Here is a 144,179-nt window from a genome sequence, read left to right as displayed (position 1 = left end):
GGTGATTGCAGGTATGACAGCATTGTGGAAAGTAATTAGTAAGTAATATAAAAAGAAATAATGATAAATAACTAAAAAATTCAAGTTTTTATACCTTGATGTAAGAATTTATTTGATCTTATTTTTAAAATCACACAACATATTTAAGATATTTATTGTTATTTTATTCCATGTAACAACATAATGGACTCTTTTAAAACATGTCCAGATAATTTTTGTGTTTAAAATTATTAGTTACTTTGATTTAACGGTAGATTTAAATATCAAAAATTCCACGTTTATACAATAGTCAATCTTTTCTCTGTTTGCAACATATTGAAATTTAATTAGAATTAGTTTTGCACATAACCCTGACACTAATTTGATCAGTCACTTTCACTCTGAAACTCTCTTTTTACCAATGCATATTGCTCAAAATTGTGTGAAATAAAATGACGCAATCGAAAATATATCTTTAATAAATAAAATATTTCTCAAATCTCCTGAATTGAAATCTTTTACAATTCTCTCCCTTTCATATTTATTTCAAAACATCCGAACGCATCACACAATCTCGACAATGGCAAAATCTGATAGCAAAATACCTGATTTTATTCAATTCCGAATAACATTTCCCTTTAACAAGGAGAACACGAACACGCCAACCATCCTGTTACGTGATTATTAAATCTGGAGGAGAGTGAAAGCTTTCCATTAAACTTTATTCCCGCATTATTTCCAACATGATTTCTAAATTCAATGCAATGATAATAATGAGTACCAGAAACCATCTCTCCGAGCCAAGAGCTGCAGATATTCAGTCATTAATAGAAAAGCGGCGAAGAAAAGAAATCCCACGATGACTAACACGTAAAAGGAATAAAAGGGGAAGATCGGGCAATAATTTAATGGAATCTAGGATGGATTTGCTTGGACCATTGAACGCGCAGACTTCTTGAAGAGCGATTAAAGGCAGCCGAGACTTTATTTACATGTAAACCGGAAAGCAATGACCAAGTCTTTTCTTCTCAGTGTAATGGTTCATGGAAGAATATTCTAGAAGAATCTATCCCATTTCCGCGCCATTCGGTTTTCATTCCTGCTTTAGTTCCTCTTGGGGAGTACCGCCTTTAGAATCTTCTGCGAAGACACAATGCCTTTGATGACGACCCCGCTTTTGGAGGACTGGAAAGGAAAGAAGGTTTTTTTTCTTCTTTTGATTGGAAAGGGATACTGTAGGTTGGGTCGGTCTCCGAGGATTAACGTTATTTCTAAAAACCGTTTTATTGGTGCTAAAAACGGGAGAATGAAGAAGCGTCTCCTCAGTTTGGGTACTTTTGGTGCTTAAACCATTGGGTAACTGATCTCCAGTTTCATGGAGTTTCGTTGTCATAAAGAACTGAGATGACTCAACGAAAGCAAAAGTATCGGAAGTTCGATAGTATTAACTCCAATAGGAAAACTTCTAGCTTTTGGTTGTATTCTTATAATAGACATCAACTACTATTACATTTTCTGAAAAAAGTATTTAACTATAGATTTTAACCTTTTACTAATCTAATATTTTTCACTTTGTTGTCTAAAGAACAGAACAGTTTAGAAATTTCATTTTGTTTTCATTCATAAAAAAATCTTTGAAGTTTAAAGTTAAATAATTATTTTTAGCTCTTAAATAATTTAACATAAATAATTTGTTCACAGCTTTTAGTTAAATTATTAAAGAGATTGTCCGCTCAAATAGTGACCCAACAGCTAATTCGTAAGTGATAAATATATATTCCCTTTTATAAAAATGATTTAAATTAAATAATAAATGATAAAAATAATTATATTTTTTGTTGTTTCTATCAATAAATGTAATGCTGAACAAATTACGACACCCAAATTTTTATACAGTTTCCCGTTCCCATCAATCATATTTAATAAAATGTTTCTGACACACTTACATTTTAAATTTTAAAAAACATTCATTCATCTCCGATAAAAATTGATTGAGTTATAAAGTTTTTAATATCACTTTTTACATGACTTACCAGGTGAATTTTATGGCCTCGAGAATACTTTTAAGGGGTTATATACTAAACAAAATCGTGTATTAATATTATGTTCAGATTCTTTTGATTCCTTGATCTAAGAAATTATAATTTCTGCATAATAATTTTTTCCTTCATATAAGAAAGTATAAATATATTCAAAACACTGGAAGTAAAAGTAAAGAATATTTAGATGTAATTAACCCAGTGCAATTTTTGACTGAGAATATGATGAGTTGAAATTTAAAGGCAAACGCAATTTAAGAGGCAAAGGATTCAGATTTGAAGACATTCAGAAACGACTGACAAATAACAGATAATATTTCTTTTAAATTTATGTATAGGGATCTTCAAATATTTTGTATAACTTTAAAACAGAATTTATATTCAATAAGCAGTTGTTGTTCCGTTTTCGCAAATAATTGAAATATTCATCTCCATCATCAATAAGAATCATAAATGTTTATCTGAAACAGTCATATCACGTCTGGTCATGGTAACCAAGTTATGAGTTACCATGCTTAGTGCTAGGTTCAGCATGTTATGATGTATGATGATGAAGGTTGTCATCCAATCACAAAGTCAGATTAACGAACAAGGAATTTCTTTACGATATTTAAACGTAAGAAAGTTAAGGTCTTCAATCTGTACCTCGGCTGAATACACACATGCGTACCGGTTCGGAACGAAAGAGAGAGAGAGAGAGTGTGTGTGTAGGAAAATACATAGGGAGTTTAAAATATTCGGATGGGATGACACTCTCAGTTGGGGCACAACTTGTAGTTAAAAATTTCTGATTTGCATTTGGTGATTGAATGTCATTCATTACAATACAATCATAAGATTAATAAAGACTCACCATTATATTAATATCATCATAATGAATGAAGAAGTCATCCCGCCTTCGCACTTGATCTCACTTGAAATATCATCTGTCAGCTGTGGTCCATGAGAAGAGATAAAAAAATTATTTTGTTAATCTGAATATATTGAGTACCTATTTTATTTCACGACCCGATGTAAGATTAATGTTCATTCGCCAAATGTTTTGAGATAGATTTTTTCCCCAAATATAATCCTGACAATTTTTTATTGCAACCCTAAAAACAGTTGAAAAGACTTAATGTATGATTTCTCGCCAAGTATTTCAAAATCATACCAATCACGCAGAAAGTCAGCTGAATTTCGCCATTTTGAATGGCTACAGAAATGGTAGCAAACACCTTTTAGGGTTGCAACAAAAAATTGTCATGATTACATTTCACTAGACCTCCTCCAAATTCCGGCCCCTCCAAAGTTCAACTTTGGCGACCATACATTAATTTCAAGTTTAGTCGAGATGTTTGTAACTCTTTCTTGTAACGATCCATAATAGAGGACTTGGGGATTTTTTATTGTAACACTACAAATCGTTGCCAAGGCATAAGGTTGTGACTGCAACCCTAAAACCGTTGCTTGATTTTGTCTTGTCTTAGTAGAAACCAGACATTAAGTCTTATCACAGATCATTTTTAGAAGATTTAATAAATAACGCACTACAAACATTGTTCATTGTGATGTTGGATGTTGTCGTAGTTAGAAATTCATTAACTCATTACTCAAAACTAGAAACATTTGGTGACCAGCTTGTTCGCCTAGAATACTTATTTTTTCTTTCCGGTGGAATCGGGCCTTGGGAACCTCCCAGTCCCGAAGCCGGGAGCTTTAGCTAGAATAATATGCAACACAGCACAACATTGAAAAAAAAATGTAAAAAAAAACATATATAAAACTAAAATCGTTTTAAGTAATGCAATGATGCTTACATAAAGTAGTTTTATAAATGTAAATAATATATGAGTGGGCGCAGCAGAAAAATAAATATTTATGACATAATTAAGTCAATGTCATTGAATTTTGAAACATAATTAACAGAAGAGTCACGCACTTATAAAAATTAATTACAAGGTATGAATGAAGCATTTACATTTAGCAAGTGTCATGATATGCCGCAATCGAAACATTGTTTCTCACATAAATATTCAGTTTTTCTGTAAATTATCTTAATTAAATTAAATGTATCAGCTATATATAATAGACTAAATTTTAGTATTCATTTAAATTTTAGCATATAATTTAATTATTTTGCTTAAAATCATTCTTTTTTTTTTCCAATTGCATTTATCCTATTTCCAAGGAAATGTGAAACATTAATAATTTTCTTCACTAGTAGCTTTATCCACAGTATTTGAATTAGTAAGCAGCGAAAGAACAGATATCCAACTTTATTTAAATTTATTCTTAACAAAAATTAAATGCTTTATTTAACATTAAAACATCGATATTTCCAATTACTTGAAACACATAATCCTGAAAAGAGCACTATTTCATTGCAACAATTTCATCAAGTAATGCAACAATGTTTCACCATGATGTATACATCTCTCAACAACACTGATGTCTTTAATTTAATTCCCTCCTTCAACCTGACCCATTACCTGATTTCCCACTTTAAATTAGTTTCATCGCACCGAACCGACAGCGCTATGACAAGTTTAACCTTATTGTTCTCGCCCACCAAACAGCCCTCATCGCGATCGCCCCAATCGTCCATCCACCAAGGCCATCCATCTAACCACTAACTCCCCCTTCCAGAGGACCGACAGCCCCTAATGTCTTCAGGCGGGGGGATTAGAAACATCACTCCAAAATGTCTGCTATGCAAAGTAAAAGGGCGCATCGATCCAAAGAGAGCGATGGATTCCTCATGGAAATGAGGAAGTCCTCAGGTGTGGGTTCCACCGTTGGAGATAGGTGCGGGACAGGGCCCTTTCCCGGGACACCTGCCCCTGTCCATCTCTCAAACAGACACCTCCTTAATCCCCTGGGCCTTTCATTTGGAATCCAATCCCGCAGAGGGAATGATTGGAAGGCTTGAAACTGCAATTGAATGAATTGATTGCATTTATTTTAAACGTTGTTGTTGCGGAAGATTTTTTTTTTTCAAACTTTCATCAAGGGTTGTTTAGTGATTTTAAATTAAAGGTTATGGGAATGTTCGAATTGGTGAGATTCTTTTGATGGATAGGATTTTTTTTTCGAGGATTGGTTAATCTAGGTTTCAGATGTTTTACATTTAAAAAAATTTTAGCCAGAAGTTTGAAAAGAAACGTAAAATAGATTTTTTTTTCTTCTCTTAAAGCTTCGATTTTTTTTTTCTTTTAAAAATTGTGGAAATGTAATCAGAATTATTCCTTACACAATAAAAGAAGACAGAATAAAAGTTTACGAAAAAATATACTAAAAATATTTTTAAGGCATTTAAAGGCGAAGTTTATCTTTAAAAAATTATTGAGGGATTTGACTTTGAATGATAGCATTGATGAAGTAGATTTCATTAAACACTTGGTTAATCTATGCTTCAATTTGCTCATTTATCTTTAAAATTTATGAGATGAAATTTAAAGTGGAATAAGAATATTTTTTTTTTATTTTGAAAGCATAATTTTTTTATAATTAAAATCTTTGAAATCACAAATGAAATTCTTCGTTTGGTTAATAGAAGTTCAAGAAAAATATTAACAATACTTATCAACATTTCAATTCATGCTATGAATTAAAAAAAAACAGTTCAAATATTACTTAATTTAGTATTCACGTATTTTTAATCTTACGTGATATAACTTTTCCTTAAAGAATTAAGTAATTCAATAACTTAATTTTTTAATACTTGAATTTCAATACTGTTATGTATACAGTACATCATATATAACATTTATCACAGATTAGATTATTAAATTTCAAAATAACAACGCAGTAACACATTTATAAGATGTTTATTAGACATTTATACTTTTTTCTCATTTACGAATTTTTGAAAAGAAAAATTATTTTCAATATTTTAATACTCTAATATGAATGGATTTGTATCTTTATCATTTTTTATTCTTTAAATATTTTACATTTTTTATTTTTTTTATTTATAATTCAATAACATAATTACTACAAAATCTTGAAATATTTTTTTTTTCAAATTTAGTATGGATGTCGCCTTTCATGTTGAAAAAAAGTTAAAAATCGTGACTGATCTAACCTTAATTAAGTTGTGCAAATATTGAAATATTTTATTTTCATCTGAAATACACAGCAAAGTTAGAATTCCAGCACATCAAGATGTGACTAAAATATCAATTCAAATAATTCATCGTGACGGTTCAAAATAAAAATAACATTTATTCTATAATCCTTTCGAGTAAAAAATAAAAGCCAATATCTCCTATACTACAAAGTGAGTGTAAAGTTTGTTTTTGTCCTTCAATAGACAAAATTTACTTGATCGCCCTTTCAAAAGTTCATGACCAAATTTAGAAAATGCAACTTTTAAAATTATATTGGCCGAAGGAAATAATTTTATATTGTATTAAAAAAATTAGTAAATAGACTTCAGAAACTGATAAGGAACCCTGAAATATTATCCCACATACTGATTCATTTCCTGTCAAAATTCACAAAATACCACTGGTCATTCATCTTTGTCAATAAATTTGGAGTTTAAAGATGTCCATCGACATTTAATATTCTGATGCCTGAACTAGATCCCAAAGAATTAGATTCATAAAAGAATGCCTTGAAGATCCGAATGGAATGTCTTGCATTTCTATTTTCATAATTCATTAAACATAATTACTATTTATTAATTTTATTTTACGAACTTTTATACCAAGCAATAAACACCAAAATATATTATTTCTTGATATTTACAATTGAGTATTATCAATAAAATTACATTAATTGATTAAAATTAAGGATAACAATCTAACAATTAGATAAAAATTGTATTTAATATTCACATTAATACGATGGAATTTTCATATTAATGTGAATGTGATTTATTTATTGTTGAATGATTAAAATTGGTGAATGGTTAATATTTCTTAGATAAAAGAAGATTAACTGCATGTAATTCATGTTGAAAATAACATTCACATCAATATTAGTGGAATTTTCAATATGAATTAAGTGCGTTTAATCCTCTTTTATCTAATAAATAGTGAACTTAACGATCTTAATTGATCAGACTAATCTAATAAAATTAGTTTGATTATTTTTTTTCTGTCAAAGAATTTCAAGAAATTTGCTGTAAAAATTAAAAAAAAAACTATTTGTAATCAGTTTTAAATATCTAATTATATTGTAAAAATTTAAAAGAATGTCAAATAATTCAGAGGATTAAATAGACGCACATATTTATAATCAAACACACGTTTTCGGAAAATTTCATTAAAAAAAATAAACAATTTATAAAAAATTCAAAAGAACATCGATAATTTTTTTCACTCCGAAAAAATTTGATAAAACTGATTAAAATATTTAAAATGATTGATGAGCCTTCATTTTAAGCATTAAACTTTAAGCTGTGTTTAAAAGTTTCAAACCTATATTTGTATCAGATGTATCAATAAATATGTAATTAGGATGAGCAGTTGTAGGAAAGATCTAAGAGTATGAATTAGGAAGCTAATTAATCACTTATTGCTGGCATGTAATTTTTGCTGTATCGATTGCACCCAAAAGAGACATATACCAACATAATGCTTAGTTTTAATGAACAGCTGAAAATCTTTTATTAATCTTGTAAATACTGAGCTTTAATAAGAGCAGACATTAAAAAAGCTTCATAAAATTAAAGTTTCTCTTCGAGTTAAATTAATACAAATCACATAGTTACCTATTTACAAAAAATGATTAAATGCGGTTCTCTGGAGATCGCGTACAAAGTAGACAAATTAGCAAAATCATCTTTAAAATTCAAAAATTTTAGGGGAACTAAATATTTCTATCTGTTCAAATATACTAAAAACAGAAATAACGAAGTGAATGTTAGAAAATTATAATTTCAATTTAGAAAAATTCTTCAGAAGACCAGAACTTCTTTTCATTCATGTCTTAATAACGCACAATCAATTTTCACTACATGTTCTGTAGTAAATAAGTACATTGTTAAAATAATTAATTCTGTTGAAAACTAAAGATTAAGCATATACTCTGATTTAAATTCAGAATTTTTTAAAGAAAACCAAAACTTTCCTCTCAATTTATTAAATAAAACATTACAAAAAGGTATAATGTACGGTTGATTAATTCTGTGGCGGTCCTATCCAGATTGTGCAGTAGAATATCTCAGCAAAACAAAATTTGTCTCTAAAGCTATCAAAAATGACGGCTCGTTATCCAAAAATCAATGTTGGCTGCCTTTTCAAATGAGGCCAATACACGCACGCTCTGGGGATTGGACCATCAAACTGGGTGGAACCTCCTGAAGATGTTACACGACCTCCAGGGACATGAAATGATGAGGGGTTGCACAGGATGATTATCCGCTATTTTAACGATCGCTCACTTTATCCCAATATGGAAGCTGATACATACTTTGAGTGATAAAATGTTGATACAGAAAAATTAGTGATATTCATTTAGTAAGTCATTGTCAAAAGTTAAAAAATGGCGGGTAATTTGACTTTGATATTCTTTGGGAAACAGTTATCGGTTTTAGAAGAAGACTCTTTTGGAAGTACATTGGAAAAATGTCGGATCGATGTCCTCTGTAATTAGATATACTGAAGCTAAGTAATTCCACTTGCTTCTTAAGTTTAAGTATGGATGAGGTAAATGAAGAGTGCAAAATCTAATCAATGGAAAAGTCCTTATTCGATTAAAACTGGAAGTCTGAAGTGGAAGGTAAAAAAAAATAAATTCCAAAACAGTAGTTGGGTGCAACGTTAGCTAATAAACTTTCACCAACTTAAAAGCTGCACGACAAGATTACTCCAAAAGCCAATTTATTTATTTGTATAGCAGATAGTACTGCAAGTTTTACGTAAATTCTGTAGGAGAATGATTTTGTAAAATTTCCCAAATACAATGACAATATAGAAAACTTTAGAGAATTGTATTAAATTTTTTTGCTCAACATTGCGTATATTTAAAGAATAAAGTTTATTATCAGTTGTAAAAAAATAATAGTTTAACAAAAAAATGTTTATTTTGTCTTATAAATTTCATTTCTTATATGGAAGAATTTATAAAATAATCTAAATAACAATGGTTTTAGATTATTTTATAAATCCATATTTAAAGTTTTATATTAAATTTATTTTCAGAGCATTATTGATTTTTTTCTTTCATGAATAACTTTAATCATTATTAGTAGTAAAATTTATTATTTGATAAAAACAGAGGTACAAAGTTTGAAATAAGAAATTATGGATTGTGTTTCCACTTCTGAATACAAAATTATTCGATTTATCCAAGGAGAAAATTTTTTCTGCTATATTTTTAAACCACCATTGTGAATGCTATTGAATTAATTAATACTTGTAAATTTATTTTAATAATGTATATTGATAAATACAGAAGTTTTAAATTTAATATAATCTGAATTGTTTTACAAATCTTCCATTTCATTATGGGCTTATGAATTTTTAAATTTAATGATACAAAACAAAACAAAAGCTTTAAAAGAAAACAAAATATTTAATTTAAATTATGTTTATTTGATGATTTAAATTTAAGTTAACATAATTTATTTTAATTTAAAAATATATACAAGTAATAAAATTAAAAGCTATTAATAAATAGTTCAGTCTTAAAATATGAGAGTGATTTTAGAAAAATTTAATTTAAGATTCGGTTTAAAGTTTGATTTTGCTTAACAAAAAATTTTAAAAACAAAAAAATATTGGGGTTCGTAATAAGGTGCACTAATTATAAATATAAAATAATCAGATTTGTTAAATTGTGCTTTATGAAAACTGTGTTGTCAGAAAGTCGTGCAATGGAAGAACTATCGAAAATATCGAAAATGTTGCGATGTGTTGCGTAAAAAACCATAGAATGAAAATGGTAAATTTTGCAATGTGTTGCGTAAAAAACCATAGAATGAAAATGGTAAATTTTGCAATATGTCGCATATCCATATAATGAAAATGGCCTGTTATAGGAGTATTGACTGAACAAATTTACATAAGTATTAGCTTGCTTCGAAATTATGTAAATTAGAGCTTACAAGCATCCTAAATATCAAACACTTACGAAGTGAAATATTTATTCTTTACTATTCTCTAAACTCGCTTTATACTAAGAAAATGGTAGCATTTGGAATCCTAACCCTAAATTAGTAATATCGAGATGGCAGCGTAATAATGAGGCTAATTGGTGGTTTACTGGTAGTTAAGACCACATTGATGAAATCCAAGGCTAGAATTAGAAAGCTGACATAATTGCTAATGTTTGGAAATCATGCTACACATTCTGTCTGTTCCTCTCAGGTTTCAGACCACATGTATGTATAAATACCGCATATGACAGGAACGCCCATTTGAGGATTGACAAAGTAACGGTAATAATTGTTAGCCTGGTCATTTATTTAAGTGTACCTTTCCATGTTGCGAATAATGGAAATGATTAGCTTAGTTTGGCATTGTGAATTTTGAACAATGTGAAAATAATTTAATAGTGAAAATGTTTAAGAGGAAATAAAGGATTGGTCATAAAGTATTTCCTTGATTACAAAAGAACCATTGGATTACTGTAATATTTTTACTATGGAATAGTCTTGTTAGTTTTTTTTAGTCCAGATGGCGCAACTAATACAGAAAGAGTAATTTTAAGTTAAGTTATCAAAACAGTGTAAACAATGGGAAAATTTCAACGTGTTCTTCGGTTAACTGAATTCTAATCCACCATTACTATTCAATGTCAGTTTTCGGATGTGTGTAGCATCATTTGAAAATATTGCCGCATTGAAAAGAGGCAGTCGACTCTCCATGGCCGAATGGTCATAGCACTGATCTCATAATCAAGAGATTGTAAGTTCGAATCCCGCTAGAGACAATGCGATTCACAGTTTGTGTAAATATTTAATTCCTTGATTTTATGTTTCCCTTTATTTCATGTTCCAGAAGATTCTGGACATTTCTTTAGTTTACCAAACAAGTGTTGTGCACTTTTCTTACTATCTCCAGAAAAGTATTCTGGAACTTTCCCTGCTAATATAAAAGCAGAAGATTTGTCAGTCACTGTGTTCTCAGTTCAGAGTTGAGTTATTAAATTGGTTTAGCTCTACTTCTTATGTGTCGTTGCTTTCCACACTAAAGTATCTACGTGATAATATTGATACACTCAAAGGATCACTGATGTATCACAGACAAAATTTGATTAGAATCATACTACTGGCTCGATATTCTTCGATCTACCAGAGGTGCTCACATTGAAAGTTACTGAAGCAAATGATTTTATTAAAAACTTTATAAATATCTTTATATTAAATAAAAAAAACCATATACCAAACAATATAATTTTTTGTAATAATTACTTTATAATATGGAAAAGATTTTGTGACCATTCTATATTTTAAATACTGAAATATAGAAATGATACTTTTTATGGAATGGAAATATTATTTTTTAGCTTTAAAAAGCAATGCAATTAAAATGCACCTCACAAATATATTTTGCTTGGTCCATTTATATTAATGTCTCATTTTGATGTAAGAAGAAGGCTATTTTAAGAAACCCTTCACAATTTAGTCGGATAATGAGAATATAACACCAGGCTCTTCAAATTTCTGCATTGCACAAAAACACGAGATGCGGTATTCAGCATCAAATTTAATGAGCACTAGATCACATCCAAGAAGAATTTATAATGCAATCGGTCTCAATTCTCCGGTCCCAAATCTAGGACATTATTAATGTGCTGGACTACACATCAAAATATTGTAATAAACATCAACAAGATGAAAATCACGTGATCTACATCTGTGTAGAAGATTAGCAAGTGTATAATGTTAATAAACATGATGAAAATTATAAAATTTGTCACATATAAAATCATCGCAACCCTAAATCATATTAAAATATGATATTGATATCTTTACAAAATAGAGGGAAAATTTTAAAGAATACTTTTAGTGGTTTTAAATTCTGTGAGCAACGGACTTTTTGAAAATGAATTTGATTGCTAATTTTACATTCGCGTTTTCTAAAATTTTTGTTTATGAGGTAATTAGGAGGTCCACTCTGAAACAGCCTCCAAACTAAATTTAACTGTTTACTTACATCGACTTTTATTTTTAAAAAATTGGGTTGTATCATGTCGAAAAATGTATCTTTGTCTTTTTATATTTAACAGCATGGATATAGATTGTGGCCTAAAATATTACTGCCAAAGTTATTTGAGCAGAAATGATAGGATGAGTTACGCTATTGAAAATTCATGCCAGAATAACCCATGCGAAAATGAATAAAATATTTTCAAAAATAAGAGTGCTGGGAAATTGTCGTCTCCTTCTTCTTTCGAGTACTTATTCCAAGAGGAATTCTCCATGGTGAGCAGGAATGTGTAAATTTCACTGGAATAAGTGAATCATTCAACTAAATTTGTGTGATATTCTCACATTTGAATCTATCTAATCGCTATCTACATTTACCCCTGCTTTTGTTTATTATCAAAATATAGTAAAAATTTGAATTATCATTGAATTTGAATTTTCACTGCAAATAGAAGCTAATATAACATCGATGCCATATTCATTTTGATGAAAGAATTAAACACATCCAATAATGGAGCTACAATTCAACCTTAGCATGCTAATCAACACAAGACAAAAAAAAATGTTTAGGCATACTGCGTAATGAGAATGAATTGCTCACTTTAGTAAATGCAAATCCATAAAGATACTGGCATAATAATTATTAATAAAAATATTTTTTGAAAGATTATCAAGAAATAAATTTTTAAACAATAGCAGGAATAACAATTCATAATGACGATAATAATATCAGAATTTAAACAACCGAACTTCATGTGATCTCAGATTAAAATAGTTAAGTCAACTTATTGAAGATTATGTTTCAAAACTCAAACGTGTCTACTCTTTCTGCATAATCTATACTTATATAAAGCTGCTCAATGTGTGTGTGTGTGTGTGTGTGTGTGTGTGTGTGTGTGTGTGTGTGTGTGTGTGTGTGTGTGTGTGTGTGTGTGTGTGTGTGTGTGTGTGTGTGGTGTGTGTGTGCGTGTGTGCGTGCGTGTGTGTGTGTGTTGGCGCTCTACAGGCCAGACTGTTCGACCTACAGCTACCAAATTTGGCACATGCATACCTTGTAGGTCGGGAATGTGCACCTGCGGTCCCTTTTTTTAAATTTTTAATAAAAATTTTAATTATTAAATAAAAACTATCTTTCCTGACAAAAAAATCTTTTCATTTCCCCAACGCCAAATAAGTAAGGATTCAGTTTTTTTTCCCCACGCTAAAGAGGATAGGCTTAAGAAATTTTCGGCAGATTATTTCAAAGGATTCCGTTTATTTTCTTAATGTTTGATGCATTTAAAATTAAACATTGTTAATGAATCGATCTTTCAGATTCATTCTGAAGTACTTTTGAATTAAAATAAAACAGAATAAAGGAAATAAAAAATTTCTAATCTGCATAGCGTTACCCCAACTGGAGTAGAAAATTCACGCATTTGTGTTACCATAATTGGCGTTGAAAATTCACGCATGCGCATTGTGTTCTGACTGTTGACAAGTATTTTCAACGGATACGGACTTGGTTTTGAAGGCTTAATATGTTTTCGACAGATTGTTTCAAACGATTCTGTTTATTTTTTTAGTGTTTGATGCATTTAAAACTAAACATTGTTAATTGATCGATCTGTTCATGATGAATCTGAGAAAATTCTTTTTCGCTTTCTCAGCGACTCTTTTTTCAGTACTCATATTTTTTTAAAAAATGCTTCGTTTCAGTAAAAAAAAATATTATTATATTAATTCCAGTTTAATCATTTCCACTTTAATTTAAAGCATAAATTCTACGGGAGCTAACAGAAAAGGAGAGAGATACATATTAAGTTATGACTGAAGGCCTTTATAATTTAATACATTTTTAAAGCAATGTTCATAGTTACAAAAATAAAGAGCAATGTTTCTTAAAATTAATGGATTTTATACTATCCAACGAGGAAGATTAATTCCAAGGTTCCGAATTCAGCGATTCGACATCAAATAGCCCAGCAAAGAACAATAAGTTATTAACAAAAAAGAAAAAATATCATAAGGCAAACCAGCTAATTTTGTTCGGTAGTCCAGTAGTTTGTAGTTTGTTCGGCTTATAATAACTGGATAATACCAGTTATTATAAGAAGGAACTATCACAGATAACAAAGCAAAAGATTCCACATGTAGCATGTACTATTTATATGATCCGAATGAATATATTACCTTTCGAGGACTTGAGAACTTGCTTCAAGTGGCGATTAATGCGTTAACTTATATATATATATATATATATATATATATATATATATATATATATATATATATATATATATATAACTTTCGTGGCATAGAAATCGACATTATTACTAATTGCCGAATGGCAACAGTCGAACATAAAATGAAACATTATACGAATTTCAGAGTGCTTTATGAATTTTTACAGCTGTACTGATTCAAATGCTCCGGAACTGTAAAATAATATTAGATGTGTTCTGAAGATAGTTCGCCATGTCACTAAAGATGATCTTTAGTCAGAGGAAAGAAGATATAAAAGAAATCAAGAAACAGATTTAAAACAACAAGTGCAAAAGGAGGCTTAATGTTGCCAGACACGTAATCGTGGTAAGTCTTAAGATTAATCTACGGTTTTTTGGCAATCACGTCAAAAATGTGCCAATCGTCCAAAAAAAAATTCTCTAAAAGTCTGCAATCCTGGGTTTGTACCAGAAAAATTAACAAAAGACTTTTAAAGTTGCAATAGAAATTGTCACGATTATATTTGGGTAGAAATGATGATTTACATTAAATGATACTGCTATAGGTAGAAATTGTCACGATTATATTTGGGTAGAAATGGCAATTTTGGTGCTCTTATATTAATCGTAAGTCTAGCCGTAATCTTTACAACATGCCTATGGAAATTTATTCTCATATCTTCCAAAACAATTATCTTATAAAAATGCTTTTTGTATTATTTTAAATCTAAAAAAGTTACTTTTTTATGGCATACATTTCATTTTCGTACAATTTTTCATTTAAGTTTAATATTTTTAATTCATTTTGATACACTATCTGAAGCAATGCTTTTAAATGCTATGATGGGATTCCAACTCTCCATCAAAACATTCAAACATGTGCTTTCGCCCAATCATTCAATCCGTAGTAGTATTTTTATTTTGTAATATATACGCTTTGTAATTTGCAATCAACTTTTTAAATTGAATTCATGTGCTTTAGTCGCATCAAATTACAAGATGGAATGACTTTTAAAGAAATATTGGTATTTTTCCGTTTCCAACGACCATAAAAAAAATGTCAAAATGTTGGTGAATATTTTACGATTTTTTTTGTTGGTGATTTGGCGAAAATAATTTAACTGTCGCCATCGGCCCTCGGAAACGGAAACGTACCGAAATGTATCCTATATTAATAATTAACACCTTAAATCCCAATAATCTAAAGGAACAAATTTGTCTCCAAAGGTGGCTAGTTCTTTATAATACATTAACCTATTTCACTTATACAGATAAGTTCACGGGAATAAGAAAGTACAATGTTATACCACAATAAAGAAGTTCAGAAAACATTAAGCAAGAACATGCTTTTCCCAACTGACCTCTTGCCAGTCTTGTACCAAGATCTCTCCACAGATTGACTTTCTCCGTCGATAAAAAATGGCCTTCCGCTAATAGGATAATTCTTCGGACGTAGAAGTATTAAATAAATAGCGTCCGGAAATAGATGGTCTAAGTCAGTAATTGATTTATCGCCTTTAAAAGCCATTCAACTGAAAGAATTCCTCTCCAGGGGCTGCAGTGAAGAGATAAATGAGCTGCCCAACGCATTCGACAAAAATTCCAGCATTTAAACGTTTCTTTCCCCAACGACCGAGATAAACTATTTATATTTGGAGATAAATGCTGTTACCGAAAAGGGGACATGCGTTTGGCTATGGGAAATGTATAAAGGATTTTTGGTTTATGTAACGTTGTAATCGTAATGAAAAACATGCACTCTTGGAAGATAAATATCTTAAATATTCCATTAAGAGTTGTTTATGGAATGCTGGAAAACATTCTGAAGGACATTATGAGTTTTAGGTATGGTCGAGATTTGTGAATATATGAGAGTAAATCAAATATTGTGTCAGATCTCTTTCCGTAGCGTGTCTATTAAAAGAAATTTATGTATAAAAATATATATGAATGGGCTCTAACTATTCTGATGATAGAATATAGTTAACTATTCTGAAGAAGTTAGTAAATTTATGAACCACGCTATAAGTATAAATCGATTATATGCTATATTAAGTCTTAGACATTCATTACTTAGGAAGATATAAAAGCTTTTTGGTTTATTCGTCAAGGTAATTGTATGGGAAATGCATATCGGGAAGATACATTTCTTAAATATTCTAGATAGAATGTTGTGTATGGAAGACTAGGATATGAAGATTAATATGAGTTGATGTATGATCCAGACATAATATAAGAGAGTGAACAAAGTATAATATTATATCAGTTTCTAAGTTTAATGAATAAAACAAATATGTATAAAAACATACATAACTCACTTTCACTGATTATTATTGATAATATAATCAAAAGCTGCTTTAGGTATTTTGTGTCCCTAGACAATATATAGTTGATATTTTTAATAAACAACATAATTTAGTTTCACATTTCAACTCATTTTTAATTTACATTCATAAAAATTGACTTATTTTAGGTAAAATTTTTATTTTAGTAACTTTGTGAAATACATATATTTTTAAGTGTCGTAATCATGTTTTGTAGACACTATTATTTAAGCAAATATTTAGGGTTTATAAATATTTCAAAGCAAAATAAATGTAATGAAATAGATAAGATAGTGTTGACACTTTGTCAAGCATAATTGGTATTTTATTATTTATAGAATTTGTGTTTTCTCTAATTTGCTTATTTCCCAATAAACAACAGGCTAATAATTCTTTTTTACTCATTTGCTTGCGATTCTCTGCAACCCAGAGGTTCTATATTCAGAGGTCAACTATCTAACCTGCCTTGTCGAAACTCCGCAATGGATTTCATATTATTAATTATTCTGAAAAAGATTTTAAATTCAGGAATCGTATCATGAGTATGAATATTGAGTTAAATAGATTACATAAAAAAGTATAAAGAATGATCTAGAAATATAAACATGCCGGAGTAATTCAGTATATACTTATCATATCAGATTTGTTTTGTTGTTTAATTATTGAAAAGAAATTCTGAGTTAAAAGGAAATACATGTGGTTATATGTGAATTCAGTTTTTTCGATCTTTTATAATGATGATTCTCCAAGAACTGTATTGAAAAAATTTATGAGTAAATAAAAGATTCAATAAATAAAATTATTAGAGTAAATTAATTATATGCCATAAAAATTCCTCTGCTTTCATATGTATTGGGAATTAAATTAACTTTGGAATGGAAGCATTAATGCTACGACTCACCAATGCATTTTCGATATATGTCTAATTAATTAATTGTTTATTTTATAAATGAATTATTTTAACAAGCTAAATTTATACTTTTTAAACATTTATTTAAAATAATCTTGCATGTATTTTAAAAGTTGTGTTAACATATAAATTTCCATTTGCAGGTAACAACATGAGGAGATAATCAGTGAATCATGTGATACTCCTACATGAAACTTTTATTACTTCAACCAATTTGTTGGTGGGGGGGGGGATTCTGCTGGCGGTCCATTAGGTACTGAACTCTTTATGGTTCATTGTAATTCTATATGGATCGGTTTGATGTACATAAATTGAAAAACTATGTGCTTAACCTGCAGACAGTGGACTCTTCCGAAAAGACGGCTGATCTTAATATGATACAAAATGTGGCGATAACTTATATAAAAATACAGGAGTTTTCCTTTTTCTTCGACTGCAGTGTCTCAATTGGAATGCTATGTGGAATCATCCAAATTTCACATCGCCACTCGAAGATTAAAGAATATAATCCATATAATATATATGTATATAATATGGATTATAAGCTATCAGATTATAAATTTTCCCATCATAATTTCTGAACAAATCACTACATGAAAAAATATTCTTAAACCATCTTAAGTTCAAAATAAATAGTTTTATAGTGACATTAGCTTTATTGTTGTGTTGTTTATTTCTAATTTTTAATTATTTATCAAAATTAATTTGAACAAAATTTTTATCAATTCCACATTTTTGTCGAAATGTCCAATCTATTTCGCTGTATAGTCGCATATATTATTCATCTGCCAATATTACTGTTAAATTTCTTTTTACGTACATTTTTATTTTTACTTTTAATGCGTAGAACAAAAGCAAGAAAAAAATATCCACCCACCCTAATTCAAAATTATCTTTTAAAATTTTTGTAATTTCTTTAATTGTTTGACTTTATTTTCCCTCATATTTTAGCCCTTTTAAAATTTCTAATATGTCCAGTCTTTTAGTCTTTTTTAGTTTGAATTTACCGAATAAGATTATACTTTACTTGATAAATTATTTAGTTTTTAGTACATTATTCTGTAAAAAATGGAGAATTGTTGTAAGAAATGGAGAATAGTTGTTTTTGAGTACTATTTATTTATTTATTTTTAATTAGGGTTAAGAATCCCCATCAGTCTTAAATGATTGAATATAAAAATTCTAAAATTGCCGAGTATAATATTTTTTAATTATTTTTTTTTTCGCCAGGGCTGGTTCAGGGTTGCGAGTCCGTAGCCAGCTTGTTTATAAACAAAATTATTACTCAAATTACTTCTAAACTGATAATTTATTTATGGTATTTGAACAGGAATTGGATAAATCTTTTTGTGAGACTCAAAAAGTAAATTTCAATTACTGTATAATTTCTTACCATTTTTATTAGATTTTGTGTTGCCTGAGCTCTAACGAAAAACTTTTAGGGATTATCGCATACATCAAGACAAATAGTTTATAAAATAGAGCATGGGAAGATAAACGATACTTGAAAAAAAGCAAGGATACAGTGTACAACAAATGATTCATGGAATACAAATTCATGACATTCCAATGTTATGTATGTATGAGAAACAGTAGCGTGGAGTTCCGTATCATTCAATTTATATAATAACAAATGTAAGTTTGATAATTTTCATATGGAGCAGGGTTCTGGAATATCATTGATTTTATGCTCATAACATCATTTTTTAAAGTTAAAAATGTCCCAAAAAGCTTTTATCAATTTCATAAATTGATAAAAGCTTTTGATTGGATTTTTTAACTTGAAATAAGAATACTCATGTAATTGTCCCATGTATTTCTGAACATTTTTATAGATGTATAAATGTCTTCTTTCTCCACTTTCGATTTCCCTTCTCTTCTCTTCGCCTGGCGAGTTCTTTACTACTCCTAGCTCCTTTTCGCATTTCATTTTATTAAAATCATCTCTTGCGGAAGCAGCATTTAAAAGCAAAAAAGAAAAAAAAAGTGTAATTTTAAAAGTCTGACATACAAAAACGCAATTTTAGTTTGTTGAATGATTTTTTTTATCTGAATATATATATGTTTGACATCAAAATGTTATGTATTTCACAAAAATATTTACAGTTCGATTTCTCCGCAATCCTAATTATTCGTTTGGCAACTCTTTCTTTCAAAAGTAATTGCAATAATTGCAAATGCATACGATTTCAAATGGTTTTAACCGAATGTTCGTAACAATTCCGGAAAAAAAATCATGATTTTATGAAAAATGTCAGAAATATAAATACAAGATTACATTTATAACATTCGAAAATGTCATATAAAAGGAAATTCACATGAAAAAATATGTTACCAGGAATCCATTAAATTTGATCCATTGAAAGCTTTTCTATAAAAAAGCAAAACTGAAATTATTCTGTATTAAAATAGGAATTTACAGAAAATCTTTTATTAATTATGAAGTTACATTAGAATAAGAAAACGCCAATTAACTGCCAAATCACTTTTTCAATCAATCCGATTAAAAAGTAGTACGTATATTATTATCTATATTAAATCCAATATAAGGATTTTCTTTAACAGTATCTGATTTGAATCCATATCCCGCCAGTGTTCGTGGACCTATTGTGCGTATATTATCACATTTATCAATTTGTTGTAGTAAAGCAATATGAGGACTATTTTGAGACAGGCCTCGTAGTTTTGTACTGTGATCAGATGAAGACATCGATATCTAAATTGACATTACCCTTTCCTAATATGAATGCCAGTAGAAAGTGCTACATCCTTAATGAGAGATTTATGCGCACAAACTCATATAAGCCAAATCCGCCAAGAAATCTGATGGCGAACCTATGCCTCTCCGGCTTTGAACCCGAGATTTTGTTTTTCAAGGCACCACAACTGCTTGGACATAATAATCATAATAGATTGTACCCGAGATTTTTTTTCAAGGCAGCACAACTCCTTGAAAATAATAACCATAATGGATTGGATGTTATCTATAAATTACGTGATGTGCAATGCAGTGCCAGATTATCAACTAGGCAAACAAGGCAAGTGAATAGGGCCACAAGGAGATCGATTAAAACAGTTTATTTTAATTACTGCTAAATAAATAAATTTATAAAATAATAAAACATTAGGATAATATTACCCTTTCCCCAAATATAATTTATTAGGTTGCTATATTTTACTGCGTCTTCACTTGGTTATTAGAAAATTTATTAAAATAAATATCCGAATTAATAATAGTGTGTAAAACTGGGAATGTCAGGCAGTCTTGAATCATAATCTGTAAATAAAAAACAAATAAGCATAAAAACTAAAATAAATCATTAGTGTGCGAAAAATTTGAAATAATGACGACCACCTTATTAAAAGAACCTCAATGTGCCCTGCCAAGGGCTGCAATATATATATATACTAGCCGCCTTTGGCGACCAGCCGGTTCGCCAATCTTAATGTTCGTTAAAATTTTAATAATTAAATATTTTATGCAATTTCTACTTTAATAGCTTCTTCATCAAAATATTTTAAAACTTCAAATTTTGATTATCATATAATTTATTCATAATATTATAAAGGCCTTCAGTCATAACGTAATATGTATCTCTCTCATTTTCTGTTAGCACCCGTAGAATTTATGCTTTAAATTAAAGTGGAAAGAATTTATCTTCAATTAATATAATAATATTTTTTACTGAAACAAAGCATTTTTTTATAATCTGCTTACTGAAAATAGAGTCACTCAGCGTTTAAACTTTATGGGCACTAAAGAATATCTTTTTAAATTTATGTAATATCTCAAGAGTTGGTCAACAAAATTTTCTTAGATTCATTATGAGCAGATCGATTCATTAACAATGTTTAAATTTAAATGCATCAAACACTAAGAAAATAAAACGAATCTTTTAAAATAAATGGTTGAAAACAGGTTTTAAAAAAACTACTTAAAAAACGATGTACTTAAAACTATAAGCATATACAAAAAAAATATAACTAACATAAATACAATTTACTTACAAAAGCATGCAACTAACCCAAAAATAATTTAAACGTTGTCATGGCAACAATCAGAACAGAATGCGCATGCGTGAATTTTCTTCGCCGGTTACGTAACGCAAATACGTGATTTTTTCTACGCCAGTTGGGGTAACGCTATGCGGATTAGAAATTTTTAATTTCCTTTATTCTGTTTTATTTTAATTCAAAAGTACTTCAGAATGAATCTGAAAGATTGATTCATTAACAATGTTTAATTTTAAATGCATCAAACATTAAGAAAATAAACAGAACCGATTGAAATAATCCGCCGAAAAATTTTAACCCTAGCCTCATTACTGTTGGGAGAAAAAAAACCTGAAGCCTTTCTCGTTTGGCGCTGGGGATAATGGAAGATTTTTTTGGCGGAAAAGTTGGCGGTGGGGAAAATGGAAGATTTTTTTGGCGGGAAAGTTAGTTTTTAATTAATAATTAAAATTCTAATTAAAAATTCGAAAAAAGAAACCCCAGGTGCACATTCCCAACCTCCAAGGTATACATGTACCAAATTTGGTAGCTGTATGTCAAACGGTCTGGCCTGTAGAGCGCCAACACACACACACACACACACACACACACACATTGAGCTTTATTATAAGTATATAGATTATAGATAAATAGTGTCTATCATTTTAGTCAGAGGTTCAATTTCTGATTAGGCAACTCATTGAGCTGCGTAGGAGTGTTCGGCTGCAGGAGGAGCAGGGAGTGGGGACGTAGACAAAACAATCTACCTAGAAGAAATTTATTCGAAATATTAGGACTACGATGTGTATTTACATTAAATGATTAATGTCATCATATAATAAATTAAAATATGATTAGTCATTTATTTATAATATATTTTAATATTAATTGTTCATTCGATTGACTATGTTATATTGGATTTAATAAGACTTTCAGCTGGCGTCCTGGCATAGAGGTAGCGCGTCTTCCCCGTGACCTGGGCGTCCCGGGTTCGAATCCCGGTTCGGGCATGGTTGTTCTTATCTGTGTTCTATCTGTGAGGTGTGTGAATATGCCTCTCTGTAAAAAGGGGTTGTGCAAGCGAATGTGTGTGTGTTTCATCTTCATATGAGCTAGAAGTCAGACTTCTGCCCTAGGGTGCTCAAGAGTCTGTACCCTGAGAAGCTACTGCAGACGCGAAGAAGTAACGCGGACACGACATCATCATCATAAGTCCTTCAAAATAATTTTAGTAATATTTGTAAGAACTTTATTATTTCCTTATTATATATAATTATAACTGTGTGCTTTCATCAGTGAGAAAATCCTTAACTAATAATTATGGTAAATCTTTTAATTAATTAAATAACTTTAGTCATATTTCTCTTTGATGCATATGCTTAATATATATAAAGTATAAAGATATATTTTCATAAGATTATTAAAATAAAAATAAAAAAACATTAAAAATTGTACCAATTAAAAATTTTTTATATGAAACTAAACTGATTAATTATTAAAATAAGGACCTTACAATTTTTGCTGTTTGTGCAACAAAATAATTAAATCCGCCATTGTGTCACCCATCATTTAAAAAATAATAATATATCACAAGTACAAGTTCATGATTTAAATCTTCAAACCTAACATTGACTGAGTGCAAATACTATGATGATCGGAAAGAAAATTTAAATTTCCCGTAGTACCAGTTTCTCTAAGATTTTGTATGGATTTCATTTCATGAAAATTCTTTTCGACTTATTTTAAATTGATATTATACAACTTCTGATACAAGACGAACAGTCACTTACTTTAATTCAAATGTTTCTAGATTCAGAGAACTCTGTATTCAAATATCTAGAATGAAAGAAAATGTAAATAATATGGAATAAATCTTGCAAAAATCATTCAAGCGTATTTTGTTATTCAATACCGAGAATGAATCCTTTGGTAAGAAGTTTCCTCGGAACTTTTATATGAAGCTTTATGTTTTTTAAAAGTATTTATAAATAAAAACTATGCTCTGCTTTCTGAAGCTTGGAAAATATTCAATAATTTTTTTTTCAAAATAAAAATAGTACATGATATTTCTGAATGCTTTAGAAATAGTTTCGAAAACTAGTTGAAAGATTTCAATGATGCTTTAAGAATTTACGCTGTCACAGATAAATCTATGTATGAGAAATAGAAAACGTACATTTGCATGTCTTCTCACTGTTTTTCTTTATTTATGGTATGTGATATTTAGATGCTTTGAGCGGTATATTTTGTTAAATAAAATTTAATATAAGATGTATTTCTTCACAAGTTTTTAAAAAAATGAAAATATTTCCACTAACTTCCTCAGAATTTTCTTACTTGTGACTTTTGCTGCATAAATTTAAAAAATTAAATAACTAAAAATTCTAGATAATCAAGATTCGATTTTTTTTGGATCATATGTAATACAAAAGGATTTTTTTTTGTAAAGTAATCTGGTATTTCAGATTAATTGGGACATAATTCTGATACTTTGTTTGTAACTCAAAAATATTTCCTGGATCTTTTCTAGTTTTAAATCCCTAATGCCTTATATCTCATATTTAAAAGATTATAAATTAATTTAATTTTGAAAATTTTAGATTACTACTATTGGTTATACGTATGTAACAACAGGATATTCCATGTATGAAACAATTATCCTGAAAAGATTTAGAAAAAAAATTTTTGGATTTTTTGTGATCTTTTATTTTTTCCTAGCTTTTTTAGTTTTTAAAATACTTCATTATTTAATTATTTCTGAATTTTTAATTATTGTTTACTTAAAGGCTTTTTTTTTATTTTGTCACTATCCCTCTAATTAGAACAACAACAAATCCTTCCCTATCCAGCTTACCTTGTGACGAATCCAATTCATACAGAGTCTCTAATTGAACTTGGGAAAATTCTAATCATTTTATTATAACTTTCATTTCACTTGATTTGTTTCATGTTTGCAAAAATGGAATTTTACCATTATATAAATTTTATGTCATTATATCACTTCAGGATCCAATAAAGTTAGAAAATTTAAATACTATACATACATCTATATCATTGCATCGCAATGTTCACAAATCGATCGCAATGTTGCAAATCAATGTTCGCAATCACGCAAGTACATATAGGCATACAAACCTTTCTTTGATATTTCGTCTGCAGTTTGATAGAAACATTCAATCCTGATGCAAGACCTCAAGATTCATCTAGAGGAACTAGATGGACAAGATTCGTCGTCTTTCATTCGTCTTGATGGATTCGTATACATAATTCCAGATCTCCAGTAGTTTTTTATAATCATGGAGATATCTTCAAATCCTTGAAATTTTTTTATGATTATAATACTTTCTTCTCCTGTGCATAGCATACAAAAAAGGAATTATTATCCTGGATATTATTTTTATCCAATCTTCTGACATTTTTACATGCATTTCTATAAGTATTGAGGATTTTTAAAAAATCTCTAGTTTTAAAGATCAAAGAAAAATGTATGTTTTATTTATTTATCCAGTGTTATGACGACGTTTTAGCGATAATTTATAAAGAGAAAAATTTGAAATAGTTTTTAGTGCTAATTCAGTGAAACATCATTGTCAAGTTACAATAAATGTCTGTTTTGTAAAATTAGTTTTATTTATTTTTCGTTATTGAAATAATTTAATATATATTTATATCCATATATTTTTTTGTATTCGAAGTGTCATCTGTTAATCTTGTAATATCATCCTGATAAATAATCAACTTTATCTAAAATATTAATCACATTCTTATGTTTTTAATATCTTTTCCTTTTGAAATATATTATTATTTAATATGTGAAAATGAAAAAAATCTTCTATTAATTACTTATTTAAGTATACATATTTCAGATTAGGCCCAGTTGTTTCATGAAAAATACATAATATTTTTTCATAAAATGCTATACAAAAAAAATTCTAAAATCCTATTCTTAAAAAATCGGAAATTGTTTTAAATAATCACTAAATAATCAAAGTAGCGGATTACTATGTGTGCGTAGATAATCAAATATATTTATTTATCTACGCACACTTAGCTAAACTGGTTTTGTTTGGTTTTGTACGGTTTTTGGCGCAAGAACTACACTTGGCCATACAGCGCCAATCAGATGGTAAAATTAGAATACATTTAAAAACACATTTATTAAGTTATGGAGCACAGATGTAAGACAAAAACATAAAATATGACAATGAAAAGTAAATCTTAATTGAGACTGAGATTAACAAATCTTTAACTCATAAGATTGTAGTTGAGTCACGATTGCGTAACTTCTTCGAAATTATTAATTATAAAATTACCGATAAATTAGCAGAATAAATGCTGCTTTATTTTATAGTAAAATAATCATTTTTTTCTATCAAATTTTGAATATTTTAGTCATTTGTTTTAATCATAGGTAAAATTAAAATGGTAATTAAAAATTTCTGTATTAAAGGAATGAGATTTTGACTTTCTGAATTTAAGTAAATGGATTTAAAATAAAGAATTCATTTAAATAATCTAATACTAATTCCTTAATTTTTATTTTAAGCATCTCCAAAAGTTCCTAATAACTTTCTTCAACGGTGACACTCATAGATATTTATATTCTTAACAAAAAATATTAATTAGTTCCTGCACTAACTTTGTAAACTGTAACTGCATTGCGTGACTAGAATCTGATACGTTCTACTAGTTGAATGAAGTTTTCTGTCCGTTGGCAAGCTTTCCCGTCTAACTTTGGAAACCTTGTTAGTTGGCTAAATTACGAAGTTAAATTGGTGGCCTCTAACTCATCTGTTAATGCAGTTCAAACTGAAAATTTGTGCTCATTAAAAAGAGAACAAAGAAATCTTGATTGAGTAAAAATATTTTGGCACAGCTAACAATTCAGGTGAATACTTTTACACAACAGCATTAAATTTATCTTGGTTTTTATGTTTAATCATTTTAATATCATCATATATTTTCAGCCTGTTTCGAATTTCGGTTCGGGCAATGTTTTTCTTCATCTGTGATCTATCTGTGAGGTGTGTGATTGTGCCTCCCTGTAAAAAGGGGTTGTGCAAGCGAATGTGTGAGTTTCATCTTCATATGAGCTAGAAGTCAGACCTCTGCTCTCGGGTGCTCAGGGGTCTTTACCCTCAGAAGCTACTGCACCCTGTTTCCGTGGTAACGCGGACACAACATCATCATCTATTTTCATCTTTCAATCAGTTTCAGTAATTTTGAAATCCTCGCATACGAATTATAGAGAAAATGTTATAATCATCAAAACATTTAGACGCGAAATTTTGACGATTCTCTACGTTATAGATCTCCTTGATTACGGAAAATACATTTTTGGTATTATTTCTGTCTGTCTGTCTATCTGTGAACACGATAACTCAAAAAATGCTTTGAGCTAAAAAGATGAAATTTGATATATAGACATAAGGTCAAATTCTTAGATTCCTAACAAAGGTTCACCGAAATCCATTCAAAGATCTAGCTGACTGGCTATTCGAGTTCAGGTAGACACCGATAACTGTAAACCGTAAAGAGTTGGATAGGTAAAACTTGATACACAGGTTCAGCATTTATAGTGTAAATATGCTTCAGATTTGCGACCAAATACGGACCAGATTTGATGGTTGGCCCTCTCTGTGTCTTAATTTTGCATGCATATAAACATGATAACTGAAAAAATCCTTAAAAATCAAACTAGATAACTTAAAAATAGATAATTAAAATCGATATAATTTTAAAACGCAAACGGCAAAATAAATAAAGCCAGTAAACAGATTTATTATTTAAAATGCAGATTCTGATAAAATTTTGTATCAAATTTATATAAGAATTGTTGGTCTGTGTTTCCTATGCAAGTAAATGGAAAAGTCATAAATGCAATGATTTAAATCACTGAAATGTGGTATATGATCTTGTGACAGCAACTGCAATTCTGTGTCACATTTTGGTCATAATCGGTCGGAAAACAAGATGCCCAAAATACATATTCACGCGACTGATTCAATAAAAATACTAGATTCAAGCCAAAGATTTATATTTCGCTACCATAACCATCCAAAGTATACAGGGCATTTCCAAAAATTCACAATTTTATGCCAGGGAGAGGAATTATTGTGAGTAGAAAAGACCGTTCCAGTATATTTAATCTTTTACCTTTTAATTTAACATGTGTCTTGCGAATTCACTTTTAATTTATTACTTTTACTATAATGCTTACGTGCATTACTGTAATGCTGCTTCCCAGCACAGTTAATTTCATCATAGGAAAGATAGTTTAAGAGACAGCTCTATTGAAGGCTAAAGGGATGCCGGATTTAGCGACAAAAATGGCCAGTACTGGATTTTTTAAGAATTTTTGCGATAGGACCATTGGAGATTAATTATGTTGTTCGAGAACCTTCTATGCTCTGTTCCAGAAACTACTAAATCAAAAGTCATTCATATAATTATTCAGAATTGGATCAGTCCAGCGAGGCGCAAGCGTTGAGTGGAGCTCAAGCGATTAGTGGATTGGACTATTCGATGAGTCTTGGAGACAAGTATTGAAGCAGCTTCTAGTCTTGTGCTGAGTAGCCAATTGTGTAGTAGTGAGACAACAATTGAGTGCAACTAAGGCGATTAGATAGTGGAAAATAGTTGGCGTTTTGAAATACCTTAGTGAATTCTCTGTTCATGCTGAGTTCTGTCTAGCCGCTTTTGTGGTAGTTTACTACCTATTACTACTTGTGGACTGCTGTTTCTTGTAAGTGCTGCTGTGTATTGTTTGTGTACGTCTTGGATGTGTTTTGCCGACTGCGTCTTCATGCCTTCTTGCTAATAAACGTCATCATATGTTACGAAGCCCGTTGAAAATGTCACCATACACCCACAACAGCGAACACGTTTGACTTTCTTCACGCAGAATTTCATTTTCGCAACAATATTAATAATTTTAACATCCTTGCTTTATTGCTGTGGATTGTATGTAATACTACGTTTAAAACTTTAATTTAGTAATTCGATTATAATATTTTGTTTATTTTCAAAATTAACAAAATATTATATAACTATTCTTTTAACTATAAGTATTCTTTTTCATACACAAGGAGATTATTGTAACAGTCAAATAATTTGAACTTCAGATTCGCCATTTTAAGATCACCCTGAGGCTAAGAAACACATTTTTGGAATTATATCTGTCTCTATGAACATGATAACTCAAAATCACTATGGACTAGATGGACAAAATGTGGTATGTTGTTTTTCATGCCAAATATGCAGATATCTATCAAATTTTATACAAAACTCATACAGAAGGAGCCTTTCTGTTCGGCTGGCCATCAAGTAAAAGAGAACATGATAACTTCAAAATGCAAAGAGTTAAATTGATGAAATTTGGTATACATCTGAAATGTAGATCCATATCAAATTAAGAATCAAATTATCCTGTCCTGTCTGCATTTTCGGGTGTATATAAACGCGATAATTACAAAACAAAAAGGCAAAAATAAATGAAATTTGGTATGTATTCTTGTTGCTAAAATGGTAATTATATGCCAAATTATGTTATAATTTCTCAAAAATATCATTTATTTATCACAATTCTGAAAATAAAAATCTGAGCATTTGTGACGATCACAGCATTGTCCAAAGTCAAATACGAAACGAACGAGGGAGGGGGCAAGTAGAGGTACAGATAGCCTGGGAGTCACTCTTAGAGGTTGCCATGGAGAGAAAACGTTACTGTACCTTTGACCTTTACCTATCACCTTTGAAAAAAGTATGATCAAAGGGCAAAATAATAATAATAATATCATACCTCGGACGTAGTTCACACTTGCAAATTCATCCATGGTGACTAAGTTACCCCTTAATGAAATTTATTATCTCAGAAAAAAAATCACATGAGGCAAGATCTTGTGAATAATATAATTATGTAAATACCAGAATAAGATGTTTTAATATGTTATTTGACAAACAGAAACGATCTTGAGCCTTACCGTGATGCAAATCCCACGACTTGATTATTTTTCCACGATATGAAGTTTAGAATGCCATGCTACGAACATATATTGTACTACTTTGAATTAAATGTTATCTATCCTCACCAAATGGCCACATAATACTTTCTATTTGTTCGGTAGAAGATGACTTGATTCAGTCATATTCGGAAAGAGATTTTAAAAACCCCAGAACATTTTGAATTTGTTAGTATTCAAGTCGCGTTTAGCGACCAACAGCTCGACAGGAATTTTTTTATATTTAATTCCAATTAAATCATTTAGACATAACTTCATGTCTGTGATTTCGTTAAATTGTCAGATATTAAAGCTGTGTCATTTTAACTGTCTCATTTTAATTTTATTTATTGGATATATAAACCTTTCTAATATAAACCAGTCTTATGACATCACAGCGTTTTTAAAAAAATAAATGCTGGATTCAGTTTGTTGTTATAGGTCTTTTAATTTTTGCGATTGTTACTTCATTTTTATATTTGTCGTGTAAATTACGCAGATATTAAACAAAACCCTTCTTCCTTGATTTTCTCACGATGGAAATCACGCGACTCAGTATGTGATAAAGCTATGAAAATTTGTAATTTCAGGGAAAAAGTGTTACATATTACAGGAATTTTGGCAAAATATATTTTAAATTTGCCGATATTTAGAAAAACTTTGCAAGAATATTAAATTAGTATTATAAAAAAGCCAATTGAAATGGTGTAAAATTATTTTTTAAAAAAATTATTATTAAAATTATTTTTTTGTGGAAATTATTGATGGAAAACTCCAAAATTTAGCTTAATTTTTAATTAATTGAAATTAAGATAAAAGAAAAATTCCAAAGTATCCTTCAAAATTTATATTGTCGGGATTAGTTCCCTTTCCTATCCCCAGATGGCAGCGCATTTCCATTGTCTTGAAAGTTATGTAGGAAAGATTTCTTGTTTGCTTGGCAATCAAGAAAAGTAGACGTTCACATGGTGTGTGAACGATGAATAGTTCACGAGGGAAAGCAGAGCAAATATATTTTAACGATCAGGCTGAAACCCAGCGAGTTTCTTGAAAAATTAGTAGTTTATGAAGAAAATAATTTTCATTGTCTTTAAGAAATATTCGTAACCGTGATATGGATTTGCTTATCGGAAATTGTATAAAAATAAGGTGTGGCCTCGATATGAATAAATGGATAACCAGTCAACTTTCCCAATTTTTCTTGCGTCGGATCTCTTTTTTTTTTTTTTTTTTTTTTTTTTTTGCAAACAGGAGCACAGGGTATGTGCTCACGAATATGCAGAAATACTTCGTTAGGGAAATGCCCCCTATATTCGACATATATGTACCAAATTTTGTTGTTATATGTCGAATAGGTAGAGCGAAAACACACACATTCATCTTTATTATTATTAGAGATTTCAACTCAGCATGCGGCTCACATTAAAATTTCTTAATTTGCTATATTAGTTAGTTATTCATTTTCTTTTTTACAAATTATTATATCTTCCAACATGAATGATACATAACGCAAAATCACAAAAGAAATGTCGTTGCAATTTTATTTAATTATTATCAGTAAATCATATTTACATTATTTACAATGTATTCTAAAAAGGGGAGGAAAGCAAACAATTTTTAACGTTATTATTTAGACAGAAGGTGGCAAAAATGACAAAAAAAAAAATGAAAATTTCGTTTACAAAACAAAAAATAAATAAATAAAAATAAAAAGATATCGACCTTGGAGAATGTTTGTACGTTTTGTGTACGTACGTTTGTACGTATCGTACTGTACTATCTAGTTTTCCGAAGCACTTCAACTCCACAAACAAACTTACAAATCTAATCACCTTCAGCACATCCGTCATTGAAACGAAATAACCATTAGAGTCATGAAACAGACATTACTGTCATTTATTTCATGCATCGCAGCCATCATTAATAATGCATTCTCAATACAAAAGCCGCACACAACACTCGTCAGAAATCATTCCTTCGCATTACGCGACCACCTCGAAACAGTACGAAGCCTCTGCGTAAAAATGACCCCTTTAAAAATCCCCTAGAGAGAGAAAACTGGAGGTGGTCTTCTCAAATGATTTTCGTGAGTAATCGGGTGTAATCGGCAAATCGCAAATATTTCCTCCAGGCCTTCGGAAACATCGTAACGACTCGGCAGTATTTTGATATAATTGAGAGTACTCGTTCGCCGTTTCGCATAATGGGGTATAAGGCGGGAGAGGGAGGAAGCCGTGTTTAGTGAAATTGTTAGAAGAGACAACAAATTCCATGGAAATAAAAATTGTCCAATTCCCCTAACGGTGCTGTGGTCCATAACGAGAAATGGGAGGAAATAATTTTTATTTAGCAAGGCATTCTTATCTCTTGTGTTGCGAATAAATAGCCCGTAAAATATTTAACCGTGCCTTGATTGCTGCTTGCGATCTATAATAAAAGTAGCGTTGCGAGCGAGTTCAATTTTCAGAACATTGCTGTTGTGATTATAATTCTCGCATTCCATTTGCAGAATTATATTGATAAAATGCTTATAAGAATGACCGTCTTTTTAATCAAAGGAATGAAGAATTTTTCTTTGCAAAGTGATTATGTGATCTTCATTGAAATGGGTCTTGTTTTCCCAGGGAATATTTCGATTATTGCGTTGATGAGATTTCGGAAGACTTGTTTGCTTTTTATTTTATTTCTTTTGTTTACTTTCGTTCTTGAATTCATCTTTTTTTATTTCGATCGTTGATCTGTTCTATTCTTTATTTCATTAACAAGAGGAATAAGATCCACTTGTGCGGAATGATGTTATCGCTATCATTAGGCATGTAGTTTATTTATGATTTGAGAAGGCCTCATTAAAAGAAATTAATCAAGATTATGAGATAAATTCGTAATTACCGCTGTTTTGTTGATGTTTAAGATATTTTGAGTGTCTCTGTCGTTGGAATTTATTGACAACATAATAAATTGTGTCAATTGTCAGTTTTATTATCTAATCTCATATGAGTCTGCAACAGTGAGCTAAAAAAATGATTCAACGTGATTTAGAAATAGAAATAGAGGTCGCGGTGACCGATTCCACCGAAGAACCGTCGTGTAAGAGGGTCTGTTGCACATTAAAGCCGTCCTGTCAAACGTCCTCCCGCTGGTGTGGTGTGGTGTGGCGTGGAGAGGGAGGTGCCAGCTCAGGTGTCGTCCTCGTCATCTGACCGCGGTTCAAAATTACGAGGTCCGTCAAAAATAGTCTTAGTGTTGCTTTACAACGGGTCGTTAATATAACAAAACTAAACTAAACTTAGAAATGGAAATATTGAAGTTTCGCTGTTGAATTTGAATAATTAAATTATAGTTTCATTTTAAAAAGATGTTTAGTGAATATTTTAGGATAGCGCCAGTTTTTCAGACTTGGTCAGATAAGAAGAACGGCGCTTTAGCATGCAATTAACAAACATTGATGTATTATAGAATTAACGTATCTCAAGCCCACATAAATGAAGGATTCTTAATCGAATGTCCTGATATAGATTTTCTGTCTAATCTGTCTAATAATTTCTGTCCAGTGATTTAAGATTTTGAATCCGAAACTTTTCCACTAGATTATTTCGCCTTAAAGGTGGTTAAGGCAATCGAAACACAAGTTTTCAGACTCAAAATTTAATTTCGCCGGTAATTCATCGTTCCACACCATGTTCTATTAGTAAACGATATTACGCCATATCTCCAAGATGTTGTTTGATGTTCAGAATGTCATGCAATATTGTGAACATGTTATAACAATGTTGTTGGAAATTTAACGTTACTCTTTGCACCAGTAAATTGAAACATAATTATTCTCTTATTACTTAATTATTGATCCAAAAAATAAATATATATAAAAACTTTAAGTTAAATTTTCACGAGGAATTACTCTACATCTGTTTACTATTCTGTAAGTATTTTTAGTAATCAAAATTAAAAATAAATAAATAAAAATCCTCAAAAGGATGCACCGTCTTGAATGGTGCCAGAGATGAGTCATTTGAGTTCAAAGAATTGATGAAAGAGGTGAAACTTAAATCAAGCGCACGAATTTATAAGTCATTATTTCATGTGGTGGGCAGATTTGAAGGATGGAATGCAGGTTCCAGGGCCTCCTTTGTCATTTGATCGTATCTCAGAATTATGAGGCTCTTCCCAAAATAGCCTTCGTTTTGCATTGTTGCGAAACATCACTATAGATCATCAAATTACAGGAGTATAATTTCCAGAGAAAAAATTCCCTAACTATGAAACTGAACAGCTTTCATTGGAATATTGCTGAATCCATAGCCAAATGCAAGCATCATTAAAATGAATTTTTTTAAAGGCATTTGTTCAGTTCTGATATTTAAAATATTAATATTCTTTATAATATAGGGAGCATTCTATAATATGCTATTTTATAGCCTTTAAAAAATAATTTCTATGTAAATTTGGGATTTTTTTTTATGGTAAAAAGATAAAAATAAGATATATTTAAGAAAGAAGTTGTTTATCAGAAATAAATTATACATTGACCAAATTTGAATTATATATGGTATATATACCACATTAATCCTCCAGCTACTTATCTCGCGTTTTCCGCGGTTTAACAATCAGTCTATTTTCTATCACATCCCGCATTTTTCTCAGTTTAGAGTGTTTATTTTTACGATTACAGATTCTTATTTTATCATATTATTATCGTGTAACGTAGAATACCAGTTCACTTTGTTTGAAAAATATTTGAACTTATTTGCAAATATCGCATCTTAAAAGGATTTTTAAAAAATTACTCAACAGAGGGTTAACCTTTTCACTCCTATGCCAACACTGAAGCCATTTCGAAAGATGTATTGTTAGCAGTTTTGCTAAATAATGATTATTATAAAAGCTGCCTCGTAGCAAAAATACTTTTGCATTAATTTTTAGGAATTAGAACAAATCTATAACTATTGTTTTTTATAGTTTCTTAAGCATTGAAAGGAATCCTTACTTTTATATGTACACTTATACATTTGAATAATATTCGGAGTGCAAGGAATTAAAAAATGCCATTTTGAAAGTATAATTATGTTTTTAACGACGAGTTTTCTAAACGGACCAAATTTGATTAAAGTAAATACTTCGCATTTCAATTTGAGTTAAAAAAATGTACATTCATTAAGAACATCAACAATTACACAAAGGAAAATGGTGATTATTCCAGATTTAATGGTACAAAAAGCAGAAATGGTAAAATTTTTCCTTTCAGTTAAAGACAATAACAATACTTTAAATTAACGATAAATTTTTCGAAAACAGTTATTTCAAAAATGATGTCCTGAGGCTCTTAGTAAATAATTATTTTACAAAAATTTTGATTGAGCATTGATATTTACAATTTTGCGCATGCAATTACTGAAACAAATGGAACTCTGGTAATAATGCGAAAAATCATGAAAGTTAAGATCAATTTTTTGTATCGTAAGCTAGTCATCATATCCATTTCCGTATGTAAAAGCTCTTTTATAAATACTTTTTTAGGAGATATCATTCTTTGGAGTCAGTCCCTTACGCTTAAACGTTCATCCATATATTTCGCCATTTTGTAATTCTGCTAAAACTTTTAGAATTCAAACATTTTTTCAATATTTTAATATTTCCATTCTGAAATTGAGAAACATTTTTTTTTTCTTTCAGAATAAAAATTATATGTCATTATATGACCTAATCATTCTGTAATTCTGGTAAAACTTTAAAAAACCAAATTTTTTTATTAATGTTTGCTTTCTGAAACAGAGAATCTTATTTTATTGTTTGTATATTTCTCAATAAAAAGGATATATCATCATATAATGTAATCATCATATTCCAAAATCGGATGTGCAGATTCTTCTGAAATATTTTGATGAGAATTTTAAAAAATTCTTTTCCAAAAGATTTAATGACTTATAAGTTTATAAAATCCCTAAACGATTGTTGAAGTTAAGAAAAATTGTTGATTAATCAAATCTGGCCCATCGACTAACTCAATCTGGTTCTTAAGCGTTAAAATTTAAATAAATACCAATTTTTAGGCGACAAATATTATTCTATGCACGGAAGCAGAAATATTTCTATATAAAATTTATCATTTTTGTAATATTATGATTTTCCCAGAACATAAAATCTACATAAGAATTTGCGAAGACCATTCATGCCAGAAGAGTTCACTAAATAAAAGTGCTTGTTAATGTATATTTGTGTTCTTGTGTGCAAGACACTTTTCTCTTTTCCTATGCACTCCCAAATCCCAATTTTAATATCATATTCTTACATGTTGCTATCGACATATTCCGGAAATAATCGAGTTGAAATTCCATTAGTATTCCAATCTAGGTAAGTCTGCTTGATATGGCTGCCGCATTCATCCAACTGCATGAAATGTTTTGTCTTCGACTTAATGCGAATCAAATTCGATTTCCATGTCTGCTGTACTTTTTGCGGAGCTCTGTTCCTTTTTGCTAAGAAGATACCCCCCCCCCCTTCTTGTTCTGTTCCTCATTTTTCTGCTTGGTGTAGTAACAAAATAGTGACCTTATACAGAGAAAGAAACGAGTGCAAAAAGAAAAGAAAAAAAAAGATGTAAAAGAAAATGTTCTGTGGAAAAATAACAGTAAAAGGACGAAATCTGAAAACTAAAAGTAACAAGAAAGAAAAGAAAAGAAAAAAGAAAAGAAATGGAAGAATCTGAAAACCAAAAAGGGGAAGTGCCGAATTAAAAGGAAAGTGTGTTCCTTACAAAACTTTTCCCCCATGCCAGCAATCAATTTCTTCAGCAATGGGAAAGGCGAAAATCTGTCACTCCAGTTCTTTTCATATTATATATCCAATACTGCGAGATGTTTGAATACAATATCGGTCTTCTTTCAAAACATGTTTCAGCACTCCCAACATTTTATGACGGGAAATGCTGGGGAGAGAGGGTGGTCTTAAAGGGGGGGGGGGGCTTCTTCGAAACTAAAAAGAACTCTCGAGGAATGTGAGATTCCCGCAAAAAGTGAGGGCACACCTAACCAGCGGAAATCTCCCAACTGTGTTTCCAGAGTTCTATTTGATGCACGCAGATAGACGTGAAGTAATTGTATCATTTTATTTTCTTTATTTGTTTATCTATAAAATTTATTTTTCGATCTAATGCACTTTCAGCTCGGAACTGTAGCCAAGAATTTCCCAAAGTGCCACACAAAAAGTGCGCGTCAGCTGCATTGTGAAGCTTGTGGGAATAAAGTTCCATCTTCCACATGGCATTAGCTTCTAAAGCTACGAAAAATAAAAGACTCCTATAGTTCTCTTTGAGAAGTTTCGATTAAAAGCGAGGTCGTTATTGGATTTAATTAATTCGATAAAGGATACTGAATTAAATGTGGGTTGAAAATTGCTTGGAGCAATGTTATTCTTTCTATGTATAAATACAAAATTCTATACCGAATGCAAATTTTAATGACCTTCGACTTATTTTGCCTTCACATGTTGAAAGAGAAAATATTAGAATTGTCAATAAAGCTAATCTTGTGATTTTAATGAATCTCTGTTTCTGTTTGTTGTCTGTCCCTTTGTCTAAAAACAATATTTTCATAATTTTATCTGTTTGTCAAAATGCTACAATCTAAACGAATAAAGAGTGGAATTCGATCATTACATCAATAATATAGATTTCCGACAATTTTGCTATGAAATATGCTTAAGATAAATTTGTGAAATAAGCTTAAGATAAATTTGGGTGAAATACGGCCACTCTACCCATGTAAGACAGCAGCACAAATATATAAGCTAGATAGATGCAAATGGCATATCCAATGAATGCCAATTGCATCCAAAGATATTCCAATGATATGCCATCGATACTTGCCCTCAATCAGCAGAGATATCTTGAATAATTCCCTAATAGTATATGAAACAAAACAAGTTGGCTTTATTTGAATATGAAAGATAATAAAATCAGTACTGTTAATGGATGAAATACGGCCACTCCATCCGTATGTAAGCCAGCACAAAAATATAAGCTAGATAGATGCAAATGGCATATCTAATGAATGCCAATTGCATCCAAAGATATTCCAATGATATGCCATCGATACTTGCCATCAGTCGGCAGAAATATCTTGAATATTGCCCTAATTGTATACGAAACTAAACAAGTTATTTGAATATGAAAGATAATAAAATCAGTACTGTTAATGGATGAAATACGGCCACTCCATCCGTATGTAAGCCAGCACAAAAATATAAGCTAGATAGGTGCAAATGGCATATCTAATGAATGCCAATTGCATCCAAAGATATTCCAATGATATGCCATCGATACTTGCCATCAATCGGCAGAAATATCTTGAATAATGCCCTAATTGTATACGAAACTAAACAAGTTGGCTTTATTTGAATATGAAAGATAATAAAATCAGTTCTGTTAACTAACACGTAATTTTTTATCATTATTTCTCTGTCTTCGGTAATGTAGGATACAGACAATATACTATACTGTAACTATTAATCACAAGTTATTCAACCTTATTTAGAAATTTGATCAAACACTACAGTTATTTATTAGCATACTTACCGCTTTTATTGCTTACAATAGCTATCTTCACCAATTTCTGCATCCATATTATTAATATTTATTATATCAACCGACACAGAAAACTTGATTTTATTTTATTAAACAACTTTATTTAATAAAAATCATGATTAGTCATTATCAAAAGTTCAAGAAACGAAATAAAAGATAAAATGGTACTCAGAAAGTGCATTAATATTTGAATTAAATTGTAATGTATAAATATAAATGAACCCTTCTTATAAAATTAATGATTCAGACATTTACGTTCAATTATTATACATGTATACGATTCAAGATAATGAGCCACAATGATTCATTCAATCATAAAAGATAGTTAATTAAATATAAGTACAAAAGTTCAGAAAAACTATTTTTCATATTTGTTTCTATAACACACTTCTCTAGTACATGCAGAAATTTAATAGTCTTCTACTTATTATTTTTGGAAATGAAAATTCAATTCTTGTGTTATTAATTACTGCGCAGTTTTGTTATTAGTACTTTGCTGGTTAGGGTGTCATGTGATTTTTAGACCACACCATTAACTATTATTTATCATGAATAGTTTATTTTTATTTAGAAATCAAATTAAGTGCTGCAGCTATTTATTATAATACTGTTTGTCTCCACTTATATAATTTAAATAATATAATAGAAATAACCTTCAATTATTTAACTATTATTATTTATGAGTTATTCTTTAATTTCTTTAACATTTTGGATTAAATGTTTACATCAGTGAATATAATCGGATTATTATTTAGTTAAAAATCAGACATACTGCAACTAATTTGAATAAATAGTTTGAATGGTTAAGATTCTAAGATTTCACTTTAAATATATAATAATTCAGATAATAAAGATTTCTATATGGAAATTTCAGTAACTTTCCTTACCAGTTTCCTTGAAATTGATGTTCTTGAATATGAGATAGTCAATTAATTTAATTTTAATACAAAAAGTACGTCAACGAAATTAAAATTCTAATTTTACTTTTGTTAGAATAAGTTATTAAATATTCAAAATGTTTGAGACCAATAAAATTCTAAATATAGTACCTTTAATAAGGATTTTCATATCATTTATTATTAAACTGAGAAAGGATTCTTAAAATGATACTGTTAACAGAACTCTTTAATTCTATTACCATAACAATACTTTCATCGAATTTCATCTAAAGGTTGTTGCATCATTTTACCTTACAGTCAAGCATTATTCCCAAAAATAACATTATTTAAAAAACTCATCATTAAAATCAACTATGAAAGTTCAGATGGAATATTAATAGAAAGAAATGTTATCCGAAGAGTTTAATGTTTTGGGAACCTACGCAAAATTCGTATATATCATTTGCGCTTTGATGGAGGTTCCTCTTTCAACAAGAAAGTTTAAAACCTTCCAAGTCTAAAATATATTTTAAAACAACCATTAAATAAGTAAGATTTAAACTTAAAATATGTAAAACAATTCATAAAGCGCTCCCTGCTGTCAAATAAATTCGACAATGCATTCATAAGTAGTTTCGTTTTTCTTTTCTGCGTTATATTTTTCTCTGCTGTCCACACAGTTTATAACATAAAGAAAAGTTGCGATTTCAGAGAAAACTTTTCGCATTCATTTGTTGATTAAGTTTATATCAGAAGGGAGTTTTGCTAGTAACAGCTTGTGTTGTATTTGTTTGAAAATTCAAAAGCATGTTTGAATCTTTTCTGGTTCAGACTCTTAAATCAAATGCACAAATGTTTGCTACAAATATAATCTAAGTATGATTCTTAAAAATAGCTCTGAAATTAAAAAAAGAGAAATCTCAATAAATCATTGGTGATTCAATTTATGTTTAGATCAGATTCATTTCAAAATATCTTATTTAATATTACTATTGTAGAAACGATTTATATCAGAATTCATCATCTTTAAAAATAAGTGTCACGTCTGTATTCAATGAATTTAAATCATCACTCTATTAAATCATTTTGAAATTGTTGGTGGTTTTCCGGATTATGGAAAGTAAATCAGGTCAAATTTTATTTCATAGAATGCTTTTTTTAAATTTTATTATTTAATAATACATTTCAAATCATAAAAATTCCCTTTTATTTGGTTTGTTTTTTCAATTATGTTACTTAAGTAACCCATTTCTGATCTGCAGCATGATATATTACAGGCAGCATGATTCGTTATTATTCCAATCTTCTTGTTAAATAATTTTAATAAAAACTATATAAAAATAGACTTTTATAGATACTATAATGTAAATTTGTAACTATAATTATTTATTACTTTTTTAGTTTTATTAAATAATTCATTAATATAGATATTATAGGAGTTTGAAAATTTTTTTTCTGAAATCCACAAACAGACGACTGGAATTAGAATTTAATTAAATTAATCGATTAACCAAAATGTCTTCCCCTTTACGGGATGTAGAAGTTTGAAAAAAAGTAAAGACAGTTCAATTTTATCTTCGTTCTCTGAAAAAAGGTTGGAAATTACAATTATGCTTGTATAATTTCAAAAACGACATGCTAATCCGCTAAACTGACTGAAATGGCAGAGAATAAACTTTCGTATCCCTTTTTATATAAAATATTTTTTATAAATGACTTAAAGGTTGAAAAAGATTTCAGCGAAAATAGTGACGTAATTTTCAAGGTAACAGTAACGATTGGCTAGTTACTGGATAGGCTTAGCTTCTTAATAATAAAACTTTTTTTTCCCTATAACTTGATGAACTATTTTCATGGTAATGGTTTATTGTAATAAAAAACAAAAATGTGAATTACTAATCTATAGAATTAGGTTATTCAAAATCCAAAGTTTATTCTTAAGATCAATATTTGAATCTTTAAAGAAGTTGTTTCCCCTTTTTCAATTAATGAGAAAAGGTTAACCTTTTCATTGGAAATCCTCTCTGGAATTACTTATTCTTATTTTTTCATATTAGCAATAAAATTAGATATTATACATAAAAAGATATAACAACTCGAAGAAGAATAACATCTACAAGGTGATTATTGAATCAACCGATTGGAATCTCGAGAGAACTGAATAGTATACTGGTATGGATTCTTTTTGGAGAAGTTCTGTTTTATTAAATTAATATCCCATATTTGAAACTACATAGGATAGCTTCTGATCAGATTTCATGAAAAGAACCAGAGGTTATCCGATCTGCAGTTATCCAAGCTTCCGTCCAATCAGGTTTTGAACCTAGGGAAATGAATGGTTTGAACCTAGGAATTGATCACAAAGTCGATAAAAGCCTGTACTCCTTGCCATTGAGAAAGTTAAAATATTTATTTACGCAAACGTATCTTCTAAAAGTAATATGAATAGACGATTTAAAATGTGATAATTTTACAGTCAAGAAATTCTTATTTACAACTTGTCATTTATCTCGTGCTGAACCATCTTGTTTTTTAAAATAATTTCTCATGTTATAAATGGCTATAACTACCGTGTAAATAATAGTAACAAGAAAATATTCACAACGTAGTACAAAACTAAAAGTTTTGTTGGCGTCTCTAATAATTTCTTTGTTGGCATATTTGGCGTATTGTTAGCGTATCTAATACTTTTTGTAATTATATTGGCAACATCTATAGAGGAGTCTATTTCCCGCCATACTCTGGCAAGCGTGTTTGAATCAATAGATTCACTTTCGATAGCTGGATGCATGTTCAACATACGGCCGTCTAAATCTTTTGAGCTCATATTTTTTACATTCAATTCATAGGATGTATCTTTGATTCTATTTTAATGAATCAAGACTGATGGCTCCTTTATCTGCAGAAGTGGAAGAAAGGAATTAAAACATAAACAAAGCAGTGATATATATGATAAATGGTTGATAACTTTGATTAAGGTAGGTGACCGTTTTGAAAAATACGATTTTAGTCAAAGATATCAAATATATTTTTATTCAATGTTCTTAATTCATAAACAGTCTTCTTTTTAAAAGCACTTGCATTTTTTAATTCACTTTTTACGAAGTTACATTGATTTTTATGCTTACACAATACATTTGTTTATGTTATTCTACGTCTTTAAATCCTATTTTCTCAAGTTTTTAAAAATTATTCTTAAGTATTTACATAAATTAATATATGTAATTGTAATTCAGATTTAATGTAATAATTTCTTAATAATCTGCAGTTCCTGAACTATATAAAAGGCCATTTGGAAAGCTTGTACAGTTACTTTAATGTTTCACATCGGGAAAAATTAGAAATTTTCCTATTATTAGTTGAACCTTAATATTAAAATAAGGTACAATAGGAAAAAAATTTATTCCTTATATCAGTAACTATACAATACATTTGTAGCAAATCTGCAAGATTTGGAACAAATCGCTTGATAGAAGGTTCTTGCTCTATAACGCTTTTTAACACTTTTGACTAATATAAATATATTTCCACATAAGTGGTTTTTCACGCTTCTTATGCAAAAAATCGAAAAATATAAGGATTTTGTAGTATTTTTTTAAAAAAAAATTACTCTCAACATATAACCACATACCTTAAGGCAATATCTCTAAACTTGAAATAAACTTATCCTAAGGGGTGAGTGACATAGTATCGGTGGGGAGGAGGAGGGGATAAACAGAAAAAAAAAGATGCTGTAACAGGAGAATAGACTCTTAATAGTTTGAACAAAGAAGAAAAGATAAAAAGATGTAATAACTAAAAGTCCTATTCAGTTATATTTTATTATAAAAATTCCAAAGAATTAATCTGAAAATCATGCATCCGAAAATCATTTTAATTAAAAAAGATACACAATGTTTGAAATTCGATTTAAATATATATTTTATATGGAGGGTCAGAGAAATAGGACCAGCAATCGACACCTGACGTCACGACAATCTTGATTTAACAGAGAGAAGTTATTAATAGAGAGGACATTTTTTCGTCCTATATTTATAAAAATAAGAAAAATAGATTTCCCATTATAAATTCGGCCTTGAATCTGTATTTGCCATATTATAACCGGGATTTTAAATTACTAAGTCAAGTTCAAGACTCCTATCAAATGTTCCCACATATGTAAATTTAATTATGTGTGCAATTACCCAATATAACTCTTTTTTTTTTTTTTTTGCTTGTGTTATAAAAAATTATTTTGATTCCTGTACTTGTGCGTAAATATTAATTATACATAATGGAGTTGTAATAAAAGATCAGGAAACATTGGCTTAACGAAAAATTTCAATGAGTAATAAATATATAAATAAAAACTTTTAAGTTTCCTTTTATGTTATTTTCAAATGTTTTTCTCCCAATAATTACTTACAAGAAAGTTATAACCATGATAATCAGATAATCCGTTTTTAATCAAATTATATTTCAAAATAACATCTTGAATCAATCAGTCAGTTATCAATTGCTATCTTTCTGATATTTAAGTTCAACAAAAGTACAGAAATAATCCATGCATTTTCATGGCCGTTTCTATGTTATTGATTATACATAATAGGGTTGTCATAAAACGTAAGAAAAAAAACCTGATGGAAAAATCGCAATGGCCAAAAAATGCATATATAAACAAACTTTTAAACTTCTTTTATGTTATTTTCAAACTTTTCTGCCTATAATGGCTTATAAGGAAGTTATAGCCACCACAATCAGATAATCCGTTTTTTAATTATATATCGAAATAAACTTTTTAATCAATCAGCCAATACTATCATTCTGGTACTTAAATTTCGACAAGAAAACTGGGAAATCCGTGCATTTTCACGGCCATTTCTATATGCAAGCAATAAAAATGAACTATATTCCTCTGAAAAACACCTTCTTTACCCCACCCACCAAATTGTAATTAAAACTATCATTGTAACCAAAGGTTTGAACTTTCGTGTTCTCTGCGCATGGTAATATATTTACCTACTCTCGTGTATAGTCTGAGTTGCACATATATCTAAGAACTTGAGTTGCAACAAAGCGTGTGAATAATCCCACCTGTTCAGTTTTCTGATTCCGCAATTCTCGCCGAATGAAAATAGTCATATTTGATAAGTGAATATGATTCGTTTGTTTTGTTTATTTATTCGTGCTTCTTCTCGCATTTAATCTTACGAGACTGATATATGTTCGTTGCTAGACGAGTTTTCGTGTGCTGTCATTATCAATAAACTTTTAGAAACCAAATAATTCTGGGCAGCTTTTTTAAAGTTTAGCAAACGACGGCTATAACAATTACCAAATATGCAATGAAGACTTTTCTTCAAAAATTGATGTTCATATGCTCCAAAACAATTATTTCACAAATATAGCCTTTGTATTATATTAAGATTTTTTAAAAGCTTTTTTAATTATATGAATTTCATTTCCATAAAACTTCTCCATTAATTTTAATATTTTCAATTTAATTTATACTATCTGTGACAATACTATTTTAAATCTATGATAAATTCAAACTCATCCATCAAAGTATTCAATCGCGTGTTTTTACCAATCATTAAATCCGTAGGACTTTTAGTTCGGGTTTTATACATTAAAAATAATATGTCATTTTGGTTGAAGCAGAATACAGGTTTGACAAGCAGTAACGCGGACAAGGCACGTCCGCCAGAGCGCGGCCCAAATGCAGAAGTAAGAAAAGGCAAAAAGGACGAAATAAATGATCACTAGTCTTATATAACATAGGATTTCTGGTCATGCGCAGATGGAATACATATGTTGATTTTTGATAAGGGCAACGGAAGTATCACTTTCATTTGATACGTAGTACTGATGGCACTTTATTTTTAGAAGGGAATTAATTAAACCGAAAGTGGAATTAGATCAGGAAATAAGAGAATATTTTACTATGGGCTAAATTAAGAGTTTAAAATATCATTACGTAAATATATATATATAACGACAACTTTTCAGCCGCATCAATAACTAGGTGAAATATTTTTTACACATTCCATATTAATTACTTGAGAGTGTAAAATGTCAATTTGGGGAAACAAACTGATCGACAGAGGTGGTTAGTTAAAAATCTTATATCATTATACGCTATTTTAAAAACAAAAGTGTAGTATAATGTGTCAGACATCTGAATTCTTTCCTTTTTTTTAAAAGGGCACAAATCGACATTTGATGAAAAGTTATTAAAATTGTGATTTTAATAAATACAGAAACTTCTCAATTTAAATATACTTTTGCCAGAGAACTACTGTTTTAAATGACAAAATTTGACTCGTAGGAAAAATATACATAGAAATTTTAAGATGAAAAAATCCATCAGATGTAGATAGAAATTTAAAAGATTTAATTTTGTTAATAATATAATATAGATACGTTGTATCTTTTACTTTATACTCTTGTCTGTACAACTACTCCATTGAAGTGAATTCATTGATTACATTTTCTTGGTTCAAAATTCATTAATCAAAAAATTGATTCTTCTAGTAAAACTTATAAAATAATTAATTTTAAAAACTCTTTGAACTCGTATCGGAGAAAAATATATACATTTGCTTCCTTTAAATACGTCTTTCAATTTCAAAAAAATTTTGATCTTACTTTACAATGTCTTTTAATGAATATCTTTTAAAGCGTTTTTTTAAATCTGATTTCTTTTTTTTTTTTTTTTTTTTTTTGTAATGATGCAATATTTCAATCAATTTTTCAATAATTTCCCGATGTTCTAGAATTTTCAAATTTTCTGCACTAATTTGCCCTCTTTGACGATAGATTATTTTCAGAACTTAATTAAACCGCTAATTGATTAATTTAAATTTTGATTATCATTTAAGAGGCAAAATCTAGTGGGAGGGAAATTTCAGACACTCTATTTTAAGATTGCAAAATATTTAAAATAATGAATTATATTTTCTGCCTTTTCATCTTTAATTTGTAACTAAAATCAAAATTTTCTCTTCAGAGAGTTAATAAGAGTGAAGTTTTTTAAGACTGTAATATAATTATTTCCTAATTGTTACGGCTTCCTTATTTATGTTTTATATAATAGAAACGTAACTAATTTAACATGATTCTTTTTCAGAATTCTTAGTTTCTAAAATTATTTCTATATGCTTATTAAAATGTAATTTTGATCTTTTTTCATACAAATTAAATAACGTTCATAAGTCCTGCCGCAATTGCATTCCGTGGTAAAAGCATTCATTAATTTAGAATTCCAATTTTATCTATCTAAGATAGTTTAATTGGTAGTCTCTCATTTTAAATTATGTTATTGACAATGAGATTAAAATAGTTCGCATAACTATTGAACCGTCGACGAAAAGTTGGTTGATTTTATAATTTTATTAAATGTGCTCTAAAGTAATTAGAAAAACTATTGAAAGTCAATACACATATGATTCTCGACATCAAGGGAAATTCGAGATTGCAATTAATTCTCCAAAATCAGGAATGCGCTCATTTGAAGGACAGGAATTTGTTATAATCCTTGAATAATTTTCGCAATTTATCTTGGCTTAAAATACATTTCCTGGAATTTCATTGAACAATGCATAATCTTGACGACTGTTAATATCAAATACAACTGAATTCGGTGTAAAGCCGATTGCCATTCAACAGTCAAAATGTGGCCAATAGTTCTTATACTGATCTGTGTTTTACTTTCTAAAGAAATATACATTAATAAAAATAAAGAAAAGTACTTTAAAATTAATGTACTAAAAAGTGTAAGAAATATTTTTATCAAAAATATGAATGTCCATACAAAATCTTAAAAATTTGAATTATTCATAGAAATACTTTAAACAAATCTAGAAAAACTTTTATTTTATTATTCATGAATTTTAGGAATTTTCTCTTCTGGTATTCATTGTCGCTTTCTATTTTTATTTCAGGGCCTCGGGCTTTTATATTTTTCCATTTTTCACATTTACAAAATACTTTTTTAAAAACATTGTTTTTTTCTTCTATCTTTTAGCCAGTAATAAAGTTCATAATTTATTGCTATTAGTTTGTCGATTATTAAAATATATTTTCCTGGAATTCACTTTCGCATGTCACCATTCATGAGGAACCGAAACATTTAAAATTAATTAAAGAATTGATTATTAGGTTTTAAAGTGTTAAAATATTATATTTTTATTTTAAATATACAGTTACATAAAAATTTCTGTTTTAATACAATAAAAATTCTTAAAAATCGATTAAGTATAATATTATACAATATGAAACCAGTCGAATTATATAAAAACTTGAAAAATAAACAAATGAGACGCAATAGATGAATAAATAAAGCGTTTTAGAATCAACTGTGTAGCAACTAATGAATAAATAAAACTTATTATAAATTAGCAAATGCACAGCAACTAATGAATAAATAAAACGTATTATAAATTAGCAAATGCACAGCAACTAATGAATAAATAGAGCATATTATAAATTAGCAAATGCACAGCAACTAATGAATAAATAGAGCATATTATAAATGATCAACTGTGTTGCAACTAATGAATAAATAGAGCATATTATAAATGAGCAACTGTGTTGCAACTAATGAATAAATAAAGCATATTATAAATGAGCAACTGTGTTGCAACTAATGAATAAATAGAGCATACTATAAATGAGCAACTGTGTTGCAACTAATGAATAAATAGAACATATTATAAATGAGCAACTGTGTTGCAACTAATGAATAAATAGAGCATACTATAAATGAGCAACTGTGTTGCAACTAATGAATAAATAGAGCATATCATAAATGACCAAATGTGTAGCAACTAATGAATAAATAGAGCATATTATAAATGACCAAATGTGTAGCAACTAATGAATAAATAGAGCATATTATAAATGACCAAATATGTAAAAAATAAATAGATCATATTATAAATGACCAAATATGTAAAAAATAAATAGATCATATTATAAATGAGCAACTGTGAAGCATCTAATGAATAAATAGAGCATATTATAAATCTACAGTTGTGTAACAACCATTTAATAAATGTAGCATAATATAAATAAGCAAGTGTGAAGCATTAAATAATTTACATCTGCATATAGTAAATATGCAAATTACATTTACACATAGTAAATAATGCATACATTTACATATAGTAAATAAAAGCTAAATGGTAAATAAATATAAACAACATATTCGTATTTTTTAATGAATGAATTTAGTTTTCCTTCAAATATAAAAAAAAATTGAATGAGCTTTGCAGGAGATTGTAATATTCTTAATTGATTAAATTTAATTGAAATAAAAAATTAATATAAACTATTAATACAATAATATGACGAATGCTTTCTGAAAAAATAGACATGTAAATAATTCATTCTCTTCAACAACCGATTATCATATCTCGATTTCATTCAATATGTGACCAAAGATGGTGGTTGAAAGAAAATGGTTGAAGTTGAGTTGAGCTGAGTTGAATTGATTTTTCAATAGTACGAAAAGAAGTATTTTGCTTTTAAAATGGTTCCGACAAATTAATTCTTTTAATTATTCTTTTCTCTTCCGCGTTGTTGTGTTCTGATGCTAAGTAATCAATATCCAAGGATGTTCTGACAAATTAAAGGAAGTTAAATATTTGTGTCTGCGGTTTCCACAAAATTTGTCCTCGTTTTTCTTTCTCGAGCATTCTGTGTTGAGACAAGCATAATTTAAATAAATATCTTCGATCTTTTTCATCTCTTTGATTTAAAACTGCTGAAGTGTTTGATTGGTTTTCATAAATAGCCTGTTCTTGTAAGGATTATATTTATAAATGTTTCGGGTTTTTTTTTTCCTCTTTTGTTTGAATTTTATGTGTATTGCTGATGAAATTTCTTTGGAGTGATATCGTGTGTAAAAATAACCGTAAAAGCAAATAAATGTTCAGAAGTCTGATTTCGAAAGAAAAAAGCTAGTTGTTAATACCAGGAGATTAAATATTAAATTTCTTATTCGTGCAAACTTTGACATTAGTATTTTGTGTATGCAAATTTACTTTAGGGCAAGGTTTCATTTCAAAACAAATTTAAATTTCGTTTTTATATCAAAAGTTGATAAACTTTTATGCAATTTATATAAGTCATTATTAAAAAAAAAACTATTGGGAAAAAAGATTCAAAAATACATGTTTATAATTTTTACCTTCTTGCGTATTAATTCAAATTATGCATTCATTGTTTTATTTTTATCATGTTTTCATCTGGAAACATACAAGTGTATTTATTAGTTATTTATGCCGTCTGGTGATACAGATGTCGATGATACCACATTTCGTGTGACACCAATGTGGTGGCCAATGATACCACATTGGCGTCACTCGAAAACTATCTGGCAAATGCTGATGATACTAGATTGGTGTCACACTAGAACTATCAGGCAAATCTCAATGATACCACATTAGTGTCACTCGGATTTCTATTTACTTTGTTTTTTATTTAAATTTACTATTAATAATTATTTATATTATGAAAATTTTGATTATTGTTTATTTTATGAAAATAAAAATTATAGTCTTCCAAATACCTCGAAAATCTGCCAACGACAAGGTCTTACCGGCGCCAAACAAAAGAAATTTTCCGATCAGACTATGAGTACGGCATAGTATTAAAAGCAGATTATTCCAGTAATGCCAAATGATCAACTTTTGTTGAAAGATTTTGAAGTGATCGAAAGTGATTGTGTTTAACCAGGGTTGATACCGCACTGCATGAATTCAAATCATATGTAACAAACAATTCTCTTGAACGATACAGCAACAAGAAACAACTCAAAGTTGAACATTTTGAACAAATTGGAACAATCGACGAAGGAATAGGAGGAGATAAGGACAGCTCTTCCAGTGAAGGTCGTACTAGAATTATCAGCATGCCGATTGAGCAAAAATGTCGGAGAGGCTTACCTCGGAACGAAATGACGAAGGATAATTAGCGCAATGAAGCCTCGCTTCCTCTCGACGTACTATGAAAGTTTGATATTTTGGATGATGGAAATGCTATAAGCTGTTGGAGCATTGCTCTAATAATCCTTACAGTTCTAATGTACTTAGAAATAAACAATTTCCTATTAGATACAGCAAATACAAATTATTATACCGAGATAGAAAATGTAACAGGGTGTACTGTGACTCTATATCTATATTTACTCGTTATTAATGCTCATCTTGAACTCGGGTCAAATTATTTGAGGAGGGAAGTCGAAGAGAGTGAAAATTTTGTTTACTGAGAACTTGCATGTAAGCGCCTTTGAAGTGAAAATTATACACCAAGTACATTTTAAATGAAAAAAAAAAATACTATAGGTTTTGGTTTTTCTTTTTGGGGTCCTTTTGGTTCACCTTGTGGGTAGCGCAATGAAGCCTCGCCTCCTCTCTACGTACTATGAAAGTTTGATATTTTGGATGATGGAAATGCTATAAGCTGTTGGAGCATTGCTCTAATAATCCTTACAGTTCTAATGTACTTAGAAATAAACAATTTCCTATTAGATACAGCAAATACAAATTATTATACCGAGATAGAAAATGTAACAGGGTGTACTGTGACTCTATATCTATATTTACTCGTTATTAATGCTCATCTTGAACTCGGGTCAAATTATTTGAGGAGGGAAGTCGAAGAGAGTGAAAATTTTGTTTACTGAGAACTTGCATGTAAGCGCCTTTGAAGTGAAAATTATACACCAAGTACATTTTAAATGAAAAAAAAAAATACTATAGGTTTTGGTTTTTCTTTTTGGGGTCCTTTTGGTTCACCTTGTGGGTAGCGCAATGAAGCCTCGCCTCCTCTCTACGTACTATGAAAGTTTGATATTTTGGATGATGGAAATGCTATAAGCTGTTGGAGCATTGCTCTAATAATCCTTACAGTTCTAATGTACTTAGAAATAAACAATTTCCTATTAGATACAGCAAATACAAATTATTATACCGAGATAGAAAATGTAACAGGGTGTACTGTGACTCTATATCTATATTTACTCGTTATTAATGCTCATCTTGAACTCGGGTCAAATTATTTGAGGAGGGAAGTCGAAGAGAGTGAAAATTTTGTTTACTGAGAACTTGCATGTAAGCGCCTTTGAAGTGAAAATTATACACCAAGTACATTTTAAATGAAAAAAAAAAATACTATAGGTTTTGGTTTTTCTTTTTGGGGTCCTTTTGGTTCACCTTGTGGGTAGCGCAATGAAGCCTCGCCTCCTCTCTACGTACTATGAAAGTTTGATATTTTGGATGATGGAAATGCTATAAGCTGTTGGAGCATTGCTCTAATAATCCTTACAGTTCTAATGTACTTAGAAATAAACAATTTCCTATTAGATACAGCAAATACAAATTATTATACCGAGATAGAAAATGTAACAGGGTGTACTGTGACTCTATATCTATATTTACTCGTTATTAATGCTCATCTTGAACTCGGGTCAAATTATTTGAGGAGGGAAGTCGAAGAGAGTGAAAATTTTGTTTACTGAGAACTTGCATGTAAGCGCCTTTGAAGTGAAAATTATACACCAAGTACATTTTAAATGAAAAAAAAAAATACTATAGGTTTTGGTTTTTCTTTTTGGGGTCCTTTTGGTTCACCTTGTGGGTAGCGCAATGAAGCCTCGCCTCCTCTCTACGTACTATGAAAGTTTGATATTTTGGATGATGGAAATGCTATAAGCTGTTGGAGCATTGCTCTAATAATCCTTACAGTTCTAATGTACTTAGAAATAAACAATTTCCTATTAGATACAGCAAATACAAATTATTATACCGAGATAGAAAATGTAACAGGGTGTACTGTGACTCTATATCTATATTTACTCGTTATTAATGCTCATCTTGAACTCGGGTCAAATTATTTGAGGAGGGAAGTCGAAGAGAGTGAAAATTTTGTTTACTGAGAACTTGCATGTAAGCGCCTTTGAAGTGAAAATTATACACCAAGTACATTTTAAATGAAAAAAAAAAATACTATAGGTTTTGGTTTTTCTTTTTGGGGTCCTTTTGGTTCACCTTGTGGGTAGCGCAATGAAGCCTCGCCTCCTCTCTACGTACTATGAAAGTTTGATATTTTGGATGATGGAAATGCTATAAGCTGTTGGAGCATTGCTCTAATAATCCTTACAGTTCTAATGTACTTAGAAATAAACAATTTCCTATTAGATACAGCAAATACAAATTATTATACCGAGATAGAAAATGTAACAGGGTGTACTGTGACTCTATATCTATATTTACTCGTTATTAATGCTCATCTTGAACTCGGGTCAAATTATTTGAGGAGGGAAGTCGAAGAGAGTGAAAATTTTGTTTACTGAGAACTTGCATGTAAGCGCCTTTGAAGTGAAAATTATACACCAAGTACATTTTAAATGAAAAAAAAAATACTATAGGTTTTGGTTTTTCTTTTTGGGGTCCTTTTGGTTCACCTTGTGGGTAGCGCAATGAAGCCTCGCCTCCTCTCTACGTACTATGAAAGTTTGATATTTTGGATGATGGAAATGCTATAAGCTGTTGGAGCATTGCTCTAATAATCCTTACAGTTCTAATGTACTTAGAAATAAACAATTTCCTATTAGATACAGCAAATACAAATTATTATACCGAGATAGAAAATGTAACAGGGTGTACTGTGACTCTATATCTATATTTACTCGTTATTAATGCTCATCTTGAACTCGGGTCAAATTATTTGAGGAGGGAAGTCGAAGAGAGTGAAAATTTTGTTTACTGAGAACTTGCATGTAAGCGCCTTTGAAGTGAAAATTATACACCAAGTACATTTTAAATGAAAAAAAAAATACTATAGGTTTTGGTTTTTCTTTTTGGGGTCCTTTTGGTTCACCTTGTGGGTAGCGCAATGAAGCCTCGCCTCCTCTCTACGTACTATGAAAGTTTGATATTTTGGATGATGGAAATGCTATAAGCTGTTGGAGCATTGCTCTAATAATCCTTACAGTTCTAATGTACTTAGAAATAAACAATTTCCTATTAGATACAGCAAATACAAATTATTATACCGAGATAGAAAATGTAACAGGGTGTACTGTGACTCTATATCTATATTTACTCGTTATTAATGCTCATCTTGAACTCGGGTCAAATTATTTGAGGAGGGAAGTCGAAGAGAGTGAAAATTTTGTTTACTGAGAACTTGCATGTAAGCGCCTTTGAAGTGAAAATTATACACCAAGTACATTTTAAATGAAAAAAAAAATACTATAGGTTTTGGTTTTTCTTTTTGGGGTCCTTTTGGTTCACCTTGTGGGTAGCGCAATGAAGCCTCGCCTCCTCTCTACGTACTATGAAAGTTTGATATTTTGGATGATGAAAACGCTATAAGCTGTTGGAGCAAAAGGTGTTGCAACAAAAGGTGGGGATCTGGCTCCTCCCATCGATGACGGGACGCACTTCCTTAGGGAAGGGTTGTACTGTGGCCGATGATGATCCTTAGGATTAAACCACAGTTCTCTCCAATGTTGCTATTGCGGCTATTCCGGTCTCTCAAGTTCTTCCGCATGCCTTCTGGTGGGTCGGAGTAACCATTTTGTGGTTCCTTTTTGGGGTAATTTAAGTTGGTTTATCATCTTTACAAAGAGATTCAAGTGGTGTGGACCATTTAGTAGTTGAAAATTAAGAAGCATTAAGTTGAAGCATTAAGAACAGAAGATACCAATCTAAATAAGGATACTGGGAAAGGCTATGTTGATTAATAGAAAAACTCCTTTGAGTATGGTATTGTCTTCGATCAATCGAACTTAGTTGGAACATGAGAATATTTGGCTGCTGCTAGTGGATGCTTTTATATCAAGAAACATAAATGCTGTAACAGCATAGATTTTCTTCTTTAAATAAACGAAGAAAATTAAAGACAGATTTATTATCTTGTGTATATGACAAAGCAGGATAGGTTAATTAACAGTTCTTTAATTGGTGAAATACTCAAAGGTCATAACATTTAAAAATCATGCAAGCGCATACAATATAAAGGATTTTATGAGAGTGTTTAATTAACCGCAGATTCTTACCTAATAGCACAAAATGTTGTGTCTCCAATATTCTAAATGCCGTACCATATCGTGAAGATATTGCAATAATGTTAGGAATTCTGAGCTAATAGGGTTTGCTTCGAAAAATGATCATAAGTTAGAAATCCGATTCTTTTTCAAAAATGTATCGTTTTGGTTGGATTTGTACGTTTTAAACCTATTGGGGTTAAACACACTTCAGTTCACGTTATATTAAAGTGTAGAAATAAAGAGTGGTGGTTCAAATATAATTCTTTATATTTGGCATTGTTCGAAAGTACAAGATGCATTCCAGAATAAAAACTGCTCTACTCTAAAAAATACGTTAATTTGATTAAATTAAACAGTCCTTTCAAATTTTAAAACATGCCTTTTCATTAAAAGGTTTTCGTTGGAAGCTTAATTGAGAAAAATGTCCCGCCTTTGATAATTGTATGCCAAAATTTCATTAATATATTACATTTCTTGAAATATGCATGCATGTTTTGGATAAAAATTCTTGACCAAATAAAATCATTTTCTTTTCCACATATCTACATGAAATTATATAGGATAGATTTCAGATACAAGTGCCGTAAGAGGCATAAAAATATAGAAGGAATCATATTTCAATAACATTTCAATTCAGCTCAATGTAATCAGAATTTTAGCTATGTCATAATATATCTTCTTTTTTCATGTTAGTTTTCAGATACATGAAATTTTATTTACAAAGTGGTCGCATGGAAATGTCGAGAAAACTGAAATTTTCCAAACCCATTCCAGCAAAAGCTTCTTTTGCCATTACGATTTTTTATGCATAAAGAAATATAGTACATATAAATTCAAGAAAAATTCTCAGCGATCAGTAGTAAATGTAGATGGACATGTTGCAGATTCATGTATCTCTTATCCAAAATGGTATTCTTTATAATGTGACAAAAATAATTAAGTTTGGAAATTTTAATTTAAGTTCTCGAAATAATTTCAAGATATCTTATTTAAGAAAAACAAAAGAATAAATGTGCTCTTTTTTAAGTTGCAATAAGGAAAAATTATTTGTTACACTTTTACAAAATTTTATGGTTTTATGTTTCTCGAAAAATTTCGAACAATATGAATGTAATGAAAGCATTTGTTGTTCGCATTCTTCACTCGCATGCCACCTATTAAGGTTATTAAAATAACCGCTAATTGTTTAATTCGTAATTCTTAAATAAAATAACACTCACAATTAAAAAGTTTTAAAAAAATCTCCTTCCTTGATTGAAAAAGTAATAATGCATTCTTACATCTTAAATACATTTTAGATTTGAAGAGCGATTCTATCAGAGCACCTGCTGCCATCTAGTGTTAAATAAATGAGATGAAAGTAGTTTCATTGCATAGTTTTTTTAAAGGCCACCTTACTCGAAAATTCTTCACAAAAATGTTGATAAAAAGATTTTTCCATAAAACTTATTTCAATTCAGTTAATTTAAATGCAACTAGCACAATTTCAGTACTTCCGTTGGTCTATCTTTTGAATTTATTTTTTCTTAAACGTGTTATAAATAATGTAGAATTGAATTAATATAATTGGTAATAAAATTTCATAATCAATAACATTCATAGTAGAAGTATTAACTTATTGTACTTAAAGGAAATTGATTAATCTGAATTAGATTTAATACCTAAGACCAGCAATCAATATTCAGTACAGAACATTCATGAAATAAATTGTTTTAAATGTAATCAGTATCCATTACTCTATAACATATAAAAAAGTGTATTATTTTTTTCATCAGTGACGATATCTAGTGAAATGCATTGAAACCTTTAATTTATTATTATTGACATTGTTAATGATTATTATAAACTTGAAATACGTTGTTAGACGTAGTTTCCGTTCGTTAGCTAGTTTTAAAACTTGAAAAGCCTGGAAAGTTTTACTTTATAAGTATATAGATTAAAAAAGTTATGAATGTTTAATATTCCATATTTTTTGTAATAAATTTTTATAGCAACAATAAATGAATTTTGAGAAGGGCTTCAACCACCTTCAAATTCTCCAAAGCAATGCGATTATATGTGTTTCTCCACCCACCCCCCTTTTATTTTTCTGCAAAGAATATTTTTCTTATAAACTATGACGTTAGCACACAATTTTTATGCTGACTGAAAGCATATGCTTACATTTACAACATAAATGTTACTAAAGTAGAGCTAAAAAAATTTCATGATTTATCAGTATCATGATTTTTATCCGTATTTTCCGTATATTATTTATATATCACTCCGTATTTTCCAGATGGAAAAAATTGGAGACAGCATAGCAGAAGACAACGTGCTGTTAGATGATTTGCTTTATGATCGTGCCGTCCCATGAATCGATTAAAATCTATTTTACCGTGCCATTTGAATTTGTCGCCAGTTTGATAGTTCGGAGGACAGAGCAGAATCATTCTGCTGGCAAATCTTCAGTGCTTGTTTCACCACACTGTTTGCCTTGGCTGCCAGCTTCCTTTTTGGCATTGGTGACTTGGCCCCGATATGAAGGCCATCCTCAAAATAATTTATTTTAATAAGTAATTTTTAAAAATTTATTAATTTTTTAACCCCTAAAATAATTTATTTATTAAAATTCACCTTTTTTTAATAAGAGGTGTTTTTTTTTTTGCAACTTACCTGGCTCACCTCTATCAAAGTGATATTGCAACTCCTCTAGCTTTTTTCGTTGTGTTTATATAGAAGCTAATTTGTTCAATTTTACTCGTTATGTTTAAATCTAACTCGATAATTTCTGAAACTTATAATTTTCAAAGAAAAGAAAAACAGACCATTACAGGCCATACAATTTTCGTTGCTGCACTCTTGCCATAATAAAGCTTATTATAGGGGCCGCGGTGGCCTGGTGGTAAGGTCTTGGCTCGTGAGCCGTAAGGTTTCAGGTTCGAGACCCGATTCCACCGAAGAACCGTCGTGTAAGGGGGTCTGTTGCACGTTAAATCCGTCAAGGCTAAACGTCCTCCCGCTGGTGTGGTGTGGCGTGGCGTGGATAGAGGGGGGTGCCAGCTCATGTGTCGTCCTCGTCATCTGACCGTGGTTCAAAATTACACGAGGTCCGTCCCAAAATAGCCCTAGTGTTGCTTAAAACGGGACGTTAATATAACTAACTAATAAGAAAGCTTATTTGCACTGTCGAAAATATAGCAACTTCTTCCTTTTTAAAAACGTTTGTAGCGTGATTTTAAACTTCTTTATATGGGCTTGAAATTACAATATGAATAAAAAAAAAATGTTGATGGTTAAAAATTAAATAATATTGTACTAAACTTTTACAAAAGTTAACTCCATACATGTGCATTAATTTCAGACATAAACTTTTCCGATTTTTTTTATTGCTCGTATGCATTTCAGTAAAGCTTAATAAAAAGAATTAAGGAGATTAATTTCCTTTAATTTTTAAGTTTTTAATTAAAATTAATTAACTTAAGAATCAGTAAGTTAAGAAAGTAAAAGTAGACAAAAAGTAATAACTTAGTTATACTGCAGTGGTAAAACATGCGTCATATTGAAGACTTAATTATTATTTTTTGTAGATTATTCAAAATTAATTAGAATTTAATTAAGTTACTCAAAATTAATTAGATTACTAATTAAATTAATTAAAGAATGCTGAAGCGCATTTGAAAAATGTAATGTAGATTGATTTCTTCTTGTATACTACCGACAACCCCGCCATTACTGAACAAAGCAGTTTCAACAGGATTTGAGAGTTGGATTCGTAACTATAATGCTCTAGATGTCCTCCCTGATCATGCATTAAATTAAAACATCTATTTTTCTTGGTCTATTAATAGTTACTTATGCAACTCCACTTAATTATTATTTACTTTTAAACAAGCCACGAGTCCCAACTGTTACATTCATTTAATTAATTTCTAATCCTCTTTTAATCCCGCGCTCTACTTTTGACAAGGCATGGACTCCTCTCTCGCCAAGAGAAATGAACCTTCATTAATCAAACCGGTCCTGTACATTCAATTTTCTCCATCTTGACAATAGTCGCATTGTGGCTGATCCACAGACCAGCGGCCCAATCGATCAGCAACACTTATTCTCTTTGTTCCTGCGGCCCTTATTCATCGCGGCAGATATCGCCTCACAGTTTTTTTTGCCCAACTCGAAAGATGATGTACGACGAACAATCGTTGGGCAGTTCGTGGGAACCGGTGCACACACGCCCTGTATGATTGTTGCGTATCGACAAAAACAAACGATGTGTGGGTATCAGCGATCCTTCCATCTGGTTGCCGATTTTTCTCAAGATCGGTGATGGTGTGGACACCCTGAAGAGAGCAGTCAAGGGAATGAGTTCCCTCCCTCGTGGTTTCAAAGACACCTGTGTTTTGTTTATATACTTGTTTAATATAAGATGGAAACAAGTATATTTTTTTCTCTTTGAATTTGATTAAAGGAAGGTTGCATCCTAGGGAAGTTTATTGGAAATGGATATTTTCTATGAAGCAGAATTTCAGTCATTTAATAAATCCAACGGTAATGTATTGCTCGTGGGTTTATTAAAATCTTAATGAGATATGATTAAAATTTGTTTTTATCTTGTTGAAAATCAGTCAAATGAATTCATGGTTACTGTTACAATCTGGAGGGAAGAAACATAAATTAACCCCTTCCAGTAAGAATTAATAATGAAAAATTGTGCACGAAATAACTATTTAATTTTCATTTAAAAAACGTTCATTTTATAATTCTTGCATAGAGTTAATTAAAACTATATTATTGATATGGATATAATTGAACACTTCCACTTCGTCTAAAACATCTAATGACTTCGGGTTAGTACCTAGTTTTCCCAACTTCAGAGCATTTACACAGTCCCTCCAGTAAATTTCTTTATTTCAGGCACATTATATATTTCCTTCCATTCTTTTGATGTGTCTATGATTCCAGACTATTCATTAAAATCCCTTATTAGGCTCCTATTATGTTTTCGTCTAGCTGGAAATATTTCACTATCATGAGTTTCATTGTGAGTATGGCGTAAATAATGGCTTGTTTCTTTTGATTCTTCAGAATCCCTGCCATCACCTTGATATTCATAGTCTGTGCTATCCACTACGGTGTTTATTTCGCCTGTTTTTTGTTTAGTAAAAATATATAATGGCCTGATCGATGTTTTCTTTAAATGTTTATAAGAATGAAATCCCACTGACGAACAAAACTTTAGTCGTGACTTGTACCAAGAAATTCTAACAATAAACAATAATTGACAAATAAAAAAATCTTATAATTTTTATTTGACCAATTATAAGCTATATTTTATCCGGATTTACTTTGAATTTGTAATTCCAATCATATATAATCACATCAAGAATTTAACGAATATTTCGAAAAACTTTGTTACAAAGTCAAGAAACTGTTATAATTTAGAAATAATATATTCTTTTTGAAGAAGGCATTAGATGAAAGATTTAAGTTTTTATGTGTAAAAAAAAATCGTTTTCTTGCTCGTCAAATTTCAGTTTTATTTATTCCTTTTCAAAAATGCTTATCCGCTTTATTTTTGAATGGGAACTTCACTCTTTTTTTTATTTCTCTATAGCAGACTTTTTTTTTTTTTTAAATTCTCATAGAAGAAAAAAAAAATTGACATTTTTTTCTTCTTCTTTTGAGCCTCATTTATTCTTTTCCACACCGAGACGTCATCATAACTTTAATTATTCACCTCAACAGAAATTCCACTTGTGGTCTTGACAATACACGTTTCTTTCTTTCACAAACTCTTTTTTTCTTTTCCTATTTTTTAAACTTAAAAAGCATTGATTTTTTTTCTAAATCTTATTTAAAAGAAGAAAAGAAAAATGTTTAATTCCTTCATCATAAAGTATATATAATGAAAACTGAGTAATATTATTGTAACTGCTGAACTATTTAAAAATTAATTTTTTTTATTAAAAGGAATAGTTAATATTAAAACATAAGAATTTTAGGCAAACACAAAGACGAGAACATTGACATTATTTATTTTATTTCACCGAATTAAGAATTTGGGAAGATACGTATTTGCAAGGCACTGCATATATTTCATCCTGACATATTTTAGTCATTATAAACACTAGCACTCACTACAACACATTCATCTAGTCCAATTCAATTCTGACTCTATATGACTGACGTGAGTTTAAAATATGATAAATGCGAACAGCTATTTTTAACCTGTTAACTGTTTCGTCCTCATCGGAAATGCGTATCTAAATTTTATCACAAAAATTTAGCGATGAATCGCCAAACACAGAATATATATATAATAGGAAATTATGTTGTACTATAAAGCTTTTAAACTTAATATTTTTTGGTAAGCGATCGCACTATAATTACAGTTTTACATCAAATTTTGGTCTCATTCCGTCTGAAAAAGTTATCCTTATTCAGTTTTCGATACTTGTGTATTAACTGCATCTCAGAGATTAATTGCAAAAGATCACATTTCAAAAAGCTCTTTCGCAATTATTCTTTGACATTACCAGTTTTATTTATTTTTATTACGAAGTACAGAATTATCATGTGTTGAATTCTGAAAATAATAATCTGAGCACTCGTGGCGTTCACGGATTTGTCCAAAATTTACAATTTTATGCTAGGATGTTTAGGTTTAACTTGTCCAACTTCAGATTTGGACATTTTTTAAACCTATATTTTAACTCATAATAGTATGAAAAAAATTAAAGGCAAGAACTAGCCAAATTCTTTTTTTAAGTTCTTCATTTCTAAAAATTATTGCAGATTTAAATAAAGATCCATACTTTTACACTATATAAAATCGATAGAATAACAGGATAGAATAAATAGAATAACCATCAAATTAAACTTACTTCATTCTGACAGGGATTTCCTCGGAGCCATTTTAGTTATAAATTCCAGTTGCATAAGCTTTCATTTTTTTATACCTTTTCTTATTAGCTCATGACAGATATCAATTTTTAATCAGAATAAAATCCCTCACTCGATCATCTGAAAGTGGTAATTATTCTGAGAATGAGTGGTTTCTTAACCATTCCACTGACGACATATTGGCTGATACCAAATATTTGACCTATACACTTAAGAAATATTGGTGGTCGTAGTAGCCTGGTGGTAAGGTTTCGGCTTCGGAACCGGAGGGTTTCAGATTCAAAACCCCCTTTCACCAAAGAACTACCGTGTAAGCGGGTATGGTGAGCGTTAAAGCCATAGGGGCCAAACGTCCTCTCGCTGCTGTGGTGTGGAAGTTGGAGAGGGGGTGACAGTTCAGGGGTCATCCTCGTCATATTACCACGATTCAAAATTATGAGGTCCGTCCCAAAGTAGCCTTAGTGTTATGTTAAAACGGGACGTTAATCTAATCTAATCTAACCTAACAAAACTAAACTACGTCATATTGGAATTCAAATCGGTTCTAAAAGCTGAACTTGCAGACTTACATGAATGTGTATTAATCTTTTATTTTTTTCTCTTTGTAAAATCACTAAAACAGAAATGTAATTTTTTTCCTTATACAACAGGTGACATGTATTTCTCTGATATTTGATTTTATAACAGATTCCTTCAGGTGTAAACCTTTAATCTTCAATACTTCTAAAATCTTTTTAATTCTTAATCACACCGGATTCTCTCCGTCAGGCATCTGAAAGTGATAATTATTGTTTGTATGAGTGGTTGCCTAGCGATGTCATATTGGCTGGTAGGTCGAGCCCCATCCACGCCTACTGCTTCCAGTGGATAGTTTATGATAGAAAGGCTTTCCTGTCATCTATTTGCACTCGCCCAAGTTTCCTCAAGTTTAAGTGGTGCATATTTCTTGGGAAGTTTCACTCAATTCCTGTCCCCTCTCCGCTATTAAAATAGAAGCAATCTGTAATCGTGATTAAGGGCTAAATATTATTTCCTGTCACTTTCACTCCGCCGTTAATGATATCGATTTTTCTCGGCGACAGTCCAGGGTTCATGAGTTTCTGAAAATCCAGAACCGAAGATTCGATGCGGCCGTCATCGGTGGAATTTAAATACACGTTTCGCCCGTGAGAGTCTGTCGATAATTTCGAGTGGGTAATTTTAGTTTTCCGGCGAACTTTGTTGTGTGCGCAAGAGGGGGTGGACCTGAAAGTGTCCCTGTCATGGTTCCATTTCGGGGCTGAAATTTCTGCTCTATAATCAGCTGTCAGCCTCACACGCTCCCCATCCATGTTATCCGACGGTACCACGCCCAGCACTTAAGGGGCCGTCTCTCAACTGAAGAGGGGCCAGTCTGATGATCCTCCAAAGGCAGGTTATCAGACATCGTCTGAAAAGATGCATTTTTCCTTACTTATTCGTTTGATACAAAACCTAAAAAGAAAATAAATTTAGCCACAAGGAATTTTAAAAAAAAAAAAGAAATCGCGCGTCCATTATTGTATTGAAATGTAGAAAATAATTTTTTGTCAAATCTCTAGAACAAATAAACATTGACAAACATTAACATTATTAAAGTTTGTGGATCCTATAGAAGCACTTTAAGTAAAACCGAATTTTAATTATATGAATAATATTTTAAATTTAAATGCAACCTTTCATATGAATCCACTTTTTGTGGAAATTTTTTCCATGTTTCGAGATTTTAAGATTTTTGTTTTTCACTTGAGAATTTTATTAAAAGAAGCCTTGTAATTTTTAGTATGATAAAACCTTTTTTTTAGTTTCAATTCTTAGTATTTCCTACTTCATTATTCAATTAATAAAATCTGATGTTAAGTATAAGGAATCTTGTAATCAATTTTTTTCACAAATTCATTTCCCGAAAACGTTTTACAAATGAAGTTAAAATTAATTTACTGATAATTACTCTTAAATTATTAAAATACTGTATTGTCAAAAGAAACCACTACATAAGAATTCTTGCACATAATGAAGTGAGCGAAAAAGCGATGACAGAATTACATCTTTACAAACATTAAATCTAAAGTCATAAAATACGTGCTATAAGTGAACTAATTAATACTGTATTAGCATATTTAACCACAATTTATATTCAATGTTTATAAAGGAGGAACTTTTTAGTTATATCAATATATAAATCCTTTTACAGAACTTATTAAACCGTATAAAAATTTAAGACCCTGGAAATTGTCCCAAATGCTGTAATATATTCCTGATTATTTGTATATATATCCTAATTCTTTATAAAGATATAATTGCTAACGTAGTCGTATTATCCCTCTCATACGTGAAAGAGCTCATCAGATAATACCGATAAAAAAAATTCTATTTCAGAAATCCAGATTTTAAATTCTTGTTAAAGTTTCAAATTTAATCTTTTATATATGTGTAAAAAATTGCTTGCCTGATTCTTGTGATTTATAATTTGCACCAAGAATAACTGGATCTTACGTTTTCCAAACCATTCAATCAGGAATCTTCTTAAAGGATCCAAAATTATCTCTTATATCAGCACATGCTATTCTTTCACTTATTCACATATAAAATATAAAAGAAAAATGTTGTAATCGTCAGAAAATCTATATTGACATGTTAATCAATCCCTACTTTAAAAAGGAACATTTTTAGTAATAGCTATTAGCACATTAAAAATTCAAAAAAATTGAACGTTGAAAAAAATTGGTATGTAGTATTTAAAATTTGAATCGCAATCCATCAACAGGTTGATATTCCGACTAATTAGTTTGTCAACAAAATTCAAGATTTCCGTAGGTTCAAAATTCCAATTATAGGCATACGTCATATTGTTGATCCAATGATCGAGGTGCTACTATCTTTATATATATTCTCGCATCTCTTCTTAGTTCAAGGAAGTCAAAAACTCAACTCGTCATTTGAAACATTTGATAAAAATAAGGGGTGGGACACACTTCCAATTCTTAGGTTTTCATTAATCGGCATTACAAGATGTAAAATGTGACATATAATGCGATATGCAGGCGGAAAAAAAATCATTCAAAATTCTTAGCAGTGCAAACCTCTAGATATAGACCAAATTTGGCACTGATTACTTAAAGAAAAATTTTCAAAATTTAAATATAAAATTAGTCAAATTCAAAGTTTTTCTCATAACCTCAAAGCATTTTATTGAACAAAACACACAATGATGCCAATTTAAACTCAATGTAAACTTTCCAATGATACTAATTTTATTTTGGTGCGATTTTTATTTATTTTTAGAAATATTTTTAAGTTTATATTTCAACCATCTACATATTCATATAATGCTAATGTATACAGCACAGAGATTGCTCTTGTTACTTATTTCCGAATGGCAACAATCAAATGTAAACAGATCGCCGAATGAACGTTTCAGATTGTTTCAATTACTGTATTTTATCTCCCGTTATTGCTGCTAAATAATCAACAGTCACTTCTGCAATGTATTTCTTTAAAATTATTTTATAATTTTAATGCATTGTAGCAATGACTTTGAAAACAATTATCCAAAGAAAACATTTTGGCATCAAAAATTACCAATAAACTATTCATTCAATGATGCCAATTTGATTTTTTTGGATAATGTACGCACAAATAAGTATATAAATCTGCCACAATGCTCCTTGACGAAAGAGTTGTAGAAATTTCGCAAAGAACTTTCACAAAATTCTATTATTTTAGTGATGAACAAGGCGCAAATTTAATCCATCTAGATCCTTGAGTTTTTAAGTTACATTGCTACATGTTGGGAAAACAAATATGTACTTAAGTGATTTTAACATACAGAAATTTATCGAATTTTCAGCAGAAAATGATATCGAATACATTATTTGGCACTGTTTTAAATTCCTAACTCGTAGAGAAAACTGCTGAAACAAGCTCATTTTAACTACTAACAAATTTCATCTTAAAAAATTGTCTCCAAAAAATGTTTTTAATAAGAACAATTTCATCCAGTAACTGTGGCATCTGAATATTCGAGGTTTTGATATTACAGGTCCCCAATCCAATGAGCGACATCTGAAGATATCTATGTGTGTTATTGCATCTATAATTAAATATATTCATATCAAATACCTTTCATGCTTCTTTTTCTTAAAATTATTAATTTATGTTAAAATCTTAATTACCAGCATCAACCTAGAAACTTCATATTTCTTCTACGACCAAATATATTTTACTATATTCGAGAAAGAAAATTTCTGATGATCTTTATATATGTCAAAGAATGCAACTAAGAATGTCATTTATGCAAAATCTTTATATTAGTAATTGATTATTAATAATTAATGTTGAGGATTTCTAAACCTCCTAAAGGGTGAATAGAGAATTCAACAACTGACCGAGATATATTTATTTTGCTTTTTCATGCATATACAGATTAAATAAATCCAGATAGAAACAAGAGATTAGTGGCATATAAAATATAGCATGTATCTGAAAAGTTAGAATATATGAGGTAAGGATTATGCGATTGCAGATGAATCAATTTTGATAAGCTACGATCCTGACGTGAATCGAGGTTTAGAAAATTTCGATGTGTTTCTCCTTTTTAGCACCAAATTTCCCATCAATGCTTTACAGTGTGATGCAGTTAAAAGAATGTTATAGATTCAACACAATCGTGATTCTTGCAATCCTATTATTTTTCCAAGGCCTGTTTTAAGTTTCATACTTTTGTTGCCTTACAGCAAATGAAGTCGACGGACCGAGGTCAACAGTCAATCGCCAACTCATCAAAACATATGTCTGAATTTTTTTTAAAAAAATTGTATTTAACTTTTAATAATCTGCTAATTTTTTCTATGAATATATCCTATCCTTTTTCTATAAAGTTGAAATCGTAGTATCATTTACTCTTTTTAAATAATTTCATTAGCTTCTCATAAGACAGTAAGGAATTATACTTCTGATTTTATCATATCTATCAATAAATTTTAATTGCTATTTTTAAAAACAGGAATTTAATTCTATGTTTAAAACAGTATTGTTAAACAGGAATTGTCTCCTTGAAACTTTCTCGCATGCTCTCAAATGATGGAGTTGTAACTCTCCTAATCCGACATAAAATTATGAATTTTGGGAAAAGACCGAAAATATCACGAGTGCTCAGAATTTTATTTTCAGAGTCGTTCAGCACATAAGAGTTGTATTAAATTCTTATGTCCATCCAACTAATATAAGAGTATATATATATATATATATATATATATATATATATATATATATATATATATATATATATATATATATATATATATATATATATATATATATATAATATAATATAATATGGTACTTGATTATTATTGAACACATTCCTTTGGTTGCAAAACAATATAATAATGTGATTTTGGGGGAATTTTTGGAGAGTAATCACTGTGATGAGGTAAATACACAAGTATGTAAAACTGGATATCTTTTTTCCGCGCCTTTTCCTGACCAGTTGAAATCAAAATTTGACATAAAATCACAATTGCAGTCACAAGGTCACATGCCATATTTCAGTGAAATCGTAACGCTTTTGAGTGAAGTTTTTGAGCGTGAAGAAAGTGAAATTTTGCTTTTATTTATTTGTTAATAATGTGTAAATAATATGTGAAAAATTTTTCTCTTATTATTCATTTTCTACTTCAATATCTATTGTCTGAAATATTCAAAATCCTAACACATAAATTTTTTTCTCATGGTCAAAGGTATTAGAACATTTTTTAAAAAGTGCCCTTATGTAGGAGCATTTATGAAAATAAATATTGCTGTTTAATCATTGCTTCATATAAAAATTATCACTCACTGAGGGGCAACAATTATAAACTGACAAAGTACAGAGAAATGGGGAAAATAGCTACATCAGGCATCCTCTTAGCATTACGATGAATTTTCTGCCCCCCCCCTTATTTGATTTTGTAAAATTTCTGCTTATTATTGAGAATTTTAATCACTACCTTTAATGGTTATAATAAAATACATTTCTGCTTCTAGATTTGTGTTTGAGTCATAATCTAGATTAGAAATTTAGTCATGTTTATTATCTCAATATTGCTTACATTTTTAATGTCTCACTAATTATATGTTGATTTTTTTAAATAAGAGTATCCATTTTTTTAAAAACTATTATTCTTTTTAACCACACACATACACATGTATCGTTATCAAAATATATAAAATATGGTCGATTTAGAATGTCTTAACATAATCTAGATCATTTCAGTGAAATCCATGACTCTAATGTAGCAATCTGATTAAACGGCCTGAAATTTAAATTTGTACTCTATTTATCTTCTTTAAAACATTCTGGTAATATCTAAATTATAAAATCGAGTCGATTACAGTAGCCTAATTCCATATCGTGAAGTCATATCTCATTGAATGCAATTAAGTTTTATATTTTTCAACAGATGGCGCCACTATTCGTACTTTCTGTTTATGTTCAAAAAACGAGTCAGCATGTTTAATCATTCTTATTTAAGGAAGTAATGATGTTTATTACACCATTTTCAGTTTATTTTACTCTGGTGTGGATGCAAAAAAAATAAGAAAACTCTTATTTTTTAATAAAAAGAACAAATGAATTATTTCCTAATTTTAACGAAATATAGCAATTTATAATTAGCAGCTTCCATAGATAAAAGACTACAGTTGCGTTTTTTTCTTTTCTAAATAAAATGTTTTATGAAAAATTCTTCTAAATTTTATAAATTGAACCTATTAATTTGTTTTAAAATTTAAAAACGCCATTTCATACATGTCATTATTTTATCTTATTAGAACATCTTGAATTGTACCATATATTCACTGCAAATGTGCTATAAGATTTTAGTCCGATATTAATAGAATAAATCCCATTTCTTTATCACAGTGACTTTCAAAGAGAGAAACTTCATTACGACAGAACTGAAAGTCATACTTCTGGGAATACCACTGTATTCCTTAAACAATAAAGACTGATACATATATGGTATACAGGGTGTTTCATAAATGATGGGAGTAACTTTAAGGGGTGATATTACACATCAAGACGAGTAATAGTAAATAGGAAACCAAGTGTCCCAAACGTCTTCCGAAGGAGATAGGCGCCATCAAAGTTTAGGGCCCTAAATTTCAAATGATGATAAAAAACGGAAAAAGGGATCGATTCATTTGCGGTTTTCGCTAAAATCATTCTTTAAATTAGTATTTTCTTTAAAAAAAATTTTTAAGACAAAGTTTTAAAAATGCCGATAGAGGCCGCTCTAGACTTTGGAGTACCGAACAACTACTTTTTACCAGTATTTTTTTTTATTTTGTTAAATGTTTGCTAAAGCTTAGACTTTAACTTAAATTTTGAGAGCAAAATTGAAACCATCGGGAGCGGTTAAGTGGCGCAAATTTAACCGCTTTCAGGGGGTTAAATTTTAAACGCTTGTATCTAATGAGCAAAATAATAAATAATGATGCAAACTTTAATAGGTGATAGTAAAACACCAAAACAATCAACTTTCAATAGAAAATGCAAGATTTGAATTCAAACGCAAACGTGTTAGAACATCTTCAAATTTTATCCATGCAAGCGTTATAGCTGCAAGTTTCTGGAAGAAAAACATGAAATTGTGATATGGGGAAGAAGAACTCATATGCAAATTGTTATTAAGATAAAAGCCACTGACCCGAGTGTGCAAGTGTAAATCATGGTAGAAACGTAACGAAAGATGTTGCCCTTCACTAATCAAGAAAAGGCTGATATGCACTTCATCTACGGAACTGCAAATGGGAATAGTGCAATCAATGGATCGGGCGAGGTGGTCCTGTCCCATGGCCAGCGTGATCGCCCGATCTTTCATGTCTGGAATTCTTTTTGTGGGGGCACCTGAAAAGTCTTATGTATCGAATCTGCAGAAGAACTCGTCGCCAGACTTTCGGCCGCTGCAGGGGAGGTGCACGATACTCCTGGCTTGTTTCAGAGGGTTCGTGAATCCCTTCTTCGCCGTTGTACTGCATGCATCGCCTCTAATGGTCCGTGTTTCGAACTGCTATTGTAATCATTTTTAATTAAACTTTTTTTTTATAACGTAAATCTTCTTTGTTTTCGATTTTGTCTCTTAAAACGAAATCTCTTTCAGCGCCATCTATCACCTTCGGGTTAAAATTACGACTATGATTTCTTTGATGAATGTTGTTTGTTTTGGTGCTTTACTATCACTTATTAAAGTTTGCTTCATCATTTATTATTTTGCTCATTAGATACAAGCGTTTAAAATTTAACCCCCTGAACGCGGTTAAATTTGCGCCACTTAACCGCTCCCGATGGTTTCAATTTTGCGCTCAAAATTTAAGTTTAAGTCTAAGCTTTAGTAAACATTTAACAAAATAAAAAAAATACTGGTAAAAAGTAGTTGTTCGGTACTCCAAAGTCTAGAGCGCCCTCTATCGTCATTTTTTAAACTTTGTCTTTAAAAAAATTTTTTAAGAAAATACTAATTTAAAGAATGATTTTAGCGAAAACCTCAAAGGAATCGATCCATTTTTCCGTTTTTTATCATCATTTGAAATTTAGGGCCCTGAACTTTGATGGCGCCTATCTTCTTCGGAAGACGTTTGGGACACTTGGTTTCCTATTTACTATTACTCGTCTTGATGTGTACTATCACCCCTTACAGTTTCTCCCATCATTTATGAAACACCCTGTATATAACTTTTTCAATATACTCCTGAAAGTTCGCATGGCATTTCATTGATAGAATATTATTAATTTGGTTCGTGGCATAGAACTATTTTTAAGATCAAACTTACTACCATCACTTGAAATTTGGAAAATAGTAGGGAAAAAGTAGAAAGCAATACCCTGGAAATTTTATGTACAATTTTTTTTTATGATGGAAATCATGATGCAGATTTATAAAATAGGGAGAAAGGGAGAAAATTAATAAATCGAGGATTAAAAAAATAGTTTTTACAATTTAATCATTAATTAAACGACCTCCAAATTCGTTCGAAAAACGTGTAAACACCCTTTGTGCAGCATTTGTTCCTTTAATCATTGCAGTGATTTGGGAAACTAATTTAAAAATTGAATATTTGAAGATTTAAAAGTTATAAAATAATTTAGAATTAATTTATTTATGTAATATATGGATTTATTCCTTTTTATTTTGACTTCTAGAATTCGTCTATGATTAATAGTCTCGGAATTTAATTCCAATTACATGCCCCGGATTGCCCTAGATTTTTACTTTTAAATTATGAAATAAGTAAAAAATTGTAATTTGCTAATTTTTTTAAAGTAAATAATACTTTTACCTGTGACCCTAAAATGTACATTCGAACCGGATTCTCAGGCCTATTTTGATTTTCAGCTCATTGTCCCTACCTGAAAAAAATATATAAAATATGAGTTAAAGAATCCTCATTGAGCCATTTTTTACTTGTCAGCAAATATTAAAATTTAAAAAATAAAATAATAGCTAAAACGCCTGTTTTTAATATTTACATCTGAAGAATTCTTCTCAATTTTTACTAGGTATAAGAATAGGCTACATTCAGGTAGTCAAAGAGGATTTATCAGTAAAAAAATTAATAATAAAAACTACGAAAGAATGTTATTTATATTTCTTCTCTTTAATTTTTTATTAATTTACAATTTCCTTTTGGGGGGATTTTCCTATTTGTTTAGCGGTACATTTTTGGCAATTTTTCTTATAGCCTTCTATTTACATTCGGGGACATTCGTACTTACATATTTCGTACTTTTTCATTCAAAACTTTCAAACATTGATTTGGTTTCATACGTTTAATATTGTAATAACAACTATATTTTCTTTTGATATTGATAATAAAGAGTTAAAAATCTTTTTAAAAGTAGTGTTATTCCGTCTTGTCGATATTTTGTAATTTTATATTTTTAAGATTTATAATTAATATCCTGTAATTGCTAATTATGATTTTTATAATTTTTTTGAATATGAAAATGCTGTGACATTATTGGTTTATCTACTGAATGGTTTAAATCCTATTTCACTTAATGTGAAAAAAAGAAAAGTTCTATCATTTGTGTGCTTTTAAAAACGATTTCTTTCCTTATTTTCTGACATTTTCCTGCACCATATTTCAAGAATTTCCAATGTCCTATCAGAAATTTCATTGGAAAGAGCTATCAGAAAATTTTATTAAAGTCAGAGACCCATATAATTTTCGCACATATAAGAAAATGGGCCATTAAAGCATGTAGAATGTGATATTATTCTATTGCATAATTACTGAAAAAGGATCATTTCGATGATTTTTCGGGGCTAAAACCTTGGAAGCGTGGATTGCAAATTTTATTTGAAAAGACAGTCCGAAAAATGATGCTAAGCATTGCCCCGATTCTGCCTCCAATGGTGTGGATTACTACTATATTTTATTACTCTCCAATAAAACCATTATCTCCGAATGCAAATAATGAACCCGCGACAGGGACTTGCTGCAGTCAAATTCGCCGACCGTATATCGGACTTGCCGAAGAGAAAGATTGGCCCTCCTTTTGAAGATTAGACTAAAATTTGTATTACTTTTCACTTAGAGGTATAATAACAACATATGATATAATTGACTAAATATAATATAATGGATTTCGTGATAAGCTCCATCCTTTTCCGAACTGATGCGATTAACGAAGTATTGAATTGGCAATAATAGGAACAATAGAATCCTATTTATCATTATTGACTGTACTACAATGATTTAATGTAGAATCTTGTATTTTGTGGAGCAGAAAATCAAAAGCATTATCCGTGTGGGATTCTCGGAACTGGATAAAGAATTAACTCAGAGAAGTGTGATCCTTTGATTTAGACTTTAAGCGTACGACAGGTGCATGAGAAAGATTATCAGCAGCATTTATCTAAGAATGACGTGCGACTTTAACCAGAGCGTCTAAATGATGCTATTTCAGTATTGGATGAGATTGATCTAGTTTGTGACATGCCTGCAGGATTTTTATATTCACATACTTTTATTGTATATTTGCCTTATTTCTTATATTGCGAAATTTATTTTTATGGTATTTTATCACTGCATTTTCTTATCATAAATTACACAATATTCTTTTATTTAGTTATTAGGGATTCTCTTGATTTTTATATTGTCAATAGGAACCTGCAGAGAATGCATATGTTCACGAAATTTGACATTTAAATAATTTTGGAATTCTTTATCCCACATGTTTTCTTTCTTTTTATGCATTTCTTACTCATAGATATCTGAAATGAAATGAATCAAATGGTGAGAATAAATATTAATTTTCCGGAAGAAGTTAAGAAATCGTGTTAGAATTTGTGGTTCTTCAGGTAATTGCGATTTTTTTATTTAGCCAAAATTATAATTTTGCTGATAAATTAATTCCTTATTTGGTAACAATAATTCAATGAATAGCAGTAAAACAGCTGTATTCCTTCATAAAGTGAAAAATTAGTAAATGCTTGGAAAAAAGTGATCTTATGCTTTAAGAAACTAAAAAGATTATTAAAAAATTGCAACAAATACAAAAATATACATTTCCTATATTGGATGTAACCATTTAATAAAAAAAAATGTGAAAAATGTTTTTAAATTTAAACATAAAGTCATTTTTTTCTTTATATATCTAATTGTTACATGGTCATATAATCGAAGAAAAAAATTGATTAAAAAATGCAGTAACACATGCATGCGTAACGTTTTCAGAAATAATTTATCAGAAAAAAAATATCTGTATTTATTTCTTGAAAATCAATAGAAACGATCTGCTTAAGGGAAGAAAATATTGTAAGCAAAAAAAAAGGGGGGGGGTATTTGATTGAGGATTAAATCTATTGTCCAAAAAATCCTATTGAAGAATAGAAAATTTAAAATGCATTTCAAAGATTCATAAATTTTCACGAATTAATGAATTCATATTCACTTTTAAATGTTGACTCTTTCATGTAATTAATATTCAATAAAGTACATCTATTAACTATGAAATATCGTGTTTTAATAAGAAACATATTTTTATTAATTTTTATAACTTTGCATTATAAGGAAATGTATGAAAAATAAATTTTTACACAATCAAACTAAAGTAAAAATGTTTTACTTAAAATCATTAATTGATATTAAGATTTGCTTTAATGTAAATATTTTTGGAAATATTTCTTCATAAAATCTTGATTTAAATAAAGACGCACAAGTTTTTTTAAGAGCATTTAAAGAAATTTTATTGTGTAAGGAAAGAATATTGTTGTATATATACGAGGGCCATTCTTTTCCCCAAGGTTCGATGGATCATAAAAAAAAAGTCGCGAATAGAGAAAAAAGTGAATTTATTACCAGTAGTTTATATACTTACATATTCATTTTATTTCATTAATTTTCGACATGATTATTATGATTTAGATATTTGCCACATCGGTGAATTAGATCTCTAATCGCATGTTTGAAGAACGTTGCCACGTGTGATGCGACTTGGGCCTAAAGCTTCTTTGGAACTTCTAAGCTGGAATTATTATTTAATCTCCTGGTCAGTTCTTCAGTTCAAGGAAAAAAGAAAAATAACTTGGGTGTAAGTACTGAAAATTTTTTTAAGGTTTTTTTCAATAGCAGCAGAGTCCCAACACTCGCAACCGAAGATGCTGATCAAGTTATTTGAAAGAATAGGAGGATGTCGAAATCTTAGGCAGCTAAATGACCGATCAGTATACCAAAATTGTGAGTTTGGAAGGTCAAAATTTAGATTTTCCTATTCCATATTTTTTTTTTATTGAAAGAAAACTCAAAGAACTTTCAGATTAAGAAGGAGCTTAAAGGGAAGGTTAAGATCCATCTTGCATTACTAGTGGCAACATTTTTCGAAGTGGTTTGGAAACTTAAACCACTGATATGGCAAATGCCTCAGTCTCTAAGGCAATTACGTCGAAATTCAATTTGTTCTTTGTCTTTGTTTTTTTGTGTTGTATTGTTCTTGCACGTCTCCCAGTTATATCAAATTTATGAAATTGAAGTCCAATACTAACAATAGATTGTCAATAAGATCCTGCCCGGAGTATCCCCAGACAAATAAAAACGTGATCAGGTGAAGTATCATCCGTAAAATACTTGGAGTAGACTTTAAAGCGAAAACCCTCAGAATATTTCAGTTCAGAATACTTAGAATTATATTCTGAAAATATAGTTCTAAGGTGCCCGCTGACGATTTATATTATATTCATTTTGTTCTTTGCTTTATTTTTGAATGTGTTGTGTTGTTGTAGCGCATCCGCAGCTATCAAGTCTATGAAATTGAAATTCATTACTAACAATAGATTGTCAATAAGATCCTGCCCTGAGTATCCCCAGACAAATAAAAACGTGATCAGGTGAAGTATCATCCGTAAAATACTTGGAGTAGACTTTAAAGCGAAAACCCTCAGAATATTTCAGTTCAGAATACTTAGAATTATATTCTGAAAATATAGTTCTAAGGTGCCCGCTGACGATTTATATTATATTCATTTTGTTCTTTGCTTTATTTTTGAATGTGTTGTGTTGTTGTAGCGCATCCGCAGCTATCAAGTCTATGAAATTGAAATTCATTACTAACAATAGATTGTCAATAAGATCCTGCCCGGAGTATCCCCAGACAAATAAAAACGTGATCAGGTGAAGTATCATCCGTAAAATACTTGGAGTAGACTTTAAAGCGAAAACCCTCAGAATATTTCAGTTCAGAATACTTAGAATTATATTCTGAAAATATAGTTCTAAGGTGCCCGCTGACGATTTATAATTATATTCATTTTGTTCTTTGCTTTATTTTTGAATGTGTTGTGTTGTTGTAGCGCATCCGCAGCTATCAAGTCTATGAAATTGAAATTCATTACTAACAATGGATTGTCAGTAAGATCCTTCCTAGAGAGGTCCACACAAATAAGAACACGATCAGGCGAAGCCTCTTCCATAAAATACTTTGGGCAGACTTCAAAGCGCTTAGAACTTCAGAATATTTCATAGTTCTAAGGTGCCCATTAATGCTTGATGATAAATTCATTTTGTTCTTTGATTTTTTTTATGGTCCAACGATAACTGAAAAGAAAACTCTTCATATTTTATTCAGTAGAACTTAGTCTAGAAAATGGGAGGCCTAATCATTCAATCATAATTCGATAACTTATGGCGAAATATGTCATGGCTGATTTTGCCTTGAATATAAATGTCAATCAATACTTTCTGAGTTTTTATTCAGCTAAAGTGATGTCAGGGAATTCTCACCAACGAATGTTTAAGTTTTACTTAATCGAATTATTGACCTTTAATAAGTAAAGCTTTGCGCTTCGAGCAATATTTCGATAAGGTTTTCACAAAAGAATTTTTTTCCATTCTTTTGAGGTATATTTTGTAACAAAACAAATATAACAATCAGTGTTAATAATTTTTTATACTGTACATTTTTTAAAAAATATCTTATATTTTTAGTCAGATTTTTTTAATGACAAAATAACCATTGGAAAATCGGAATTTATTGTGAAATGTTTTTTGACAAAAACATGCGACTAAAAGCATTTTTTTAATGTTTTTTTCTTTCCCATAATATATTTATTGACTTTTGCATACATTCGGTTGGATTTGACAGTGATAAATTGCCTAAATGCATTATTACACATACACACACAAAAAGAATATCGTTAAACATTTTATTCGTTTTTTTTATAAGGCCTTAGAAGTTGAGTGTAGCAAACGAAGCATTTATTCCCTATTTTTAACCAAAAAAAGTATCTTGTACGTTATTTGCCAACGTTTCGTTAGGTGAAATGTTTTCTTCAACGTATGTAAATTTATCGGTCAGTAAGCATTTTAGGTAAACACATAGAACAATAGAATTGGCATACCCTCAATTATTTCCTCGACTTTACATGTACGAAAATATTTTGGTTTAAATGTAGAAATTTGAAAAAGTTTTAATTAAAATTATATTCGTAAAAGTAATATAATTTCTAATTTATATTACTTTTACGAATATTAAGCATCTAAACTTGTGGTAAAAAGCGATTTATCTTTTCTGTTATCAATATAAGCTCTTACACATTACATGAATAGAAAAATGTTTTTAAAAATTTATACCGATATGTTGTCATTTTTTTTTATTTCTCTTTCGCTTTAAAAATTTTATATTTTAATTTAAATCTAAAATTTTCCATTTTATTATTGATAAAAATAACATTATCTTATAATTTGTGTGCAAAATCTAATATATATACATAAATATACATATAATAAAAAATTTAAAAACTTATTTCTTATCAATTTGTTTTTTAAATACTTATTATTCAATTTTAAAATTAGTTTCTACAACAGTTCATAAACTTTTGCAATGAGAGATAATTTACAAAATGAGGAACTCGTAAAAGAACCTTAAAATGAAATGAGATTGTTTCATGTTTTGTAAAATGTACGGTTGCGACAAATGTGTGGTATTTTCTTGTATCTTTTTTACGCTGTGCCTAGAATTACTTCGAAAAATGACTCTGGGTTCCACTGTGTTTAGTCAGTGTAGAATCAAATAAATACTGCAAAAGGTATTTAAAATCTTTAATTTCTAGTAAATAAAAAATATTGCATTTAGAGCCAGATGCTAAAATTTCTGAATTTCTCATTGTTAAATGAATAGAGTAATCTGATTTAAGCTCTGCTTGTCCTAATTAGAACAGAAGTGATGTTTGGAAAATGTATTTTAAACATGTTTATTTACTTTAAGAAATAAAGATAATCCTTGTTTAAAGAAATGATTTTAAAAACGGAAATAAAAAAAAATAAAGCGCTGTGAACAAAAAACATTTTATTTTTTTGCGGGAGAATATTAAAAAAAAGGGATTAAGAATCAAAAACAAATACAGCATTCAAGAAGAAAGGGAAAAGGATGGGAAATTTTTGAGTTTTATACAAAAAAAAAAAAACTTTTTAGTTTTTTACGATTAGAAATGTCTTGTTAGGATCTTTATTTTCAATATGGATCGAAGAATCCGATTTTTCATTTTAAATTTCTCTTATACGAATTATATAAAGGAAAAATACTGTTATAGTCAAAATATTTGAATTCGAGATTTTCCCGAATCTTCATGTTTCAGACCACCCTTAGTTCGAAACGCATATTTCTGGAATTATGTCTGTCTGTTAATAATTCGAAAATAATTTGGATAGACGGATAAAATTTGGATATATCATTGAATTTATATATTTCTATGAAATTTTGAACAAAATACCTATAGAGGAAGTCTGTTCGTAGAATTTTATCATCTAAAATGCTGATACATGACAAATTTGAAACCAAACCAACAAATGATTCATCGTCTGTTTGTGACAAGTAAGTGTCGGTCTTTTCGGCATGTAAAAGCAATAACTGAAAAAAAGCATAAGTGAAAGTTGGCGTGTAATCTTAACTGCAACCACTCCCTCTAGTTATACTGCGTCAAATTTCGGTTTTCGCCGATCCGAAAAATGAGCCTAATACACATATTTGGTTTTCTGGAACTTGTGTAAAGTCGTGTGCTGGCAATAAATCGCCAAACTTTTTCCGCTGGATTCCCGCCAAAATTTGGTATTGCGCACTATTATTCACTTATTCACCAATGTCATGCAATTCATACACAAGTATTTTCTTTACTATGTACGAAGCACATAACCGTCATGTGTGGAACGTAAAATACAAATATGAGCCCTCATGTCATTCACAGCCTTTTCTAAGCTCCACAATTTCATGCGAAAGTGTGGAAGGATTAACAAATTTCTTAGATAGCATGCGAAAACGTTTTGGAGAAATAACTCCCTCTAATTATACGCCATCTTGCCATACGCACTAAACAATTTCAAGTCTCTATATGAACTTTCGATATCTTCAGTAAAAAAAAATTAATATGAAATTATTTTTTGACTTCACTTGGTATTTTATGGTACTGTAATATATTTTTCAAACAAATTGTGCTTATAGAATGTAATTATCAAAAAAAAAGTTATCTTCAAAATAGTAAGATTGTCAAATTTTCAATCACGAAAATTAATAATTTTTAAATAAGAAAACAAGTAATATAAAAAAATCAATTCAATTCCTACTTAGGTCAACAAAGAAAATTTTTATTTTAGTTACTTTTTATTAAATAATTATCACAAAAAATTTAATTATCAAAAAATTATTGATTTTTGCAAGAGTTGAACTCGCATTCTTCACCTTTCACGTGAAAAATACTGAAATCCTTGCATTTTACCGACTGAGATACTGCTTGTTGATTTTAATTTTCATTACAAACTGCTAAAACTCTATTTAAAGTATTAAAAATTAAATTTAATAATTAATGAATTAATATTTGTAATAAATTGTATTAACATCAAGTGTCATCCATTACAAGTTTAAAAAATGTATTTGAACTTGAGTGGATGAATAAAAAGTATTTTATTAACGATTGAAAATTTGAACAAGATACGTAAATATATATAAGGAGAGTGTGAACGAATAGTAAGAATTGAATGAAGTAAAAGAAAGAAGCAGAAAAGCTATAACCTCGATGAGAATTCGAATTTCCGAGACGAAATTCCGAGGCTAAATTTTATGGACTTTAATCTTGATGCTAGTTAATATCCATTATTGCATCTCTATAGAACAGCATTCATGTTCAGTAGCCATTGTGCCAATATCATCACATTCATGTTTACCAAAAGTTTTCCAGAAAATGTTGAAGCATTTTGTGGTTTAACTATTTCATTCCTTTATTTCCTTACTACTTATGATTATAAAAAGACAACTAACCTCAAATGATTGCCCATCACTAGTCTGAACATAAAAAAGGAAATAAATGAATAAACTGAAAATTATTCCTTTTATTTCGTTTCTTAAAAACATCTTTCAAACAAAACATAACTTTGAAAACTCGTATCTTTAAAAATGTGAAAATTATTCAGTAAATTTATGGAAGAAAGTAAATTTTTCTTATAACATTTTCTGTCTTTATATCATGTGATTTGTAAGACAGCCAGAATTGATGATCAGAGTGTCAAATAGATAAAAGAAAATAAATCCCATGATCGCCACTCAGAAAGATAGAATATACAAAGAAATATTTGAAACGAAAGGTGTGTTTTTTTATATTAAAATGAGGTGGTGAGAAATATTCTGAAAAGATCATGTCATGAAGAATATTTCTTGGAAATTCCTTGATATGAATAACAAAGAAACTTTTTGAATTTTAGATTTATTAGGTGATTATCATTCTTTCAAAACTTATCAATAAACAGAATTTCTCAGAACGCCAATTCAATGGATGAGGCATTTAAACTTCGGGCTAAATTTTCAAGTCTTTCAATGAGACAAAAAAAAAATGCCTATAATTCGCTTTGAAAAATCGAATGATACATTGGGTGAGTTTTTCAGGGTCTATAGAATGAAAGACATATATCTTTCTATAATATCTAAAGAGCACAATGATGTCATGATATGGTTATTGAATAAATTCGTAAATAAATTTGTAAATAAATTTGTATTACTAAAGTAAAGAGGCTGATATCATTTGTTATTGATGACAGCACCTCTGATACTGAATCTAGCTAGTTACGTAATTTCATCAGTAAAACTTGTCTTCATTTAGCGTGGTTTTCTAGCCAAATTTTACTTGGGTGTTCATCTCACATTAAATAGGTAACTGATTTATTATTTCTTATGTGCCATACTTTTGATAATAAAAATTATTATTAATGGTGCGATGATTAGTTTCAAATGACAATGCTTGGAAAATTCACTTTTAAAGTATTTCCACAATTCTCGTGCAATTTATTTGATCGTTATTTTGCTTATAAAGAAGTACAGGTTGTTCCAAAAAGGAATTCTTTAATTTCTAAAGTAAATGAAAACGAAGATAAACTGAAGAATGAATCCAGCAATCTGTTTCTTTTCAAAATTTTAAAATGAGATAAAATATTGCCGACTGGTAGTGCTCTATGTTGCAGTCGCAGGCGGATCTGTTAACAGAATGTTCTAAACATTTTCCAGATCCTGTTGTTTAACTAAAAATAATTCAGTTCTTAGACTACAACATTACAGAAAATTCACAAATTCCTGCCATTATCCTTAAAATTTCAAGTTACCAGCTGTTATAGTAAAAAAAAGTTCAGAATATTTCTTTGAAAACAAGAAATTTCTTGTTTTATAGAAGCATTAAAATTGTAGCAAAATCAACTTTAAAATATTACAATAAAAGCAAATATTCGTCATCCACTGTCCAAATAAAAAACGACTAATTAAAACCATCTTCAAAATGCAACCCAATGACATACCCCTCAACTAAATTAAAAATATCATTAGAAAAAATTTGAAATTATCAAAATTGTTCAATTTGAGAATTACAAAGAAAATGCTATCGTTTTTCAAAATGGAAAAACTATATGGAAATGGCAAAATTAGAAGGACTCAAGAATTAGATTTTCAACACCTGCAAACTCTCTTAACTTAAAAGTGGAACACGCAAAAGGATAATATACAACCACTATTTGCTTCAAATGAGGAATTTCCTTGATTTTACTAAGAATTGTTATCAAATATCAAGATATGTCAAATACGAAATTTAACGACGCAAGGGACTGTATTATCAGTAGTTGGATTCTACCAGCGTCAAATGTAAAACTCCTTAGCATCATAGCAGCATGGAAAGCATGCTCATCCTACCCGATAATAATCGATGCCAAAAGCCTAATCTATACCAAATCGATCAGAAAAAAAATATCCTTTCTCGACCCAAAAGCAAATACCCTTGTGGCCATCACTAGAAGATCCTGCCAGTTCTCGCTGCATGCATGATCTCTTTCAAGTAAACTCTATTAATCCTCAAACTGATCTTCAATTCCTCTAATGTAGAGGAACTGAAGATATTTCCTAAGATAAGAAACCTTTTACAAGATAATCCTATAGCCTAGGTGATCTACTGAAAATTTACAATTGTCAAGAATTCAAGCGTAAAACCTTGGATCTGATTTATGCATATAGTCTCCATTTTCTAATTTCAAGAGTACATTCCAACTCTAACTCGGCTCCAACCAGTGTCTACTTCTGATTGCCCATCCTACACCTGATTGCCTTTCTTCAATTTCTTTGCATCATCTGACTTCTCATTCCTCAACTGTCTTACAAATCTGCTGAATCGTATTTTAAGCAACGTTTCAATTTCTGAAGACCGGAAGTGTGTTATACCTTTAACTGATACCTTTAACTTTACCCTGTTATTACTTTTACCTGTTTTAACTTTACCCTGTTATACCTTTTCGTTGACTGGAATTTTGAGCAGCTCACTTGCGGTCTATACTTTTTATCCTAATCTCGTCCTATTTTTTGAAAGAAATAATCGCTATGGAAAGGCAATTCATTACCACATTTCTTCAAGATTGACCGAGCATTTTGAGGCTTAAGCAACATAAGATTAACCATGGCCACCATCGGATTTTCCTTTCTAGAGGAAGGCTTCGAAAGACAGTCACCTAGTTGAAGTATTCCACATTTACTGGAACAGGCATAGATTAGAAACCTATTACCCTGTCTTACTTACTAAGGTTGTAAGGTGAAGGTAGAGTACAGTGATCCACGCTTTTCCGGAACAATTCTTAAACATTTTTGAAGGATTTGAAAAATTAATCTATGTGGTATGTGCATGCATTCTCGTAAGTACTTTAGAGAGAATTACTGTAAATTATCTATGCTATAAAAGTAGAAATTTTGAATTGATTCTGAAGTAATAATGATTGTTTTCAAATGATACTTTATAATCCTTTTCTCGGATTCAGCACTGCAATGCCGTCTGTTTATAATATTTGGAACGAATTTTGAAACTTCTGTGTCATAAGTAATTTTAATGCTTTTTCAAATAAAAATAACTCTGGTTTAATTTTTCAGCCTGCATTTTTTAAAATTTAAATATAAAAGACGACTTTGTGAGACACTCTATTTATGTTTTATATATCTTTAACAATGCAAGACACCTTTTGCTATCGGAAAATATGATTTAAAAGACTGCAAGATTTCAGAATCTATTTTCAATAATGAATAAACATAATCAAATTTGTATTTATCGTCATTTCATAAAACAGAAAATCTTGTGGATTTAAAATTCATTTTAAAAATAAATGCAAATTGCCATTGAATTTATATACTTTACTAAAAGAAAGAAGAAGAAAAGCAAAGAACAAATTCAGTAACTTTCATTCTGTTCTTCTAATGTACAAGATAATATTCTGTAAAAAAATTTTCTTTGACTTTTAAATGATATAAATTCCGATATTTTTTCTATACTTTATTTTTAAGATGGTTAAATTCGCAAATCGAAAAAATACTGTTTAACAATTTCTTTAATATATTTATTTTTTAAAACACTGTTAAGGAACTGTATTTCTGAGGTAAGGAAAGCACTGAAAATTTGGCATATTTGTCTTTTGCTTCTCTTTGCTTTTTTGTTAGTGTTATTCATCTCATTGAAGTTCTATCTTTAGATTTCCTTTGCATTGTTTATACTTGTAGGCTAAATAAAAATATGTATCTACAATCAATAGAAATTGGTGCCATCTGTAGAACAGCCTCTTCTTAAAACGTCAGCGCGAGAATAATGAAACGAAAAATACGAATAAAAAGCTAGACATTTCTTTTAATGTATAATAATTTCAAAAATTAAGGCTATATAGAATCGAATTCAAGGCAATATATTTTGTAAATTTGCATTTTAAAGCATGTTCGTCATTTTGTAATACAATGAAAATGAATGATATAGCACTGAAGTTCGAAAGCGAGTTAAATGTATAAAAATAAATGCATTTTGTACATTAAACAATATATTATTACCGGCTCTGAATTGAAGCTTAGAATGTAAAGTTTCTTAATTAAATTGTGACTTAATTCTTTCTTCACAAAACATACGGTAATATTTTCGCAGCTTTAAGAACTATAGGCATAACAAGGCCTGCTGTAATTGTATGCATACATTAGTTTGAATACAATTAATGTTAATAATAGTAATTTAATTTTCATGAAAAAAGAAGCTTTAAATATAATTGTTTGCACTCGTTAATTGTTATCTCAATGTTTGAGGAAGAAATAGTATCTTTTTCGCTTTATTTATTGGTGCTGTTGTAAGTAGGCATTATTTTCCCTTTTAGCCTTCCAATTTGATTTCACCCCCAAAGACGTAATCAAAGCGTCTTGATTCTATTTTCTACCTTTTGTATCTGTATTATTGATCCATGATTTGTATAGACAGATTTCGTTGAAAAAAAACGTTTATTATTGTTCTTATATATCCGTTAGACATAAGTTTCCATATTAGAAATTATTCTCACCATACTTTGGTCATGATTAATGTGCTGTAATTTCAGAGCCAAACAATTGACCTCCGGGATCACCTACACATGTTCTTTGTAAATGGGAAGGGGCTGTACTCATGTGGAAAATGAGTACAGCCCCTTCCCATGAAAGAAAATGAGTTAAATCTCCAATTTTCCGATACATCTCTACAAAACAAATCTTTACAAAAAAATTTCTATACAATAAAGCTAGAGGTGCTATTCGTACTTCTAGACGGATGTCAAATTATGGCAATTAAAAAACCTTTAGTTTTATATTGAGACGCAAAAATTAAAAACCCACACTATTCAGATGATAAAATAAATTGAATCTTTGAATTTAAATAGTGATCCACTTAATTATCTCTGAAATTATGCAATGGGAAAAAGAATTTTAAATGTCAGGCTAAATCTAATTTTAAGATATATAAAAACCATTAAATCCATCCCCATCCCTTCCTATGATATTCATTCTTCAAATAGCTTTTCAAGAAACACTTTGAAGAATTCTTTTGGCCATCGTTTAAAATATCCATTCATTGCAATTCCTTTATCTGAATTTCTATAATAATTTTATAATAATTATTTTTCTGTGATGATATAATTATTTTTCGTTGTCAGTCAGGAAGTGCCACGGCTTGGCTACTTGGTGAAAGAGATTTCTTACTTAAAGATGTTTGTTCAGTTGCACCGCAAGCTGAGGAGCATTATCTTGTTTCAGCATTACAATCTACCTATTAAATAATGCATATCTTTTGGTGGTTGAATCTTTTTTAAGTAGTCTGTTATTTGCAGTAATAGTTTAATTATATTTTAAGAAAATTAGGAACACTCTGCGTTTTCTTCTATAAGCAGAGCTCATTTCATTGTTGTTGCATTCTTATTTCCTTGCTTTGAGGGATTCAAGCCCTCTTTCAGTCTCAAGCATTACCATTTTCGCATTATATTATCAATTATCTCCCATTTTTAATTACCAGCAAAATTCGAACTTTTTTTTTCATGTGATCAGAAAAACGTGAATGAATTGGTACTGCAGGTTCAAGACTGGTATTCATTTGGAATACATAGTATGTCAATGTTTTGTGTTGTTGATTAAACACAATAAAACATCCAAGCTATTTCCCAAATAGTATAGAATCGATCATTATTCTCATTTCATTTTCATCTTTCATTTCACTTCAGCCCTATCTGGACCCTTCATTTAGAAACATTTTAAATTATTTTTTTATATATATTCATTGATAGGAAGATATTCTGCACTAACTTTTCGAATAATTTCTATGACAATCTGGTGAAAATTAATCGATTTAATACACTTGTTAAGAATCTACCATAAGATATAATTTATCTACAAATTAATTATCTTTCATTCAATCTTCTTACTTTAAAAAAATTCTATTGATTTTGCTTATATTGGGAATACGAATAAACATTTACATTGTTATCATCTAAAACTATGATGATTTATAAAATTGAGATTAAATAAAAAAAAACATAACTTAACGTTTTCACATAACTTAATTTTATAAATGAAAATTTTGTTTTTCTTTTTTTTAATGTATCGCATTTTTATAATAAAATATTATCTAAAAATTCTAATAATGATATGAAATATTTCTATTACTAAAATAAATGATTAAATATTTAATAAATAAAAAAATATTTATTTAAAAATTAATTAAAATTTGGAAATCAGATTTTTTCTGTTAAATTTTTATACATGTACTGAATTTCATTTCCTCACAGAAAATGCATCTTAACTTTTTCTAAGGTCCTGGGAAGTATACTTCCCACCAATTCAAGAATTTTTGAATGAAATATGTAGGTTGGCATAATTTCTAACAAATTTTTCAATAAAACAGAATCCTAGATGCTTCAAGACATTTTCCGTGAGATAAAAAAAACTGATTTCTTACTTAACACACTCATGTCCATAAATTAAGGATAATTCAGTGTCATGGGGAAATCGAACTCTAAAATACATATATCACCCGTAAAATGACTGCACACGTCTTCAAAAATCATATGCAAATTGTAGGAAACCACCAGATGAGACCGATAGTACGTCACAATGACGAGAGTGCAAGACAGTGATGCATAAGGAATACAAGAAAAGAAGTAAAATTATTCGCAAGCGCTTTATAAATCTTTCAGTGCAATAAACGCATTTGGATGATTTTTTACTTGGTAGAATTATCGGCAGTCTGGAATGTGAGCGTACCCAGCTGGAAGTATCCGAGGAACTTGGAATCGGCTGGAGTGTCATCACCAGGCTTTGGCAACGATTCCATGATAATAATGTAAATAGACGTTTCAACGCAGGTCGCCACCGAGTTAAACGCCGAATAAGGACCGGTATTTGGCAGTTACTGCCAAAAGAAACAGACTGAGTACAGCATCAGACCTGTCTCGTCAGCTCTCTTCAGCCACTGGTACGACAGTTTCAAGGCAGACTGTGTACAGACTCTTAAGGCAGAGTGGTCTGTATGCTCGTAGGTTTGTCAAATGTGTTCCACTTACTGTAGTAGAGAGCATGCATTGTGGACACCGCAACAGTGGGCTTGTGTGATATTTTCCGACGAGTCCAGGTTTAGCTTGCAGTCTGATTCTCGCCGGACTTTCATATGGAGAGCGCCAGGTACCCGTTACCACCAAGAGGACATCACTGAACGACACCGTTACGGTGATTGCTCTTTTGGGGCTCACTTTTCTTTATTATGCTATAAAGCAAAATAAAAATATGCGCGAATGTGGAAACCTGTGTACTTGCGGCGTTCATTCTTTTGCCCTGGATGAACAATCCGTATGAGATGAAGAGGGAGGGTGCAGTATGGAACATACCAGAAAGTTCCGAAGACAGCATTCCCGTTAGCTATCGGGCCGTGATGGCCTGGTGCTAAGGTCTCGACTTCGGAATCGTAGGGTTTCAGATTCGAGACCCGATTCCACCGAAGAACCGTCCTGTAAGCGGGTCTGGTGCACATTAAATCCGTCGCGGTCAAAAGTCTTCCCGCTGGTGTGGTATGGAAGTTAGAAGACCGGGTGCAAGCTCAGGTGTCGTCCTCATTATCTGATCGCGGTTCAAAATTACGAGGTCCATCCCAAAATAGCCCCAATATTGTTTTAAAAAAGGGACGTTAATATAATTAAACTAAACTAGAGCCGTTGGTTATCACTGTTATTTACATGTTCATGATGGATCCCATTTACTTTTCCATCTCAAAATTTTTGATAAACACACGCACAGCCCTGAACTTTGGAACTAAAAGTTAAAAAAGCATCATGTTTTGGTATAGAAAACTGTAGGTACTTTCAGCTTTCAATCGTTTAGTTAAAATATTTGTTTCACGAAAGATATTTGACTAAAAGCTTTCATGACAAAATGATGGATTTTCAGTCTGGTAAATTCAATACAATTTCACTTAAGAGATTTGTTTTAGCAGACAGAGAAATAATCAAACCACTGCCTTTTGAAATCTGTTCGTTGAAAGTACGGGGAAAATAAACATCTCGTGTTAGACTATGAAGTCGTAATAAATGCAGGCGAAAATCAAATAGAAACTGAAATGTAACTGTGACACTTTTGTTTCTTTAAGCAATGCAAAGTCTAGAACAAATGTAATTAAATTTAGCGCACCCGCAGTTCGTTGTTCATTGAATAAATGGTCGACAAACGGCTATTAATTAAAGAAATGAATTTCAAAACAAAACAAGAATAAAATTATCAAAGGACTCATTTTTCTTTTTACAAGTTTCATCAATTTGGTTATTGAGAAGTAATTATTTTAGGAGTTTTGTATTTGCTTTGTTAAAATTCTCATGCAAAATAAGCAAACTATAAGTAAAAGAATTCAAGCAATATTACAGGAGAAAGGAAAATTTTGCGTCAAAATAATCATAAGGCATTTGTAATAATTTAAATATTCTACATACTGAAACGTAATCATACAAAAAAAATCAGTAATTAATATTCTTTTTTCACTTTCATACAGAAGACTTTTCAATTTAGTTTATTTCGCTGTTTCGGAGATCCATAGCATTAGATCGACCTCCCGTATAAGGCTTAATCAATGTCTGATGTTTAATTTTTAATTAGGAAAACAAATTCATTCGCAAAATGAATAATAAAAACTTCAGGAATTCAACGCTACTTTTTTTTGGCATGAGTCAGCATTATTTTGAATTTAACCCTCAAAATATCCTAATATTAATAAATAAAAACTCTTGCGTCAATTCAAAAGTGCATCAATAATATTTAGTGGCATTTTAACATTCAGATATTTTATTTTCTAAAAAAAGAAATAAGGTTTCATTTTTATTTCTATTTTTTAGAATGGCAACAATCATTGTGTTCTGGTATTTTGAAAACGATCTTACGAGTTAACTTATAAGAAGAACGTTTGGGGGAAATTTTCCTTAAAATAAAGTAAAATTTCATGAATAAAATAAATATAAATTAAGGTTGTTAATTTAGGTTGTTTTACTTTTAAGGCCAGTCAGTATATTTAAGTTTGATGGAAAAATTTCGTGTGGTTGAATAAATAAAGATTCATGTAACATATTTATTATATACGCATTTACAGCGTCACTATGTTCTTTCTTTTTCTATTTTGAAAATTAATATTCACTTATTCTCCTTTTAAATCAGTACAAAAACATTCTAATCTAACTTTTTTGGCCATTTCTAAAACATATACTAAAGATCTGATAAAAGTTTCTTCAATAAAAGAATTTCTAACTGGAAGACGTTCTAATGCCAGTATCGAAACGAAGCGTAATACAGAAGAAAGCTTCGAAAAAAACTTGCGGACATAGCCTGTAATCATGGAAGAACGTCTCTATCGTACCCATTAAGCGACCGATAAAAGGTTGGTCTCGTTTTTCCCAGATTTCGAAGAAAGCTCTTCCTGGGTTCTGCTTCTTTATATCCGCTTAGCTATTATTTCGTTTCAGGGAGGCTGTAAAAAGTTAAATTTCATCTGTTAAGAAGTAAATGTTTAGCTAGAGAGTGCGAAAGAAAATTATAATAGTTTATATCGAAGTAATAATAATAATAAAAGATTGAATTAAATTAGAATGAAAAAATAAGCAGCGTACTGAACTTACTTTAATTCACTTATTCACAACAGAATTTGCTAGACCATAATTAAATTTGAAGGTTTGAGAGAAACAGATAAAAATGAATCCCTACATTTTTTTTTTTCCAACTTCAATAACTTTTTCCTAGTTATGACTGTCATTTTCTTAATAATTAGAGTAATTTTATATATTTTAATCCAATGAAATTCTTTCTAATAAGTGTTTCGTTAATGTGTGTTATATTATTTTTTGATTCATTCTTTTTTTAATATTGTTATGTTAAAAATCCGATTGATATCGGATGCTGTTTAAAGTCGTATTGCAATCCAATTAAAATAAATTTTCTATCATAATATTAATTATACTTTATTTTTACATTTCGAGTACTAAAATTTTTATTGTCTAATCGTTAAGAAAACAAAAACATAAATTATTTTACCAAAGTTGATTCTTTGGGCTCCATTATTCTTAGTTCAGAACAAAACTAATCACGTCAAGCCTTTAATGTCACATAACTTTACAGATAATTTTTTTGTCAATTTCAGCTTTAGCTACAGATATAAGAATCATTAACTAAATAATGTATGACGTGAAAATATGAAGAAAACTCTAAGGAACGAAATGTAATTTATTAAAAAGAGAACTGATAATCCTTTGGTCCTAATGCTTTTTTTCAAACCCCTATTTAAATGACTCTGTACCTAAAGATAATTGAGATGAAAATGTTAATGATGCATTTCCGGAAATTTTCTTACATCATCGGTTGATCTGTCATGTTCTCCTTTTCATTTATTTTCATAAAAAAAATTGGAGTTGAATTATTTGGTAGATATCATAGAATTATTTATATTCATGGAAACTTGCAACTTTTATTTTCTCTAACACTGTTGTAGCAAAATGCTTTAATTATTCACCAAGTTTCAAAGATCTCTATAGAGCAGCTGGACATCAAATTTTCTTCCATTATTGATGATTTTCAACAAGGCATTGTCCAATAATTCAAATGCTGATCTATAATAGATCTATATTTATGGTTTGAGAATGTAATGAATCTGAAACAATAACAGGGGAAAAATTTCAGGTTTTGTAAACAAGAAAAGGGCAAAGTCAGTTTTTGATTATAAGTTTCATGCCATTCCTTCTTTTGACTAGACAAAATAATACACTTTTGACATTTTATCACAAAACCAAATTTAAGTTTTGAAGCCTACATTACATCATCATATTCACGAGCTAGTGAATTAAGCTTGAATCATCAAATATCACTTTTGTATTATACCATCCATTCTAGTACAACGTTAACAACAATAAAAAAATGAAATACCTCTGTAACTTTGTTATTTATTATCGCATTTTCATAAAATTTGTGTCGATAAAAATGAATTAAAGATGCAGGTTTGTTGAGATAGATAAATTGATTAATCGAGAATCGAAGTAATTACCAGAATTAACTAATATTTGGAAATTCTTCCATCACGGAAATTTAATTAATTTTTATACTTCAATAATTTGATTCAGTAGGTCTTTCAATGTATCTATATCAAATTTTCTTCCGAAATTCGAAACAGTTTTTGAGATATACTTTATTTTGTTCGCTGAGAACACTGCCGAGCTAACTCACTGAGGACCGTATATTAAATAAATCTTTTCTTATTAGCAAAATGAGACTTTTACACATTTTTACCCCTGGAATTTCGGTAAAATAAACAATATTCAAATTTATGCTCAATATGAGTGATTTTTTAAAATTATAAATATTTTAATTTAAATATTGCAGCATTTCCGTTACTTTAATTATCAATTCATCATTTAATATTTTTAGTCGACCCCCCCAAAAAGGAAATTTAGATAGCCTGCACATTAATATTGTTTATATTTAAGTTTTGTCGTTTTTTAATTTGCGAGTATTCGTGAAACGTATTTATATAATTTATAACATAAAAGACTTAGAAAATCAATATTTTCTTTTTAGTTCACCCCTCTTATTAATTCTGTTTATTGCTTTGTCCGTTTAAACCTTTGCTCTGCAATTGATTGAAATCGCTTAGTCAAAATTTAAATTCATCATATTAATTTCTGCATTAATAAACAAAAAATTTTTGGAAAGCATGCAGAGATACAATATTGTAATTGTCATTGAATTCAAGCTTGAAATTTCGATAAATTTACCTGTCCTAGAAATATATTTTTCTTTAAAATTTACGTCTGTCTGTGAACATAACTTCAAAACACTTAGAAGTAGATGTATAAAATTCGGCTTATGGACTTTACAATTTTATAGTAATTGTAGATTTGGTGTAAACTAAACCATTCAGAGGAAATCATGATGTCCGAGTAAAGCGCAATGACCAAAAAATGTAAAAGGCCAAATAAATAAAATTTCATTCACAGATGTAGATGCTTTTCAAATTTGGAACTAAATCTATATTAAGGTTTGGTTTAATTATATTAACGTCCCGTTTTAAAGCAACATTAGGACTATTTTGGGACCTCGTAATTTTGAACCACGGTCAGATGACGAGGACGACACCTGAACTGACACCCCCCTCTCCACACCACACCACACCACACCAACGGGAGGACGTTTGGTCATGACGGATTTAACGTGCAATAGACCCCCTTACAGACGGTTCTTCGGTGGAATCGGGTCACGAACCTGAAACCTTACGGCTCACGAGCCGAGACCTTACCACCAGGCCACCGCGGCCCTATCTATATTAAGGAGTTGACCGTTTGTCGCTCTCTAGCTATGCGTGCAAGTAAATGCGATAGTTAAAAAAAATAATAACTTTGATAACTGGATTTGGTATGTAATCTTGTGACTACAAATGTTGTCTTTAAAAAATTTTGGTGACAATAAGTCAGTAAAAAAGGCTTCCCAAATACAAGTTTGATTTTCTAGTACATGCATATTAATTACGAGCCTGAGATTAAATCGCCATCTAAAAAAATCCCTTAAGATAGTTCATTAGACTGTAAAAATGCTAGATTTAGATTAGACACCAAATACCGATACTTCTTATCTACTGTTCACCAATGTCATACAATTAATACCTGGGTACAGGCTTCTTTATTGTACTATGAAGCTCACAACTACCATCTGGGACTCTGAAAATAAAGATCTGAAAAATGTTGATTTCAAGATGGTTTCCAAAGCCTATAATTTTATTTTAGAACGGGGAAGGGGAGAAGAATAACATTATTTATTATAAAATATGTGAGAAAGTGTTTTAGAACCACTTGCAGTATTTAGTATTGTATTTTTTCATATCCAATATAAATATTTCATATTTTATACTCTTTTCCTTCATAGTTGAGTTTAGTTATATTAACGACCCGGTTCAAAGCAACATTAAGGAAATTTTGGGACGGACCTCGTAATTCTGAATCTCAATCAGATAACAAGGATGACACCTGAGCTCCCCCCCCCGCCCCAAGCTTCCATACCACACCAGCAGTTGGACGTTTGACTTCAACGGATTTAATGTGCATCAAGCCCGCTTACACAACAGTTCTTCCGTGGAATAGAATGTCGAACCTATTCGAACCTCCGGTTCTGAAGCCGAGACCTTGCCACCGGTGCCCCATCTTCCTTCATAAATTGCGGCCCAAATATTTTTTTCATCGAAAATATTATTTAAATCATTAAATACTTCTAGATATATTACATAATTCTAAGATATTATCCTAAATAATAAATAATTAATTAAATATTCCATTATTCCATACCTTAAATATTTAATTAAAGGTATGGAATATATTAAAACATAAAATTATTGAATACTTCAAAGTGAAATAATATGCCAAATCAGTCTTTTTTAAGAATCATAATTCGTATATTTTTTGAAGTTCTTCATATGAAAAGGTAAAAATCATAATAAAAGTGAAAGAACTTTTTCTTTTCTAGAGCGAACGCTTAAGTCAACATTTATTCGGAAAGAAACATTTTAAGTATTGAATACCGTTACTTCATTTATACTTTTTTTTTACTTTCCACGTGCTTTACTCCGCACCCAATTAGGCATTATTGCCATCTAGTTTTGTTAAAAGGTTTTTGCATCAGCTTATTTCCTATTCAAAGAAATTTCTTTGCCTTCCTATATCACTATTCAACGCATTTCTAAAAGTCAATATTTGATCCACGCATACTTGAACATTGCAAACATAAAGTCTGGCGTCTGGTATTTTACGGTTGTTCATGATTATGGTTATTTATATTTCTTTAGGCCTAACAGACATTATCGGCACCTCAAGTTTATTATGTAACATCGTAAAATTCCTTTTGTGTTTATTAAAATGTTACTAGTTTGTTCTAGATAAAAAAAATTTTGTATTCGTTTCAAAGAGGAAAAAAATCTAATTTAATTTTGACTTTTTAACAAATACTGAAAGAAAATCAGCTAGATGCTATTTAAATTTTTGTTTATCTTTGCTACGTATGTATTCATATGGCCAATAATGTAAAGTCCCTGATGCAATTTTATTTTTTTAAAGAATTTTATTCCAAGAATTTTTTTAAATGTCATATTCTGATTGATAAGATCTGTTTTCTAGGATTCAGCAGAAGTTTATCTATTGAAAATAACCCGAAAAGACAGTTTTTACTAATTATGGTGGAATTTCCAAATTTTTTGCGTGTCGCCATTGTACCAAAAATAGGCATATTTGATGTCAAGAAAGAAAACAGATCAATAGTGACCAAAAATGGATCGGTAGTAATTGAAGGAGGATCGGAAAATGAGATTCTTGAGCTACTTTCCAGTGCTCTAAACTTCAAATATCAAGTTCTTGCCCCTGCTGATGAGGATTGGGGTAATTATTTGGGAAATAATACTTGGTCAGGGACGATTGGTATGGTGTATCGAGGAGAGGCAGATCTTGCAATTGGCAAGATTGCAATCACAGAAAGTAGAGCATTAGCATTAGACTATAGCTATCCATACGACATTGAAAGGTTGACCTTTGGAACTAAGATACCAGGACTAGTTCCAAAATATGCATCCTTCATTTGGCCATTTTCTTGGGGATTATGGATCGGAATTTTCCTAATTCTGATATTTATGTCTGTAATGCTTCATATATTGCTATGCAAGAACTATTCTCTTCAGACTCTTGGTGTTAAAATATTTGGGAACCTTTTACATCAGCAACTGAATATTGAATATCGCAAATGCAGTGATAAAATTTTAATTACTGGCTGGTTGCTAGGATCCATGTTTATATCATATAGCTACAATGCTGTCTTGCTGTCCTTCCTAACAATTCCTCAAAGAAATAAAGGTATAAGGTATTTAGATGAACTTGCGGAAGCAGTTGGGAAAGGTTCTTACAGATGTATGGTCTTCAGTGGCGACTCCCATGCGGAAATTTTTCGCAGAAGCCCTCAGCCATCAGTTCAGCGCATGGGAAATCTTATTTTAGAGAATAACTGGAAAATACGTGCTCTTAGCAGTGCTGCAAAAGAAGTCATGGCTGATGGACGTACAGCAGTAGTTGCTCCAAAATTCTTCTTTCAAAATATCCTGGCAAATCAAGCTCTCATTTCACATGATTCGTTGTCTGCAATAACTAGAGCATTATTCTTCAGAAAAGACTTTTGTTGCAAAGAATTGATGGATAAGTATATTCACAGAATAGCTGCCGGAGGTTTTTACCCCCGATATCTGAATTTACAATTATATCAGAGGCAATTCTCAACAGCATCGGCTGCATCAAGTAATACAGATAGCTCTTTCAAGAGTTTGAAAATAAAAGATATGCTATCTGCTTTCCTCTTACTTTTTCTTGGTTATTTCCTAGCATTTTTTGCATTGATTGTGGAAAAATGTCACTTTAAAAAGATAAATACAAAAAAGTAGGCTATCAATGAGTTGCTTATGATAAACACAAAATGTTAAAATGACATCAATAATCTTCGTACATTTTGTATTATAGTTCCTTTTCACTGCTGCTAAACGTACAAATATTTAATACAGAACAGGAAAGAACTTATGGTGATATGAAAAGGACTATACAAAGATGTGTTCGAAACGTATTTGAAGTATATTCCTAACGTGTCTTCAAGTAAAATAAGACTGGATAGTTGAATTTTTTGAATTCCTGAGATGCTTCAAGAATATTGTCTCAATTGTTTTGGTAACGAATCTTTGATAAAGCAAAAATTGCAAAGCTGTATACTATAATATAAAAATTGATGATCGTTCGGAGCTTCTTAATGTTGCTGCTAGCATGATTCTTATGATTTATTTTTACTTGACTTTGGTTTTATGTAGTAATTAAAAATATTAGATGTTATGTAGAATTTGATGAACATGTTGAAAGAAAGAAAATGACATTGTACGTAATCCGTACATCTCATAATTTTCTCAAATATTTTTGGTAAAACAATAGTATTTCTTTGGAAATATTGTATGCGTATATATTTATAGATATTTTTGATTAAAAGTAAGTGAAATAATGAAAAGTATATTTATGCATAACTATGTATTATTGAAAATATTATTATTATTAAGAATAAGTTTGAAAATAATCAGATATTTTGTGGAGATATGCATTGAATTAATGGTATGATTTAAAATATTTTAGGAATGTTTTTTTTAACAAGAGAATGTCCGTTTTGTCAACTTGTTTTTATATGTATTAAAACTGATCTAGAATATCGATATCAGAAGCTATTTATAAATAGATGCCTTTGACCAATAATGTGTCTTTGATATGGTGAAAAGCAATCAGTCAATTAGTTCGTAAGGTATATTGTCTAATTTCCGTTAAATCTTTTATACATACTTTGACGTCTATGATTAGTGAGAAATAGTGACAAAACATTAGAACCTTTTATTTAATTATCCTCTTATACTATGTTCTGTTTATTGTGTAAATGAATATTCCTAATAGTCATGTCCCATGATATCACAGCGTCAATACATACGCAATTGTTCAGGTAATCTATTATTTAATTGTATGTCACTTTATCTATTATTTAATTGCATATCGTATAATTATAGTTTTACTTTCTTATTACTTATTTAAATTGATAAATAATCTTTCTTTAATTTTCAACAATAGAAGAAGAAAATCATTATTATATTAAATATTAATGTTTTTTAACCAATAGCAACAGTTAGAATTCCATTGAAGGAATAGAATATATTGTTGAAAATATGTATATATATATATATGTATGTATATAAATTGCCAAAATTCATAAAAATGCACAACGAATGAGTTAGTATCATTAAAATTATAATGTTTTAAATAGTAGAACTGCTTAAAGCTCTTTTTGTAATATTATTCTGAGAAGTTATAGAAGGGGGGATGTAAAAAATCTTATTAATTTTTACCTAATTAAAAATCTATTTGAAAGTTCAAGAATAATCGATAAAAGATGAGTATTTTTATTCTCCAAACAACACTTACCAAATTTCGTGGCGGACAAGCATCTAGCTTGTACAGCATTAACACATGCATATACATATTCCTCTTGACTGCTCTTAAATTAGAGAAAAAGGCATGTAGCTTCAATTTTGAAGCTTATCTTATAGAATATACTTCTTCAATAATATATAAGGATTTATATTCCTACAACTTGGTTTTTATCTTAATTAAATCTAAAGTTTCATGTCAAATGTAAGCGCAAATAAATAAATTATTAATTAGTCATTATCATGTGCATAATATCATTGTAATTGTTTGGTTTCAATAATATTAATGTAATCCACAGGCAACTGTTGAGTAATATAACTTTTCTTGACGTTTTAAGCTAAATTGTTACAAATATTTTTGAAGTTTGAATTTTACAAATATCTAATAAATATTGATTTTAGCTTTTAAAATGTTGGAAAGCATTGAAGCAAATTGGTTTTAGAAATTTTAGAGGATAAACGAATGCATAAACAAATTTAAAGCTAAAACTATTAAATACTTAAGCTAATATTTAAAGCTTTGATACTCTAATTAAATTTAACTTCAAAACTTGCTTTAAAAATTATTCCTAAATAGAAAAGTTAAGAATTGTATTTCTTAAAAGTATGTGATTATTAATAATTTAAAATTTATTAGTTCCAACTTAATTTTTTATATTCAAGACAGTTTTTCACCTTCTTTATCGTTATAATTGCTCTTTTTATTATTATTGCTCATTTCTATTATTATTTAATGAAAATTGTACTGCTTAAAGGAGTTCTTAGTCTTTAAAGATGATTATTTTATAATTTATAGCATAATATAATCTCCCCACGTTAAAAATCAGTTTATCGGATATTTGATTCCCCTAATTATCATTTTGCATCTAGCGTTAAGTTTAGAAAAATTGATAACATTTCTTAAAAGAGAGATTATTGTAGTATTGTAGAAAATTAGTTAAACCTGTATTAAGAGTTACTCAAGCAAATATTTCTATTTTTAAAAATAATTAAAAGTGATATGTATATATAATTATGGATAATGCATTTTCATGCTTTCTGTGTAAAGTGTTTATAATAAAAACTCTTTACTTGCAAAATATGCCGAAATTTCACTCTTTATTTATATTAAGTGTCACCACAAATTATAAATTTTTTTAGTAGTTTTCTGGATTTCTGACGCCATAGTCAAATGCTATTTAACTGTGTTATGCTTTGCTCTGATATTATATTCTTTTTCTTTCCTTTTTAAACGAAATGGATTCCGAAATCAGATTGAAGAGTTTTGCATATATCAAGTGTTCATGAATTATTCATCCAATTAGTATCTGATTTATTATAAATGATCACTATTCAATGATAGTTTTAAAAATTCTTGCTCAGATCACATCTAAAAATTTGTTGGGATTTATAATTTAGTGATTTAGTATTCTTAATATCATACTTAAGTTAATTTGTTAAGATAAATATGGATGGATGTGCCTTCTTTTCTTCTGAAAGTCATTAAAATAATTTCATATATATGTTGCAGGCTAATAAAAAGTTTTGGTTTATTTAAATGTACATCGTCATTTTCCAAAGATTAGGGTGGAATTTGAAAATCAGCTAGTATTTAATTATTGTTTATAAAATAAAAATTTATTTTTTAGAATTGCAACAATGAATCTATGCATCTTCAAGATAACAAGTTTTTTATAAAGATATTTTACACTAAGCCTTATCTGATACTATTTATTAATTTAAGTGTACAAAAAGTGTACCTTGTATTTGCGAAAGACATATTTATTTTTCCATAAACATATTTGAACTTGATAATATTTATTTGTTGTGGTGTGTCAAGAGACTTATAAAAATCGTTCAACACGAATTACAGGGAAAAACTGTTGTTTCTAAATCCACCAAATTTGGCACATGGTTAATCTTTTGATAATAAGAGCATTAAGAATAAGAAGTTTTTAAAAATTTAATTCAAATTTAAAAAGAAATTCTGACACTTTTCTGTTATAACTTAATAAATATCACTATGAAAAAGTAATTTCCACATGTTTTTAAAGTTCAAAATAATGCATTGTTAAAAAAAATGTCAATTTAGTTACCATAAATTTTTTTCTCGAATTTTTATTATTTTAAAAATATTTTTAGTATACAACACAATTTCAGTATATAGCAGTAATTTAACAATTTTTTAATTGTTTCATTTTTAATAAAGGCATCGCAACATTATTAAATACATTTTTTATACGTTCTCTTTATCGTTGGATAAAAGTAATCTTTATATAAAATCTGATGTATTATGCTTTAAAGCATAATCACATCAGAATATTCATTTTTCAAAAATAAAATCTACTCGTTAATGTATAACAATGATAATGTACGAACAAAGAAAATATATTTAATACCGCCACAATGAACTGTTGTGACTGTATTAAAACACGACGAGTATGAATCCGTCATAACGAATAAAAAATATATATATTTAATATCGTCACAATGAACTGTTGTGACTGTATTAAAACACGACGAGTATGAATCCGTCATAACGAGTAAAAAATATATGTATTTAATATCGTCACAATGAACTGTTGTGACTGTATTAAAACACGACGAGTATGAATCCGTCATAACGAGTAAAAAATATATATATTTAATATCGTCACAATGAACTGTTGTGACTGTATTAAAACACGACGACTATGAATCCGTCATAATGAGTACAAATCTACAAAATTAAAGTGAAAAGTATTGTTGTGAAATATTTAAAAAGATTTTTTCAACTTAGAGAAAAACATGTATGAAAATAAGGCCAATATTACTAAAAAGTTAATTTTTTAATTGATATCATTATTTTTGAGTGATTTTATCCTCTGAATCTATAATGGATGCACATTAAAATTTCGATTCATATTTTCTTAAAAATCAAATTAAGTGTAAGGAAATTCTTTTCTTAATGAATGCTTAGCATCCAAGAAATATTAGCGTGGTAAATCTGATTGCTTTAACAGCTTACTGATACTATGCCAGCCTATATAATCATGTTGAAAGATATTTTGGAAAAAATGGTAATGACCGCTTTCTTTATAAGAAATTTCTTTCCAATCAGCATTCTTTGTTGTTTTCGCTAATTATTCTGACTACTGAGGTATCATAATTTTAATTTTAACAACGTGGTTGTGGAGAAATAACTACACACTCCCTGTTTAATTTGGTTTAATATTTTCAATCTATTATTGTATCAAAATTTTTATTTTAAAAATTTATTTATGTGAAAATATTATGTTTAAACAAATATGATTGTGAAATATTAATGTTATTCTTTTTACTTATTCAAAAAATTATAAAGAAAACACATATTGTCATTTCATGTTATTAATTTTGTAAAGAGTTTTCATGACACGAGACCCTAAGAGTGAAAAAAAAACTGTATATTTTCAAGTTAACTTTAAAATTAGAGGGCGAATTAAAATAAGCTTAAAAATTGTGGCCTAGTATGAAAATATTTAATGATTATCCATTGAGTTAGCACATTGGAAAGTAAAGGTGTTATTTTATAATAATTCGGACTCTTAACTTAGTCACCTTACTTCAATAAAATAGCAGATAGAATAATTGGAAATGATAACAGAGAAATGAATCATTTTTGCTGTTTCAGAAGTGTAAACACTATACCTTCTAATTCTTAGTAGATTCATGTACATGGATTTTATTTCCTTATTAGTGTATTTCATCGCAAATATTTAAATTTTTTTATCTTTGTTGTAAGTTGAGTTAATATACAAATGATTCACCTTTGGAGTAATACTATTGTTCATCTCCTGTTAATCTGAAATGAGTTATTACATAGTTATTCAAAATGGCCAGAAAAAATTTACTTTAATATCATAAAATAGCTTTTTGATGTTATTATTCTGAAATTAAAGGAGTTTTGATGATATGAGCTATAGTTGTACTTAACGAATACAAATCCGAGATTGTAATAATGAAGCTGATTTAGTTTAGTTATATTAACGTCCTGTTGTAAAGCAACACTAGGGCTATTTTGGGACGGACCTCGTAATTTTGAACCGCGGTCAGATGACGAGGACGACACCTGAGCTGGCACCCCCCCCCCCCTCTCCGCACCACATCACACCAGCGGGAGGACGTTTGGCATGACGGATTTGACGTGCAACAGACCCCCTTACACGACGGTTCTTCGATGGAATCGGGTCTCGGACCTGAAACCCTACGGCTCACAAGTCGAGACCTTACCACCAGGCCACCGCGGCCAATAATGAAGCTGAATAATATTAGTAAAATAATGTTTATTTGCCGACTTATACAAATAATTCCATTTTTTTTTGGAAAGTTAAGACAAATTTAAATTGATTTGAATATTAAATCATAAAAACATTTTCGTATTTGGTATTTCTTATGACATTTATAAAAAGAAACAAAATAGATTTATAATGTATTTTGAACCTACCAAAATTAACTTCCGTTTAAAACATAAGAAGCATTAAATTACTAAAAAATTCTAGTATTCCATATTTTTAATGGATACATATCGTTAGAAAATAGAGCACCCTTCAAATTGTATGTTTTTACATAAAATGTTTGGTTGGTTTAGTTTTTTTTATGGCGCAAGAGCCAGATTTGGCCATGAGGCGCCAGTATTATGGTTGGAGTAACTGGTCATTGGTACGATCTAAATTAACAGGAAATATGAAATGCAAAGTTTAAAATGCTATAGTTTTACTGTAGTAAACAAGGATAAAAATGTAATATTTAAATAAGATGACAAAAATCAATGATTTTCAGAAATGTAAAAATATTACGATGGGGATTTTTCCCCTCTAAGTCATGGATTCTCGGTGATGATACATTAAAAAGTGTATTCGATGGTGATTAAACACAGGTTATTGTGGTAATATATGGATATGTAAATTCAACATAATATAAAACAAATAATGAAATAAACATCAAAAATAAGAAGATGCCATATATATATATTAAAAATTGAAACTTCAAAATTATTATTAAAATAATTTAATTCGATAGCAAAATTTATTATTTCTTAAACAGCAGACATGACTATTCAAATCTTATTAAATCATCTTTTAAAAAGTACAAAAAAAATGCCCTTTCTTAGAAATACTGAATAAGTTTGAAATTTTTACTTTTTTTTTGCTTTCAATTTATATCAAGAAAAATTAAGTCTGTAACCAACAAATTCATAGATAGAAAAATTGCATTTTTTATTCAGCAATGTGGGTTTAATAACCTGGATTTATATAAATTGCCTAAATGTAGACATTGATTGAATTCATGAGAATAAAGCCTTTATATGTATCAAGTTCCAAGTCTTTTCCGATGAAATCTCTGAATAAGCAAAGGTATTTCCAAATATAACAGCTTTACTAAGTCAATTGGAATAAAGTTACTGTTACAATTATGGTTGGAATGAATTTGCAGTTTTACTAAGTCAATATTAAATGAATAAATTCTAAGTTAACTATAAGTTAAGCAGGATTATTAGAGATACCATCTATTAGAAATAAATTCAGCTGACACGGAGAATTTTTAATAATCCAGTCACGATAATTTTTTGAAATATTTGTCAGTCACTCTGCTAACTTTTCAGCTCCTTCTTTGAAGAATTCTTTCAGCTTTTATTCAAAAGATAATTTATTGAAATTTCTATAGATTATTTTCTATGAAAGTTGAATGTTTATTTCCATTTTTCTATTATTTTACTATTTATTTACTATGAAAGTTCTATGAGTTTTAAAACTTATCCAAATCATATAGTTCTGATCCTAAAAATTACTTATTTATTATTATAAATACATAAATACATCATTTTCAAATTTAAGTATAATTATATTATATTCAAAAACAAATTTTTCAAATAATGGGACATAAGGAAGACATTTTTAGTTATCAATAATTGGACATAGCGTTTTGTTTAAAAATTTTAATTACTCGTAATAGAAATGCAATAAACTATTGGAATTCAAAGCATTTTAATATTTAGATACTGATATCCCCTAACGTCTAAAAAAATTTTTTAATCATTCAAAATATATCTACAAATCTTCAGGTCGCCTTAACACTGCTAAACTTTCTTTCGATGCACCCTATTTTAGACGGGATACGGGCTTGGTGGTAAGGTCTCGGCTCCGGAACTGGAGGGTTTCAGGTTCTTGTCCCGATTCTACCGAAGAACCGTCGTGTAAGGGGGTCTGTTGCACGTTAAATTCGTCATGACCAAACGTCCTCCCGCTGGTGTTGCGTGGCGTGGTGTGGAGAGGGGGGTGCCATCTCAGATGTCGTTCTCGTCATCTGACCGCGGTTCAAAATTACGAGGTCCGTCCCAAAATAGCCCTAGTGTTGCTTCAAACGGGACGTTAATATAACTAAACTGAACTAATTTCCGAAACCATTTTTGAATTTTAATGTTTTTACATCGATAATTTTGATTGTTTTAGATGCTGAATTTATAATCACGAAAGTTATATTCAATACATTTTCCGTGTGCGAACTATCGCTGGTACGTAATTAACTACAAATGTTAAAGATAAAAGTATAACAGGAAATTCAGAACTGTGGTATCATAATGCTATGACGTTTCGAACTAAAAGATCAAACTTTCTTTAAAATTTTTAATTTAAAATTTCTAGTCTGGTTTATTCTCTACAAATTGTGAATTTTCATTATTAAAAAATATATAAAACTTTCTATATGGCAGATATTTGGACCTGAAGTTATCAAATGCGACTGATAGTTATTTTTGGGTAATAAGTACTAATTTAAAAAAAGTTTTAAGTTTTTGAAACATGTTATTAAATTTTAATAATGAAGGGAAATGTTAACATTTATCCTCAATAAATTTGGAGCGTATTGCACAAAGTTCTTTTTATATTACATTAAAATAAGAAATTATATAATTTTAATTTCATTTTATAACAAATATTATAATAAATTTATATTGTTTGGACAATGTATTTATAATAAATTTATATTGTTTGGACAATGTATTTATAAAAAATTTTAAGAGCATGTTATAAATGTTAGTTACATTATTTTTTATTCAACCAGATAAATTTAACTAATTTTATAAAACATTGCAATATTCTTAAAAATTCTAGAACGATAAATATGAATTTTTAAAAATTCAATTCAGTTTTTTTCTTTGATTTTTTTTTTCCCCTTCCTTTTGTACATTCTTTTTTTTCCCTACATTACACACTCTATTTTCTTTGATATCATTCAAGAAATGTTATCTTGAACCTTAATTTGTGTAGATAATTATCTAGGAAACTAATTTACTGAAATGTAAATTTCATTTGATTGCATTGATTAAGAGGAGTATTATTTAAGCCGATCTTCTACTTTTAAGTGTTTTTTAATTTTACTGTGCTTTTTAAAAAAAATTCTAAATTTTATAGAAGTGATAACAAAAGAATACACTTGTATTTGGTATTTCGTTGTAAATTTTTAAATTTCTAATAATTTTTGCATGAAAGCTGAAAATGCAAATTTATCATATAAGCCTTAAAAATAAAAAATATAATAACTAAATAAGCAAGTATATTAACCTATTAACCACCACGTAATAGGTTAACAATTATTCATCAATAGGATTACAATCTCTAAATTTATTACATGTGTGTAGCGTGAATAATTACTTCGCATTGACAGTTTTATTCCTAGCTGCGTGTCTCACCGGCATTTCACATGTGAATGAATAAGTTTACGGTTATTTAATGCCTTAGTTTCAATAAAATAAATTAACACAATCGAACTGGATTTAAGTTTATTTTTAATGTATGTCATTATAAATGAATCGAATTGTGTTTTTTTTCTAAAAAGAGGAAAATTAATAAAAAAAAATAGCCTTAAAGGAAAAAAAAATGAACATATTTAGAAAAAAAAAACTAATTGTGCAAAATAGTAAAAGAGCAAAAACATTATTATTTTGCATTGAATATATTTGCATCGTGTTAGTGACTTCAGACGTTTGCATGTTTTCTATTGTGTTTTTCTGAAATTACGTTGCATAATATGCGTCATTATTGATTGTTATACATTAGATAATATACACAGTCTTTCATTATAAGTATTAATATTTCCGTTTGTTACTACTGAAATGCACTCCCGAATATCCGGCCTAATGTGGCGGAAGGTTAGGCCAGAGTTTCGTAAACTCGGTTTTTTTTTTTTTTTTTTGCCAACTAATACCAAAAGACAAAGTTTTAATACCAAAACTCATTGCTATAATACGTATTTTCTCACTTCTTATTTACTAAACCCTCCATTTATCTCAAGTCACGTAGATATACATAGATGTATATCTACGTGACGGTAGATAGATGTATGTTTATATACTGCACTGCACGTTTCAAGAATTTATTAGAGAGAAAAAGTAATTTAAAGGGTATAAACTTTTCACATTTGGGCATAAATTCTGTAATCTTCACTGTGGTATACTTATAAAAGCATTAAGCATACTCCAAGAACAACTTACGAATCCTGTATGTACTATGTAGTTATAATCAAGAGCAGCGGCAACAATTGAGGTCCATTGCACACTAATGAAATAATGAACAACAAGCAGGACGCTGTTCTATTACTTTCGCAATTTTTATTTTGCACACGACAAGTAGGAGGATCGTAGCAACGCCCGCTCCCAATGCGTTCATATTGTAGCCAATGCAATACCTTGCCATCCCCATTTAATTACAATAAAAGAAAATTAGGCTGGGTAATACGGAAGCCGGATAGTTGCGAACTGGATACTTATAATAATCTATTCCATCAGATAAAACAAAGAATGCTTAATGCTTTGGCAACTAGCTCACAAGGTATATTGTTTATATTTAATTACTCTTAAATCTTTTATATAACTTGATGTGCATAATTCTCTGAAAGTATGTTTAAGCATCAAATTGCGACAAAACATTAGAACCTTTTATTTAATTAGCCATTTATGCTATGATCTATTTAGTGGGTAAATGAATCTTCCTAATATTCATGTCGATAATATCACAGCGTGCATTAGCATATGCAAAATGTTGGAATACTATGTAATATAATAAATTAAAGCAAGTGATAATGTATAATCCTTATATGTACTTCTCGACTCAAGAAATAAAGAAAATCTATTTGCACTTTATGATGTATTCGTGTTTTGCGCTATTCACCTATTTCGCAACACAAAATTCGTCACGTTAGTTAACAAGTTAAAACGCGGTAACTGGAAGATATGTTTGAAGAAAAGCTTTCACATTTCTGAGATTCTACGAATTAGATAAGTCTCCATTTAGCAAATAAAAATTCTGCTCATCTACATTCATCATATTAATTATTTCTATATTCATGAGCAATAAAAATCTTCCAAGCATTCAATAAAATTATTATTTATCATCATATAAGTAAATCGAAATTTTAGAACATGTGGTGATTAAAAAGGTTGATTTATTGACATTTACTTTCTGATAAGTTTATCTTTAGTTAACAAGCTTGTTTTCTTCTTATTCAAATAACGTATTTTGAGATGAATGCACGTTAGCACTTAAATTCTATTTAATTTGGAAACAATTCGAGTAAGCAAAGAATTTAGCGCAGATTTCCTATGTTTATTGAAGTAACCAGGAGTAACGGTATTTTAAATATTCAATAGATAAAATAAACCTGTTTGACAACTCGAAATCACGAAAGAACGTTTAATATGACATAAAGGAAACACAGATTTCTTACTTGTCCAAGCAAGTGACAAAAAAGTCAATAATCAAAATTGGAAGTTATCCGATTTTGTCTAAAACTGACAATTTAAACGATAAAAGGCCTTTTATTGTTGAACATGCAAGTTTCAAAAGTTAAAAATACATGGAATATTTTCTATAGAATATTTTCACACACAATGCGAGGTTTTAGTTTTTATATGCATCAGATGAGGGTGAAAACACGTGTTGGTTTATTGGTGACGTGATTGCTAGACTTTTCAGAAATTTTGTAAGTTGTTCCAGACGAAAATTACCCTTTGCAACATGTGCATCACTTAGTCATAAAAATCATAAAGTAATCATTTAACAATAAAATTTATTTAAATTATTTTAACCAGATTTATGGTGAACTGTCATGACTTTTCCTAATTTCTTGAAAATTGCTGTTGTTCCAACTAGTGGATTATTTAAAGTCGAAGTCACAGAAACAAATGAAACAAAAGTTGTAGGAGGAACGGAAAAAACTTTTTTAGAATTATTATCAGAAGTGTTGAAGTTTGAATACGAAATTATAGTACCTCCTGATGGTGATTGGGGTATTTATGAAAATGGAAAATGGTCTGGTGTGATTGGAAAAGTGTATTATGGTGAAGCTGACATTGGTATTGGGAAAATCTCAATTACAGATCAAAGGAAGAAGGTAGTTGACTATAGCTATCCGTATGATGTGGAAGATCTCACTTTTGCTACAGCCATTCCGAAATATCTACCAAAAACCACAGCTTTTATAGCACCTTTTGATACTTATATATGGGGCACTCTTTTGATTACCACCATCATTTTTCTTATAGCGTTTCGCTTTTGTCAGAAAAAGAAACGATCATTCCAAAGAATCGTTTTAAAATTCGTCGGCTATCTTCTTTTACAGCCTTTAGACGTTGAACCAGCTTCGAAAAGAAGCAGTTTGTTAGTTGTAACGTGGCTTTTGACAGCCAGATTTCTTTCATTTTTCTATTCTGCTGCTCTTCTAGCTTTTCTGACCATTCCACAGGAAGAAAACAGCGTTCGGACAATTCCACAGCTTTCAGAAGCTATCAAGAATGGGAAGATTCAAAGTATGACGATTAAAGGCGCCTCTTACACGAGCACGCTGCTGAAAAATGAACAGGAAATGATTAAGGTAATTGCGAACCATATAAGAAAAAATAACTTTCTCCTTGAACCTCAAAAAGATTTGGTAATAAATTCGATGAAGGATGGTAAAACTGCTATTATAGCTTCAAGATTTTTTTTTAGTCGACTTCACGATATTTTCATTTCTGATGATTCCTTTTTCAGTCTAACTCGAGCTATTGTTCTGAAAAAAGGTTTCTGTTGCGGGCCAAAACTGGACAGGATGATTCTGAGAATTTGTTCTGCGGGTATTTATACAAAGTTGCAGGATGATGAACTTTTCCGAATGAAACTACCTGAAAGATTATACGCTTCATCTGTCCCTATAAACTCGTATTCCAAATTGACTCTTGAAGATCTTTCAGGTGCTTTTGTTTTTCTTTTAGCTGGATATTGTATATCTTTCTTAGTGTGTATTTTAGAAATACTTCCAATATTCGAATGATTTCTTATCGCAATTATCTCGAATAACTTTTTCAAAAACGATTTTTTTTTCTTTTATAATTCAATAACTTATAAATTATAATGAATCTTCACAATTTAAATAAATTATAGTCAATGTGATTAATCAGTTATAATTAGTAGTAAATGCGGTTAGTACTAATTAGTTAAGCATTAATACTAATATGTTTATGAGATAAATGAATGATTTTTATCGGTAGTTATTAATAACTGATTAATCATTTTTAACAATAACGATTAATATATTATATAAATTCATTCGCTTAATTTAAAATAGTATTTTTCTAATGTAAGAAATAATACATTTAGTATCTTTATCATCTAAAAATGTTTCGTTTCATATTATACATAACTGTATAACAGGTTTTATTAATTATGAATTCATTAGTAATTTTTCTAATATAATTTTTTCTCTCAATTTAAATGTGTTTTATGGAGAAAAAATTTTTTAAAAAAATACAGTGAATCAATCTACAGTTTATTCTTAACACTGTATTATGATGCAAAAGATGCCTACATACTCTGAATCTTTAAAAGAACTTTAAATGGAAATTAATAAAACGTATTTAATGTTTTTGTATATATATATATATTTATCCCTCTGTGGTACAATCTCGAATGTGCTCTGTAAATAGTTGGCACTTTTGACTGTGTTGTTTATTTATGATAATAAGACAGTTTATCAAATGAATGGTAAGCTTACTAAAATCAAGCAAATCTCTACTAATTACAGAGGAGAATGTGTATGTCTTTAAGCGTTGTACGGACCCAACCATTTGATTTAGAGCTACCGAACTTTGGAAGGTGGTAATAAGCACTTATTGGCGACTTTTTTTTAAATTTTGATTAATCAGAAATTGAGCCAATTTTTTCCAAGATAACTTCCGAAAATATTAAATAAAAATAGTTTTCATAAATTTTTTTAAAAATCATCATTTCAATGATGTTAATTTTATGTATATATATATATATAATAATTAACCAATTTAAATATATTTTAAGCGCATATTTCATAACAATATACTTCGTTGTTTAAGTGAAATTGAAATCGTTTTCTTTGTTTCTATAAATATTTCATACTGGTTTCAGCCTATGGTTAATGGAAATAAAGTTATAATTTTCCCTAATAAATAAGCTTTATTTAATGTACATTTTAAGAAAATTTTTATGCTTACATTTAAGATTAAACTTCACAAGTTAACGATAATATTTTTTTTTAAAAAAAATGCTTCAATTTTTAAATATTACTACTTTTTAATGTAATATAATTGAATGCATAGAAATATCTTTTCTTCATCACTTGAAAATTGCTTTTTGATTTTAGTGAATTTTTTTGATTCTGACAATTTGTTTTTTAATGAAGGTCTGAATTATTATAGATTATAAAATATTTTCTATAATACAAATAAAATTTCAATGTTGTTCGGTTCTACGCTTTCTTATTACATTATAAATAAAAGTGCTCAGTTACATAAACTTATTCTGTTACTTATTCTGTAAGTTAGTTCTGTTTTCATATAAAGTTCACTTTTTATGAGGCACAGAAAATTAAGGAAAACTCATTGTACACTGAATAGAATGCCATAAAGCTTTTGAAATAGTACAAACATATCAATCAAATTAGAAATTTTAAAATAGTTACTGAGAAAGCCACCAAGAGCAAGCTTCATAAGATATTTTATTAAAAATTTTAGCAACCATTTATCCCGGCAAATCAGATGATCGCCAAAGATGGCAAGAAATCAATAAACAATTATCAATAATTCTATATTAATTTGTTTCAAAACTACTGTAGTTGACCTGGAGGCATTCAAATGAAAAACAATATTTAACTCTATTTTGTTGCTTTTAAAACCGATACATTATTAAAGTAATAATATTTGTTTCTTTTAATTCATAATCTGGTGAGAATAAATTCATAAAGGAAACTGACACTTGTAAGACATGCTAAGATTAATTTTATTATCATTTTAACCAAATTCATTTCGATGATAATATTTAATTTTATTAGCTATTTTATTCCATTACTAGTTGATATATATTCGACGTTGCTTGCGATTAAAACTTTAATACATAATATTTTTAATGCAAAACGATTTTTATATAAAATATTTAGCACTCAAATTATTTTTATCATCTGGAACTTTCAAATTTAAATGAGAATATTAATTGAATTGCTAATTTTTTTCAAATTCATTAATATTTGTTATATTTCTTAATTAAAATTTCAAATATGAATTAAGCATAATATATTTATAAATTTATTTTTCTTTATAAATAAGAATGGGAAATAAAATTTTAAGAATAAAATTAAAAGACAAACATAAAACTTTATCATTTTAATCTACGGAAGTTGTCTGAGTTCTAGGGATATCAAATTTAACACTGTCTAATTAGGGTAGAGGTCAAATTATGTGCATTAGAATATCTGTAAATTAATTATCTACTCCAGTGTGTAAATTGGATAAATATATTTCCAATTATAGCGTAGCAAACAAAAGATTCAAAAATTAAAATAGAATCATTTGAAATTGAAGATTTTAAGCTGATTTGTAAAATATTCACAAAAGTAATAAAAATATATTTGAATAGATACAGCTAAAATAAAATGCTTAGCATCAAACATTTAGTATAGTTTAAGAGATGATATTCTTGTTGGGGGTAATAAATTCAAACAATCAGGTTTGATTCTTGGTTAAATACATGGGCCTGGAATTAAACATGATTTCTAATTTTTCTGTGTATGTCTGATATCATCTTCAGTGCTTAATTAATTTAAAATTTTATTCATAATTAATGAAATATAAAAAAACTTTAATGAGCGTTTTGAAATAATGAAATTACTGAAAGCTAAAAAAATATTTTTGATATAATCCTTTATAGACTATTTTTGGCATGATACTTTATAGACTGAAACTACTGTTGTCTTCAAAGAAAGCTGTGTTTCATTTGCACGTAAAAGCTTTATATTTTTCCTTCATTTGAAATTGAAAGATGGACTTCTATTTTCCAGTAGGCATCGTCAAATCGATGCTACAAATTTCTAACTCTCAAAGTTCTATAATCATCTCAATAAAGGTAGTAATTTTTCGGTATTGATTGTCCATTTCATAGTAGTAATTTGTCAATCTAAATAAATAATAGAACCCTTTTAAAGCCAATAAAAAGTACTGCCAAAATATTTTTAAATGTAACAGATTTTAAAAAATAAAGGTATAAAATGGTTGAAAGTCTCGCCATTACATAGCAAAGGACTATTTATAATCTTCCTTATTTCAAAGATTGCAACTATTCATTTATTACACTGTGAAAAATTAATTAAAAAGTTGCACAAAAAGGAAACTGGTAATTTTTCAAAGATATATTTTGAATTTTAAGATTGTGTAAAAATGTTTTTTCTTTGAATATTTGCTCCAAAGTTACTCCGTACTAACTGCAAAATTTCGGTTGATTTCTAATTAATTAAATATTTAATTGAGTTTTGTAATTTGAAAAATTAGAAGTATTCTTTCTCCTAGCTTAAATAACAAGTATACAAAGTTTTGTTAAACTTAGTCAAGATTTTCAGAATTAGACGGGGAGCATGTATACGTAGCGACAATGATTTATATTAGAATATTCATTCATTTCATTTTTTGATTAGTTTTCAAATGTCTCGGCATTTAGAATATTTAAAATCAAAGATTAATTTAAGTATTGGTTTATGTCGAGCAGCAAGGCATTTACACATGATTTTAAGAACTCGACTTCAAACCATTTTCTAGGCTTGGCGGTTTTTCTGTACTTGGTAATTATTCACTAATTCAGTACCTCCTGATATTTAGATAGCGGCAAAATTTATTTTTTTCCGAGAATATTATTGCTATATAAGCACTGAAGATGATATCAGACATACACAGAAAAATTAGAAATCATGTTTAATTCCAGGTCCTCGTGTTTAACCAAGAATCAAGCCAGATTGTTTGAATTTATTACCACCAAAAAGAATATCATCAACCTAATATTATCTCTTAAACTATACTAAACGTTTGATGCTAAGCATTTTATTTTTAGCTGTATCTATTCAATATATTTTTATTACTTTTGTGAATATTTTACAAATCAGCTTAAAATCTTCAATTTCAAATGATTCAATTTTAATTTTTGAATCTTTTGTTTGCTACGCTGTAATTGGAAATATATTTATCCAATTTATACACTGGAGTAGATAATTAATTTACGGATATTCTAATGCACATAATTTGACCTCTACCCTAATTAGACAGTGTTAAATTTGATATCCCTAGAATTCATACAACTTCCGTAGATTAAAATGATAAAGTTTTATGTTTGTCTTTTAATTTTATACTTAAGATTTTATTTTCCCTTCTTATTTATAAAGAAAAATAAATTTATAAATATATTATGCTTAATTCATACTTCATTACTCTCGAAATCACAGGTATCTTTTTTGCATTTGTATTACCGGTAGTAAAATACCTAGAATTATTCTATCTATTTTTACTTGGGCACTATAGAATGCCGTGCATTTTTAAGATAAGTATGAAATGTGAGAAATATTATACATCTTCCTTAGACATTGTTTATAATACTTAGACATTCTGTGATAAATGCAAGCAAACTATGAAAAAAAATAGATCCGGTAACATTATTACTTAAACAGTTCATTCATTTTTATGTAAAGAGTGAACAAAATATCAATTTTATTATTTTATTATCATGGCCTCGACAAATAAGATTTTTTTAATTCTACTATGAGCATGTATGTGCATTACTGATTTATTTCTTTTAACTAATTGCGTATATGGGATTATTTTTTTTATTTAGCATGTTATCATCATGTAGGTTTTATCCATTATCGGAATATAATCTCAAACATGTATTTTGAAACAGTCTCTTTTTCTCTCATCAGAGGTATATTTATTGCATCGCTAGTTTGGCATTTGGCAATCTACAGAAAACGCCAAGAAAATGTGTGAAATATTTAATTGTTTCAAATATTTCCATCCAACATTCGTCCTTAGATAAAATGACTGGTTATTTTAGACATTGACAGTAACGTATTCACTTATATACATAATCGGAATTTTCTAATTTCTATAATCGGAATTTCTTTCTAAAATAAGAAGCTTAGTGCAAGCGTAGTACTTTAAAATAAGTAGCTTAGCATATTGATTTCTGTCATGTCATGTTCTTATTTTTCTTTGATAGCAGCAATTCATCTGTCCTCAAAAAATTATCAATCAGAGAATAATTCGCGGCAGCTTATTTACTTATTTCTAGTTGACTGATAAAATTTTATCAATGGGTGCTGTATTTGTTGTTATATCAAATCGAATTCCACTTGATTTAGCATAACTAATTTAAACTGAATGAAGACTTTAAAAAAAAGATGCCATCAGTATACGGTGTTTCTTGATGACCACCCAGCCAAGTACTGACAACGGTCATTGCTGCGTAACCGCTGTGATAAAACCAGATAGATTTCTTTAACCTTAGCATCATGTATCTTTAAAAGATGTGGTTAGATATCAATGCTCATTTTCTCCTTCTCAAGCCTTGTTTATCCTAAAGTAGAATCTGCCGTTATGTAAGCTGCGCACGCCAGCTACTAGACGTTTATGTCACATGTATTCTATATGACACAAGGTCTTTCCCATGCTGTTCCTAATCTTCCTTCATGTTCTTAGAAAATCATTTCCTGTAATGTCTTCGAGTGTATGTTGCTGTTTAAATAAATGTTTTTGATGTTTCGCAATACTCGCTGCGTAAATCTCCAAGAGATAAATTATACTAATAATGTATATATTTAGTGAAGTTATATATCCACCTTTATTAACCTATAATGTAACTATTTTTAAACTGGAGAGCATTCTTTGCTAATATTGTATCTCAGAATAAAGCATTATTTGTAAATGCAGTACGTATTAGCGAAACGTTATTTAGAGATATTTAAAATTGTTCGATTTAAGCTTCCTTCAGCTGGATTAATTAACAGGTCTTCCCAGTGCCTATTTATTCGTACTCTTTTATGTAATTTAACTTGATATATTTTGTAATCCACTTTCTGAAATGTTCGAATTTTGAAATGTTTTACACTTGTGTGCTCTCGAAGAAAATACGTTATTTTATGTATTAAAACTTAATTAATTGATTAATATAATTAAATATTTATTATACATGACGTCTCCAAACATTAAATTTAAGTAAGATTGGTTGCGAAATTTTTATAAGATCCGGAATGACGCTTTATTAATTAAATCTAAAAAGTGAAAAATAATGAAAATAATAAAATTCTATTTTTAATATATTTATATTTTTAATACGCTGCTTTATATACAATATTTGTTGTTTTTAATTTAGAACAGCTCGATATGTCAGAAAAGAGATCCAAGAACAGCGATTGTGATTTATCAGATAATATACTAAAATTGAAAAAGAAAGAGTAAAATTGAATAAAATATTTAATTTCTCAGACATGGTATTTAAAAAGATTTTCGAAATTTAAAGTATCGAAAAGTTGAATCATACTAGTACAAGGGAGAAATGAAGGCGGAAAGTGGAAGACTGATTCCTGACTTTGTGATATATTTAAATGACAATTAATTTAAAATTTTTCAAATAAAATGCATGTCATGCCAATGGTTGTCGGAAGATTTAAATTATTTCTTTTGATTCCCATTAAAAGTTGAGAATTGTTTAAATTCTTTGATGAAAAAGACATTTCAAAAATTATGTAACTTGTCAAAATCGGAAACAATTTTTGACTAAAAATTTCAGGGGCAATTTTATCACCATTTGCTTCAATTAATATTTTTATAACATTTATTCTTCTTCAAGACATTTAAGCTTCGGCATTTTTTCCCTTGTCATAAGAAAAAGCGTTAAGCTTCAAGACATTTAAGCTTTAAGTCAAGACATTTAAGCTTCGTTTCTAAAAAGAAAGGAAGAAATTTTTTTTAAATTATTTACTATTGAAATCTTAGCTACAAAAAAAATCTAACCCCTAAACTTTTCAAGAATACTGTCAATTTTCAGATATTGAAAATCTTTGGCGTTTTTACACCTGTAATTTGCGCTGATTTCGCCAAAATAGAAACGCAACGAAAGATGAAATAAGAGATGCTTAAAAATCAACAATACCCCAGTAAGTAAACCCAGATTATTCACGGAATTAGGAAGTACGATAGCTGCAGAAAACCTGAAATCGGGACATAATTTACCTGAAATTACTTTATTTGCAGTAAGTGTATAAACATAGAATTTTGACTTGCAATACATTTTGAAAAAGCAATACATTCTTGCTCTTAAAATTTGCTTGTTTATTTTTTATCATAAAATGCCTTTCTTCCAAAGCTGAAAGTAATTTAATTTTTTTAAAAATCTCTTTTAATTTTTTTGGGAAACAAAATTTTAATTGCGTTCAAATCCACCTTCTCTGCAATCTTTTTAAGGACGTTACTAGAAATGCTGCTTGATTGGCACATTTCGTAATATGTATGGCCGGAATAATTAATGCACTACAATTTCGCATCCTTCTACGTTTTTTATGTTTAAAGTATTCTAACTATTAATCATGGATCATTTCCTTCAAAATAAAAATTTCTAACTTACAATAATTGCATTAAGATCAAATTTTAGAATCATGAATCACTGAGAGAAAATGCATTAGAAAAGATCAAATCTCAGAATCACTGAGAGAAATTGCATTAGAAAAGATATTACTGAAAGAAATCGCATTAGAAAGATCAAATTTCGGAATTACTGAGAGAAATCACATTAGAGCGATCAAATTTCAGAATCAATGAGAGAAATCACATTAGAACTCTCAAATTTCCTAATTTTTTAGACTTTTTTTAAAATTTTTAAATTTCCTAATTTATTAGAAAAGTTTTTCTTGCTCTCTTATGACTAAAGCCATAAGAATAAAATGATGAATATTTATAATTCGTCTAATTTTCCGATTGCTTTTCTTAGTTTATAATTTCCAATCTTTGCCGATGATTATCTATATTTATAAAAAGAAGTGTATTGTATTTCTGATTGCAGTATCCAGTCTATATCATGAAATTTATTTTACGGATAATCTTAATGCAGATTCCCCTCTAAGCTCGAATTTCAAAATTCAATGCAGCTACAAATATATTTAATACCCACTGATATACCCAATGTTGTCCGAGATTGGATTATTTTCGTGTTTTTAATAATGAAATATTCTCTATTTGTTTAAATCTAAAAACGAAATTTCATTAAACCTCGCTTTTTTTTTCTCACAAATATTTCAGTATTTGTGAGTAAAATGTGATGTCATAAAAAAACATTGGTAATAAATTTCAAAACTATCGAATATCAATTTTTTAAATTTACAGGCATAAGCGAGAAAGTAAAAATATATTTAATATTAGACTATTCAGAATTAGCGCTTCTTTAAATTAAAGTTTTTTAAATAAACATAATACTTTTAATGTTAAGCTTTCATTCCTATCAAACATTTTGATTACTATTAACAAAAAAAACAACACAATTTTTTGTTATTTGTAATTGAAAGCCGCCAGCAAATTTCAAGAGTCCATTGATTTTCAACCATTTATCCAATCATCCGGTTATTTCTAAAAAAAAAAAAAAAAAAAAAAAAAAAAAAAAAAAAAAGATTTTTTTGAAAATCCACAGGAACGTAATTTCCTTTAGCAGATATATATATATTTATTTAAAATAACAAGGAAACCATTGAACCAGTCATCCATTGCCAACTATTAGTCCAGTTTCACTATTTTTTTTCATATGAAAGCTCATATGAAAAAGCATATATATATAATATAATATATTAATGCTATGCTTATTAACATACTATGCTATATATATAAGGGGTATGTTACATGCTATGCCCTTATTAATATATATATATGCTCATATATATGTTAATAAGGGGTCACTGTATTTCACCCTCCAATTTCAAGAATAATCAAAAACATGAAACGTTTCTGCAATTTCCCCATGAGGAAATCTTGCAACAGAGTTCTTCAACTAAAGCCACTGGACCAATCATTCTAGATATGCTTTCAAGGGCCTGTCTCCATTTTTGAGAGAAATCGTAAAAAAAAAAAAAAAAAAATCGTAATACAGTTTCTGAGGGGAAATGTCGCGACAGAGCTTACTATTCGATACCAATTCACTTCATATGAATATTCATGGTCCCTTGATATATCAACAATGGTCGCCTACTCGCTATCCATCTCGGTCAATTTTGTAAAATGAGGCTTTGTTACAGCCGTCAGGCTCAACTATAAGAATAATTTCACCAATTTTCGCCACAACTTTATGATTTCGCCTCTTTGAAATATTGCTAACCAAACAGAATACTCTATTATTGTATAATTTTTACTTATATTACTGTAGCTATTCTTCTATTATAAGTTTGTTTCCATACGATGTATTTAATCAAAGTTGGTTGATAAGACAAAATTAATTTTACTGTTTTCGGTGACTATGTTAATGACATAATCATGTCGACGAATTTTGATGCGCATCTCCTAAAAATAAAAATAAAGATGATGCTATAAATTATAAATGCGTTATAAATATTAAAATAGCTAAATTAGGTTTATTAGCAGCAAAAGCTAAAATCAAAATTTTGTATTATTAGGGTTAAAATAAAAGTTATGTTTTTGTTTTACTTTTATTTTTGCACATAATTTTAATTTATATTTTTGTGACTTTTTTTTTATTTTGCTGACATTTATCCAGTGATTCATATTTCGCTGATTCGTTGTAAGACATTTTTTCCGTCATCCCAAGCTAGCCTCAATTTTTTATTCTGTAATGACGAAGCATCCATTTAAAACTGGAGAGAGGAAAATTAGAACAATTTTTTTCAATGATTATTGATTTTGTGAAGTTAACATTCCATTGTTCCTCTCATTAGCATATTGCTTTAGAAACAATGAATGGAAAATTAAAAGTTTGTATCATTTATCAGAGAGTTCGTTAAGAATTTTCGATGCATTAAATCAAATAATAAATTACTAATAAAAAATAAATTCTGAAGCCATATTCAAGACAATCTTTATTTCAGATCTGAAATCAAAATATTCACATTATTTACAATCTGATACAATGAAAACTAAGAATTTCATTTGCAGGATAATTAGGGGAAAGTGTTGTTCCTTTAACCATTTTTTATATGCTCTGACAATGGCGACAAAATTTGAAAATCTTTTTGTTTATTATAAAGGTTAAAAGCCGATTACTTAATTCAGCCTATTATTATTTTAAAGTAATATTTAACAAATAAAATAACAAACAATAACGAATAAAACTGTTAATAAAAAATAAAAATATAGCAAATAAAAATGTTTATCTGATTTCCCTACTGAAAAGTAAATATTTCTACTATAATTTTTTCTCTTAATTATTACAACAATCATCTTTTCCCTCATAACACTTTTTGAAGCAATTAAGAAATGATATTAGTGTACCCGTATTGCAGAAAGGTTAATAGAATTATTTTTTAGGATCTTTGATTTTTATATTCCCAATCAAAAATGACTTTTAGTGATTTTAAATGTAAAACTCTACCGTGTTGTTATTTTGACCACCATGATGTGTTTCTCCTTTGACCAAGTCAGAAAACTGAAAATATATCATCAATGATTATTTTCTCAGAATGGCGAGGAAAATTGTAATTTGTATATGCCATCATTATTTGCCCCTTGATCATATGACCTCTAGCAAGAGATTTCAATTTAAACCATAAAAATATTGGTTTTCGGAGCCTTCAGTAAATTTTTCTCTTTTCATTCATGGATTGGAAATATGTTCTTAAAAAAAGTTAAATTAAATTATTTCTAAGTTTAACCAAACTTCAATCTAAACTTTGATATAAGATATTGTTCATTTATACTTTACATGTCATTTATACTTTAAATGACTTTCCATCTAAGACTTTTTAGTTGGAATATTACTTTTCGATAGATTGCTTTTCAATGTCTACTTTTCCTCGGGAATTTAACACGTAACTAGAGTCTGGAGTCAAAAATGACTGCTCGTTGCTCAATAGCTTTAATTATCACCTGGTATTTTGTCCTTGAATACAATCATCTCCTCATTACCTTCAAGTTATTCTTTCAATAGTACGCTAGCAAAAGTAATATGCGTATAACCGAGTTAATCTTTTTCAAAGTTTTTGTTGTTATTTATGATTCATTGACTCCATGTCTCTCAAACAGCTTTTAATTTGAATAATGCAAACATAATGAATAAATATTTTTAGAATAATATTTTAAAATATTATATTCTTCATTTTTTGTTTGTTAAATTCTGAAATTTATTAACATTAGTGTAATTCCGTAATATCTGAACGTAGTAAATACTCATTAAAAGATTGTTTAGGGTTTTTTCATAACATCATTCCAGCATTTAATATTATAATTAACATTTTTAATATTAATATTAAATATTTTTGGTAACTACATGATTTCTAAAATAGTTCCCAAAGTAAATTCCAGTGCGGTTTATAAATGATAAAATAGAGAAATAACAACGAAGTAATTTTGGCTCCATGTCTGTGACCGTGTGAGGAAATTCTCTCCAGTTACGGGTTGAACACTTTATCGATCATATCCGACCAAATTCTAAAAACCCTACATTGTTACTTCTTGACAATTTCAAAACTCGCATAATTATTTAAGTCATTGAGAAAACAAAAAAAATGGCAGGGTGATAATCACACCTTTTATCCTTGCATTATGATTGAATGTAACCGCTTAATAAGGATGCATTTTGACCCATTCAAAATTTATTACGACTAGGCAATAAACAACTTATTATTCAACCCATATAAGTAAAATAATTAGCGTATATAGGGTGGCTAAATTATCTTACTTAAACTACAGTTCTAAATAATAGAAGAATCCAATATTAAAAGTTATTTCCCTGTGATAAGAGTATGTTTAACTGATGAGTAATTTCTGTATTTGTAACTGCAAGGATTAGAATTCATTTGGATTTCACGCAGATTCAGATATTGCAGGTTTATCTACATAGATTCTGTCACAAAATCTTGTCAGTCTAAATATATCACCGAACTATTCAATTATCTTAGGCTTAGACTTATGGAAAGGCCTTCTTAAAAATTTAAGGTATTTCCATAAGCCTAAGAATCAGCGAACATGGCATATGAAAAGAAAATAACAAATTTTAAATCAAATATTATCACTTAAAATTCTACAAAAAAATGTACTTATAAACATTGAAGTCAAGTTATGTCTCTAAAACTTGAAAAAAGATATTCAAAGGAAACGAATCTGTTCTAAGGGAATAAAAAAGATCAATGTTAAAAGTAGTGATATTTTTTTTTGAAATTTTGAAGTTTATTTAAGATTTCCTTCATTCATTAAATATCTACATAAGGATAATTCTTTAAAAGGAATCAATCTTTTACAAACTACGAACTCAAATAAATAACTTGTTTATATGGACAAAAAAATTGAGATCTATTCAAAAATAAGTATATATCATTTTACATCAATAATAAAGGTTATTTTCTCATTTCTTTTCATGATAAATCCAAATCAAATTTACAACATCTTCTGGTCAAATGTACAATGGTATATTGTAACATTGACAACCGAATAATGTATTAAATTATTAATGTCAATCGTGAAGATTTTGGTTTTATAAAAATATGTAATAAAAGTAAAACTAAGCCTAATTAAGATCAGCATTTATGACTTCCATAAGAAACCAATAAATCATTAATTTTGGAAATCAATTAAAAGTACAATATTGTGCCTTACTAATACAGCTTGGATATCAAATTTAGTTTTTTCGCGTGGGAAAAAAAACAACTTTTCCTAATGTTTTTGAAAAATGATCATTAAGAAAAGTTTTAAAAAATGAAACATTCCAATATCTGAAATTACATTCACTTCTATCTTTTTTCTATGCAATATAAGAATGTGCAAAACATAAAAGGCCTTTAATTTAAAACTATTTTTAAACAATACACATTTTCAAAAATCACTGTGACCATTCTTTGCATAAGAATGCCTCATCCTCTTTCATTTTGTTGTCATTGGCTGCTTTCAATTTCCTTGCTTTAATCAATTCATCCGAAGTCCATTTTAAATCGTATGCTTGTCCAATTGCTGCCATGAACTCGATGAAAACTCTGGAAGAGTTGAATGTAAATGCGTGTTCTTTTGTTCTGTAGTCTCTTGGAAATACGTGATGATAGTTGTGGGAACCTTCGCCTGGTTGAACTGCTTCAGTGAAGAAAGATTCCTTTGCTTCTATTTTCTTATCAAAAGGGCGATATCCAAACTTATGAGCGACACTGTTAATACAGAAAGTACTGTGAAGTTGGAGGAAGTACTTCAGCACACCAGCAACGAAGAAAGCATCCACCCATTTTTCTTCCCAGAAATAGATAGGAATGATCGTTGGTAGAATGAAACAGAAAAGCGCCCACATTGGGAAATAGTACCTGAAATTAAAAAGCATAAAAATGACATTTGTTAGGTTAATATAGAATGAGTAATTGCGGCCATATTTGGAAAATCTGGCATAGTTTCAAATAATTCAAAATGTTAATATGATAAACTTGCAAACTCACATACTTTCCGAAAAAATAAAGAATGTTACTTTTAAAATAGGATTATTTCTCTCTCGGTGAATTCTGATTGATAAAAAAGTATTTATAGATATTTTTCACAATTTTCTTTTTCAAACAAAACTGATTTTTCAAAACATAATGCTGATAGCTATATGAACATTTTACCAGCATCAAATTTCATTGTAAAACATGCTAAAGTGGATTTTCAAAAAAGTTGCACAAATTAGTAAAAAGAAAATAGATTTATTTTTAATTTATACTTTTTTACAATTTACTCCTGTCTTTAATGCTATCATAACATTTGATAATTACTTTATAAGTCTGTCAAACTTTTCATCTCAAATAAATAGCTTTTTTTTATTTAAAAGCGAAAAACAGCGTTTTCCCTACCCCTTATCCGATAATACATCGGAGTACAAATTTAGAGGCCTGTTTTGGATATCCAATACAATTTAAACCAATACAATTGCTGTTCTATATTTGATACTTGTCTGTCAACTTGATACTTGTTTGCTCTGTGGAGCAAATTTTAAAATACATATGATTTGAATTTCGGAGATTTCATCTTTATTTCGTGTGTTAAACTCTTAATTGCTTTTACATATAACTATCATAATAAAATTGCCAATAAAATAAAGTGGCATGAAATAAAATATTACTTTCAAATACCTCAGACATCCAATTTTGATGTCAAAATGACGCATCCAGCTCATTTTATAAAATTTTTTAGATTTTTGAGTGATCATACACGCTGGCCAGCAAACAAACTATCCATTGAAGGATTTTGCCGAAATTTAGATAAAATTTCAGGATTTTGATACGAAGGAATGTATTAAAATTTATCGATTAATTTTTTGCACCGTTAGCTGTCACTTTCTCGTATACATGTACAGACATATCGATAAATAGTCTACGCTTTAGTGAATTTGATTTTAAATTTCATACAGTTGTACAATTCTATTAATAAATCAAACACCGAATTTCATTGATATAACTCAATGAGTTTTAAATTTGCATATTTACACACACACACACAGTTTATAATCTTTTTATTGTAAAGGATTTAAAATACTGCAGAAAAAATAAGCTTTTCTATGTTTATGATGTGAAATGCTCCAGGAAGAAGAACGGTCCAAAACAAGTTGGTTTTACATTTTAAAGATTTGAATTATGTACGGAGGAAGAGATATAAATATTTATTTGTCTATGTTTAAAAGGCAGTTTTTGGTCAAAATTCACATTTTTATTTTATTTTAAATCCATTTATTTCGGTTTCCAAATCAATGTTTGTATTAATTCTATGATAAGTAGAAACCGAGATATGCGATTTTTTATAAACAACTGTAGCTGAAAACGAAACCGGAAGTACCAACCGGAAGCTGAAGGGGTTCCAAAATTCTATCAAATACACGCTTTTCTGAAGTGTAATTTATATGTTCTATCCACATTCTAATACGTTCTATGCAGCCATGCGTATTAAAATACGTTTTGAAAAGTTTTGTGAATGTTTTGAAAAGTGCAATGGGCATGTTTTTAATTTTAAAAAAATTAGAAGCTCAATTAATTCTCACAAAAGCTTTCACTAACATCATTTTTCATTGTATTTGAGAGTCAATTTTGAAAATAATCAATTCAGCAATTTACGATTTCTATCTATTAGTTTTAGTTTTACTTGCATAAACTATCCGATATAAATGTATATATAGTGGCGGATTTCCAATTAGGTGAACTAAGTAACTGTTTAGAGTTGCTAAGGGAATTGGGCGTAGATTGATTAAAATATTTTTTTCCTTGTAAGCTTTATTGTGAAAATAAATTTGTAGAATATCCAAATTCAATGAATTATGAAAGAAATTGTCTACTTTAGTAGTATTTCTAATTATAAATGGTCAGATTCTTATCGGTTTCATTGCGTTCACTTCACTATTAAAGTATTTATTTATTTAGTTTTTAGTATTTATTTATTAATATTTATTTAGTATTTTAAAGTATTTAGCTGGAATGTTAGTTTAAAAAATATTGGGCACAAACATGGATTTTACGCAGTCATGAGAAGTAATAAATAAATAAATGAAAACTTATGTATTTTTATTATCTGAAAAAAAGTTAAAAATAAATGTTATTAGAAAGTGTATTGAATTCTGGAATTAAATCGATTGTTAGTCTAACTTTTTTATAGGCAAATAGTAAAAAGTTGTAGTGAAACATTTTTGAATGCAAATACCTAGTAAGTAATATACGAATACTATATTTAGAAGTTCTTAAAAAAAATTTTTTTAATTTATTTTAATTATTACATAGAAAGGCTTATGTGCAAAGGCATGCTTAGAATGCCCATGTAAAGCATATGAAGTAGTAGATCTTCCCTAAGAGCCAATGAAAATATGCTGCCACTGAACAACCGTGCTAAATAAAGAATTAATAAAAATTATCAAAATAAAAACTGCATAATGTATACTACTTAAGGCCTTAAATTTCTAAATCCCTAACTTTCAACTATTTATATAATATTTTTAAATACTCTTTTATGTCTGGATTATATTAGAGAAACGCGAAATGAATATTGGGACGAATACCATAAATTTGAATCGAATTAAAATGGCAATTCTTGAGCCGATAACCCTTCAAATTTGCACTCCTCACCGACGATGAAACCTCCAGTTTATGGCGGATAGTTTAGATTCTATTCTATCATAATGCTAGTATTTTTTTTTTTTTGATCAACATCTTTTAAATCGCATCTAGCACCAACACAAAACCATCATGATTCCTTCGATAAATTTCAGATAATCACTTACTTTCTATTAAATCTAACTATTGGATCGGCCTTTAAGTCATCCGTAGGCAGCTTTTTTCCACTTTCAATTACATCAGGATGCTTTCTGCACATTAGCCATCCTATGTGAGCAAAAAAGAAACCACGATTGATGTTATATGGATCAGCAGTGGTGTCTACATATTTGTGATGTACTCTGTGATCCCGGGCCCAAGTGAAAATGCTTCCCTACAAATAAATTTGAAAATACAACCTTTAAAAATACACTTTTAAGAGCGAACTAAAAATTTGATTCTTTATTTTGATTATCCTTTACTGTTTCTAATTTATAATTCGTTATTTTAAATATTATGTAATCGTGAAATAATTTTTTTTCTCAAACTTATAACAAGGTAGCGCCACCTGTATGCTATCAAATTATAAATTCATTAATAGATTAAAAAATAAGTTACAAAATTATATACTCCTCATTAACATTCGAGCTTGCAAAATTTCAAAAATCATACCGGGAGTCATACTAGGAAATGAGTAAAAAATCCACCGTAATATTTTATCTCCACAAACATAAAACCAGTCAAATAAAAAATGTGCAAAAATAAATGCCTTTATTATCATAGGCTTTAGTTTTTGACTTAGCACTTAAAGAATGAAGAAATGCAGTATTGACTGAGGGAAATTTATTTTAAGTCCCTCGTAACACAAGGCTATTTAACTGTGTTATGCTTTGCTCTGATATTATATTCTTTTTCTTTCCTTTTTAAACGAAATGGATTCCGAAATCAGATTGAAGAGTTTTGCATATATCAAGTGTTCATGAATTATTCATCCAATTAGTATCTGATTTATTATAAATGATCACTATTCAATGATAGTTTTAAAAATTCTTGCTCAGATCACATCTAAAAATTTGTTGGGATTTATAATTTAGTGATTTAGTATTCTTAATATCATACTTAAGTTAATTTGTTAAGATAAATATGGATGGATGTGCCTTCTTTTCTTCTGAAAGTCATTAAAATAATTTCATATATATGTTGCAGGCTAATAAAAAGTTTTGGTTTATTTAAATGTACATCGTCATTTTCCAAAGATTAGGGTGGAATTTGAAAATCAGCTAGTATTTAATTATTGTTTATAAAATAAAAATTTATTTTTTAGAATTGCAACAATGAATCTATGCATCTTCAAGATAACAAGTTTTTTATAAAGATATTTTACACTAAGCCTTATCTGATACTATTTATTAATTTAAGTGTACAAAAAGTGTACCTTGTATTTGCGAAAGACATATTTATTTTTCCATAAACATATTTGAACTTGATAATATTTATTTGTTGTGGTGTGTCAAGAGACTTATAAAAATCGTTCAACACGAATTACAGGGAAAAACTGTTGTTTCTAAATCCACCAAATTTGGCACATGGTTAATCTTTTGATAATAAGAGCATTAAGAATAAGAAGTTTTTAAAAATTTAATTCAAATTTAAAAAGAAATTCTGACACTTTTCTGTTATAACTTAATAAATATCACTATGAAAAAGTAATTTCCACATGTTTTTAAAGTTCAAAATAATGCATTGTTAAAAAAAATGTCAATTTAGTTACCATAAATTTTTTTCTCGAATTTTTATTATTTTAAAAATATTTTTAGTATACAACACAATTTCAGTATATAGCAGTAATTTAACAATTTTTTAATTGTTTCATTTTTAATAAAGGCATCGCAACATTATTAAATACATTTTTTATACGTTCTCTTTATCGTTGGATAAAAGTAATCTTTATATAAAATCTGATGTATTATGCTTTAAAGCATAATCACATCAGAATATTCATTTTTCAAAAATAAAATCTACTCGTTAATGTATAACAATGATAATGTACGAACAAAGAAAATATATTTAATACCGCCACAATGAACTGTTGTGACTGTATTAAAACACGACGAGTATGAATCCGTCATAACGAGTAAAAAATATATATATTTAATATCGTCACAATGAACTGTTGTGACTGTATTAAAACACGACGAGTATGAATCCGTCATAACGAGTAAAAAATATATGTATTTAATATCGTCACAATGAACTGTTGTGACTGTATTAAAACACGACGAGTATGAATCCGTCATAACGAGTAAAAAATATATATATTTAATATCGTCACAATGAACTGTTGTGACTGTATTAAAACACGACGACTATGAATCCGTCATAATGAGTACAAATCTACAAAATTAAAGTGAAAAGTATTGTTGTGAAATATTTAAAAAGATTTTTTCAACTTAGAGAAAAACATGTATGAAAATAAGGCCAATATTACTAAAAAGTTAATTTTTTAATTGATATCATTATTTTTGAGTGATTTTATCCTCTGAATCTATAATGGATGCACATTAAAATTTCGATTCATATTTTCTTAAAAATCAAATTAAGTGTAAGGAAATTCTTTTCTTAATGAATGCTTAGCATCCAAGAAATATTAGCGTGGTAAATCTGATTGCTTTAACAGCTTACTGATACTATGCCAGCCTATATAATCATGTTGAAAGATATTTTGGAAAAAATGGTAATGACCGCTTTCTTTATAAGAAATTTCTTTCCAATCAGCATTCTTTGTTGTTTTCGCTAATTATTCTGACTACTGAGGTATCATAATTTTAATTTTAACAACGTGGTTGTGGAGAAATAACTACACACTCCCTGTTTAATTTGGTTTAATATTTTCAATCTATTATTGTATCAAAATTTTTATTTTAAAAATTTATTTATGTGAAAATATTATGTTTAAACAAATATGATTGTGAAATATTAATGTTATTCTTTTTACTTATTCAAAAAATTATAAAGAAAACACATATTGTCATTTCTTGTTATTAATTTTGTAAAGAGTTTTCATGACACGAGACCCTAAGAGTGAAAAAAAAACTGTATATTTTCAAGTTAACTTTAAAATTAGAGGGCGAATTAAAATAAGCTTAAAAATTGTGGCCTAGTATGAAAATATTTAATGATTATCCATTGAGTTAGCACATTGGAAAGTAAAGGTGTTATTTTATAATAATTCGGACTCTTAACTTAGTCACCTTACTTCAATAAAATAGCAGATAGAATAATTGGAAATGATAACAGAGAAATGAATCATTTTTGCTGTTTCAGAAGTGTAAACACTATACCTTCTAATTCTTAGTAGATTCATGTACATGGATTTTATTTCCTTATTAGTGTATTTCATCGCAAATATTTAAATTTTTTTATCTTTGTTGTAAGTTGAGTTAATATACAAATGATTCACCTTTGGAGTAATACTATTGTTCATCTCCTGTTAATCTGAAATGAGTTATTACATAGTTATTCAAAATGGCCAGAAAAAATTTACTTTAATATCATAAAATAGCTTTTTGATGTTATTATTCTGAAATTAAAGGAGTTTTGATGATATGAGCTATAGTTGTACTTAACGAATACAAATCCGAGATTGTAATAATGAAGCTGATTTAGTTTAGTTATATTAACGTCCTGTTGTAAAGCAACACTAGGGCTATTTTGGGACGGACCTCGTAATTTTGAACCGCGGTCAGATGACGAGGACGACACCTGAGCTGGCACCCCCCCCCCTCTCCGCACCACATCACACCAGCGGGAGGACGTTTGGCATGACGGATTTGACGTGCAACAGACCCCCTTACACGACGGTTCTTCGATGGAATCGGGTCTCGGACCTGAAACCCTACGGCTCACAAGTCGAGACCTTACCACCAGGCCACCGCGGCCAATAATGAAGCTGAATAATATTAGTAAAATAATGTTTATTTGCCGACTTATACAAATAATTCCATTTTTTTTTTTGGAAAGTTAAGACAAATTTAAATTGATTTGAATATTAAATCATAAAAACATTTTCGTATTTGGTATTTCTTATGACATTTATAAAAAGAAACAAAATAGATTTATAATGTATTTTGAACCTACCAAAATTAACTTCCGTTTAAAACATAAGAAGCATTAAATTACTAAAAAATTCTAGTATTCCATATTTTTAATGGATACATATCGTTAGAAAATAGAGCACCCTTCAAATTGTATGTTTTTACATAAAATGTTTGGTTGGTTTAGTTTTTTTTATGGCGCAAGAGCCAGATTTGGCCATGAGGCGCCAGTATTATGGTTGGAGTAACTGGTCATTGGTACGATCTAAATTAACAGGAAATATGAAATGCAAAGTTTAAAATGCTATAGTTTTACTGTAGTAAACAAGGATAAAAATGTAATATTTAAATAAGATGACAAAAATCAATGATTTTCAGAAATGTAAAAATATTACGATGGGGATTTTTCCCCTCTAAGTCATGGATTCTCGGTGATGATACATTAAAAAGTGTATTCGATGGTGATTAAACACAGGTTATTGTGGTAATATATGGATATGTAAATTCAACATAATATAAAACAAATAATGAAATAAACATCAAAAATAAGAAGATGCCATATATATATATTAAAAATTGAAACTTCAAAATTATTATTAAAATAATTTAATTCGATAGCAAAATTTATTATTTCTTAAACAGCAGACATGACTATTCAAATCTTATTAAATCATCTTTTAAAAAGTACAAAAAAAATGCCCTTTCTTAGAAATACTGAATAAGTTTGAAATTTTTACTTTTTTTTTGCTTTCAATTTATATCAAGAAAAATTAAGTCTGTAACCAACAAATTCATAGATAGAAAAATTGCATTTTTTATTCAGCAATGTGGGTTTAATAACCTGGATTTATATAAATTGCCTAAATGTAGACATTGATTGAATTCATGAGAATAAAGCCTTTATATGTATCAAGTTCCAAGTCTTTTCCGATGAAATCTCTGAATAAGCAAAGGTATTTCCAAATATAACAGCTTTACTAAGTCAATTGGAATAAAGTTACTGTTACAATTATGGTTGGAATGAATTTGCAGTTTTACTAAGTCAATATTAAATGAATAAATTCTAAGTTAACTATAAGTTAAGCAGGATTATTAGAGATACCATCTATTAGAAATAAATTCAGCTGACACGGAGAATTTTTAATAATCCAGTCACGATAATTTTTTGAAATATTTGTCAGTCACTCTGCTAACTTTTCAGCTCCTTCTTTGAAGAATTCTTTCAGCTTTTATTCAAAAGATAATTTATTGAAATTTCTATAGATTATTTTCTATGAAAGTTGAATGTTTATTTCCATTTTTCTATTATTTTACTATTTATTTACTATGAAAGTTCTATGAGTTTTAAAACTTATCCAAATCATATAGTTCTGATCCTAAAAATTACTTATTTATTATTATAAATACATAAATACATCATTTTCAAATTTAAGTATAATTATATTATATTCAAAAACAAATTTTTCAAATAATGGGACATAAGGAAGACATTTTTAGTTATCAATAATTGGACATAGCGTTTTGTTTAAAAATTTTAATTACTCGTAATAGAAATGCAATAAACTATTGGAATTCAAAGCATTTTAATATTTAGATACTGATATCCCCTAACGTCTAAAAAAATTTTTTAATCATTCAAAATATATCTACAAATCTTCAGGTCGCCTTAACACTGCTAAACTTTCTTTCGATGCACCCTATTTTAGACGGGATACGGGCTTGGTGGTAAGGTCTCGGCTCCGGAACTGGAGGGTTTCAGGTTCTTGTCCCGATTCTACCGAAGAACCGTCGTGTAAGGGGGTCTGTTGCACGTTAAATTCGTCATGACCAAACGTCCTCCCGCTGGTGTTGCGTGGCGTGGTGTGGAGAGGGGGGTGCCATCTCAGATGTCGTTCTCGTCATCTGACCGCGGTTCAAAATTACGAGGTCCGTCCCAAAATAGCCCTAGTGTTGCTTCAAACGGGACGTTAATATAACTAAACTGAACTAATTTCCGAAACCATTTTTGAATTTTAATGTTTTTACATCGATAATTTTGATTGTTTTAGATGCTGAATTTATAATCACGAAAGTTATATTCAATACATTTTCCGTGTGCGAACTATCGCTGGTACGTAATTAACTACAAATGTTAAAGATAAAAGTATAACAGGAAATTCAGAACTGTGGTATCATAATGCTATGACGTTTCGAACTAAAAGATCAAACTTTCTTTAAAATTTTTAATTTAAAATTTCTAGTCTGGTTTATTCTCTACAAATTGTGAATTTTCATTATTAAAAAATATATAAAACTTTCTATATGGCAGATATTTGGACCTGAAGTTATCAAATGCGACTGATAGTTATTTTTGGGTAATAAGTACTAATTTAAAAAAAGTTTTAAGTTTTTGAAACATGTTATTAAATTTTAATAATGAAGGGAAATGTTAACATTTATCCTCAATAAATTTGGAGCGTATTGCACAAAGTTCTTTTTATATTACATTAAAATAAGAAATTATATAATTTTAATTTCATTTTATAACAAATATTATAATAAATTTATATTGTTTGGACAATGTATTTATAATAAATTTATATTGTTTGGACAATGTATTTATAAAAAATTTTAAGAGCATGTTATAAATGTTAGTTACATTATTTTTTATTCAACCAGATAAATTTAACTAATTTTATAAAACATTGCAATATTCTTAAAAATTCTAGAACGATAAATATGAATTTTTAAAAATTCAATTCAGTTTTTTTCTTTGATTTTTTTTTTCCCCTTCCTTTTGTACATTCTTTTTTTTCCCTACATTACACACTCTATTTTCTTTGATATCATTCAAGAAATGTTATCTTGAACCTTAATTTGTGTAGATAATTATCTAGGAAACTAATTTACTGAAATGTAAATTTCATTTGATTGCATTGATTAAGAGGAGTATTATTTAAGCCGATCTTCTACTTTTAAGTGTTTTTTAATTTTACTGTGCTTTTTAAAAAAAATTCTAAATTTTATAGAAGTGATAACAAAAGAATACACTTGTATTTGGTATTTCGTTGTAAATTTTTAAATTTCTAATAATTTTTGCATGAAAGCTGAAAATGCAAATTTATCATATAAGCCTTAAAAATAAAAAATATAATAACTAAATAAGCAAGTATATTAACCTATTAACCACCACGTAATAGGTTAACAATTATTCATCAATAGGATTACAATCTCTAAATTTATTACATGTGTGTAGCGTGAATAATTACTTCGCATTGACAGTTTTATTCCTAGCTGCGTGTCTCACCGGCATTTCACATGTGAATGAATAAGTTTACGGTTATTTAATGCCTTAGTTTCAATAAAATAAATTAACACAATCGAACTGGATTTAAGTTTATTTTTAATGTATGTCATTATAAATGAATCGAATTGTGTTTTTTTTCTAAAAAGAGGAAAATTAATAAAAAAAAATAGCCTTAAAGGAAAAAAAAATGAACATATTTAGAAAAAAAAAACTAATTGTGCAAAATAGTAAAAGAGCAAAAACATTATTATTTTGCATTGAATATATTTGCATCGTGTTAGTGACTTCAGACGTTTGCATGTTTTCTATTGTGTTTTTCTGAAATTACGTTGCATAATATGCGTCATTATTGATTGTTATACATTAGATAATATACACAGTCTTTCATTATAAGTATTAATATTTCCGTTTGTTACTACTGAAATGCACTCCCGAATATCCGGCCTAATGTGGCGGAAGGTTAGGCCAGAGTTTCGTAAACTCGGTTTTTTTTTTTTTTTTTTGCCAACTAATACCAAAAGACAAAGTTTTAATACCAAAACTCATTGCTATAATACGTATTTTCTCACTTCTTATTTACTAAACCCTCCATTTATCTCAAGTCACGTAGATATACATAGATGTATATCTACGTGACGGTAGATAGATGTATGTTTATATACTGCACTGCACGTTTCAAGAATTTATTAGAGAGAAAAAGTAATTTAAAGGGTATAAACTTTTCACATTTGGGCATAAATTCTGTAATCTTCACTGTGGTATACTTATAAAAGCATTAAGCATACTCCAAGAACAACTTACGAATCCTGTATGTACTATGTAGTTATAATCAAGAGCAGCGGCAACAATTGAGGTCCATTGCACACTAATGAAATAATGAACAACAAGCAGGACGCTGTTCTATTACTTTCGCAATTTTTATTTTGCACACGACAAGTAGGAGGATCGTAGCAACGCCCGCTCCCAATGCGTTCATATTGTAGCCAATGCAATACCTTGCCATCCCCATTTAATTACAATAAAAGAAAATTAGGCTGGGTAATACGGAAGCCGGATAGTTGCGAACTGGATACTTATAATAATCTATTCCATCAGATAAAACAAAGAATGCTTAATGCTTTGGCAACTAGCTCACAAGGTATATTGTTTATATTTAATTACTCTTAAATCTTTTATATAACTTGATGTGCATAATTCTCTGAAAGTATGTTTAAGCATCAAATTGCGACAAAACATTAGAACCTTTTATTTAATTAGCCATTTATGCTATGATCTATTTAGTGGGTAAATGAATCTTCCTAATATTCATGTCGATAATATCACAGCGTGCATTAGCATATGCAAAATGTTGGAATACTATGTAATATAATAAATTAAAGCAAGTGATAATGTATAATCCTTATATGTACTTCTCGACTCAAGAAATAAAGAAAATCTATTTGCACTTTATGATGTATTCGTGTTTTGCGCTATTCACCTATTTCGCAACACAAAATTCGTCACGTTAGTTAACAAGTTAAAACGCGGTAACTGGAAGATATGTTTGAAGAAAAGCTTTCACATTTCTGAGATTCTACGAATTAGATAAGTCTCCATTTAGCAAATAAAAATTCTGCTCATCTACATTCATCATATTAATTATTTCTATATTCATGAGCAATAAAAATCTTCCAAGCATTCAATAAAATTATTATTTATTATCATATAAGTAAATCGAAATTTTAGAACATGTGGTGATTAAAAAGGTTGATTTATTGACATTTACTTTCTGATAAGTTTATCTTTAGTTAACAAGCTTGTTTTCTTCTTATTCAAATAACGTATTTTGAGATGAATGCACGTTAGCACTTAAATTCTATTTAATTTGGAAACAATTCGAGTAAGCAAAGAATTTAGCGCAGATTTCCTATGTTTATTGAAGTAACCAGGAGTAACGGTATTTTAAATATTCAATAGATAAAATAAACCTGTTTGACAACTCGAAATCACGAAAGAACGTTTAATATGACATAAAGGAAACACAGATTTCTTACTTGTCCAAGCAAGTGACAAAAAAGTCAATAATCAAAATTGGAAGTTATCCGATTTTGTCTAAAACTGACAATTTAAACGATAAAAGGCCTTTTATTGTTGAACATGCAAGTTTCAAAAGTTAAAAATACATGGAATATTTTCTATAGAATATTTTCACACACAATGCGAGGTTTTAGTTTTTATATGCATCAGATGAGGGTGAAAACACGTGTTGGTTTATTGGTGACGTGATTGCTAGACTTTTCAGAAATTTTGTAAGTTGTTCCAGACGAAAATTACCCTTTGCAACATGTGCATCACTTAGTCATAAAAATCATAAAGTAATCATTTAACAATAAAATTTATTTAAATTATTTTAACCAGATTTATGGTGAACTGTCATGACTTTTCCTAATTTCTTGAAAATTGCTGTTGTTCCAACTAGTGGATTATTTAAAGTCGAAGTCACAGAAACAAATGAAACAAAAGTTGTAGGAGGAACGGAAAAAACTTTTTTAGAATTATTATCAGAAGTGTTGAAGTTTGAATACGAAATTATAGTACCTCCTGATGGTGATTGGGGTATTTATGAAAATGGAAAATGGACTGGTGTGATTGGAAAAGTGTATTATGGTGAAGCTGACATTGGTATTGGGAAAATCTCAATTACAGATCAAAGGAAGAAGGTAGTTGACTATAGCTATCCGTATGATGTGGAAGATCTCACTTTTGCTACAGCCATTCCGAAATATCTACCAAAAACCACAGCTTTTATAGCACCTTTTGATACTTATATATGGGGCACTCTTTTGATTACCACCATCATTTTTCTTATAGCGTTTCGCTTTTGTCAGAAAAAGAAACGATCATTCCAAAGAATCGTTTTAAAATTCGTCGGCTATCTTCTTTTACAGCCTTTAGACGTTGAACCAGCTTCGAAAAGAAGCAGTTTGTTAGTTGTAACGTGGCTTTTGACAGCCAGATTTCTTTCATTTTTCTATTCTGCTGCTCTTCTAGCTTTTCTGACCATTCCACAGGAAGAAAACAGCGTTCGGACAATTCCACAGCTTTCAGAAGCTATCAAGAATGGGAAGATTCAAAGTATGACGATTAAAGGCGCCTCTTACACGAGCACGCTGCTGAAAAATGAACAGGAAATGATTAAGGTAATTGCGAACCATATAAGAAAAAATAACTTTCTCCTTGAACCTCAAAAAGATTTGGTAATAAATTCGATGAAGGATGGTAAAACTGCTATTATAGCTTCAAGATTTTTTTTTAGTCGACTTCACGATATTTTCATTTCTGATGATTCCTTTTTCAGTCTAACTCGAGCTATTGTTCTGAAAAAAGGTTTCTGTTGCGGGCCAAAACTGGACAGGATGATTCTGAGAATTTGTTCTGCGGGTATTTATACAAAGTTGCAGGATGATGAACTTTTCCGAATGAAACTACCTGAAAGATTATACGCTTCATCTGTCCCTATAAACTCGTATTCCAAATTGACTCTTGAAGATCTTTCAGGTGCTTTTGTTTTTCTTTTAGCTGGATATTGTATATCTTTCTTAGTGTGTATTTTAGAAATACTTCCAATATTCGAATGATTTCTTATCGCAATTATCTCGAATAACTTTTTCAAAAACGATTTTTTTTCTTTTATAATTCAATAACTTATAAATTATAATGAATCTTCACAATTTAAATAAATTATAGTCAATGTGATTAATCAGTTATAATTAGTAGTAAATGCGGTTAGTACTAATTAGTTAAGCATTAATACTAATATGTTTATGAGATAAATGAATGATTTTTATCGGTAGTTATTAATAACTGATTAATCATTTTTAACAATAACGATTAATATATTATATAAATTCATTCGCTTAATTTAAAATAGTATTTTTCTAATGTAAGAAATAATACATTTAGTATCTTTATCATCTAAAAATGTTTCGTTTCATATTATACATAACTGTATAACAGGTTTTATTAATTATGAATTCATTAGTAATTTTTCTAATATAATTTTTTCTCTCAATTTAAATGTGTTTTATGGAGAAAAAATTTTTTAAAAAAATACAGTGAATCAATCTACAGTTTATTCTTAACACTGTATTATGATGCAAAAGATGCCTACATACTCTGAATCTTTAAAAGAACTTTAAATGGAAATTAATAAAACGTATTTAATGTTTTTGTATATATATATATATTTATCCCTCTGTGGTACAATCTCGAATGTGCTCTGTAAATAGTTGGCACTTTTGACTGTGTTGTTTATTTATGATAATAAGACAGTTTATCAAATGAATGGTAAGCTTACTAAAATCAAGCAAATCTCTACTAATTACAGAGGAGAATGTGTATGTCTTTAAGCGTTGTACGGACCCAACCATTTGATTTAGAGCTACCGAACTTTGGAAGGTGGTAATAAGCACTTATTGGCGACTTTTTTTTAAATTTTGATTAATCAGAAATTGAGCCAATTTTTTCCAAGATAACTTCCGAAAATATTAAATAAAAATAGTTTTCATAAATTTTTTTAAAAATCATCATTTCAATGATGTTAATTTTATGTATATATATATATATAATAATTAACCAATTTAAATATATTTTAAGCGCATATTTCATAACAATATACTTCGTTGTTTAAGTGAAATTGAAATCGTTTTCTTTGTTTCTATAAATATTTCATACTGGTTTCAGCCTATGGTTAATGGAAATAAAGTTATAATTTTCCCTAATAAATAAGCTTTATTTAATGTACATTTTAAGAAAATTTTTATGCTTACATTTAAGATTAAACTTCACAAGTTAACGATAATATTTTTTTTTAAAAAAAATGCTTCAATTTTTAAATATTACTACTTTTTAATGTAATATAATTGAATGCATAGAAATATCTTTTCTTCATCACTTGAAAATTGCTTTTTGATTTTAGTGAATTTTTTTGATTCTGACAATTTGTTTTTTAATGAAGGTCTGAATTATTATAGATTATAAAATATTTTCTATAATACAAATAAAATTTCAATGTTGTTCGGTTCTACGCTTTCTTATTACATTATAAATAAAAGTGCTCAGTTACATAAACTTATTCTGTTACTTATTCTGTAAGTTAGTTCTGTTTTCATATAAAGTTCACTTTTTATGAGGCACAGAAAATTAAGGAAAACTCATTGTACACTGAATAGAATGCCATAAAGCTTTTGAAATAGTACAAACATATCAATCAAATTAGAAATTTTAAAATAGTTACTGAGAAAGCCACCAAGAGCAAGCTTCATAAGATATTTTATTAAAAATTTTAGCAACCATTTATCCCGGCAAATCAGATGATCGCCAAAGATGGCAAGAAATCAATAAACAATTATCAATAATTCTATATTAATTTGTTTCAAAACTACTGTAGTTGACCTGGAGGCATTCAAATGAAAAACAATATTTAACTCTATTTTGTTGCTTTTAAAACCGATACATTATTAAAGTAATAATATTTGTTTCTTTTAATTCATAATCTGGTGAGAATAAATTCATAAAGGAAACTGACACTTGTAAGACATGCTAAGATTAATTTTATTATCATTTTAACCAAATTCATTTCGATGATAATATTTAATTTTATTAGCTATTTTATTCCATTACTAGTTGATATATATTCGACGTTGCTTGCGATTAAAACTTTAATACATAATATTTTTAATGCAAAACGATTTTTATATAAAATATTTAGCACTCAAATTATTTTTATCATCTGGAACTTTCAAATTTAAATGAGAATATTAATTGAATTGCTAATTTTTTTCAAATTCATTAATATTTGTTATATTTCTTAATTAAAATTTCAAATATGAATTAAGCATAATATATTTATAAATTTATTTTTCTTTATAAATAAGAATGGGAAATAAAATTTTAAGAATAAAATTAAAAGACAAACATAAAACTTTATCATTTTAATCTACGGAAGTTGTCTGAGTTCTAGGGATATCAAATTTAACACTGTCTAATTAGGGTAGAGGTCAAATTATGTGCATTAGAATATCTGTAAATTAATTATCTACTCCAGTGTGTAAATTGGATAAATATATTTCCAATTATAGCGTAGCAAACAAAAGATTCAAAAATTAAAATAGAATCATTTGAAATTGAAGATTTTAAGCTGATTTGTAAAATATTCACAAAAGTAATAAAAATATATTTGAATAGATACAGCTAAAATAAAATGCTTAGCATCAAACATTTAGTATAGTTTAAGAGATGATATTCTTGTTGGGGGTAATAAATTCAAACAATCAGGTTTGATTCTTGGTTAAATACATGGGCCTGGAATTAAACATGATTTCTAATTTTTCTGTGTATGTCTGATATCATCTTCAGTGCTTAATTAATTTAAAATTTTATTCATAATTAATGAAATATAAAAAAACTTTAATGAGCGTTTTGAAATAATGAAATTACTGAAAGCTAAAAAAATATTTTTGATATAATCCTTTATAGACTATTTTTGGCATGATACTTTATAGACTGAAACTACTGTTGTCTTCAAAGCTGTGTTTCATTTGCACGTAAAAGCTTTATATTTTTCCTTCATTTGAAATTGAAAGATGGACTTCTATTTTCCAGTAGGCATCGTCAAATCGATGCTACAAATTTCTAACTCTCAAAGTTCTATAATCATCTCAATAAAGGTAGTAATTTTTCGGTATTGATTGTCCATTTCATAGTAGTAATTTGTCAATCTAAATAAATAATAGAACCCTTTTAAAGCCAATAAAAAGTACTGCCAAAATATTTTTAAATGTAACAGATTTTAAAAAATAAAGGTATAAAATGGTTGAAAGTCTCGCCATTACATAGCAAAGGACTATTTATAATCTTCCTTATTTCAAAGATTGCAACTATTCATTTATTACACTGTGAAAAATTAATTAAAAAGTTGCACAAAAAGGAAACTGGTAATTTTTCAAAGATATATTTTGAATTTTAAGATTGTGTAAAAATGTTTTTTCTTTGAATATTTGCTCCAAAGTTACTCCGTACTAACTGCAAAATTTCGGTTGATTTCTAATTAATTAAATATTTAATTGAGTTTTGTAATTTGAAAAATTAGAAGTACTCTTTCTCCTAGCTTAAATAACAAGTATACAAAGTTTTGTTAAACTTAGTCAAGATTTTCAGAATTAGACGGGGAGCATGTATACGTAGCGACAATGATTTATATTAGAATATTCATTCATTTCATTTTTTGATTAGTTTTCAAATGTCTCGGCATTTAGAATATTTAAAATCAAAGATTAATTTAAGTATTGGTTTATGTCGAGCAGCAAGGCATTTACACATGATTTTAAGAACTCGACTTCAAACCATTTTCTAGGCTTGGCGGTTTTTCTGTACTTGGTAATTATTCACTAATTCAGTACCTCCTGATATTTAGATAGTGGCAAAATTTATTTTTTTCCGAGAATATTATTGCTATATAAGCACTGAAGATGATATCAGACATACACAGAAAAATTAGAAATCATGTTTAATTCCAGGTCCTCGTGTTTAACCAAGAATCAAGCCAGATTGTTTGAATTTATTACCACCAAAAAGAATATCATCAACCTAATATTATCTCTTAAACTATACTAAACGTTTGATGCTAAGCATTTTATTTTTAGCTGTATCTATTCAATATATTTTTATTACTTTTGTGAATATTTTACAAATCAGCTTAAAATCTTCAATTTCAAATGATTCAATTTTAATTTTTGAATCTTTTGTTTGCTACGCTGTAATTGGAAATATATTTATCCAATTTATACACTGGAGTAGATAATTAATTTACGGATATTCTAATGCACATAATTTGACCTCTACCCTAATTAGACAGTGTTAAATTTGATATCCCTAGAATTCATACAACTTCCGTAGATTAAAATGATAAAGTTTTATGTTTGTCTTTTAATTTTATACTTAAGATTTTATTTTCCCTTCTTATTTATAAAGAAAAATAAATTTATAAATATATTATGCTTAATTCATACTTCATTACTCTCGAAATCACAGGTATCTTTTTTGCATTTGTATTACCGGTAGTAAAATACCTAGAATTATTCTATCTATTTTTACTTGGGCACTATAGAATGCCGTGCATTTTTAAGATAAGTATGAAATGTGAGAAATATTATACATCTTCCTTAGACATTGTTTATAATACTTAGACATTCTGTGATAAATGCAAGCAAACTATGAAAAAAAATAGATCCGGTAACATTATTACTTAAACAGTTCATTCATTTTTATGTAAAGAGTGAACAAAATATCAATTTTATTATTTTATTATCATGGCCTCGACAAATAAGATTTTTTTAATTCTACTATGAGCATGTATGTGCATTACTGATTTATTTCTTTTAACTAATTGCGTATATGGGATTATTTTTTTTATTTAGCATGTTATCATCATGTAGGTTTTATCCATTATCGGAATATAATCTCAAACATGTATTTTGAAACAGTCTCTTTTTCTCTCATCAGAGGTATATTTATTGCATCGCTAGTTTGGCATTTGGCAATCTACAGAAAACGCCAAGAAAATGTGTGAAATATTTAATTGTTTCAAATATTTCCATCCAACATTCGTCCTTAGATAAAATGACTGGTTATTTTAGACATTGACAGTAACGTATTCACTTATATACATAATCGGAATTTTCTAATTTCTATAATCGGAATTTCTTTCTAAAATAAGAAGCTTAGTGCAAGCGTAGTACTTTAAAATAAGTAGCTTAGCATATTGATTTCTGTCATGTCATGTTCTTATTTTTCTTTGATAGCAGCAATTCATCTGTCCTCAAAAAATTATCAATCAGAGAATAATTCGCGGCAGCTTATTTACTTATTTCTAGTTGACTGATAAAATTTTATCAATGGGTGCTGTATTTGTTGTTATATCAAATCGAATTCCACTTGATTTAGCATAACTAATTTAAACTGAATGAAGACTTTAAAAAAAAGATGCCATCAGTATACGGTGTTTCTTGATGACCACCCAGCCAAGTACTGACAACGGTCATTGCTGCGTAACCGCTGTGATAAAACCAGATAGATTTCTTTAACCTTAGCATCATGTATCTTTAAAAGATGTGGTTAGATATCAATGCTCATTTTCTCCTTCTCAAGCCTTGTTTATCCTAAAGTAGAATCTGCCGTTATGTAAGCTGCGCACGCCAGCTACTAGACGTTTATGTCACATGTATTCTATATGACACAAGGTCTTTCCCATGCTGTTCCTAATCTTCCTTCATGTTCTTAGAAAATCATTTCCTGTAATGTCTTCGAGTGTATGTTGCTGTTTAAATAAATGTTTTTGATGTTTCGCAATACTCGCTGCGTAAATCTCCAAGAGATAAATTATACTAATAATGTATATATTTAGTGAAGTTATATATCCACCTTTATTAACCTATAATGTAACTATTTTTAAACTGGAGAGCATTCTTTGCTAATATTGTATCTCAGAATAAAGCATTATTTGTAAATGCAGTACGTATTAGCGAAACGTTATTTAGAGATATTTAAAATTGTTCGATTTAAGCTTCCTTCAGCTGGATTAATTAACAGGTCTTCCCAGTGCCTATTTATTCGTACTCTTTTATGTAATTTAACTTGATATATTTTGTAATCCACTTTCTGAAATGTTCGAATTTTGAAATGTTTTACACTTGTGTGCTCTCGAAGAAAATACGTTATTTTATGTATTAAAACTTAATTAATTGATTAATATAATTAAATATTTATTATACATGACGTCTCCAAACATTAAATTTAAGTAAGATTGGTTGCGAAATTTTTATAAGATCCGGAATGACGCTTTATTAATTAAATCTAAAAAGTGAAAAATAATGAAAATAATAAAATTCTATTTTTAATATATTTATATTTTTAATACGCTGCTTTATATACAATATTTGTTGTTTTTAATTTAGAACAGCTCGATATGTCAGAAAAGAGATCCAAGAACAGCGATTGTGATTTATCAGATAATATACTAAAATTGAAAAAGAAAGAGTAAAATTGAATAAAATATTTAATTTCTCAGACATGGTATTTAAAAAGATTTTCGAAATTTAAAGTATCGAAAAGTTGAATCATACTAGTACAAGGGAGAAATGAAGGCGGAAAGTGGAAGACTGATTCCTGACTTTGTGATATATTTAAATGACAATTAATTTAAAATTTTTCAAATAAAATGCATGTCATGCCAATGGTTGTCGGAAGATTTAAATTATTTCTTTTGATTCCCATTAAAAGTTGAGAATTGTTTAAATTCTTTGATGAAAAAGACATTTCAAAAATTATGTAACTTGTCAAAATCGGAAACAATTTTTGACTAAAAATTTCAGGGGCAATTTTATCACCATTTGCTTCAATTAATATTTTTATAACATTTATTCTTCTTCAAGACATTTAAGCTTCGGCATTTTTTCCCTTGTCATAAGAAAAAGCTTTAAGCTTCAAGACATTTAAGCTTTAAGTCAAGACATTTAAGCTTCGTTTCTAAAAAGAAAGGAAGAAATTTTTTTTAAATTATTTACTATTGAAATCTTAGCTACAAAAAAAATCTAACCCCAAAACTTTTCAAGAATACTGTCAATTTTCAGATATTGAAAATCTTTGGCGTTTTTACACCTGTAATTTGCGCTGATTTCGCCAAAATAGAAACGCAACGAAAGATGAAATAAGAGATGCTTAAAAATCAACAATACCCCAGTAAGTAAACCCAGATTATTCACGGAATTAGGAAGTACGATAGCTGCAGAAAACCTGAAATCGGGACATAATTTACCTGAAATTACTTTATTTGCAGTAAGTGTATAAACATAGAATTTTGACTTGCAATACATTTTGAAAAAGCAATACATTCTTGCTCTTAAAATTTGCTTGTTTATTTTTTATCATAAAATGCCTTTCTTCCAAAGCTGAAAGTAATTTAATTTTTTTAAAAATCTCTTTTAATTTTTTTGGGAAACAAAATTTTAATTGCGTTCAAATCCACCTTCTCTGCAATCTTTTTAAGGACGTTACTAGAAATGCTGCTTGATTGGCACATTTCGTAATATGTATGGCCGGAATAATTAATGCACTACAATTTCGCATCCTTCTACGTTTTTTATGTTTAAAGTATTCTAACTATTAATCATGGATCATTTCCTTCAAAATAAAAATTTCTAACTTACAATAATTGCATTAAGATCAAATTTTAGAATCATGAATCACTGAGAGAAAATGCATTAGAAAAGATCAAATCTCAGAATCACTGAGAGAAATTGCATTAGAAAAGATATTACTGAAAGAAATCGCATTAGAAAGATGAAATTTCGGAATTACTGAGAGAAATCACATTAGAGCGATCAAATTTCAGAATCAATGAGAGAAATCACATTAGAACTCTCAAATTTCCTAATTTTTTAGACTTTTTTTAAAATTTTTAAATTTCCTAATTTATTAGAAAAGTTTTTCTTGCTCTCTTATGACTAAAGCCATAAGAATAAAATGATGAATATTTATAATTCGTCTAATTTTCCGATTGCTTTTCTTAGTTTATAATTTCCAATCTTTGCCGATGATTATCTATATTTATAAAAAGAAGTGTATTGTATTTCTGATTGCAGTATCCAGTCTATATCATGAAATTTATTTTACGGATAATCTTAATGCAGATTCCCCTCTAAGCTCGAATTTCAAAATTCAATGCAGCTACAAATATATTTAATACCCACTGATATACCCAATGTTGTCCGAGATTGGATTATTTTCGTGTTTTTAATAATGAAATATTCTCTATTTGTTTAAATCTAAAAACGAAATTTCATTAAACCTCGCTTTTTTTTTCTCACAAATATTTCAGTATTTGTGAGTAAAATGTGATGTCATAAAAAAACATTGGTAATAAATTTCAAAACTATCGAATATCAATTTTTTAAATTTACAGGCATAAGCGAGAAAGTAAAAATATATTTAATATTAGACTATTCAGAATTAGCGCTTCTTTAAATTAAAGTTTTTTAAATAAACATAATACTTTTAATGTTAAGCTTTCATTCCTATCAAACATTTTGATTACTATTAACAAAAAAAACAACACAATTTTTTGTTATTTGTAATTGAAAGCCGCCAGCAAATTTCAAGAGTCCATTGATTTTCAACCATTTATCCAATCATCCGGTTATTTCTAAAAAAAAAAAAAAAAAAAAAAAAAAAGATTTTTTTGAAAATCCACAGGAACGTAATTTCCTTTAGCAGATATATATATATTTATTTAAAATAACAAGGAAACCATTGAACCAGTCATCCATTGCCAACTATTAGTCCAGTTTCACTATTTTTTTTCATATGAAAGCTCATATGAAAAAGCATATATATATAATATAATATATTAATGCTATGCTTATTAACATACTATGCTATATATATAAGGGGTATGTTACATGCTATGCCCTTATTAATATATATATATGCTCATATATATGTTAATAAGGGGTCACTGTATTTCACCCTCCAATTTCAAGAATAATCAAAAACATGAAACGTTTCTGCAATTTCCCCATGAGGAAATCTTGCAACAGAGTTCTTCAACTAAAGCCACTGGACCAATCATTCTAGATATGCTTTCAAGGGCCTGTCTCCATTTTTGAGAGAAATCGTAAAAAAAAAAAAAAAAAAAATCGTAATACAGTTTCTGAGGGGAAATGTCGCGACAGAGCTTACTATTCGATACCAATTCACTTCATATGAATATTCATGGTCCCTTGATATATCAACAATGGTCGCCTACTCGCTATCCATCTCGGTCAATTTTGTAAAATGAGGCTTTGTTACAGCCGTCAGGCTCAACTATAAGAATAATTTCACCAATTTTCGCCACAACTTTATGATTTCGCCTCTTTGAAATATTGCTAACCAAACAGAATACTCTATTATTGTATAATTTTTACTTATATTACTGTAGCTATTCTTCTATTATAAGTTTGTTTCCATACGATGTATTTAATCAAAGTTGGTTGATAAGACAAAATTAATTTTACTGTTTTCGGTGACTATGTTAATGACATAATCATGTCGACGAATTTTGATGCGCATCTCCTAAAAATAAAAATAAAGATGATGCTATAAATTATAAATGCGTTATAAATATTAAAATAGCTAAATTAGGTTTATTAGCAGCAAAAGCTAAAATCAAAATTTTGTATTATTAGGGTTAAAATAAAAGTTATGTTTTTGTTTTACTTTTATTTTTGCACATAATTTTAATTTATATTTTTGTGACTTTTTTTTTATTTTGCTGACATTTATCCAGTGATTCATATTTCGCTGATTCGTTGTAAGACATTTTTTCCGTCATCCCAAGCTAGCCTCAATTTTTTATTCTGTAATGACGAAGCATCCATTTAAAACTGGAGAGAGGAAAATTAGA

General features: G+C 29.1%; 4 protein-coding genes across 4 annotated transcripts; 3 read left to right on the top strand and 1 right to left on the bottom strand.

Annotated features, from left to right (window-relative positions):
* Window positions 1–92,968: 92,968 nt before the first annotated feature.
* Window positions 92,969–94,659, top strand: LOC129962243 (glutamate receptor ionotropic, kainate 4-like). Its single transcript, XM_056075984.1, has one exon. It carries the CDS (start codon window positions 92,969–92,971, stop codon window positions 94,214–94,216), a length of 1,248 nt encoding a protein of 415 aa, XP_055931959.1. The 3' UTR covers window positions 94,217–94,659.
* An 11,218-nt stretch (window positions 94,660–105,877) lies between these two features.
* LOC129962242 (glutamate receptor ionotropic, delta-2-like) lies at window positions 105,878–106,908 on the top strand. Its single transcript, XM_056075982.1, has 2 exons — window positions 105,878–106,642; window positions 106,801–106,908. The coding sequence occupies exons 1-2, from the start codon at window positions 105,878–105,880 to the stop codon at window positions 106,906–106,908; spliced, it is 873 nt and encodes a 290-aa protein (XP_055931957.1).
* A 13,206-nt stretch (window positions 106,909–120,114) lies between these two features.
* On the bottom strand, window positions 120,115–133,030 carry LOC129962241 (delta(9)-fatty-acid desaturase fat-7-like). The gene is made up of 3 exons (XM_056075981.1): window positions 133,013–133,030; window positions 123,508–123,713; window positions 120,115–120,580 (listed from the first exon to the last, which is right to left on the bottom strand). The coding sequence occupies exons 1-3, from the start codon at window positions 133,028–133,030 to the stop codon at window positions 120,115–120,117; spliced, it is 690 nt and encodes a 229-aa protein (XP_055931956.1).
* An 83-nt stretch (window positions 133,031–133,113) lies between these two features.
* On the top strand, window positions 133,114–134,144 carry LOC129962240 (probable glutamate receptor). The gene is made up of 2 exons (XM_056075980.1): window positions 133,114–133,878; window positions 134,037–134,144. Exons 1-2 carry the CDS (start codon window positions 133,114–133,116, stop codon window positions 134,142–134,144), a joined length of 873 nt encoding a protein of 290 aa, XP_055931955.1.
* Window positions 134,145–144,179: the final 10,035 nt, after the last annotated feature.

The sequence above is a fragment of the Argiope bruennichi genome, chromosome 2 (assembly GCF_947563725.1).
Source record: "Argiope bruennichi chromosome 2, qqArgBrue1.1, whole genome shotgun sequence".
NCBI classification, from domain to species: domain Eukaryota; kingdom Metazoa; phylum Arthropoda; class Arachnida; order Araneae; family Araneidae; genus Argiope; species Argiope bruennichi.
This window is presented reverse-complemented; position numbering and strand designations above follow the sequence as displayed.

Excerpts from the sequence above, each read along its gene's own strand:
- LOC129962243 (XM_056075984.1), top strand. The coding sequence starts at position 92,969 with ATGGTGGAATTTCCAAATTTTTTGCGTGTCGCCATTGTACCAAAAATA.
- LOC129962242 (XM_056075982.1), top strand. The coding sequence starts at position 105,878 with ATGACTTTTCCTAATTTCTTGAAAATTGCTGTTGTTCCAACTAGTGGA. Across the intron at positions 106,643-106,800 it reads ATGAACAGGAAATGATTAAG|TCTAACTCGAGCTATTGTTC; the intron begins GTAATTGCGAAC and ends TTCCTTTTTCAG.
- LOC129962241 (XM_056075981.1), bottom strand. Across the intron at positions 120,581-123,507 it reads ATAGTTAGATTTAATAGAAA|GTACTATTTCCCAATGTGGG; the intron begins GTAAGTGATTAT and ends TTTTAATTTCAG.
- LOC129962240 (XM_056075980.1), top strand. The coding sequence starts at position 133,114 with ATGACTTTTCCTAATTTCTTGAAAATTGCTGTTGTTCCAACTAGTGGA. Across the intron at positions 133,879-134,036 it reads ATGAACAGGAAATGATTAAG|TCTAACTCGAGCTATTGTTC; the intron begins GTAATTGCGAAC and ends TTCCTTTTTCAG.